Here is a 111,398-nt window from a genome sequence, read left to right as displayed (position 1 = left end):
AACAATAGATTTGAATTGTGGAGAATCATTTTTCATGTCTGCAACATCATCCACTACACCGAGAGCTTGAACAACGGGACCGTCTTCTTCTTCTGTTGGCTCCGGGGTACGAGGACGTTTGCGGCGTCGATAGGGTTTCGCGGATTCCTGTACAGCAATTTCTTCTGTGTGGTCAGGCATAAGCGAAATTATTTCTTCATTTTGATCAAGTTGCTCTGGAACAATCGGACAAATTGTTGACACTGCACTGCCCGATTCTGTTGTATTAGTAGGTATTTCCGTTTTCTGAGATTCGTCAGTGAGTGGTTCCAATTCATCTTCAGTATGCATGAAATCAAGATTTGGGGCGCCTTGATCGCTATCAACGTCGTCATCGTTGTCATCGTCTGTCCCTTCATCATCAGTAGGAATATTATCTAGCAATTGCCAGATCTCCTCTTCACCCATTTCAGATAATTTTATGAAATCTTTACGCATTTGGTTTGCCATATCTGAAAATATATACTTTATCTACCGCATACCAACACAAGTCAAAAATATTGTAGCTCGTCGAAAGAAATTTTTATTTTGAGTCACATGCATAAGTCCGCCTAAAGACGGGGTCCTCAAATGGGCCCAAAGAAGGACACCAAATTTGATTCGACTCCACTCAAATGAAGAAATGTATAATAAAGGTATCTAGTCACTCACCAATAATTTTTTCTGCTTCAACCGAAGTTCCACAAACGTATAATTATTACACAAAGATTGGACATTCACGCAGAACAATTTATGCATGTAACCTCACCACTTGTCCGCAAACATGTGACTGAATCCGCTCGACCACGTTTCATGGCATGATCCCCTCCATACCAACAAAATTCACGTATACCTATTAGTAACCTCTAGGCGGTGTTATGCAGATTGGCAAGTAAATTTACATACAGAGCAAGTTACAAGAGTGTGGTTTTATGTCCGCCTCAAGGCGGTTGAATGCATTAGAGGGTTAAATTATATCACTAAAGACACGGATTAAATACGCAATTTTTTTTATTTATTTTACGTTTTACTTAGCTTTTGAAATTTTTATTCAGGTTTTATATTATTAATACGGAATATTAACCGTGCGCCGTTACTAATAGTACAGTACCGTAGAACAATTAAATATTTTCTATGTTTAAATTAGCTTTTCGCATATATATTAAGTAAATAAAGAGATATAAGTCGTATAATAATCTCTGTAAAGGCAAATGAAGGGCACTTTACACTTTTGTTCTCGATTCCTAAGTCCTGTACGCCGCACGGGATGCATCACATTTTCACAAAATTGAGTTTAAACTGTGTCACAGCGTTACAAACTTACAGAACTTACAAACACAATTTGTTTATCCAATAGAGATTATACATGAACAACTATTTTTCCTAATGTCTAAAATAAAGTTCACGTAATTTTAAATATAGTACCAAATTCATATATTGTTTTTTAAATGTATGTAAAAGATTAATTTAAGTTTAAAAGTGGTATTTCAACTCTGTATTTTCGTAGCTCTGTAACATATTTCCTACGTCATTGGCGACACGCACGCGCGCAGTAGTCGATTCAGCTACAGGTGCTATCCCGGCAGTAGACCCGCGGCCTCCGACGACGAAGGACCGCTCACTACAAACATACGATAGAATGGACACCACTTATTATGACAGACTGACAAACTGAATTCTTCTCGTAAACTCTCAAATCTTAATGCCAATAACGCCTGTGATCTTTTGTGACAAATTCGTTCCAGGAAATTTGCGTCTCAGAAATCAACAGGCGCTCTCATCTCGTATTATCTTTGTATGTTATATTTTAAAGTTGTCCTTTTCTATACTGTTGTTAATGTTTCTGATGTTGTATCTTTATTAATATAAGATTATAAGTACAATAAGTCTATGTTTATTCAAGTGTTTCAATCGATTATCAAATTATAAACGGTTATGTGAAAAGTAACGTGATGCGTAAAAACTCGGATCTGAAGTATTTTCTCGTGGAAACGCAATAAATATATGTAAGTCATAGTATAATATAAACAATAATAATAAAACGTTTCTTTAATAATAGCAGATTTTTATAAATTCGTTTAGTTTTTAATAGCTTATTGAATATGACGGTCACGCATATAAATTAACCAGAATATTAACTGAAATCTGTTTGTACAAAGTTAGTGACAATGTAAGAATTGTATTTTTTATAAAGTTAATGGAAAATATTTATTTAATTTGTGTTTCTTCTCAAGGTAAGTGGTAATAAAAGGTAATATTTAAAAAATGTTTTGGTTTATTTAATAGGAAAAACATAAGTAATGATTAAATATTTATAGATACTGAATAGGAAGAATAAATTCAACTACCACTTTGCATTGCTTATGTCCTTAGCAATTAGAAATTACGATTTAAGTTCCAACATCTTCATTGATAATCCAGAAACACTTCTTCTTCATCAGAATAGTTTCTTAAGAACGCAGTGGAGGCTTATGGTTCAAGGGTGAAGATGATGGACACTTATTATCATCAAAATCAGTAGGAGCGATCGCTTGTAGGTCATTATTCATTATTCTATATAAATAAGTATAACACGACTATTATTCTAGACTGTAGACCATGTTGAGTCCGAAGATCCAACGCTCAATCCGCGTCAACGACGGCCAGCTGATAGCGTTGTCAGAGAGAGCCCAGTACGACCACTCACAGGTAAACATTGTCAGTTCTGTGTTCATAGCATATACTTTAATAAACCATACGTAATAACTGTCAGGGTTTTTAATTGCTTCATCTTCAGCGATTAAATGAGCGTAATATGTCACTAACGTCACTTGAAGACTGTTTCCTATAAGGCGCTATATATACGTACGTGTCCATACTTAATAACTTATTTATAAATAAATCAATTTATAAATAAATTTTATATTAAAAAGGAAACACTAATAAAAATAGTAAAACAAGCAATATAATGTATGATTGTTTTAGTCAAATATTTTGTGATAACACGCTACTATTAAATTTTAATTTATTAAAAATTCATGTATTGTAGGCCGGGTACCTTCACAAACGAAGCTCCGACAATACAAAATGGCAGCTACGGTGGTTCATACTGTATCAGGTGAGAGATAGTGGGCTAAATTCCCGACATTACTCCCTTATAATATTATAAAAAAGGGTTGAGAGAAATAAGTACGATCGTTTTTTGAGCTTTCTTTAATTTCTTTTTTTTCTGTTATTCGTACCTTTCTCATAGCTTAATTTTTTTTTTGTAAAACTTTTATTATATCGCCCAAAATATCTTCGGCCACCTCTCACATGTCACATTACAGTCGGCAGTCGAGAAGGGGTGAAGCGAAATGAGCTCTGCGGAGCAACCGAAGATAATCTAACCATTTATTTAGATAAATATTGTAATTAGTTTTTAAAAGGTAGTTTGAGTCTGACATAAAATATTTACCAACATTTTCAGTTACATCCCTAGTATTAAAAAAAAAAACTCAGTCGTTGCTCATAAAAAGGCAAGACAATATTTTTCAAATAATTCCTTTTATATATTATATAATTAGAAAGAAAAAAAAATTAATTAGATTCTCAAAGAGACGAAGAAATGTAAACAAGCATTACTTTGGAATGTCTTCACGGAATCCTTAAAACGGCTTGCAAAAGAATTTATTTCATGCTCTTTAGATCGGAGTCCTTTGAATAATTGAGGTCAAATCAACGAGCCAGCTCTTAAACATTCAGTTTGTATAACAACCAACAAGTTTCTGATACGAAACTAGACCAACTTTGTGCGATGTTTATATAAAGGGATCACTTTACAAAGAGGACGAATCATTAAAAATTAATGATCTGTGAAACATTTTAGAGTACTTAAAAGTTGGTTAATATTTAGATCATTAAAATGTCGTGCCTATTATGTAATAGGTACATGGATTTTCACCTCGCATTTTGTTCACAACACTTACTTTTTCTAATTATTGAAGCTTCACTAACCGACGACTTGCTCTATTCAGCCGAACAATTTCAAATCCACTTCAAAGAATATATTAGTTATGATGTAATTGAAGTTCACTGGTAAATAAAATGTGAGGTATAGGAATGTTTCAAAATATATAAAGTTTTTTTTTTACTCTTTTTTGTGTTCCTATCAGTTAAATTAATGTATTTACTCTGTGGAGAGAGGTCTCGGTTATTAGTCATGATCAATGGCTATCGGTAATGAAGTAAAACATTTTTTCTGACACTTTTTCTGTTATTACAATAATTTTTTTTAGCTGTTTTAAATATGGCCTTCATCCGCGCAAAGACGTGCATAGTATATTCAGCCAGTGTTGTGAAGTATTTGTGTATACGTCCAAGTAAGAGTTTTCTTACAAAACGGTTTAAGACATTTTTGACGTATCGTTAAATGACAGTATCGTGTCATCGTTAAATAACAGTTAACACGAACAGGATTTTATTATGTAATCTATGCCTGTGTGTGGAGGCGTTAAAAAAATATTAATAAGAACTGATTTACTAAGAAGTTCTTTCTTTTGTATTTTCTATACTTATACCATCGTATTATATTATCCTAAGAAATCGTTTTATAAAAATATCATTTGTTATTATCAGAACCTGTTGTTTTATTACGAATCGGAGAACAACACTCGTCCCACTGGTATTCTGTTGCTAGAGGGCTCCTACTGCGAGAGACTTAGCAAAGCGCCGCTTGAGAGGAACGCTTCGGTGAGATTATATTACATAAGGCGTTTACAAACTATTTGTTACAGTACAGTCTTAGTTTCTGAGCCCCTTGATTTGATGATAGTTGATACTATATCTCTATAAGTGTTAAGACTTATTGTGACTTATTTGTAAACAATTTGTTGATATTTAGAACGTAGATATGTTTTATAATGTTATGTTCAAATACCTCTGTGCAGTTCTGCTTTACAATATCGTATCGTCGTGAGAGCCAGCGTCAGTACGAGCTGAGAGCCGCGTCTGAGGTAGACTGCTCCCACTGGGTCGACGCTATCCGGGAGGCGAGGTTAGTTATTTTGCATCCATTTTAAGAATTATTGAAATAGTCCACGATTTCATCGTTATGAATGTCGTCAAGAAGCAATCATAACGTGTAAAACAGTGGCTTAACTTAGTCTTCTACAATATGAAAGATGATTTGTTGAAACTAAGGAATAGAATGATTTTGTCATAAACACTGAGTTAGGTTAGGTTTATTTGGCCTTCATCCATGCAAAGACGTGCACAGTATATTCTGCCAGTGTCGTGTAGAACGGAGGAGACACGATCCGGGATTGACTTTTGAATGAAATAAAATTTTACAGCCTCGACTGAAGTCACAATTAGGATTTTTGTTAGTAAATCTAAAACAAAAATTCATCCAAAAAAAGTACGCAATTATTATGAAAAAAGGTTAGTGTTTCAAATGTCAGATCCCACATATGCTTGCAAGCAAACTGTGCGTAACATTCCTATCACACCTAACAAATGACCTGATGACCTTGAAGACCTGAACCGATTTCCACCAAACATAGGTAAGAATACTCTCGACGGATATACCTTTCAAACAAAAAAAACGCATTAAAATCGGATCATCCGTTTGGGAGCTACGTTGCCTCAGACAGACACATACACACACACACACATCAAACTTAAAGCACCCCGTCGTTTTTGCGTCGGAGGTTAAAAAACACTGAGTTACAAACAAAGATAGCACAATGTTAAGTGTCATACGTCATTTGTCAATCTGACATATGAGGTATGACTTATGACTTTTATTTTTTATTTAAAAACAACCTCTTTATCTTACTTCAAATTTTAATACGTTATCAATTCTTATGAAATTCTCAGATATGACAGCTCTGAAATTAATAATATGTTTTTAATCTTTGAAGTCAGCAATTTATCCGTTTTTTGTAATGTAGACTACGCTTTAATATTGACGACTTACAAATAAACTTTTATATAGATATAAAAGTATGTAATTTAAAATTATTATATATTAATTAAACAAAATGTGTTTTATGATAAAAACAACGTCATTAAAGAGTCGTTACGGCTTCCTGTCAAGTGAGTTGTTCCTGATTCAATATCAATAATGGAGCTTTGAAATGTACAGACGACGGTGTGTCTGTGGTCGTATAGGACTTTATAGTGACGTACATATGTCTAATTTGTTACCCGCTAATGCTTTTTTCGTGTTTCGATATTGATTTATTTAGATATATATAAAATTAGGTCTCATTTTTTTTAATACTATTCTCGTTCTCCGTCTCGAGTTCGTTCTTATTCGTGAGCTTTAAGTTAAAAGAATCAAAAATGCAAATCGAGCACGTGTGATAGTTAGTAATTTTACATCTGTGAGAGTCTTGAGGTAATCTACATATCATTATGCTTACTCCCAGTTTCTATCGTAACTACATACGAAGCGTCTCCCGTTTCTCACACAATAATCTACGTTAATACCACATATAATGTGTGGATATTTATAAATTAGAAACTATTAAGGCTCCGTATATAGTAACGATGCTAACTCAGACTGAGCACCTAGCAATGAAGTACACAATGTCATTTATATATAAAATTAATCTCAATATATACAAACGTTAGACAGTGCCTACTTTATATAAAACCTATCATAACGAGTGTTTCTAAAACGTAAATAGCTATATTTTCTTATTATAAACAATATTTCCTTTTACGTAAACCGTACAAAGAGGAAGACGAGATCCGTCCCCATCCTGGGACGGTATTGGGGTCACGGCCCTGACCCCTGTAACATATTGAGCTATGATACCTTCTAAAACAGATTTCTAATTTATTTTTGACACATTATAAACTGTATAAATTAAATCAAATTATTTATCGTATTTGTTATAATGTTTATTGCACAAAGGAGTGTAATTATATACATACATACGTATGCATTTATCTAAATATAACTTAATCTCTTTCGATTTTAAAAACATATGATACAAAATGCGAATTACGAAGTAAAAGTTAACTATGGCATTGTTAAAGATTAACCATGTATATAAGTTCTAATTTAAGCAATGTTTTAATTAAAATTAATAACATTTTAGGTTCTATTGTATATAATATTAATATTGAAATATTATTAGGCTAATATTAATGTATATATATCAATATTAATAATGTAATATAGATGCTACGTTGGTAATCAGGTCGCATCCTTGGCATGACGGGTAGCCTCGTAGCACGTAGCAGTCCGTAGCATCTCGTAGCATATCGTAGCATCTCGTAATGTGATTTTGATGTAATTAAATTATTCTTATATATTGGAGTGATTATTTTTAAGGTCAAAATATTGTATTTTTTTCCACTTTTATTTACAACTATATGATACCGGCGACTTCGTCAGCTTTCTTTTAAACCATAGCAATAAGAAAAGTTATATATTTCGTTTCATATCTGTCAGGAGGTTTACCGTAATGCGCTCACCTCAGACATACATATATAATTTTATTTATATAGATGAAAACTTATAGTGAATATAGAATAGTTACAAAAGTTATTAAAGAAATTATTTTTTAAGGAGATTTTTGCCGTGTCTTTGGATCTCACCAGCTCTACACCCCATCATTTCTTCTTCATCATAAGTTCAGTATCAGATAATATCTGTATTCAGAATCCCAATGGATTCCTTCGCCGACTTGAGTGTTCCCATCCATCATAATTCCGATACTTTCACGTTATTTAACAAAATTCTATACTGTTACATTTAGGAATATTTTATGTTGTATAAAACACTCTTTCATGTTGTTATATTTTTTTCCAAGGTATCTGTATGTGATGTTGCCATAATTCTAAACCAATTCAACCTGTAGGACGAGAGAGGATGTTGCCAGTTTCAAATTCCTCTGTTAAAGAAAACAAAAATGTGTTAACATTATTGTTGTACTGTCAAATTTTCCAAGACAGTTCAAGATGATTCTATGTCGTCACAGTACTTACACAATACCGTCTTTTCGAGTTATTCGCTGGAATATCTCAGAGTAAAACATATGTAAGTATTATTATTATACTTAAATAAACCTAATATATTCGGATTACGACGCATGTTTTATTGGTAAAGCTACACACTCCTGACGTTTCGGTTACTTTGCAGCGACCGTGATCACGGGCAGACGAGTTAAAAGTGTCCTCTTCAGATAGTACATACGACAATATTTTGATTTAAACGAATGCTCGCCAAAGTCGTTAATATCATTATTATTTTACTCTTATATAGAATAGTGTAACCAGCATGCTGCAGGCTTAAAACGTAATTTACCCGCAAACGCTATTTACCTATTAAGGTAACAAGGAGATAACTAATTTATAGACTAGCTCAGAAGCTAATTGATTTGACCTTCAACGCTCCATACATAAAGAATAAGTTACTGACGATAGTTGAAATTTAAAATATATATATATATATATTACATTAGATACATTAAATGCTAATGTGTATTAAAAAGATCTACCTTGTTTATATAATAAAAATTTCTCCTTTATTACGTATAAAAAATCAATTTAAGTGTGTACATAAATGTTTCAGAGGCAGAATTTTTTACGTACAATTTCGCAGGGAAGTTGGTTCATTCAATTTTAATGTAACAATTCTTTTGTTCTCGCTTCAGTTTTGCGATTTTTATGAATTATACATCTGAGAGACTTCTTATATCCAAGATATAAAAAATAAAAATGTCGAGACAAAACCTTTGTGTAAACATACAATGAGATTATTGTTTATTATTCTTTAATTATTAGTTACAACCAGTTCAAACAACGCCTGTCGTCTAGCACATTATCTTTCATACCAGGATTTTATTTTTATCAAAGGCACATGTGAAAATTAATATCCTTAAAACGAGATCTTTTAACTATTTTATATGATATGTAATGAATTTGAAAAATGAATTCTATAAATATTTTTTCTCATTTGTTATTCATAATAACGAGTTAAGTTATTTAAGAATTTACAGTGACGAGTTAGTGATGTAATAAGAATTTCGATTTATCGATTATCAAAACATTTTAACGACAAAGTCTCTGTTGTACAATCAAGTTGTACATCATTTGTACAAGCAGACGGATATCAAGTGTAGCTGTATACAATATATTAAACACTTAAGTAAAAGGTATCCTAAATGTTGCATCACGTTATTAGCAACCCCTATATAGAATTTTATTGAAATCCGTACAGCAGTTTTTAAGTTATAAGTGTACAACAGACAGACAGACAGACAAAAAATATAAAAATCATATTTTTTTCATCTGTTTCTTGTAGAAATACCCCTATAGGGATTTATTCTCGTTTCTTATTAATGTACAGAATTGACCCCGTGAACGATTTTATTATATGCATGTAATAGATAACATATTGGAATGCATTTTACCTGCAAATACGGGTAGGCTGGGATGAGATCGTTGCCATGGCAACCGGCTCAAGGACGCCCTGACATTTCCAGCGGCCACCCCGCAGCCTGTAGCATTCAACAAGCCACCGGCTAATGGATTCGCAAGTTGAATTAACCACGGTCATAAAGTTAACTTACGCCACAAATTAGCTTCATATTTTAACAATTTTATCGTGATGATATTAAATTTTATATATATTAACAATATAATCTTCGTTGATATTTATTTTATTTTGATAATATTACACTAGAAACGTATCTAATATATATAGTTTATTACGTAAAATTCCAATGATCACAACTCTTATATATATATATGTTTATATTAACTGTTTTGGTATGTAAGTCACCGTTCGGGTTCAGGACGCGGAACTAAAATACGGATAATACAAAAAAGATTAACACAAAGTAAGAATATCAATTAAATAAAAAATGTCTTCAAACATAAAGGAAGTTGAAAATATGAGTTTTATATTGTAACTGAAACAAGTTATTTGTGTCTCATAAAGAAATTGAGAGATTTTTAGTATCTTTACGTGCCAATATAATACTTAATGTGTCCCGTTATCTCATCACTCGCCAGTAAAATACTTAGAGATGGCGATGTAAGGGTTTTTTATAAGGTCCTAATAGAAACATTAAATTATACGCAGAGTTATTGCCTCTAAAAAATATTATGAGACATTTGGGAGTTACGATCAATATTATAATTTTAAGATATCTTAATTTATTTATATTAACACAGTACTTTTGGTTTGCCATAAATGTGCATACGTCGAGCTGTAGTTACTGAAATAGACATGCTTAAAGCAAGAAACGTACTGCGTAGGTTGTTATACGAACGTGAGAAATAAACGTACACTCATACAACGTATATGAAGATGTGCTCACTCTATAATTAGACTATTGATTCTCCTCCTGTACAAAAGTAATAAAAAGTTTGACCTACAAGAAATATATGAAATTATTGTCTTTGGCAGGCCATAAATAGATTCGGGTACTCCTCATTTTTAGATTCTGGAAACTTATTCTGTAGTCGGATGTCAATTATAGCTGGAATTAAAAAAAAGTGCATATTCAGTTATTCTACATAAATATCCTATACAGTTTCAACAAGCTGTTGCAGCAGAAAGAGGAGCTGGAACAGAAGCAGCTGCATCTTCTGCAGGTGGTGGAGAGCGAGCGAACCTCTCGCTGGCAGTACGCCCAACAGTGTGACGAACTATCCAATGAGGTCAAGAAACTGAGGACAGAGGTAGGATTTATTAGCAGTAGGGTGAAGCTGTCTAGCAAGCACAGGTTTATTTGGGTTGTATCAATGGTTTATAATATATTCCTGGATCTTGAAAACACGATGACTAAAAGTAGGCTTAGTCCTCGTTAGTACCGTCAATAAAAGTGACCGTCGACGACGAAAGCAGTTAGTTCTACTTTAATATAAATACGTGCAAAAACAAAAATTATGAAGGTTAAATATTTCATAGCTTTATGTACGTTTTGATAAGCGGTGGATAGTAACTGCATTGATACGCTAGATGAAGGGTGTATACTGTTATTAGGGAGGGACTCGAGGAGATTTAAGGCGGCAATAAATTAATAGATGTATATATTTTAATTGTTTTAGTTATGTGCTTACAAGAAGGAACACGAGCCAGCAACACGAGCGGAATCAACTACTAGCCTTTCACCCACTGACTCCGAGGAGATCGATCCCAACGAGTTGAGAAAGATTAAAAAAGTTCAGGTTACTTCCACTTGTGATTTATAATAAAACTATTTGTAATATCAAATGTCGTTAGTACCAGCAAGTTAAGATAGATTTAATTGCAATTTAAGTTAAAATTATAATATTTTAAGGAAATTCCGTTAAACAAATTTCACGATGACATTATCTTCTTGCAGTCTCTGCTTCAGATCTTCTTTAAAGCAGAAGAAATATTAATTCTACGTTTTGTTATAGTTTGTTACTCGAAACTTCTCTGTTTTAAGAGTTTTGTTTGAAAAAAGAAAATAGCTGTTTATCCTTGTAATAGTGAACCTTATATACAAAAAGGACTAGTATTTGATCGTATCTTATCAAAAAAACCTTTTTTTAGAGCTTCTTCCGCGGTTGGCTATGCAGGCGGCGTTGGAAGCAGATTGTCGAACAGTATATCAAAAGTCCTCACGCTGAGAGTATGAGGAAAAGAAATAGGTGAGAACAGTTACGAAACAATACGTTTATATGAATATTATACAAATTCATAAAACGCTCACTTATACTTGCAGTCTGGTCTTCAAGATGGTGGAAGCTGAAGAGGAATATTTGGAACAGATGGAGTGCTTGGTCACCTGCTTTTTAAGGCCTTTCAAAATGGCAGCAAGCTCGAAAAAACCGCCCTGCACTCACGAGGATGTCAACTCCATCTTCCTCAACAGCGAAACTGTGTTGTTTTTACATCAAATATTTTTCAAGGGATTGACTTCCAGGATGGAGTCATGGCCGACACTCGTTTTAGGTGAGACACCAAGTTTTTTCGGTACTAACGATTAGTCCTGATGATTTAGACGATTAGAATTTCAAACTTATTCAAAAACTTGTCTGCTCATCTCACCCCATTAATCATGTCAACATTTAAATTTAACATGGATGGTAACTTGATTATCTCAGTAAAAGGCATCTAAATTCCTTGAAGACTTTTAAATTGTAAGTCAGAGGAAACACAGACGCAGAAAAACCGTAACAATCCTCTGTCAATGAAAAAGTAGATATATGAAGAAGATCTAGAACGAAAGGATAGAGTCCCAGTGGTTGTCGTAGTTGGTCGATCCTTTATCCTGTAAAATACTGTCATTCCGGCTATTTCACGCGCGTGTTCAAGGCTAATTAAAGTAATTTTAATAAAATTAAAGAGGTCACCAATACTTTTGCAAATCTCTTCACAGAGTCACAATTTGTGAGTTGATAATTTTCAGCATCTGTCATTGTTAAGGTTATTGAAATCGGATGATAATTAGGAATGTTCAGCTTCCTTTCTCCAGCACAGGTACCACGTAGGCAAATTTCCAGGATTTAGACACCAGGCAATAAAGAGAGGCGGTACGGTCAGGTCAAGACAAGAGTCAAATTGGGTGCACGTGTGTTTAGTGCTATGACCGGAATGCTAAATGGGTAACTAATCGTCTTGCAGCCAAGAATAACGGACGCCGTAGTACCTGTTTATTTATAATACGAATCTCATTTCTAGAGATATTGCAGTCAGATAAAATAGGTGGCATGCCACTGTTTTGGTCAAGACGTAAATTGTGAGAGAAAAGAGCAACGGTAGGTGATTTTCTTCTTTCCCGTTTTGGTTAATATTCCATCAGGTTTCTTTTTTGGAGATAGTGAAGACAGAAGTTTGCTTCGATCACTACGGCTAGGGACCTGAAAGCTCTACTTCTGGAAAGTTAGAGCATATACTGGCTAATAGGATCCAAGTAAGACTTCATTGATGACCTTTTATTGCAACTTGCCGCCTCGGTTAGTAGCTCGCTTTTTAGAACTAACATCCGGACCATTGCTGTTTCGAGGATCTACCCCGCAAATACGGCCGTGAACCATGAGCGAGCTTTAACCTCATCGGGTACGTCTGTGAAGAGTGTAAAGTATTCCATTACATGACGTATCAAATAAGTCATAGCAAACACGGTTCTCGCCGGGTTTCAAGTGTAGAAGAAAATCTATCGCCAAAGAAAGATACTGAGGAATTATTTATCTCATTCCGATGTGCTCTTTTACCGACACAATTACCTTTCATTGCGGAGTTCGTAATTAGGCGGTGCATATATCAATACAGACCTGACCATTAAGTCGTCACAGGTCACCAACCGGCATAAGACTTGACTGGTGTATCTGTCTGGATCTGTTGTTAGTATAATATACAGGCAATCGGCGGTATGATAGTGCACATCCGGTACTCTGAAAACTTTCTTTACCAGTGACTTAGTCTGATGGGTGGTGATGCTGGCGGTCGAAGGTTACCCCTCCAGAGGCTACGATATCACAAAATAACGAAATATTAAAGTAACATGTTAATAATCTTGTATTTTAGAATTAATTTTAACAAGATTAATATTTTATGGCAAATTTCAATAACGCTTGTACAGTAATTTGAATAATTTGAGTTAATATAACAACTTTTTTTCAAAACAAATGTTTAAATTGAATAACACTTTTGATTTTAAAGAAATAAATAATAATTCAGTGACGATTTATAACAGGAATTAGTCATACTTCTTAAAACAATTTCGTTCACTGTGAATCGCGGGTAGTTTATTGTAAATAGTTATCGTTGGGACATATACCTGTAATATATCGCATCGATTTGTAGCAAATGCGATGAATAATATTGGACGAGCTTCGAATGTATTCTTAGTATAAAATGTATGCAGGAGACCTTTTCGACATGCTGTTGCCGATGTTGACGATCTACCAAGAATACGTGCGGAACCACCACTACTCGCTACAGGTGCTCACGGAATGCAAACAGAACCAGCCCTTCACGCAGCTTCTAGCACGTCTCGAGAGCAAACCGGCCTGCCAGTCGAGACTGCTGGAGACATTCCTGACGTATCCTATGCATCAGGTTAGAGTTTAATAGTAAAGTCAAAATTGATTGACCTTGAAAGATATACGAGCATGCAAAGTGTTTGTTTTGCAAGACAAATAGATAACGATATAATTAGCACCTTTGGATGTTATTGATAATAATATATTTGATTTAAGATTCCTAGATACATCATCACTCTGCACGAGTTATTGGCACACACGCCACACGACCACGTGGAGCGGCGCAGCCTACAGCACGCCCGCGCTCAGCTCGAGGAACTGTCCAGACAAATGCATGATGAGGTTTGATCCTGCTACCATAAGCATAACTTCCAAATCCTATAGAGCACAGTGTAATATTGAGGTCTTCTTTGAGTATCTAATATACGGATCATATTTCATTAATGTTATTTTAGGTCAGCGAAACTGAAAATTTGAGGAAGAATCTAGCGGTGGAACGAATGATAATTGAAGGATGTGACATACTGCTGGATGTTAACCAAGTTTTCATTCGACAAGGTAAAGATCAAGGATTTAGCTTTACATTTAACTTTTAATATAGTTAATATTACATAAAAATAAGTCGATTAGTTTGGATCGAAATCTCTACTTTCACAAAATACCAGATACTTAAGTAAGAAAGAAAAATGACTGACTTAAAATTTTTCCAGGAACTCTCTCCCAAGTGGTAGGTAAAGGACGGCGAGCAAATTTACAGGCTCGTCAGGCATTTCTGTTCAGTAACCACTTGCTGTTGACGACACGAGCTGCTGGAGGACGTCTTCACCTGCCGCCATCAGGACGTCTCCCGCTACATGACGCACTGCTTATTGAGGACCCCTCAAACCACGAAGATGATGGTAAAACAAATATATTAGTCAAGTTACCTTATTTAAAATAGTGTGAATATATATTTTTATATTTCTACACTAGATTCCACATCAGTTTGCTCATCGCCTGGAGGAGATCTCTATCACGGCAAGGACTTTAAAATACTCGTTGAAGTCAAGGGTGAACAAATTTGTGCACATTTAGGTATGTACTGCTAACGAAGGTCTAATGAAAAATAAACATTTTAATAATTTGTCTGGTACAGTTGCAGCGACTTTGGAAGATAAAGCGGCGTGGACAAGCGAGTTGGCCCAGTGTATGGAGAGCGCTGCATTAACTGAACTGTTACGAGCTTGCGGCTCATGCGGTGCAGCATCGGCAAGTCTCCCCGCTTGCAGGTCTGACAGAGCCCTGTTCACTGACGATGTGGATATCAGGTTCAGCAGGACACTGAACTCCTGCAAGGTGCCGCAAATTAGATCGGCAACTCCGGAACGATTGCTGCAAAGATTGACGGGTGGGTTTCTGATCTATTTCAAGCGTTTCAAGTAATAATGATACTCACTATTTTGAATGTAAAAAGCTAATAAGTAATTACATATCTCACATAATTATTTCAATACTTAGGCAATTATTTGCTTTTTACTGTCTATAATGATTTTGAGACCGTTTAATGTCACCATATGTATGTTTCCTGCTATTTATATTTATGGCAGATCTGCGTTTCTTATCTGTGGACTTCCTGAACACCTTCTTGTTGACGTACCGCGTCTTCACGGATGGGGTCAAAGTACTAGAGGCTCTGAAGGCGGTGTTTTACGAGCAGTCACAGCAGGAGCTGGAGCTGGCGCCTCCTGATACCACCAGGAAGGCTAGCGGGGCCAGCTCCGTCTCTGGTAATAACCTCAGACATCTTGGATGACACGCACTTTGAGTAAAAAATATATTCAATGTGCAATTCGTGGTACACGACATTGTTTCTTTGAGCTTTTCATTGTTCCTTTAGTGTTAGTTTTATACTTAACCTAAGCTGTTGTCTTCGAGTTTGGTTATTCATTAGAGCTCTCATTGCCGCCCTTAAACCTTGGCTTCTATGGTTTTTATTTACTAGTATTTGATCATGTTCGTATTGAGGAAAAAAACTTTGAAGGTATTGGTATTCATGTTGAAAAAAATGTGGACTAAGGATTTATTTGGTAATATCTTAAATATTTTCTTCATATGGTTAATATAAAACTGACACTAAAGGCGGTAAGGTAAGGAATGTTAGAACAAAAGTAAACGAGTTTAAATAAAGAATCTTTTAATATTTTCCTAAACGTTGATTGGTTTGGAAGTGTTTGTGTTTTAATAAATATGTATGGCTTCAGTCTCACTTCATTTATAATCTTATGTATTCTTTTCAAATATTGTATTCAGTGCACGAGATACGAATAATTCACTATTTCTAGGTTATGGATCTGAATATAGCGACCGTGATTGGCAGTCAAGATTTTGGAGAACGTCTAGAAAAAGTAATATTTCATTATATTTTATATCTCAATGTCTTTGCACGTTTCGGAAACTTTGAAATGAACACATACATATTGATATTATTAATTTAGTTTTGAAACAAATGATTATCAAACGTATTCTTTTAATTAGGTGAAGAAGATGATAAATTATCACCGTATCTAATGGCGCCATCGCGACGCACATCCGCTGTTAAGGTGGGTTCAGTGAAAGATATTGCAGCAGATTACATGGATAGATTTTTTATATTAATGAAAACTATATTTTCAATTAGGCTGAAGAAGATAACAGCCATCTTCAAATACCAAAAATAATGGCCACCTCGTCCAGTAACGAAACACTGAAAGGTAATGATTAGGATATACAAAATTCCCAGAGTTTGAAAGGATTTGCAAAACTATTTACATCTATTGTTTGCATTATAGGCACGTCACCATCTTCGCCTGGCGCTTTGAGTTCAGTGACTCTTGTGGGTAGTCCTAACAAAACCAGTCCAGTGGAACCAGCTAAAACTGAGAAAAAGTCACCGACTAAAGACAATGATACAGCAGCTGCTATCATGAAAGTAGAGAGCATTGAGCTCGTCGATCAAAGCGACGAAGACATCAAGTATAAAGAAGAAGAACCTGAGAAGAACAAGCATAAGATTGATGATAAATTTAAAATATCCCAAAGATTTTCAGAAGTTTGCAATGTAAATAACATATCTTTTATTTTAAAACATAAAGTAATTAACTTTACAAGTATGTCTCCTATATTTTTTATTCTGATGTGACATTAAAAGGTAGTCCTTCAAAAGGATTACTATTTCAAAACAAAACATATACAACACTATTTTCAATATTCATCAACATTCATCTTGCTAATAGTTTAGTGGAAATGCATTCTTAATTTGAAATCCTGTCACTAAAGCAGCGTGTACGTACCATGTCTGAGAGCCCGCGGCGCCTGCAGCCGGGGGCGGGCGGGGCTGCGTTGGCGGACGCGCGGCGCCGCTCCGAGGGGGCGCGGGAGGTTACTGAGACCGAGCCGAGGAGAGCCTCGGATATCGCCGCTCGAGCACTACCCAGACGGTCTGTCAGGTATCCAACCGTCAGGAAATACATGACCAATTGTAGTTTTAAACACAATGAGGTTTTAAGGTGGCCCATTCGTCTCTAGTAGTTTCCAGCGAGTTTGATCTAGGACCACAGGTATAATTGAAGTAGTTTCATGGAATAAATTATAATAACTTAATAGATTTCTAATTTTTGTTTACTAAAAATGCTATTATAAATGCGAAAGTTTGTGAGGGTGTACGGATTTATGGATGTATGTCAGGATGTTTGTAGCTCTTTCATTTAAAAACAACGGATTTTTGGATATCAGAATAATGGGCTATAGTTCCTACGGGATCACGGAATAACTGTTCTATTTTCTCCGAAAATACTTGACACAGACTGTAGATGTTGCTGACGGTTGGTTGTCACATCCATTGTATTTGAGACATCTCTCTGGAGTCGATTACGAAGTTCAGGAGGACGAAGTTGCGGGCCAAAATTGATATTTAATAAATTCAGTGAATAAAACAATTCTATACGGATGTTAAAACAAATTTGTTTCTTCCTGACGACTTACATAAAACGATGACTTACGGTGCAAATTAAATTTATCAGCTATTTGTAACATTACAATTTCACATGGTTTTGTTCAGTGAGAGACGCTGTACAAACTCATCCATGAACAGCGAGCGTCGTCGGTACTGGGGCGGCTCAGAGCCGAGGACATCTGTCACATCTCAAGTGTCACAGATGCAGGTGAGTTTGACATTTTATATTTAACTTGCATTCAGAGATGAAAAACCTGTTTTAAATTAGTGTCCTGACATCGGTGTCACGTTAGCTTGATGATGTTTTATTAGTAGAAGTTTATATATCTGTAAGTCGAATGTATACTAAACACAGCCTATTTTTAGAACTACCGCCGTGAAACCAGTCAACCGAAAGCCGGCGTTGTCATAACCTCGTTCAGACAGTCGCACAGAAGGTATGTCACATAGTCTCTAGCGTAATTTTATTTTAATTCAATAAAATTTTAAGAAATTAATTTATCATTAATCGATTTTGGAGCACAGAACGGAATTTTGTTTGTTGGTGTTGTTGCATGAAACAACTTTTCTACGATCTGACGTTTCTATTCTTATTCAACTTTTAAAGCTATCTGTTGCCCGCGACTTCGCCCGCGTCGAGTTAGGGTTTTGCACTGGTTAATATTACGTTCATTTAACTGTCCAATTATAGTCCGGATATTTTTATCAAATAAGCAAGATAGACAGGCTAGTTTTTTTTTTATTTGTGAAATAGTGTTCGTCGTTTGTGACCTACAACGTAGAAAAAGCTTCGAAACATCAACGCTTTATTGCGTGATCGATTGAAATAACTCTTTTTTTATTTAATATCGGATGAAGAAACAAAATAATAAATGCTAGTTCTTTCACAGATCTTTCAAGATGGCTACGATTATTTTATTTAAGATATATTCCAGATAACACAAGGTTTTTCATGAGTTTAATTTAAAAAAATATTCGATTTCAAAATAGCTACAGTTCTGTTTCTATAATTTATTTAATCTTCCAATAAATAGATTTCAACTGTTATGATAATTTCATCGCAAAATCATTTTCACTATTGGCATTAGTTGAATGTTATTGATGACTCTTAATTTAACAGCTTTGGAAATGACCTGTTATGGTGAGTAGGCGGCGGAGGTAAATTTAGAGCAGCCTTAGTAGAGGTGCATAGAGAATCCTTAACAATATACGCTTAAAATAGAAAAGTTTTCCCTTATTCTACGATATTGTAATCCCTGTTAGAATTCACAAACCCTGTACTTTAAATATAAATGCAGACCACACGTTATAAAGTGAACAAAGTGTTGCCAATAAAAAAATATTTACAAAATGGGTGTCAAAAAAATAAATAATTTCAGCCAAGCTCGTCGCTGAATGGTTTCGTAAGATAATTGTAAAGTAGTTTAATATTAATATTTATAAATAACTGCACAATAATTTTTTCTTCCTCACTGTTAAACGTCGGAGTTATTAATATAGATATTCCTTGAAATTTAGCTAATGGAGTGTGAATTGTAATTTAAATGCTAAATTTGTATTAAAAACATACGAACCATCAGGCTTACGTCTCCGCATGGTACATCTTTGTTTTTTTTTTCTGTATCAAACTTTCCTCTGAATCACCAATTTTATTATTAGTGCAGTCATTTGATTCCAAATACGAAGTTACCAGAAAAATTTCCGGGAGTTTTGAAAATTTATATTGTTTTATCAGTTCGGTATGTCATCTTAGCCACCGCGTACTATTCTCCTTCGTATCCTATGTAAAAAACAAGAATTATAAAACTTGTTATAAAATTGAAGAAAAAAAATCCTCATTAAATGACTAGGCCCAGCCCAGACATGAGCTCAAATGAAGGACATCACACCATTTACTGGCTAAAACTCGAGACAGCAAATTCGGAATTTCATTAAGATACAAATTTCCGAAACTCTCCAAACTTCTCTGGTAGAACCATCAAGTGATGCACTATTATTGTCTATTTCTTAATTTTTATCTTATCTGCATGATCTTTCACCTTTTCTACTTTATCTTTTTACTGTTCACATAACACTTTCTTCTCGCACATATGTACATATCACATTCACTCCCTACATCACTCGTATGGCGAAAACCACATGTCCATACAAGAATACAACACTGACAATACATATATGTATATATAGTTGGTTGCATCCAGTTGTCGTATATCCAGGAGCAGCACATCAACTGCGGCAGCAGCATTTGCTGTGGCTACGTCAGCCTCTTCTAACCCGAGATCACCACCGCCTACATCACCGCCACAAAACAGACGCGATTCTGTCATCTCAACTGCGGCTACCATGAGAGTGCTTAATGTATTAAGGTCAGAAAAAGTCCAGGTAACTTTTAAATGAGAGGATCCTCCTTTTAGATCATTTATATTTTGCAGGCACTGGGTTTCAAAGCATTCTTCGGACTTCTGGTCGGATGAACGTCTCCGAGGTATGACGATGGATTTCCTTAAAGAGATCGAAGGCAGCCCTGGGCTACTGCCGGCTGAGCACAAAGCTGCTGCTCAATTGCTTCGTCTTTTAGAACGCGCCCCGGACAGGGCAGTCGACTTGAAAGCTCTGTTCACCCCATCAAAGGTATAAAATATCCTAATTACTAAAAACTCTTGTTAAATGAGAAAACATAATTTGATTATGTTATTTATTTTTTTAATATTTCGTAGATACCGACCAAAGAGAGCATAGAAACATTATCTGCTCTCGAGATCGCCGAGCAGATGACGTACTTGGATTATCAAATATTCAGCGCCATCCACAGCGAGTATGCATCATATAAACAATTACCTTATTTAAAAATATATACTATGAACGCATCTTTTTAACAATTGCCTCAATGTACAGGGAGTTCCTGAGCCAAGCCTGGACAAAAGCAGATAAAGCTGAACGAGCTCCCCATATTGTAATGATGACTGGTCATTTCAACCATATCTCTAACCTGGTGATCTCCGAAATCCTGAAGAAATACACTCTTACAGGTAATTTCAAAAACAATATTTTCATTTCAAAATTATAAAACATATTTCATTAACCAAAAATCACTAGGTCGTGTATCGGCTATCGAAAAATGGGCAGCGGTTGCTGACATTATGCGATGTTTGCACAACTTTAACGGAGTACTCCAAGTGTGTGCGGCTCTCTCTAACACGGCGGTGTACCGTCTCAAGAAGACTTGGGACAAAGTCTCTAAAACTGTAAGCCATAGAGAAAGCTTTACTACAGACAAGCTATTTGAGCTTTGCCAAGACTTATCGTCTTTATTTAAATCTATACTGAGTTTTATTGTTAAGTCAGAAAGGTTATGGTATATAATACATAAGCACATTATTTTTTTTGTATAAATATTACAGACGAAACAGACTATCGAGAAAATGCAGAATATAATATCATCGGAATGCAGATTTAGAATTCTAAGAGAATCTCTGCACAGGTAAACTCCGGACAGCTGAGTTTGATTTTAAAATTAATAATGTTCTGTGTACATATAATACGATTGTTTTTTGTTTAAGATGCGACCCGCCCTGCATTCCGTACTTGGGTATGTATTTATCGGATTTGTCATTCATCGAAGAGGGCACGTCCAATTACACTCCCGATGGACTTCTGAACTTTTCAAAGATGAGAATGGTGAGGACGATTACGATTGTTATGGAACTAAAAAAGTACTAAGAACAAACTACACTGAATACTATACTATAATATATTTTGTTTATAGATAGCACACGTGATCCGAGAGATCAGAAACTTTCAACAAACGCCGTACAAGATCGACCACATTCCCAAGGTAAGTTAAATATCTGTTTAAGGCAGGCTGGCTAATGTCACTAGTATTAGAAGCGAATTATTTTAAGAACACACATCTTTTTATAATATCAAATACGAACGACACTGCATAAATTAGAAAAAATCGTACTATAAAACAAATTTTGCCGTTTGCTTCAATTACATTGTGGTTTAATTAAACATTTTGTTTTTATAACCCAAAATTTAATGTACCTATTTAAAATATAACTTTATCATAGTCTAGATTAAAATATATAAATAAAAATAGACAATAAAGCAACACTAAGAAGTTAAAGTTCTCTTGAAGATGGGTTAAAGATCTCTGTTGGGTGAATGTTTCATGAGTTCTGATAAGTCATTGTAGAGTTGGATTAAACAAACTATGAAAGAATTTGAGAAGTTACCAGGAACTAGGATGATGCGCAGGAGGGATTTAAGGCACCGATTTAAGCCGAGTACGACATAGGGATGTATGCTCGTATTTCCGAAAGCAGAAAATTAAGTTAATGCAAGGGTTAAGAAGGCGATGCCACTTATTTACTTTATTTTCGGAAATGTGTTTTTTATTTTTCATCTCGTCTGCCCGTGACCACGGTTGCTGCAAAGTAACCGAAACGTCGGTAACATGTAGTTTCTAAAAATTAATAGAATAACGCGTAGTAAATTCAAAAATATTAGTTTAATTTAAATGAATTCTCCGCGAAAGTCTTAGATCTCTTTAATATGTGTTACAGCAACCGGCAGAGGCTTTTAGTTTAAAAAAGGAATCATAAAATCCACTTTCGCTTCAGGCGTTCTCTTTTGATTTATTGATTCATATTTGTTAATAGTGTTTGATCTTCTTAAGGTATGCGACTACCTCCTCGAGGAATCCTTCATTATTCCCGAGGAGCGTCAGTTCACCCTCTCCTTGGAGCTGGAGCCGCGAGCCCCCCGTGGTTCCGCCGGTGGGCTGGTGGTGACCCCCACCACGCCCGCCTCTCCCGCCGCTCAACGCCGCCGGCGAGCATCTTTGGCAGCGCTAGCACCTCTTGCGCAACTCCGCAACGATCGCTAGACAACTTACGAAATTATTCCCATATCATTATTTTCCTTTGTTTCGATGTCAGTGTTGTGTGCGTCATTTCTATTTTCGTTTAATTAGATCTTGCGTTTTATATTTCTTTCAAGTATTCGTTCAGATTTAATGTTTTAATACCTTTATGGTAATTATTTTATTGAGGAGGTGGTGAAATGCTGCGGTAATACAGAGGCAGTGCTATAATAAAGGAAAGACGTCTACCGAATCTGCCAAAAAAAGCGAAAAGCAAAAATATAGTATTCATAAATTCGATAAATTCTCAAGAGAAAAAAAAGAACTTCAGAAAATATGAAAATATCCTTAAGTCACGATAGTATCACCTATCAAAGTATTGAAGTCTAGAGGACAATCTCAATAAAATATTTGAGATAAATTATCATTGTGTTAATTTCCGGATGAAGACTTGTGAACTATTCTCTTGAACAGAAAAAAATATACCAAGTATCGTCAATGCAAAAGTAGGTGCGATGAGACTAAGCTGTACAAAGAGGTACCACCTGGTGGTAGACGCGATCTAACGGTTTCCATCCCGCAATTTCTTTGCGATCAATAAATATAATAAATACGAAATAAAGTAAAGGCTTCACAACGATGGTGGACCTGCTGAAACCTTCTCAAGAACGGTATTCAAGAAAAGTAAAAACAAGTCAAGTCAAGGAGAACATATACTCGTAATTGTATTACGAAATGTATACGCATTTTACAACTAGTTACAAACCCTGTCTCCTGATGGTTTAACAAACAGTCAACAGATATAACGACCCCAAATATTTTACTACCACATTCAACACCTCAGGAAGACCAGGAACGTTCTCGGTAACCTCAGCCATCCCATCCCAGGTAAGTTGTAAAAAAATTAAATTAGACCATCTAATTAAATTCTTAATCACTGAATCTCAAGATACTTAGGTTTGGAAGATATAAAAAAATTGTGAGACATCTTTAAAAGACACATCAGAACTACTTCAGATGCACTTTATATAAGTGAAGAGAAATTCTTGAAGTAAGAGAGGCACAACATATAGTGCTAGTGACTAGTGAGGAGTAGTTAAGACGTCTGTATATCAAATGCTCAAAACAAGTCAATTTCTTCGATAAAATACACGTTCATTAACTTGTTACTTTATGATAATATTTGCTGTTATAAAATTACTGGAACTCGCGTATTTGAAGAGAGTCAATTAGTCTTAAATGATCTGATGATTTCAATGTTCTTTGCTTTTATTTTTATACATTTTATTCAACTTATTTTTTATTTGTATGAACATATACTTAACAAACGTTCACAATACAAATAATATCAAAAAAAAATTACTATTAAATTTTCAGGTAAACCCTGGATATTGACATAGTCTCTTACTATTGTTACGATAACGTTATGCCACTAAACATATATTATCTTCTTTCAACCGTCCTTTCCAAGATTACAGCTCGTCTCGCATGACGTTTTCTGAATTTGGGAGTTGTAATTTTCATTAAAATTATCCACTCATCTTATGGAGTATACGTAAAACAATTGTAAAGGCTGAATGTGACAGTCTAGACTAGCGCGGTCCACGTTGCAGCCGCGTTTTACACCAGCTATCCCGGACGACGACGTTTTCACTTATACAACTGTTGTCAAACGAAACAGTTTGATATTTAAATGATGTTGATCGATATATTATTTGTCTCAAGCGATGCTCGTAGTAGTCGTAAGTATTAAATGTTGCATTGAAATACAACTATTCAATTATTATCGTGTTTGCGTGAATTGTAATAGTTCTATTTCAGTTTGTTCTCCCATTTTAAATGTCTAATGAAACCTATGGTGATTTCAAGTGAGAATTCGTCTTAAGTCTTTTCTACACCCTTTTCTATGTCATTTAATGTTAGTGTTATTACTAGTCATATATTAATGTATAGATCTTTATTATTCTGTTGGATGTTTGGCGATTTTATGATGTGGACATGTCTTACAATCAAACGCCGACGATAATGGTCTTGTATCACTGAACCGTGGCCGAATGTAGCCGTGACAGTCACCGTAGTTGAATTTGCCGCGTAATAAAAAGTCTTCAGTCCGCCTTGATGTTAGTTTAGCTAATGAATATAGATAATATTGAACATACGTATTTGAATTCTCTTTACAAAACGATCTTATGATAATGTATTTAATATTTTCCAATATTGATCTTATCAAACTTATTAGTCGTAGTTTCTATTGTTAGTGCGCATTTTGCATACAACCTAATCGTACGTTGAAGCTTCTATTTTACTACTCTCGACACTAGCATTCTGATTGGCTGTGACACATTCGTAACTATTTGAGCAAAAGTATTTCTTAGTATCGAACAAATTTAACTTATAAAGAAAATATTTAACTTAAAAACTTTATTGAAAATTATTCAAATCAGTCGGCATCAGTAGGAAACTGTTGGCTTGCCACAATTTTGCATCGTGACACTACATACGAAAGGTCTCAGCCGTTCGTTCAATAGCTAACGTTAATACTATGATGTGAGAATATTCAGACATTAAAAACTATTAACGTTCCGAGTGTAGTAACGATTCAAACTTGGAGTAAGCAGACAACGCACGTATCTTATAAACTGTTATTATCCATGAGTGAAAGTTAATAATTTCACAAATGTTATCTCTAAGCTTTGAACACTTAACTCGAAAAAAGAAATTTCATTCACGTACTTGTTGAAATATTAGTAAGTAAGCTGAATGGTTGGTTCAAAATTAATAAAATACAAATATATATATAATATATGCACATTTTGAAAATTGTGCACAAGGCGCTAGCCGAGATGCGTAGCTCAAAACATTATTTGTAAATACAAATACTTGTTGCATCCTGTCTGTCTTGTAATGTGAACTTTACCGTCTCCTGAACACGCGAATATCTGATTTTTATTCTTATGAAATGTTCTATGTCTACAGATATCTACCTCTACGCTTTATTCTAAAATAAATATATGACAAATATTATATAAAATTAATCTTATTACATACCGGTCGGACAATATCGGGTTCTATATATAAGATAATGTTTACTTAAAATCTATCTGTTATAATTCAAATATTTATTTCCAAATAATATAAAATTATGAAGAAAATTATATCAGATAATATATTAAGTTATCTAATTATAATAAATTATGAAACAGTGTGATTGTATTTGAAATCAATTCTTACGTATCTTACTATAACTGAACGTCTATTAATATAAAATAAAGGCATATTATTCCATAAATATAATATTCTGTGAGATACTTATATACATATATTAAATCTACGTCATATATTTTTGTTATAAAACATTTGAGTTATAAGTGTTACATATAGCTACACGTACTTGTCTCATATCTCATCAACGGCCTTGATGTTACCATATCATGATATTGATTCTCCCTAAGCCTTTGTAAAATAATTGTAAGTTTCCTAATCGTGTCTCAGTATTATAGAATTATTATGTATTTGTAACCCCGACACGGTCATGTCACACCCGGAAAGCATCTTACAGCCTACGAAAGGAAATAGTTTTGTTACAGCATTCGTTTTTTTTTTTTTTTATAAGTTTAAAACCTAAGATTGTTCATTGAAACCAGCCAGTAAGTGTTATACTGAAGAGAATATTATTAAATCAAACAGAACACGTCTCACAAATGTTTAAAATAAATCGAATTATCTAAAATATACATATTATAACAATTTAAATCTTCTCACAATTAGATTTGCAGTATAGTTGTATTGTTTATAGAAAAATTGTTGAAGTAGAACCGTTTGGCCGTAACAAAATCTTGTCGTGACGTCTTCATATCATTCTACTTATGGTAAATTAGGTTTTATTTTATTGTAAACCTAATACAGAATGACAAGAGTATAAAACACAGCTGGTGGGTGCGATATGGCAATGAATGTATTAGGTTCCGTCAGCGGACACTAATTGTATGTGAATATATTTAGTGAGATATAATTCATATATGCTTTCTATTTTTGATCGTTATATGTCCCCTCGTCACGCTCGTCTTCGAAACCCGATCCCTATACTGTATTGTTGGTTCTTCTTAATAAAGTTGTCATTGTATCAAGTTATAAAAGTGTTTTATTTCTCCGTATTCCGACACCAAAACATTGATTACATCGTTTTATACAGAGACCACTGGTTCCCGTGACGTCAAAAGTTTTATTCTTCAGAAAAACATTGAAGTTAACACTGTTTAGTGATGCTTGTTTTCATCAAAAAAGGCGAACGGTATCGGAGAATCAGCTAGTCTTATATAAGATTTGACTAAAACAGAAAACGGATTTCAGAGACGTCTGATGAATACTAGAGAGTCATTTTTTAAACACCAATTGGATATTTAATAACTGAAGCCAAGTAAATTTGACATTCGATAAAAGATAATTATATATATATATATGCTAGATTTTTTCCGAGCCACCGTCCGCGTCAACATCTGAGTTGCACTAAGAGAGAAAATTATGTATAAAATGTGTGTAAAGCAATACATAGAGTAACCTCCGTTGCGGGCTCTTCAATTTAAATAATCTAGATGCCGACTGCAGCGCCATCTGCCGGGATGACTTTGTGAGTCAAAACTATCTGGGACGACACACAAATGCCAACAAAATTAGAACGCTAAACGGCTGGACAAAATTGAATGAATTGAAATTTGAATGAATGGAAAGATCACTGACGTTGAATGAATGAATGAAAATTTGAATGAGTGAAAGATCGCGACGTACACACGTAAAGCAGAATGATTTATATAAACATATATATCGGCGGAAATGAACACTATTTCAATAATTAATAATTACGGATGGTTAAAATTATCAGGTGTCACCTGGATAACGGGCTGCATAGACAGCTGCATGCACGTGCAATCACAACGAGTGCTGATTGGTATAAATATTGGCGAGGGTACAGGTTGAACACATCTCACCCTAGCCGTTTCAGCGATCAGACCTCTCTTAAATAATGGATTCGTCAGAACGTCTACGAGGTTTCCTTCCAAAGCCTCGAGGCTGGCGATGAGCGATAAGCATTTGTGACGTCACTGATGATGACGTCATGCTTCATAAAAACCGTAGCGGGCACACTGCTCCGTCATATATTTTGAATGCTATTTGATGAAGTCTAAATCTCTATAAACAATGTTTAATCGTTACGAGTAAATAAATTCCAACCGATGTGTGACTGACGTAATACATTATTTGTATGACTATATAATGTTGTCTCTCAGATTGCTTCATATATTTTTCCTTTTAAAACAAATGTTGAAAATTTAAATGTAGCAACACTATTTTATTGTAAGTTTCATGAAAATGATAGTTCGTTTTCTATAAGATTCCGTCTAACTTGTTAGTTATGATTAAATAACGCGAAATTAAATACACGACTAAATGTTTTAATAATTTATTTTTTTATTCTTAGACTTTAATTGGGTTTGTTTGTGCGTCTTCTTCCTTTAAGAGCGGCGAGGTTCCAAACAGTCGCCTGTTCCTGGTGTACGGTATGGTGATCACACAGCCACCGGCCAGCATCACCCACAACCCGCCCATGTAAAACGTGAGCTCCCACGATCCAGTCAAATCATACAGCATTCCTAGAGACATACTTCATATTAAATGACAGTTTTTCGCTATATGTTTCTTAATTTAAACTTTATTTGGTACCTTCAAAGTCATTTTCCAAGAACTTCCAGCAGTTTTTGCAAAGACGATGGGACTTTATTGATAATGTATATAAACATGATAAATACTATGAGTGTGAATAATACGATTTAGTAGTGTACAAATACACTTTACCTCCAAGAGGCGGTCCCAAGAGATGTCCAACGCCTTGACTGAGGAGAATCAGTCCGTAGCCGAGAGTGAAGTAATCTATAGGCACCAGCTCTATGAGAATAGCGGGCGTGTACGAGTACGTGCTGGCGTACGACAACCCAAACACAGTAGAGAGGACGGCCGACACCCAGTAGTTTGTGATGAATATGGGATACGCGGCGATAGTCGCTCCGCACACGAACAGACACACGGCGAACGTCTTCGTCACGTTCAGCCACGGCTGGTCGCCAGCCCAGCCCAGGATCACCTCGGAATAAAAATAACCCGCTTTACTTATATTACATTTGTAAAAACTTAAATAAAGAACAAAAGCCTTATATAATTTAGATATACATATGTCGAACGTTTTAACTATTGACAATTCTTAATTCTATTTTATTTACATTTGGTGAGCATAAACATTATATTGTCTTTTAATCCCGGTGATTGCTTTATAAGTCCATTTAATATTATTGAACAGATATATGTGTATATATATATATACATATATATAAGGTATAAACTGAGAACTGAAATGACAAACAAGAGGAAACTGAAATCTAGTGAATCCAAACAGTCAAAACACTATCACGTAATTTAAAAATGGAATCGTAAACGTACTGTTGTTTACTTCGACTTGGTTTTTTATTTGCGTTTTACGTATTATAATGAGGGATCTCAGCGACTACAGCAAGCGTCGCAAGAAAACAAAATAGAAGTAGTGTCTTTAAATTAAACTACGATTTAAGGATTTTACTTCGTGATTCATTACATTTTACTTAACGTTACGGTTGCAATACAATAACCGCGATCACGGACAAGTGAGCTAAAAGTGTCAGTCAGTGAGTCCTGTTATTTGTCATCTACCGCCAACGATTTCTAATATCCCCATTTACTGCTCCAAATACACAAAAATTTGTTCCTCAAGGTCTTTCATTTACCTTTGCGATTTAAAAAAAGCTTGGTTTCATGCCAATATTTATAATTCAACCAATGTTTACTACAAATCAAACAGATTTACATATATTCGTCACATTTCTATATTTCTATCTACGTCTATATGTCTAGCGTTAACTGCTCGTTGGCGGGAAAACTTCACTAAATATACTCCATTGGTATTTTGACCGAACCAATCAAAGTAAAGAAAAGATGAAAAAAACCTTATCAGTAATCTATAGGAAAATTGAAAGGCTCCGAAAATTAATTTCGAACAATTAAAATCTACAGACTCCAGAGACTTGCAAAATAGTAACATCGTTTTGTTGAAAGCAAACCAATCAAGCTACAGATGATAAAGTTGTTCTGTTATTTAATATTACTAATGTATTTGTCGTATTCATGAAGGCTTAAGATTTATGAACATGAGATAAGAAAGAATCCGTCACACGAATACGAAATGTATATTATATATGGCAGGCGGCGCTAGTAGGTTCGTTTAAAATTTGGTTAGGTAGAGAGGGTGGATGGTGGAGGTGAGCCTTAACGCGCGTTAGATAGGGCCCCCTTAAACCTACGCTTGGGTCGCAAGTCCCAGGCGCTGTTGAAGCTCCTCTCCCTGCAACGATGGACCCAGCATCCGCACCGTGAATCCATGGAATGCTGAGAGGTTTGGTCTCGTCTCTATCAATGATGACATAAAACGATTCTACTCACTACCCAATACGGGCCTATAGTTTGTTAATGATGTTAGTTTTAAATATACTCACGATTCCAATAGCACTGGAGATGCCTATGATACTGATCATAGTGGCCCCGCCGTCCACGTTCACGGCTGTCATGTAAGACTTGAGGAAGAAGTAGGGGATGATGGAGAATACGAACAGAACCAGCGTCGCCACGTTAAACATGAAGAAGTGGAACTCCGAGAACATCTTGAAGTTGAAAGTCGACTTGAAGCCGCTCAGCACGCGGTCGTACCAGCGCTGTCATAAATATACTGTTGTTAGTTTCTTTCCTGGGAGGATAAGAGATCCGCAAGAGGCAGCGCCGGGGGGGGAGTACATATGTTTTGAATTCTCTATTGACAGCGACGTCAAACGTAGGTATAGATTTATAATGGAATCAACAGAACATTGACCTGGAGCAAAATTGAAGTTTGCGAAAGTGAAAGATCTTCTTATTAGAGACTTAAAACTTAATGTTTGTTTGTTAAAAATAAAACGTTCGTTTGTCTTTGTTGTCAACAGAGAATTCAAAACATATGTACCCCCACCGGTGCCGCCTCTAGCGGATCTTTGTTTAAACTTCTCAGGAGAAAAGCTAAGTGAAACTTCTTACGTGCCTTTCAACAAGGTTGCGTTAAAGGTTTACGCTAAGGGAAAGAGAAAGATACACAAATGTAGAAAGTAAGAGAGAGAGAGTGTGAGTCGGTAGATTCCGAGCACATGAACATGGTATTCTTGCTATGCAGAGAAGTAGCAGTATGAGCGTCGTGAAATACGTAGGTACTTGTTGTTCTATATTATAAACTTATTTATTATATACATTATTTTTTAGTTTGATTTGTTACACATGTAATTTAGTAGGACAATATCTTATTATCAAATTTGGTGAATGAGAATTGTTTACAATTACGAAATTCACTTTTTCCGCGCGGAAAGACTCCAGGCATTATTCTTTTTGTTAGAGACTATTCGTGTATCAAATTTTCCTAGAAGCGATAACTCAAAAAAGTATGGCCGTTGACCAACCTCAGTGATAAAAAATTACTGAGAAATGATTATTACTTCATGACAAATTATGAAGCGTTAAATAAAATACGATTCCAATACTGTTGGAAATTTTTAGACTCAGTCCAAGTTTGAATCTTAGTACATACGAAACCCTTCCCGTTTCTCATTATTGTGGGAGCATTTATGAATGAAAGGCGGCCTTGCTAAATGGACCAAGAATACAGAATATGGAATAGAAATAGTAAACATTATTAGGGGATTATTAAAATGAGTTCACGATGTCATACCCTTTCGTCTTCCGACTCTGACCAGATCGACCAGGTGGAGTTCCTGTATATATCTGGTAAGGAGGAAGCTCGGAGCTTGTATCGCGGAATATTCATCATCGCGCCTCGATGCATGATTGTGTTCTTGTAGAGCGGTACGTCTCTGAGGTAGTGGTGGTCTGTGTTGATGTGCCTCGACAGCCAACCAATCTCTGGCATGATAGGCTTTGACGCATCCTTCCGTATGGGTTTGTCTATGGTGTGATCTTTGGTAGCTGGTTTCCCGTCCTTCGGGTCTTTGCGACCTGTCTTTGCGAGCTGGTGAACCGTTTCACTTTTCGGGATCGTTTTCTTTGTCTGTTCTTGACTAGGATCTGCTGGTTTTTTTGCCATCACAGCGACCTTCATGGTTGCGGGTTCGGTTAATTTTTGCGCCGTGTGAGGTTCTACGTGTATATTTTCTTCAGATCGTCTCCGCGTCAATAAATCGGGATAGTTTTGAAGGATCATGTTATAGAGGCGTTTGTTACTCATAAATTTTTCTAAAACCTCGGCTGGAACCTAGAAAAGCAATAATTTTTTTAATAAATATAACGTTAAACTAAAGCATATTTGCCTCAATATATGAATAGAGAGCTTTATGTCGTCTGCGACGTACCTTCTCCCGTTTTTGGATAAATGTCGGTAGCTGAATATCCGAATGTACTTTTTTATACGACTGCTCGGCGTTCATTTGAGTGGTGGCCTCCAGCTGCTCCGCTTCCGCCAAGGATGTTGTGAGAAGTGCTAAGATATATTCCGGATTTTTCCCACATTTTAATAACTCATTAAGTTCATCAGCACTCAAGTACGCGGACTCCCCGCCGAGTGATTTCGATGAAATCGAACCCGCGCTCGACGATCTTCTTGATCTTGCTTTCGCCTCCTTTGCCTCCCTGTATTCCTTTATAATCAACCATTCAGGATCTCTCATCAAGGCACCACATACGCACATATTTAACACCGTGCCAGCTAGTAACACTAGAGTGTTCCGCCAATCGAACATCTGTATCAATAAATCCGTCAGCGGAGAATATATCAAAGTTCCGAATCCGATGCCACAAGAAGCTATCGAAACCGCCAGGGTTCTCCTTTTATCAAACCAAAATGCAACGGCCACGACTGACGTAACATAAAAGATTCCCATCGCCAAACCGCTCACAACACCCAGAGTGAGACAGAGCATCTCCACTGAATTACAAAACGCAGCTAAAAGAAATCCAAGTGTGGCTATGACGCCAGCAGCCATGGTCATTATTCGGCATCCATACCTGTCAACTAAAGCACTCATGACGGGTCCAGATATCAAGGGTATCGATATGAACAAGCTGCCGATCAGAGACGTCTTCGACTGGGATTCATTGAAGGTAGCTATGAATTCTTCATGTAATATGCCAAAGGAGTACGCTAGACCGTCAGCGCAGGCCGAGGTCAGGAAAGCTGCGAAGACCACCACCCAGCCCCACCCCCCGTCCGGTATCGGCGGCAGGCCTTCACTCCTCGCGTCCACCGACAGTATACTGTCTCCATCCAAACCCTCGAACTTCACTCTCTCACCTTGAACCGAATCATCCTTAGCGTAATGCACGACCTCCTTGCTCTTAACCTCCTCTAACTTCAAGGAGTTTATTTTGTTAATGTCCTTTAGACTCTGTCCATTCATTTCGTTACCCACCATTTTGTTACAACAGTCTCACAATAAATATCTGTAACAAAGAAAACGTTATTATATTTTTTGTAAACATAACACGAGACCAAAATAATTAATATAAATATATACTTATTATTTAGTTTAAAAAAATATGGAAGTCAATACGAGACTGAAACGGTGAGTGGCTGTGAAGTATTTATTATAGTCTAGATATTTGTTTTAACTATGGAAGACAATGCTATCTTCAATCGAAGTCAAGGATACGCAACGTGTTTATAATTTATACATAAAATATAAATTATATGTGCAGAAACCTAAGACCTAAAATAACATTAAAAATAAATATTTATGTCAAAAAATAATTTATATACAGTATGTATTTGGATTAACTTCACATTTTTAGGAATATTCCACTCAAAAAACTATTTTACGCTTTTTGGGCAAGGCCGAGACGAAAACATTAATTAACATTTCTATACAATTCGAAATAACTTCCTATAGAATTGTAAGACAAAGATTTTTTATACTAGGCTTCATTCGCACTGGAATCGTGCTATATTTTTCCAATATCAACGTTTTTATTTGTGACGAATTATAATCTTGAGTACCTACTGTGTGGAGGAATACGAAGGAGTTTGTATACAAAGAAAATTCTAACAATCTGTACTTCTGACGTGAGTTCTTGGCATTTTCAAATAGTCATTATTAAAAAAAAAGAAGCAAAATATAGTAGATTTCATAAATGAAACAAAAAACATGAAATTTTCAAATATTTTTCTCTGAATATATTTACGCGTAACTCTAAAGTAATTTCACGAGTATAAATAAATGAATAATATTCTTAGCAAAAAATAAACTGCTTATTTTTTTTATTTTATCGTTTTTTTAAATAATGATTAATAAATGATTGTTTATACTCGTAGTCAGGTGAAGAGATGTTTTTCTTTTTTTGTTTTGACTAGCCAACAGGCAACACCGACCTTAGTGACTTTTATAACATTTGTAACGATAAGGCTCAAAAGGACTCGTATCCAGAGCAGTGCAAACATTTACAAAAAAAAAATGATTTTTATAACATAATTTTCAACATCAACTCAATCAATTTGAAACTATTATTATTAAAGTATTAATAAAAACTCTCTTTATTGTTTTATCTTATATAAGTATATTATGAAATTCAGGATATTCCGACCAAATCTCTCTATTTTAATCAGAGAGGATTCGTTATAACTATAAAAAGTGAGTAAATTAAAATTCTCTTTTATTTTCCTTATAGTTGTATTGTAAAATAGTAAGTAAATACATATCTTGACAAGCATTATTTAATAATAAAAAGTATGTGTAAGTAATATTTAATACTGTAAGTACATGTTTTTAATGTTGGCAGCCATAATTGCTGTACCGCATACCTAAATTAAAGCTCGTCTCACAAATTACTTATTGGTATTATTAAAAGCAGACGCGATCCGTGGGATGAAAAAGTAGGCCAGATGTAAACATTAAACGCAGACATCTTCACTAAACACGCTCCTGAACTTACTGATTACCATCAAAACAACGTCCATTGATGCTAAAATAAAGAATAAAATATCGAAGTAATATTAAATCGACAAAAATTTTGATAAATTATCTTATTTGTTGATTAATTTGATTGAAAATGCATATATAAAAAAAAAGTATTCGTACAAAGAACATGACAGCGGAAACATATAAATAGTTTATCAAGAACATTACTTATATGGAAGATATGTGAACAAAGAGGAAAAGTTTGAAATTCTGTTAATATTACTCACAATTTATTAATATATAAAATTAAATTATTAAAGTAAATATTTATAAACAAGTAAAAAAAGTTTTTCATTAATTTAAATAGGTCAATGACCGCTAATGTCACTTCAATTATGATATTATTAGAACAATAAATAAAGCTATTCTCGAAAAATGTTACGTAAATACACACATTATAAGTAAAACATAAATATAATAATTATATTTGATAAAATATATTTTTTAAATCAACCGAAAAGGATTCTCATTTAGCACTTCACTCCAGGGGTTAAGTTTGTATTAAAATAGACAATCAGAAGTCATTTATAAATCATCTTCGTAATATTAGGTGTACATTACAACAAGAATACAATAGGTTATGTTACAAAATAACTCACATATTAACAAATTACATAACAGTATGTTTATTTTTGCGTGTTGATTACTGTTTTCGTTGTTCGGCCTTCTCATAACGCGTGCTAACACTTCAACGACTGTATCTGTACTGACCAGTGACTACTGAAGAATGAAGATATTTGTACGGTGTCGGAGAATGCCTCTAACTGATAAATTGATGACGCTCGTGACGTCTCCCATCCCTATTATATATAAGCTTTATTTATTATAACTTATAAAATATATACGGGATAAAAATATACAACCTTCATACAGTTGTCTGCGTCGTTATATAATGACAGATTAGATTCATTATTATAATTCTCTTTTTTTTAAAGTCGATAAACTAGACAATATGATTACAAATAAAATTGAACAGTAAACAAAATATGCTCTATGACACTCATTCAGAAATTATAGTTATTAAAAATTGATGTTACAGAATAATTATAATTAGACGAACAAACTGTTTATGATAAAAAGTTAACGAAACTGTATTAAATCCAAATGGTTATATATGTAAAATTCTTTGTATTTGGATAAAAATCCTAACTTGTCTGAGATTAAATAAATCTTTCTGTTTTTTTAAACGCGTGCTAAATCCAATGGCTTCCGTCAAATTTATATTAGATATATATTTTTATGATTCACTTTATTCACTTGCAGATTTTTTTGTTTCTGGTAAGTACTAATTATCAGCATTTCGTTAATATGGACATAAAAAAAATCAATTATAATACTTCTATACAGTCTATTATTATATATTTCATAGTTGAAGACTTTTTTATAGACTCCACGATCAGATTCGATAGGAAAAAAGTATGACATTCTGTTTTATATACAGTAAGTTCAATTTTCTTTTAAATGAAACTAATAATTTTCGGATATACTACGAGCGATTAATTTTTTGTTAAAACTACATACTCCCGACGTTTCGGTTACTTTTCAGCAACCGTGATCACGGGCAGACGAGATGTGAGTGTCTAAGTGAGACACAGTTTTAACAAAAGATAAATCACGCGTAGTATATCCGAAAAATATTAGTTTCATTTAAATGAATAAAACTTGCGAAAGTCTCAGACCTCATTTAGTTAAATTTTCGATATTATGAAATTTTAAAGTGGAAAATTTTTCATTAATGTTTACACTTCAGCGGTTAAATGTGTTTTGTGTGAATCATCAGGTCCATATACGTAAGTCAAGTTGAACAGCTAATGTTAGTAGCCTAATTATAGCATTACATTTATGTGACGAATTACGCATTGATAATATTTAACGAGTTACATTTGAAGGACAAACATTCAAACTCATTGGCAGATTCCAAACAAAATGACGGGAATTGAAGTCCTTTGTGTTGTATTGGGATAGGAGGAAAAATATCTCTCGTTTATATATATGGAGCTCTCATTGTTTCTCTTCATTATCATTTTTATGACTCATCGAAATTTGATACATATCGGCGCAAGCAGCTTTAATGACGGATGCAACATGAAAATAACTCAAGGCTGTCATCAATTACTATAACAACTTATTGGTCGTCGTTACTATTGTTAAAAGTAAAACGAAATCAAAGAGAATAGAACTATGTTTGAATTCTGGTATAAATATGACGTCTGGACGCACGACAGCGGACTGCAGAGTTCAGCTAGTGCGGATCTTAAGAATGTGATTATGAAGAACCTTCGAGAAATACAAGAACATTTAGAAGAATTGAAGTTTCATTTTAAAATATCTGGAACGTACTGAAACAAGTGACATTAGTGACGTCAGCGAGGCTGGCGTCCTGTCTTTAAAATAATGAATTTGTAATAAATCCGATATACAAGTTTATTTTTTAAACGTATGTGAAATTTTGCTTAAATACTCTTTGGAAATGCTAACTCTTCTGTCAAATTCCTTAATTTTTATAACTATGGCTGCATTCGCGCTGGAATTTACTTTTATTTGAATACAAACCTATATTTTATTGTTAAATTGTCAAAAAACAATTTTTATTTTTCATCTTAAATTCTATTAATTAAAAAAAATTGATTTTTTTTTAATATTTGAAAAAATCATATTAAACTCAGGCATATATATTTTTTTGTTATAATTTATTAAAAAAAGACAACTTTAACGGGTAAGCTCGGATATATATTGTTTTTCTGTTTTTTTTCTCGGAAATCGTTAAGCATTTTTATCTGATGCTAGGTATATACCACAGAAACTGTGATTTTTCTCGAATAAAAGAGTGACATTTCGTACTTTTTAATAATTCTTACAGGAGTGTGAGGGGCGTTGGGTGACCGACGATGCTCTTCCGAAGAGAATCACGAAGGAACAGAGTGACTTTCTAAATTCCAAAGTTCGACCTAAATCAAAAACCTTTCCTCCTAGAATATTTGATGCATTTATATTTACTGGCCATTTAACATAAAAGAAATACCTTCGTCACAAGTATACTTGAGGCCCTACTATGTTATTTTTTGGATATTTAATTTTTATGAAACATAGTAGAATATTATAAAGACAACAGACTACAAGTAGGTTAGTTACAGATTTGGCTAGGCAGTGAGAGGAGCTTAGACAGTGGAGGAGAGCGTTTAACGCGCATTAGATAGTTATTGTTAGTTTTTTAAAGCGTTAGCTGTTAAGAACTGAACTTTTTATGATACTAAAACATTGGCACAAGTTTATCAAGATACTATTTTTGAGAAGTTAATTAAGTCACTTAACAACTCCTTGTTTAATAATTAAGAAACGCCCTTTCGGGACAAGGTGCTGCGTTATGATGTGTGGTCAGTTTTAAAGGGAAAGACTTGTTCTAAACGTCATGATTACTTGGAGTCCTGAAAATAATTCAAAGCACTAAAATATATATATATATATGCACTTGAAAATCCACACTTAAGCACATATATATGACAGAAATTCATATGTTAACATAATGCATCCACAATGAAACCAATCCACAATTAGAAATGTATGTAATTGCAACTTAGAATATATAGGAAATATCCATATTTTTTTATTATTTCATACCATAATTTGCAAATAGATGTCGAATATATCACTATATTAATTATATTATTTAAAAAAAATGTTGAATAAGTCATAGTCATAATATAAAGAAAAATAAGGAGTTGACTTTGTATTCAAAGTTAACATGAGTAGTTATTGGCTGGCCCATACCTAAATTTAAATATTTCTATATCTCTTTTGTGTGTATGAAAGTTTATTTTATAATTACTGCCATCCAAATTAAAATAGAACCGATTTAACGTCTTAGAAAATCAAGATAAAAGTAATAGTGGTTAGCAGTGCTTTCCGTTTTTGTTGCTGGCAATCAAACTCTACATGTCATGTGTCAAAACAGGAAAGCCAAGTCCTTAGCTGCGTTTGTTACAGTTACAAATTATTTTGTATTTCACTTTAAATTACTTAAAAACTATATTATTATGGCTGATAAGCCGCCAGAAGACAGCTACATATCTGTTGTTGACGAAGAACCTGTGTTTTTTGAGTTACTCAAATGGGATTCGTCACAATCGCAAAAGCAACAAGAGCCGAGGAGTTTAGAAAAAGCAAAAAGTCCGGAGAAAATGGTGACAAAATCTAAAGAAGAGTCAGATCCGTTTGATTTGAGTGATGCCGCCTTTTTAGATATGTATCGACTTTCAAAAGATCTGGCGCGAAATCTTTGTGAGGAATTGAAACCTGTTATGCCCGATTCTATTAAATCGATTGAGTTTTCAGTCGAAAGTAAAGTAAGTTATAAAAGTTGTTTATATCTTCAAATGTAAAATAAAAAATACTTTAATATGTTTAGTTAATTTAATGTACGCATAATATTTTTTTATGATGAAATGACTCAATTTATATTCTTTGTTGTTGTTATAAAGGTTTTAGCAGCTTTATCATTCTATGCTACTGGCAAGTATCAGAAATCAATAGGGGGTAGATCGGACCCCAGTATAACTCAGTATTTTGTGGCAACAGCGGTGATGCAGGTCACTGAAGCTATGAATGACCCCAGTATTATTAAGAAATATATACACTTCCCACATTTGAGAAATGAGAGGGAAGTCATCAAAAATGGGTATTTTTTATTGTTTTTGATTATACAATTTTTATTATATGTATCTATTGTTAAATTTTCAATTTTTGAATTTGTTTGTGCTCAAAATTAATTAACCAAAGAAGTATGTAGTCCTAGGAATATAGTCATTATTTTTTTTAGAGATTTGTATACTACCACTTCCATAATTTCAAAGTTATTAATGATATATATTCCCTACGTTCTTAATATATATTTTATAAATTTTAGTTTTTACATGAAGTATGGCATCCCTAATGTTGTTGGCTGTGTGGACTGTGTGCATGTGCCCATCGCCCGGCCCGATGAAGATCAGAAGAAGCACTTCAACAAATCATACCACTCTAAGAAAGTACAAATAGTGAGTCGTTTTAACAATTAATATACACTTGATAGAATTATCAGCTAATTATGATTTCGACGGTCAGTGGATGCAATGAAACCAAAATTTAAATGATTTAATTTAATTTTAAATCTAAATTACAATTAATTGGTTCAACTATATTGTACGAAAGGTGAACAAATAGTGACACAATATTCTAAAATATTCTAAAAAAGAAATATAAAACTAATAAGTCTGTTCACACGGAACTGCTGAGTCAGACCCGTGTAGAATGAACAAGTTTACTTAGAAGCTTAGCGCGACCTGCGATTACACCGTAACTCTTTTAATATCTAATTTAACTATCACTTATGACACCGTCACGTTTCAAGCTTCAAAACAGTTTGTCTACAGACAAATAACAGCTGCCATTGTATTTAGTTACTAGTGAATTAAATAGAAGAGCTTTTTTCATCAGATGTTTAATGCGTCTCTATGGCCAGTATTAAAGCTGAGATTCTAGGTGTGTTTTAAACCATACAGCAAATTAATCAATAGATTTAATTGATACCTATCACAGGATCGTACAAAGTTTGTCTCATGAATTTGTAAAGTATATATATATATTTAGTCACTAAGTATCTGTGTGGTTTTGATATTTTGAATCAAATTGAAAGCAAGCCATTCATACAATAAGATTATGTTCCATATTTTGTATCCTCGAAACAATTTATTCCACGACTATGTTTGTTTGAAGTTATGCCAATGTCTAGAATAAAAATATCAAAGTCTGGATAGATATAGTTTAGAAAAAATGTGTAACATGGTGAGAAATATAGCATTTTTCAATGAAACTTGGTCTTTCGGCTGCTAACCGTTCTTTTATTATTTTATTTCTACATCATCCCGACGGTTTGGTTCTGTACAGCAGCCGTGATCGCGGCCAGACGACACGAGAGACGAGAGGACATGTATATAAAATATTTGAAACCGCTTAGTAGCCAAATTACTTAGCTTTATTTAAATGCGCACGCGCGGAAATCTTAGCTATCGATATTGTTTTTTTATGTTTTTCAAGTGTTTAGTTCATACACTAAGGCCGACATCATCACGGTGATGCCGGTGCGAAGTAATTTAGGGAAAATAATGGATATTCATGTAAGGCTATATCGTGTAATGTTTTGTCCGTATATTAATAGTTCACGTGTTCCAGATAAGCGATAGTCGCCAGCGCATCATGAGCGTGTGTTCTGAGGGTGGAGGCTCATACTCCCACGACGCTCTGCTGGCCAGACACGCCGTCACCGTGGACCTGGTCAGCCTGAACAACTCACGGGATCTCTGCTGGCTGCTAGGTATTATCTTTAACATTTATCGTATAATACAAAAATACTAGGGGTCACTAACCGCGCTCGATGCCTGTAGTACATTTATATGCATGGCTAGTAGAAACTGTTATATGCTTATAATGTCACGTCATTGAGGCGAATTAATGAAATAAAGCTGAGCGTAGACAAGCGGGTCTCAATATGTGGGGTCCATGTTGTGTGGAGACTTTGGCAGATTTTTTTTTCGCTGTAAAGTTACTCCGTCTCTTCAAGAATACTTGGCATACTGTATACAGATTCTCAGTAGTGATTTGCTTAAATACCTTTAAATAATAACGTAACTATATATTTTGTTATACGGCAGGCGGGCCGCATTACTCACAGAAACCGTACCTGATGGCCCCAGTGCCGAAGATGACGAAGAAGTCTTCCATGTCACCGGAGAAGTATTACACGAACCTGCACGCGCAGGCGCACTCGGCCGTCACGGAGACTATCAAACAGTTGAAGGCGCGCTGGAAGTGTCTGCAGGCCACCAGCAACAAGCAGTTCGACCCGCCCACCGTCGCCAAGATGGTCCTCGCCTGCTGCGTGCTACACAACATATGCACGGAGCACGGCATTCCGCCCGTGGACATGACGCAGGCCGAGGAGCGTCTGGAGGCCATGAAGCAGAGGGTGGCCAACGCCCCGGCCTCCAGGAGACAGGAACACGACCAGCTCGGCCTGCAAGCGCGGGCGGCGCTCATACAGAGACTGTGGGCCGAGAGGAGCATCACGACCGACACCTGCCCCGCCACCAAAAGGAGGCTGGCGAAGAAGGACCGGCCGCCGGAGACCCACCCTGTACATCACCCCGAGGTGCATCCGCATCAGATGCACGACGACCCCAAGAGACCCAGGATACTCATGAACAACCCCTACAGCATCGGAGTGGGCATGCCGCCGGCCTGGGGTCACTACCCGCAACACTGAAGGCATTACGTGTATATACATAGATCTGTACGTGTAACATTATATAAAGGGTGTTCAGCTCGCATGTTGGGATGCGTGGATTATGTTTGCGAGTTATTAATTCTCTCAATGTAAGTAAGCTTCTCATTTTGATATGATTTTTGTCATACAACAAAAAATATTTTAATGTTTTCAATGAAACGAACGCTATCATTTTGTAAATCGTATATTGATACATGCTGTATAACGTTAGGTGCTTGTCAGTTTATGTGATAATATATTTTATTTTATATGAATCTTAACCTAGGACATCCGTGACGATAGTTTTAATAAAAATTTCGAGATTATTCGTTTGTTTTCTGACTAGAAGAAAAAGAAAAAGGTTAAAACGATTTGCTTATGATATAAAGCGAGTTGCACACTGCAGACATGAACTGACTGCATTCCAAATGATATCTGTGAGCTGAAATACGCTGAGAAAAAGTTAACTATTGTGACCCGAGGGTTTAAATGCGGAGTATTGCGATAACTTTAACATCATTACATTTTAATTCACCGACTTATAAGTAATTTGTGAAGATGTTGCGATTGTTTCACTCTGGACGCATACAATACAGATACGGTTCACTGTGTAATAAAAATATTGTCAGAGAATTTGACTATAAATCCTTGCAAGAATCTTATACGCTGGAATATATCGAGCGAGGCAGCCGTGCGACGGTGCGAGTGTTCTAGCCGTCGAGGGCGGTCGCTATGTGGCCGGCCATGAGGTTGGCGAGTGCTATGTTCTCGCAGCGGACCACGACCGCCAACCGGTCGGCCTCGACCCTCGTCACCGATACCAGCACCAGGGCCCGGGAGCTCATGCTCCGTCCGCTGAACCGCATCTCCTCCGAGCCTTCCGCACGGCACAGGTTGGCCGCCTCCAGAACACGACGACAGATGTTCTCGTCCCCGGGGTTGGAGGTTTCTTTGCTGCACTGTGAACCAGGGATTCATTTATTCATAAACTACATCTACCCTCGACTCCTGTAAGGAACGCTTTTTTTCCAACATTTCAAACAAAAGAAGAGCGAGTTATTTATGACATCAGTTATCTGGCAGAGACGTTACAAACGAACACAGACAAAAAATGTTATATGTATGAAATATATTGAAAACTAAAGAAGTTATTGTAATGTAACTAGCGGACAGTGTAATTTCTTGTATAGAAAAATATGTGTAAAAATTCTACCTCAAAATTTAAAACTCAAATCTGCCTCACCTTTATTTTTTGACACAGTTTAATACCTTTAACACTTAGCATTATAAAAGTGACATCCGTACGTTTATCATACTAAGGTCTCTAGAAGGTTTTTATTATTATTTTACGATATCGATGTCGCAACACTCCCCACTGGTCCCTACTGACAGCCCTGCTCGCGTGAGCTCACCTCGTTCATTCCTCGCAGAGCGTTGCAGGTCTTGGTCCACACGGCCGACGACACGCGCACGGCACGCACCAGCTCGCCCACCGGCGGGCTCACGGACACGCTCACGGAGCCTGCAGCGGGTACACACACATTAACGGGAAAGAGACATCGATTCAATGCTCACAGCATCAACTCAACCATCAAGGAGAGAGTTTACAATGAAAAGTCACCAACGTCAAGAAAAAACGCTACTGGTGGGACATTCTGGAGGTGCGAGCTCGAGCCCCGCTCTGAGGGACGTTTGCGTTCCATATATTCTTGGCTGTTGGTCCGTACTATGTACGGGGGCCTAACTCACCGTTGGAACTGGCGAGTGTGAAGTCCATGGGGTGGATGGTGTCGGCGAAGTCGATGCCCAGCAGGACGGTGGTGGAGCAGCCCGGAGCGAGGCGGGGAATCACCGGGAACTCCTGGATGGAGCGGGAGGGGGGAACCTCCTGGAAAATAACATGTCCACGTTTTTATTTGTCGGACGAATTCTAACCTTGAGTACTGTGTGGAAAATATCTGTTTAGGGAATACATTTAATTCTAACCGAAGTTTTAAATTCCCGAACGTGTCCGGAGCCACGTTAAAGCTATGACATTTGTTTTGTACACTTTTTTTAAGCGGGAAAGGATTTTGCTGACACGATTTGTGTTTTTGTAAATTGAATTTAACTTATTTATCTCTTTGAGGTTGTGTTTGTTATTTAAACCTACTGGCTTTGTGAGCCCACTGTATCTTTTTATGATTTTGTTAGGATCCTGAATATACATATATGACGGAACAATAAACTGAGTAAGGTCCGATAAAATGACATATGCTTTATTTTTAATGAGCTGGATGGTGCTGACAGTGACTGTGGCTCCAACTGGTGCTAGGAACTGAAATGCTTTCACGGTTACTTTACCCGCGGGTTGACCTCTGCCTTTGATTTAACTATCTTAAAGGATCGCAGGAAAACTTTGATATCTATCGAGAACCTCGAACGAAGTCTCATACATATTGTGATGTGCTCGGGATCATAAATGTACAATAAATAGTCGCTTGTATACTACTACACTACACAGTAGTAGTGTGGCATGTGTGGCATGCTTCGCCATCAAACTGGCAGGTACCTGGGAGCCGTCCGCGGAGACCACGCTGCTTAGGGGCGGGAAGTTTCAATAGCTTTACTAAATCACACGACTTTGGTGAATTATTTTACATATTTCAATAACCTTAACGTGTCAATGGTGTGTGTGTGTGTGTGTGTGTGTGTGTGTGTGCGTGTGCGTGTGCGTGTGCGTGTGTGTGTGTGCGTGCGCGTGCGTGGGCGTGTGCGTGTGCGTGTGTGTGTGTGTGTGTCTGTGTGTGTATGTGTATGTTCTCTGGAACCTTTTTCTCGAGTCGTATATTCTCTACGTCTTCGTGCCCGTGGTTTGTGAATTTCAGCTGCACGGCGACCATCTTGTCCGAGTACAGGTGGGGCGCTCGTAACCAGCGACGGCTGACCCCCAGCCCGGACCATCGCACGCGGGACACCAGCTCGACCTCGCCGGGCACGTGGGTCGGACCCACGGGGACTATGGAGTCGTCTGTAACAAATAGTCCAGAATTATATTACTATAATGGAGATGACAACTTGCAGTCTGGTAGATACAAGTGAGGCTCGGGAGCGCCTCTACGTGTTGGTCATTTATAGGAAGAGGCCGTTGATGCTAAAGACCGTGCAAAGTGGAGGAGTTTGAGCAGGAAGGCAGACCCTGGCTAATGCTGGGATAAATTTCCAGGAAGGAGAAGAGGAAGAGGGCGTGGCTCGGGGTGAGATAGACGCGCATGTCGCTCCCTGCGTCGGTTGTGTTAGTTTATAAATTGATGGTATACAATAGAAGAACAGAGCGCCGAGAACAACCACGAACCATATGACAATATAGTATAAAAATATGAATAAAATTAACATCGCTCAAACCTAGCATTTGTAACGTAATATGTTGTCAGTCGTTTATGTCACAATAAAACGTACCCTCATTCTCCGTTTGTGGCGTGGTGGGTGACAGGAAGCCCCCGCACGTGGGCGTCATGGTGGGCAACGAACTCGCCACTTCGTCCAGTTCAAGGAGCAGCTCCAGATTGGATTTGTCGTTCTTTTCTTTGACTTCCGGTTCCCGTTTGTTCGGTGGCTGGAACAAATGCAGGTACTGTGTATTATACGGCGGTCAATTATCGATATTATCATAATAATCAAGGAGCCGTGCGGCGATCACGTGGAAGTTACAATTACCAAAGCTTATGAGCGGCATATCTTTTCTCAGCATATTTTTATTTTAGATACATTTTATACACAGAAAAATTTTCTTCCAAAAAAAAATAATCCTATCAGTAGAATAATTTACAACGACATTTTTCATTAAATTATCGTATTATTTAAATTTTGCATCACGTCAGATATATGGGGTTTTCCAATAGGGACGCTTGAACTTTGACAGCTGATTGCGGCCATGTTGTTTGAGTGACAGCTGTCAAATGCAGTGTGTTATATTCATTCCGTCCTCCCAAACCACCATGGCAGGTTACAGTGTCGAGCAGCACGTGCAAATCATAAAATTGTTTTATGAAAATGGGTCTTCAGTTCGAGCAACGTTCCGCGCACTTCGCCCGTTTTACGGTCGCGATGATCGTCCTGCCGAGTCGACTATCCGTCGATTGGTGGACAAATTCGAGTCAACCGGGTCAGTTAACAATCAGCCGGTTCCCGTGCGTCAACGTAACGCGAGATCTGCCGAGAATATCGCCGCTGTGCGCGACAGTGTCCTCGAAAACCCGCGGCAGTCAATTCCGCGTCGCGCACAGGAACTCGGCCTTTCGCAGACGACAACTTGGCGAATTTTGCGTTATGACTTGAGCCTGCACCCGTACAAGATCCAGCTGACCCAAGAGCTCAAGGTTAATGACCATAGACAGCGCCGTGTGTTCGCTGACTGGGCATTAGAGCAGTTGGAAGTTGACGCCGATTTTGGCAAAAAAATCATCTTCAGCGACGAGGCGCATTTTTGGATGAATGGCTATGTCAACAAGCAAAATTGCCGTATTTGGGACGAGACCAATCCACACGAGGTTCACCAAGTGGCAATGCACCCGCAGAAAGTGACTGTTTGGTGCGGATTTTGGGCCGGAGGCGTGATTGGTCCGTATTTTTTCGAAAACGATAATGGTGTGGCCGTCACCGTCAATGGTGAGCGATACCGGTCGATGATAACCAACTTCTTTTGGCCTGAAATCGAGAATATGGATCTGGACAACATGTGGTTTCAACAGGACGGCGCTACGTGCCACACAGCACACGCTACGATGGAAGTTCTGCACGAGCAATTTCTGGACATGGTCATCTCGCGCGGAGGCGACGTGAACTGGCCACCGAGATCGTGCGATTTGACCCCGCTGGACTTTTTCTTGTGGGGTTTTCTTAAGTCGCAGGTCTATGCCAACAAGCCGCAAACCACCGATGCCCTCAAAGTCAACATACGCCACGCCATCGATCAAATACAGCCCGATTTGTGCGCCAGAGTCATCGAAAATTGGACCTTTCGTGTGCGCGCCACCAACCGAAGCCGTGGCGGTCATTTGAATGATGTCATATTCCATACATAATGGGGTCGATAGACCTTCCAAATAAAAAAAAAATTTCGCAAATATCTTTCCTACATGTATTTTTTTTTTGCATTTCAAAGATCAAGCGCCCTTAATGGAAAACCCTATAAAATTCAAGAGCGGTGATGATTTGAAGGTCATCTTTTTTTATGCTAAAGAGGGCAACCGAGCAGACGGCCTACCTGACGGAGGTAGTACCGTCACCCATGGACTTCCGCAGCATGAATTTGCGGATGTGTTGCCACCCTTGATTAAAAAAAAATGGGAAAGAGAGGGAAAAGGGAAGGGGCAACCGGCTCTCTCACTCGTCGGACGAAGCGCAGCCATTTAAGACTACTTCAAATCGATTTTCTGTGAGAGGGTGGTTCCTCCCCGGCCGAGCCAGCCCGTGTCCGAGCTGTACTTACTAGACAGCGAGGCTCTCCCGCCTATAAAGCTCTAACAATTTTCTTCGATACAGAGTTTCTGTAGACGCTAATATTTGAACACAACTACATAATGTTTGTGATAATCCCCCTCCCCCCCTGCCCTGCTACTCCCTCCCTCCCCTACTACCTTATCATCTCCGTCCGCCCCGTCTCCTTCTTCTCCGTCCTGTTGGTGATCAGTCTCCGAGTCGATGTCGCTCTGTGAGGACGAGCTGTCCGACTCCGAGTCACTGGTGCCGGATGAGGAGGATCTGAAACACGGAGATATGATAGCAGAACTAATTACATACAAAAGAAACTTTAGTATACAAAAAAAATATAGTAAATTAGTAATATATATATATATTGTGCTGAGCGGCTGACTGAATGACAGAGCCTTTTATATTCTACCTACAATACACTGATAGCATGTGACTCAACAACACCGACCGAGCGTGCCTGGTACATAACATGCGGGGTCAGAAACCGGCATCTGAATATAAGGTAGCAATGACAGTGACGTGCTAAGAGAATATCAATGCTTGTTAAGATCAACTGAGAGTTTAAAGGTAATTTGATGGCCAAAAATGTTACATTTGAAAATGTAACTCGGTTCAAGGAATTTAAATGTAACATTATATGTATAGACATAATTTATATATATATACTGGACATGAACGGACAAACTCACTTGTAATTATTGATTTGTTTAGCTTTTTCTTGTTTGTCGTCCGCCTCATTGGAATCCTCTCTGTAACGAACAGGAACAACAGAATAATACAGAGACAGAGCGATTGTGAGGATGAGTTATAACGAGCTGTTTATTGAAGGACGTTTTAAATGCTGATGTTGGCGAGTGAATTTAGATCGAGTGTAGGATTCGTGTATTATATGGCGGTTCGCTCACTCGTCTGTGGACTCCTCGCTGCTGGAGCTGGACGAGGAGGACGTGGATCCGGGCTCGGAGTAGAAGCTCTTGTTCTTCTGGAGAGAGTTACAGATGCTGTTACTAAATATTATTCATGGTTCATATATATAATGTGTTACAGACTTCGGTGAGGAGATGGTTGAAACGACAAGACAGATAAAAAAAAGGAACACAGACAGAAATACTGTGACTTTAAAGTGTAAGCTGTTCTCTCTTTCTCTACCTGCTGGTCCATGTCTCGCTCGGGCTCCGTCTCGGCGGGGGCGGAGTCCCGGAGCGCGGCGCACGTGTCCGCAGAGGGCGCTGTCGGCAACGGACGGTAGCCGCACGCACACGACCCGATGTACTGAGACAGAGACCCCACCGTGTAATGAGTACGCTCTGAAATTACACACATGACTTCGATGTGGCATTCACTCACAATTAAAATGACATCCGTCATCTGAAAGACAACACAAGTAATATATTTGTAGCGCTCATTTTTAGCTTATAAATTAAACAGGATAGATGTCGTCTTGACGGGAGGGGAGAGTCGCAGAAGGCAAGTACATTGAGAGAGTACCGGTCAGGTTTGTGTTGAACACAATAGTTATAGTTGAACCTTTGTTGTTCGCCTGCACGCTGGGCTTGGGCGTGTCCGGGCAGATCTCTCTGGCGAACTCGGCCAGGCGTCCCTCGAGGCAGCTGCGGAGGAAGCGGGCGCGGTCTCTCACGTCGTAGCTGGAGTCGTAGCGCGCCAGAGACAGCACGTACTGGCACACGGGCCGCGTGGCCGGCTGCGTCACGGACAGCTTCACCGACAGGGACAGCAGCTGCAGCTTCACCAGCTCCTCCTGGAGACACATACGGTTGTTAATACGATAGAAATCCTTATATATTCAAAGTTCATCAACCTATAGAACAGTCTTTTGACACCTGCTCAGCGAAGCTCTCCGCCATGTGAGCGAGGACGGCCGCGGCCCTCGCGTGTTGGGACCCGTGCTCACACACCAGCCACACCGCGGCCGCACGAGCGCCGCCCGCCAGGCTGGAGAGAGAGAGAGTTAAAGATAGACAGGAAGATACACGTGGCCTCAAGTCAGACTACAACCATACATTAGTATTCTGAGTCAGACCGAGAGGAAGTCTGCATATGTTTGTTGTACTCTGATAACATTCATACCATCAGCCAATTTGACGTCAGCATATCCAGCCAGTGTGACCCTAATAGTCACTATTACATTGTATCTATATTATCTCCATGTTTGTATATCTCACCGGTCTGATCGGAGTAGTTTGGCAGCTCTGCTGACGGCGGCCCGCGCCGAGCTCGCTCCTCCGCAAACCACGCGCTTCACCACCACCACCGCCTCGCACACCACCCACTCTGACGAACGTACACACGTCACAGAGACACGTTACAACACAAAACTACAGCAAGTGTGTCGCTAAGCAAGGAACACATCGCGATGAAAAGTCACGCGAGGATCGGATCTGTATTCTGCTTCTGCTGGCATAACACGGCTGAACGGTACGCCTACAGACTATTAATATGTGACAAAATACATTACAATATCACTAGTACTAGTTTAATGTGACATAACTATATAATGAATAAAAACAAATAAAATTATTGATTGTCCGCCGCCGCGTTGATATATGGCTGTTGTCACACCGACAACTAAAACCTACTGAACCGATTTCATCGAAACTTTCCCGTTACGTAGGTTGGATGTTAGAACGAGGCATCGGCTGTACCTCTCCCCTACCTTACATCCCTATCTTCATCAAGCCATAACAGCTGTGTTTTAGAGGTTACTGGACACAGACTGCAGATGTCGCGGGTGGTCGGTTTACCTTATATATTTGTTCATTTTAATTAAAATCTCTTTGATTTTCAAATATTAAATGAACGCACATTCAATTCGAACCGAAGCTTTAAATTCCCGAATGCGTCCGAAGCGACGTCAAAGCGATGACAGTTCGTTCACTTTTGGCGGGAAAGTGTTTGTCGCCGCGATCCGGGAGCTTTTTTGTAAATGCAATATAAATCGTGTAAGGTGTTTCGGTTTGAGATAATACTTAGTTTGTTCTCGTTGAGGTTGTGTTTGTTATTTAAACCTACTGGCTTTGTGAGCCGACTGCATCTTTTTATGATTTTGTTAGGATCCCAAATATATATATAGTCACCATCCTTGCTGGACAGCAGGTGCAGCAGGCCGTTGAGGCAGGTCTCCGTCTCGGAGTGTATGCGGACGGCCAGGCGTCCTATGGCCTGTATGGTGGCGGCCACGAAGGTCTTGTCGCTGGTGGTGACGTACGTCTGGTACTCCCTCAGCACCACGGGCGAGCTGGTCTCCGTGGCCAGGTTGGTGAGGATCTCCAGCTTCAGAAGCTTGATGTGCGTGGGGTCCGACGTACGCACGAAGAACGACTTCAGGAACGGCTCGAACAGGCTCTGAGAGCGACACTCGTATCAAACATAATATAAGCGAGTTTACTTTTTGTATTTTATTGATCCGAAAATATTAGTTTCAGTTAAATGTATACTAGCGGCAGTCGGAGACCTCGTTACACGTCCACATACACCGCGCTCTGTCTAATGAGATCTAACATTGATTATCGCGTATTGATTTAAATAAAACTAATACATTCGGCTTACTACGCGTTATTTACTTCAGCTGTACACTCACGACCTTTATTCTGTTCGTTTGACACAAAGCCCGAATATGACACATGTCTGAATGTGTTAGCGGCGGTCGTTTGAACGGCTCCGAGAATGACGTGACTCACTCCGTTTGTTACTATTATTCGTGAGAAATAACTTAGACTTATACATGGGACATCTGCTACTGAGTCAAAAATATTTTCTAACTTGTATATACTAAAATACGTATGAAATTTTAATTGAAGGAACAGTGTTGATGGGAAAATATCTGTTTGGAAACACGCTTCGATGAGCGATGTAATATCTGACCGGCCTGGAGACGGTGAGAGACGCGATGGTGTTCAGCACCACGCTCTGGATCTCGGACGGCGCTCGCAGGAGGCGAACCATGGCCTTGGCCACGGGCGGCATCTCCTGGACTGGAAACAGTGAGGTTATTGCCATTCAAACATTTGCGGGAATGAAAAGATACACGAGAAAGTTATAATATACAGTTAATATATATATATATATATATATATATATATATATATATATATATTGTAAATTAGGATTCTCAATTCCATTCAAAGTTATTGAGCGAGCGAAGGCTGTACTGGCAACCCAGGTCATTCATCCGCGGATGATCTCGGCGACCAAATGTACTATCGGGACGAGGTTTTTGATAGCCCAGTTGTCTTGGGTAGTTCTTGTCAAAAAAAATTACATCGGACTACAATTTCAATTCTGGAACCGGAGAATGGAACTCGTGTCCAAAAACACGATTTGATACCGAAACGCTGGGGTCACTTCAATGAATTAGCACTAAGATGTTTTTCGGGTAAGCCAGGAACAATGTGATGATGGATCTCCTAGTATTTTTCCCATATCTTGGGATCCTAACTCCTTACTCCTTTTCAGCTGGTCATAAACAACAATCTCTTATGCCATAATCAATTTCCAAAGCTATCTCTATAAGAACTATGTTCAGTGCTAATAATTTAGGGTCAAAGTGCTCATGAGTCATCAAAACATATGAACCAGCTAACCTGGTCCGCAGTGATAGAACAATTGCGCGACCGCCAGTACCACGGCGGAGTTCCTGCTCTGTAGCAGTGGTTTGGCCGCTCGCAGCACCAGACGCAGGTCGGCCTCCACGCGAGGGGAGTGACGGCCCGAGGAGTTGTCGCTGTCACTGGAACAGCTCTGGAAGTACAGTTACAAATATACTCTAGTACTATAACGATAACAGCGCTTTTGTATGAACTCGGTAGAATAGTGTGGAAATACAAATAAAAATATACTTTGTATTAATAACAATAAGAGCGCTCTTGTCAACTATCAGGTTCGATGGGTAGTGCCTTGGTTATTAGAGCTGCCAAAAAAATATTTGTACGTTTCTTAATGATACAGCGCCATCTACCGGATCGCGGGGATTGATGGCAGGAGGCTTTAGATGCTGTGAGGGGCTATAACATGTGTGCTTACAATTAACTATACATTATTTAAAGCTCTTAGTATTAAAACAGGAGTTCTGTCTTGTATGTTAATGTTAACATCTTGGTCTTGCTTACTAAATCTATTTATATAATTAACTATACTAATTTGACATAATTTGACCAAAGAGTTCACCACAATAATTTATTTATTTTATGTGTGTGTGTGTGTGTGTGTTAAATGTACTTTTTTAATAAAGACTATAAAATAAAAAAAGACAGCAACTAAATTTAGTAAAGACATAGTTCAGAGCAACGTTCAAAGTATACCTCATTGTTGGGATCAGGAAAGCAGGTCTTGGCGTAGTACGTTAGCACATTCAGGAGTGCTAACTGACCCCATTCATCCACATCAGCTAGCAGCAGACATAGCTTCCTAGAAGAATTTAAGACTAATTAAATTACTGTATCCTTAATAGAATATATAATAATAACTTTCAATAATACATATTCTAGACACAACAACTTAAATTTCAAAATCATTCAGTGAGGAATCTATATATATATATGAATATATACCTGTAACTCTTATGTATCAAGTTCATACGGTCCCCACAGACTTCGTTAAAAGCCATAGCAGCCGATCCGACCACTAGCGGGGCCTTGTCCGATAGAAGCTTGTCGATGATGGCCACCAGTTCTTCCTTTTGATCTGGATCCAGGCTGAAATATCAGATAAATCAAGTGTATAATAGTATACAGGATGTATTATTTATGACTGGTAAAATACAATCTAATTATTTTTAATGAGCAATTTCAGTAAAAGAAATAACTTTTAGAGCACCAAAAGAGTTGATAACAAAAAAATATTAGAAGTCTGTAGAGATTTGGAAAAAAAAATAGGTATGTTCTGTTTGATGTTTGAGAAGGTGTACTTCTGAGAGTTGTCTCAGTACAATTAAATCCGTCATCTAAAGTAGATAAAATTAGGCGGCATTTTGTCAATCCTGTGCAATAAAAAAATAATAATTGAAATAAATTGTCAGACACAAAAGTTACGGAGTTACGGGCAGAGAGACTAACCCAAAAATTCTTTGATATTGTTCATGATCAAATTTATGATAAAAGGGAAATATTAAAAACACACAAAAATTATACCTATATAGTTTAGGTATAGCGTGGGCTGCCGTCTTCCTAACGTAAGGGCTCATGTCGCTGGCGGAGTCCCGTATAGCAAGCATTACGATAGGAACTATCATTGGCACTCTGATCGATGATAACACTCGGAGAGCACTGGCTCGGATTAACTGGTTGGGATCCTGGAACACAGTTGTAACTCTTTATTAGACACTTTATTAGACACATACACAAAAGTCATAAAACACATTAAATTTGTGCTTTTTGTTTTTGGAACTAATGAATGAAAAGGTTGAAGAAAAAAGTTGCAATATGTATATAATTTTGGGCTGAATATCTTATTTTTTAAATCACTAACAGCCAGTTACTTAACCACTACCATATAAAAGTATACAAAAATATATATTCTTATCATTTATTTAGGTAGTAATTATTATATTTTTTTAGTGCTCATAAATTATTCTGCTTGCTTAAAGTTGGCTGTTGAATTTTCATAGTAAAAATATTTACGTTCACTCTATACATAATTGATAATCCTGGTTTTTTAACCAACTTCAAAAAAATGAGGAGATTTTTATTTTATATCAACATTAATTAAGCCTTACCGACCTTTAAAGCTCGTTGAAACGTACTGATTGATAGCAGCGCCAAGTCCTGTTGCTCCTCTGCATACCTGACCAGGTACACATACACCAACTTCTTCACTTCAAGATTCTTTGATACAACATTCTTCACTACTGCTGGAAATCTTTTATAAAAAGTTTACATTAAGTATAACTAATATGATTGACAAATAAGTTTTTTTTTTAATTGTGTAAACAGGACTAAGACACATTCATTCAGCCAAATAATACCAACTGAAGTGTACATTAGGAAAAAAAAAAATTAATGTCATGTTATTGCTTGTAAAAATATTAACATAAAAAATATCTAATTATGTAGATTATTTGGATTGCCATTAATCTTAACATAATAGAAAATGATTTTTAAGTACAATAAGAATAAGGAAGATTAACACTCCTTGAAAGTTCTACACAAGTAAGTGGAACAGTTATAAATATTTAACATTATTATGCAGCAGGATATATTTAGAAGCAATATTAAAAGATATCTCACAAGTCGGATGCATCTCTTCCTTTTGCAATCAAGCCAATAATTCTTTTCATGGCCTCTAACTTGAGAGAGTCTTTTGATCCGTCCAACATCAGCTTCAGGTCTTCATTTCTATAAAAACATGTTTTTATCTTGAGTACTTTTAAATTGGAGTAACAACAGAATAGTCACTTTAATCTATATATGTATACGGTTTTTGATAAATTTTCATTAATTTTTCATATATTTTACAATACTCTTTTACACATAAGTTTTATAAATTGAATTGTATTTTCAAGTTAACAAATTAAAACGGGTGAAATTTTAAGTGCAACTTTCTATTGAATTTTGATTGAATATGTTCAATTTACTTCTTATAATCTGGCTGAAAGAAAGCCCCGGAGGCCGGATCGCTAGCAGGATATTCAACTTCTCCTTGCACCACTTTCTCATTATTGTATGATGTTGTACCGGACATTTTTATAATAACAGTGCGAAGACAATATTTTTATTTTCTTATACTATGTGCATCGACAGCATTTCCAAAAAATTTCAAACTGAAAGTGACAGTTGACATTTGGGTGTCGACGACAAAACTTTTGACGTCTCGTGCCAAATTGAATGAACAGCATTTAGATCATACTGCTATAGTTTTAGTTGATTTTTATTGTTTCATTAATTTTTTTGTTTCAATGTTTCACAACTTGTCTACGAAACTGATTTTATGACTTTTATTTATCTAATTTAATGTATCATAAAACTATTGATATTTTTAATCTGCCGCGAACTTTGTTAATAACTAATTATCTGTGAAATTATAATTTCGTCTGTCAAAAAGCCGTTTGCCTTATTGATGGGTGTTGAGTTTCTGCTATAAATTCTTATTTATTAACTCTTTGGCAGTCTAATTGGTTTTGTGTTCCCAAAAATGGTTTAATTAGTTCAATTTATTTTAAATATTAATAAGTGGCTGTGCACCGACTCTTGTAAACAAATCCAAAATGTCCGTACCTAGCACTGGTCTGAGCAAATTGAAAAAGAAACATATTCGCGTGAAACATCAAAAAGTGAAATTGTTTCGTGCTAATGAACCGTTATTGTCTGTTTTTATGTGGGGAGTAAATCATACGGTAATTAAAGTTTTCTTACATACAGACATGATTTTTTTAAACCAATAGGAATTAATCACTTTGATTTATTTGTTTTCAATTATCACACGAATGAACTTATTCAATATGTGTTATGATACAAAAACTTCAATAAGAAATCTTGCATTTAATTCTGGCACATGATCAATATGAAATTCTTTTTTCTAAATATAGTTTGATATCAATGTGAAGGATCTATTATTGAAATAACTGCCAAAAATATAGTAATAAATATAATGGTATTTATAATGGCTCTGACAGTTAAATTCATATTAGAGAAGTTTGTTTTAAATTATTGTTATGAACACAAAGTGCATAATATAACATTGAAACTATATAAAAATACTCCTCACACATTCCAAACAAAATAATGATATTGAAAAAAATATTAAAGTAAACAATTCTAGATTTATGTTCTGTAAAAGTTAATGTCCCGTAATTTATGATTTGAATTTGGATATCGAATCTCAATTCCAGATTAATGAACTGAGTCATGTCTCTATACCCGTCATGTTGTTGCCCGATGACTTCAGAGCGTACTCCAAGCTGAAGGTGGACAACCACCTATTCAACAAGTAAGACATTATATGAAATAAAACTGATATAGTTTGTATTTACTATGCATATATAATTATTTTATCTTGTTATAACAAGACCAACTGACAGGCATTCTATTTAGTACTAAATAGCCCCAATTTTGAGGCATTTCTGTTAATTTTTTAAGTATCACAGTATATATATATATATATATATATATGTCACAATTTTATTTTTTTATACATCCCATAACTAATTAATCATAACATTAAAATGTTAATGATCTCGGATATAAAGCTGTGTACACATAGTGCATTTGAAAGACAAATAGCCATGAGAAAATCTATTTCCTTATTAATCTTAGCATATTAAACAATTTCATAATATAAATATAACAATATATGTGACCTCTGTTTTGTTAATTATACACAATTAAATTAATGTCTGAAACCATTAAAATTTAATTTTAGAATGTCATTTGATAACTAATGAGACATAGATTTTTATAACTGACAATGATAAAAAAAAAAATATAAATTCATAGTTGTAGGAATAGTGTCAAATAATTTATTATTTTTTAATTTAAAATAAAAACTTTTTATGTATATCTATTGACTTATTATTGCCAGTATGTTTTAAAGTAATGGCAACCAATTTTTTACGAACAATACTAATAAAATCAAACAATGTATATTTTTTCAGACATCATTCAATGTGTGTGTGTTTTTAAAAGTACAATATTCAATTCACATCCAAAGATATACATCTTTATTTATGTACTCGTGAAAATCTATCGAATTGTAAATGTAAATAATTTTTTTATTAAAATATGTTATTTTTTTAATTTCTATGTCTTAATAAAATAAAGACAAATGTCTTGTGGCCTTTGTATTATAATGAATTAGCTCCCTACATTTTCAGAGAGAACATGCCATCCCATTTCAAAGTTAAGGAATACTGCCCGCTGGTGTTCAGGAACCTCCGTGAGAGGTTCGGGATAGATGATCTGGATTACAAGGAATCCTTAACCAGGTGGGGTCCCACTTTCACAATAAATGTTCCGGCACATGAACCCTGATGATATATTTATATATTTATTTGTATCCCCATCGGCCTCCCGTTCCCATGGCGTCATGTCTATAGGTTTAGAAAGCCAGATAACTACCTCCGCTCCAAGGCGAAGAGGTTGAGCGGTTTAAGGCGCTCGGCCACCGTCCCTAGTGATGTAGGTGGCCAATATGAATCTTTGTTCCACTCCAGCTTCACCAGGGGCTTGACCATTAAACGTCTGAGGTCAGCTTTATGTTATATCTAGCTCATGGTATCACCAATGTCAACGCCTGACTCGTGCCTATGCACTCATTGAGTGTCCCATTTTTAATAATTGCGATTGGTTTTTTGTTTTTTTTTTTTGGTCCCCATCCCGAACCCCGGTTCCTATCCGTGTATGACTTTAATGCATTAATACATAAAGCCGAGTCACAGCGTATGCAAGTCTAGGAGCGGTAAGTCGGCACTGACCACGTCCACAGCTGATACGTTAGGACACTAACTAACAGACACTTAACGTAATGGCCGCACCAGAACACCTATAGATTTTTTACGAGATAATTTACTGTATATAGAACATGTGTAGTGGAAACTTCGAGAACATCTTCGGACGTTTTAAGAGTTCTGACCGTCTTTACCGCATTTTATTACTAACGTGAAAATCTAAGGATTTCCCTGTACGTGAATAATTGGAGTGTTGGTTTGTGTGGAATTTATTAATATGTGAATAAAAACGTGTTTTGGAGAATTCCTACGGAAGGTCTGTTCGTAGTTTGAGTATCACTAATAATGCAAGCTGAATATACAAACAAACGTATCATCGGGCACTATTAACAGTATGCACGACCGGCTCGCAGTGACCCACAGGTTTGACTAATTCTGTTGTCGCCAGGTCCCAGCCTATACCGGACGATTCGTCGGGCAAGTCCGGTGCTAAGTTCTACCAGAGCTACGACAGGCTCTTCATCCTCAAGACCCTCACGTCCGAGGAAGTCGAGAGGATGCACTCCTTCCTCAAGCATTACCATCCGGTGAGCTCATGATTATATTTTATTATTGAAATGTATTGAAAATCCTCAACAGACACGAGATCCGTATTCAGGTGATGCTCAACTGATAAGATCTGTGATCCTTAATACTGGAACGACGCTGTCTGTCAGGCTGTTAAAAAAATAACCTTGATGACAGCTCCTCTCTTCTATTGTCGTAATAAGACACTGGTTAACTATCAACTACAAAGTTGAAAGTATAATGACATTGGTAAAAATATACTTATGTGTGACGTATAGTGTGGCTAAGACATTAATTTCGATGGTAATGTCTTATGATCGAGACGTGTTCCCGCCGTGACGTCACCTCGATAAGATTAAATAATCAGTAATATTCGGAAAAAACTTCACCCAAGTGGTTTTATTTCTTGGTAAATAGATTTTTTTTATCTCCACATCTCGTATCATCATGTGTCATGTCACAAATCTCTAAAATAATACAAATATTATATACACATAGTGTGTGCGTAATCTGTGTTTGTTGTGTTGAATGTTTACGAATCGTATCGCAGTCATTAACGAGAATATAAAACCTATTTCAACTACAATTATGAGATTTTAAATAATCAAAATTTTTTAATCTGTCATGCTGATTATCTATAGTTTGTTATATACCTAGTGTCTATGCGTAATTTTTTTGGTAAATATTTATTTTTATTAAGCTGCCACAATGAGGTTTGATTTCACGGAGCTATTAATTCCAGTACATAGTGGAGCGTCACGGTAAGACCTTGCTGCCTCAGTACCTGGGGATGTACCGACTGACCGTTGATGGTATAGAGCACTACCTGGTCGCTACGAGGAACGTCTTCTCCAACCACCTCAATATACATAAGTAAGTTGGCACTTGCGTAATTATAAAGCAGGGGCGTGCACAGAGGTTTGGAACTGACTGACTGACTGATAGGGTAAGCAGAAGATGTTTGAAAAATTTACCAATTTTCATCACAATTTCCTCCTCTGAACCATTGATAAAGTGACAGCAGTCCGATCAGAACTAACATCTGTATACTTTATAAGTCTATCAGCTACCTCTGAGCCGCGGAGGTGACAGAACACGCCATACATTTTTATGTCCACGGTTTATCTCTAAAGCTCATTCCAAACTCCACTCAGACGAAGTAGCGGACAATAGCTTGTCGCTAATAAATGTGAAAATATATTACAGGAAATACGACTTAAAAGGCTCAACAGTAGACAGAGAGGCGTCGGAGAAGGAGTTAGAGAAGGAGCTGCCCACGCTGAAAGACAACGACTTCATCAAACAAGGAGTTCGCATTGACATCGGAGACGCTGCCAAGGACAAACTGCTGGAGACGCTGACCGCTGACGTGGAGGTGAAGACGGCGGAGCTGATACACACACATGTTGACAATTACAAATACCAATATAACATGCAAAGCTCAGTCTGTTCTAAGCTTTATCTCAACAATATAATCAAATAAAATAACATACCTCGCCGGACAGCAGTTGTTTGATACACAAAGTATGTAATTTCCAGTTCCTCACCAAGTTGCACCTGATGGACTACTCCCTCCTGCTGGGGGTCCACGAGTGCGGGCGGGGCGAGGCGGAGGCGGAGGCGGCGCGCCAGCTGGCGGACCAGGCCTCCGACGACACGGACACCGACTCCGACACAGAACCCAGGCACGACAAGTATGACGAACACGGAACACACCAGCTGACCTGCCTTAACACCAGCGAGATAACTCTTCCAGCACATTAACATAGCTATCTCGGAGAGCTTTTCTCTCTATGTCCAGATCCCTAGACTCCCAGGTGATGAGGCCTTTTAGCGACTAAGAAAACTAGCGTTATTAGCGAAGCAGTACTTCACGCTAAAGCAAATATTGCTTCTGGATAAAGCCCAACTGCTTTACATGAAGTGTCTCTGCTATCCAAGATCTGGTGCAATCAGATACCAGCTTTGACTATTTGAATCCGTTCAAAAACGACCAGTTAAATTTCGTGGACGGTTATATGCACACAGGCTGTATTTAACCATTAAGATTGAGGAGAGATCTTGTCTCCGGGTGTTTGATATGTCCAAGTCACTGTTTGTCATAATGTCAGAAGCCCCACTTTAACCGAAAGATCGGAGACACGTCCACACATATAGACAATGGACAAATTAAATTTTTTTTTTGTCTTCCATAGTAAACAGGTTTATAAGATTTATTTATAACAATGAAAGTTTCTCACGTGGTTGTGTTTTGTGTTCAGTAGATGGGGATACAGCACGCCGCCCGACAGCCCCCGCGGCGCCGCCCGCCCCCCGCGCTACGAGGGGATCGTGCCCGAGATAGATATATACGCCATACCCAGCCACGACGGTAACACACACACACGCACACATACACACACACACGATACGCTATATACTAACAAATCATTAGCCTCACCCACTGAGCTCATGCACCTCTTATATACAAAGTATATCTTTCCAGGTGCTCCGAGAAAGGAGATATACTTCGTCGCGTTGATCGACGTGCTGACGCATTACGGGGTTAAGAAACAGGTGCATAACTCGCTTGATAAGTTACCGTATACTGTACGGAGATGAGATATAATTTTGTTTGCAGGCGGCCAAAGCGGCCAAGACTGTGAAGTACGGCAGCAATGTGGACGGCATCTCCACCTGCGATCCGGAACAGTACGGGAAACGGTTCATAGACTTCGTGGCTAAGGCCATAGACAATTAGACGAGTCTGTGCCTCCTCTAGTGCTGGACACGTAGACTGCCAACTCTTCAGCCTTAGTAGTTAAACGCTAGGTAGACGGTGTGCGCCCTGCCCTGCTCACGGATTGGATATCTTTTTATATATATTAAATTAGTTTCCTATTAAAGTGCCAATGTAATTTCATTAGTATGAAGATCATTCCAATTTTTTTTTATCAAAACGACAGTCGGAAATCTATTAATGAGTTCATATATCTGTGTCAGGAGTTTGTTGTACTATTATAAATACTCTATGGTCAGTAGAAACATGATCCTTAAATGTTATATTTTATTTTATAATCTTTATTTTATAATATTTAGTTGGATTGGAAAGGAACACACAGGGTTGTAGGATTTATTCAATATCCGCACTAAGGGAGGCAGAGGCGTGACGTTACAAAGATTCAATGATTATTGAGAAATTGATAAGAATTAATTATGTTATATATTTAAAAATATTATGAAATGCGTTTGTGAAGAGAAAACCGTTTATATTAACGTGGGCGTTCTGTTGTGATTCAATAATCCCTAACTTATCGTGATGTACTTGTGGTCCGTCGGTTTGATCTTATACTGGAAATCTCCTTTAAGTGTGCTGTGGACATGAAAAATGGCGAGTATAGTTGACAGTGACAGGTGGGTCGATTAACAAATGGCGGGTATAGATGACATTGACAGGTGGGTCGATTTGTGGCGGTAAGCGTTTGTCGTCTGATTGATTTAAAATGTTAAAATAAATGAAAGGCACCAATACAGATTTAATAATGACAAAAAAAAACTTTTCATTAAGAGTTAAAAAGAATTTGATCGACTATTTTTGTACGGATAAGGCCACCCATTCACTTGCGTCATTCTAATCTTACAAAGGGTTTTGCAACGACTTGAATACCAACAGTTTCGAAGTTTGTCATTTTATAAACGCTCTTATATTCATTATCACCTGGATATGAGAAGCTTGGGTACGTCCGTGGACCGAACACCTCGCGCTGATCACTCCGCGTGTTACTTTGTAAGCACAGACTTTGTAATAATCTTTAAAGAATCGTTACTAGCTTTTATAACGTTCCGCTATCGTAGAATAGTAATTAATATTATTGTTAAATATCGTTGGTATAATGTTGTAAAGTTACGTGGAAGTTTGGAACGAGTCGCACCGCCAATGCGATGAGGGCGTATCGTATGTTAAAATGGTAAGTGAAACGATATCAAAGGATAGATGTCTATCTGAATATTTTAATGGTGTTATTTGTCATCCTTAACGTGAGATACGCCTTTCTCTAAGTAGCCGGTTGGTTGATCCGAGCGTCCGCTATGCAATCTTTGCCAATACTTACATGAATTCGCTTAGTCTTGTCTAGTGTAGTGTTGATATGATCTAAGATTTTGTTATTTATTATTCTATAACGGATTAAGACTTGGATTGTTGTGTCGTATCTCGTATACGCTGTTTGTCGGAATTGTATTGAATTATATATATATATATATAAATATACATGTATGTATCTGGTGATATCGTCGGCTTCGAGACGCGGTCACGGCGAGGTATGTCGACACTGGCAGTATTCAGACTGTATTCTCCAGCCCCCGTTATATTTCATTCTCGATGATAGCTCTTGTGATATGTTTTATTAGTTATAATTACTTTATGCGACGCTCCGTCGCTTGTATATGCTTCGATAGCACATTATATACACACAAAATTTAATTAAGTTACTCTTTGATACGATTCAAATGTCAGCTGTCATGGAATGATTAATGTCACGTGTGTTGCCATTGTTTAGGCGATAGTTGATGTTACGATTGTTTAGTTTTAATAATTTTGTTGATGGGAGCGCGTTAGGCTTCGCTATGTATCGGCATTCAACACAAATTTGATATGTTAATTCTCTAGTCTCCTCTTGTAAAGACATGTACTAAAAATATATAAAAACATTAATTTTTGAAATTGGGTTTATAAAGTTTCAGGAATGTTTGTTTTATTTATATCCTTACCCGTTATCACTCGCCGTATAGAGGTAGGACATTAACTTGGTTTTATACATAAAAGGTGGAAAAGACCCATTATATTGTATCTGATATTTTCTAATTAAACATGAAAGTCTTCTAAAGATATGAGAATAAATATATAATTATTAAAAAATTTAGCAACTTTGAAATAAAAAAGTAATAGCTTTATGAAGAACCGAACATTTTCAAATAAATATTGATAATATTTTCTATATTGTACAAAAAATAACTCAATTTTAATTTTTTCCCTTAACAGCACTCACTATATTTTGTCCACCTAAAACTTGTTTTTAAATATAACTCGACTATCCTACTGCTTAATTGAATACGCATCAAGTACTTTCCTTTATTCAATTATTTAATATGTATCCTTTCATACATTTCTGTATCTTTTACTCTAAACTTCAAAAGATATTAATTAATAGCATTAATTACTAATTTTAAAACGTGGCATTTATCAGAAGTTCTCAATAAATGATACTGTTTCCTGTCAAATCTAAACTTTCGCACACACCAAGCAGACTGCTTTACGTCACGTTTAACTGAAAACCGCTCAACCCGCGTAAAATTTTTGTAGCGTTCATATGGTGCGAGCTTATATTTAGTTAGAGCTCTACATTTGTCGAAGATGAACGTAGAAGCAGTTTTAACGGTGACTTTATACGACGGCAGAAACGACGCGACAATACGGAGATATTGTGTCCATCCAATTTTGTCACACAGCCTGACTGAAAGCCAGTATATTTTGTATCCTAAGTTAAGGGAATTTGAGCCCAAAATTCTTTAACTTACTGACTCATAAACGATGATCTCGGAACAGATCTTCAGCTCTTAAAACGCGCGTTAGCGTGTACGACCCCAATAAAATGTATTATATGCGCGTTGAGCGCTTTTCATCTGAACGTGGCGTTAGCAAAGATAAAAAGTAAGAGAAATTAAGGCTTGTAGAGGCTTTACTGTCTTTTAATGTTACTGTAAGACGCAATAAAAAACATCTTTCCACAAATCATTATCCTCATATGTTAATTCTCTTAACACGTGTAGTGGAGAAAATAAAAGTATAAAAAATGTATAATAAATTGTTTAATAATAATAACTAATCCATTCTGGTCTTGACATGCTTCTCTGTGATCTTGTCCTTCTCTATGATGTAGACGACCGCTCCCCAGCCGGAGATGGCATCGCGGTCAGCCGCATTCACCAGGGCCTGGAACGTACGGCCTTATCAAGCATGCTAGTAATAATATATATATATATATATATATATATATATATATATATATACGCCGCCACTGATATATATATATACAGTGAAACTTGGTTAAGTGGGACCTGGATAAGTGAGAAGCCTCCATAACTGGAACTCGTGCTGAGTTCCCAACACTTTGGCACTGAATTACCTCTGTTAGTGGGACGAGGTAAACCTCTATATCTGGGATTTGTTCTTTCGATTTATCATCATAGTTACCTCTATAACTGAGACAGCGAGTAAATTTTATATGCATAAACCTCTGTAACTGAGATAACATTGTTTGTTTACTCATTCTTATTCTACCCACAAATTCCACACGTAATTCCAAGTACGTTAGTACAAATTTTGAGCTTCAATTACCTTCAGTTTTAGTTTCGCTTTACTATCATACAGATGTTTATTTGAAAAATGTCAAAACGAAAGCAACAATCGTTATCATTACGTGAAAAACTGAAGTTAATATCCGTTTATGAAAGTGTGAAGACGCGAAGAAGTTTGTGCCGAATTTAATGTGACCAAAACTACTATAGCAAACTGCTTTAAAAAATCTGGATTTAAATCTGAAGTAACTGTAGCTGAAAGCTCACAAGAGGAGGACGAAAATTTAGAAACTGATCCTGAAGATTGGAAAATAGCCATCAGCAACAACCAACAACAGCAACAACCAACATTCGACGATTTTATAAACGTCGATGACGGTTTAATAGTTTCAGGAGAACTTAATGAAAGCGACATTGTTCATGCCTTTTCGTCTTCTTCATTGGAAAATGAAGAAGAAGACGATGAACTGAGCGCGGAAGTATAACTGAAATAACCTGTATTCTCACCTCTATTAATGTAACCCTCTGTAAATGAGACAGATATTTATTTATACCTGTATATCTGAGACACTGGGTAAGTGGAATACCTCTATAAGTGAAACGACATTGCAGGTCCCTTGATGTCTCACTTAACCAGGTTTCACTGTATATATATGATATGTATATATATATATGATGATATGATATATATATATATATATATAGATATATATATATATATAGATATATATATATATATATATATAGATATATATATATATATATAGATATATATATATCAGTGGCGGCGTGCAACAGAGATTTGGGATAGGGTTAGTGGAATATGTTTGAAAAAAAAAACCTGTTTTCACATTAATTTCCTCCTCTAAACCATTGATAATAATGAACTCTTTCGCAAGTATTCATTTAAATGAAACTAATATTTTCGGATCACTACGCCTCATTTATTATTTTAACGGACAGACGAGATGTCTGCCGTGATCACGGTTGCTGCAAAGTAACGAAACGTCGGGAGTATGTAGTTTTTAAACATAATAAAATACGCGAAGTAATCCGAAAATATTTCATTTAAACATTGATAATACTCGCGCCTAAAGTTACAGCAGTCCGCTCAGAACGAACATCTATATATTTTAGGAATCTCTCGACTACCTCTGAGCCACGAAAGTACCTTAAAACGATTACGATTTGTTCATCACCGCTTTATAAGTTATTTAAATCGCAAAATCCAGTGAAGATCCAAACATTCTTCTTATTATTATTATTTAAAAACAACAGACACATAACTTATTCGTGTGTACACAATCTGCTAGCTTATTAAAACTATCATAATATTTTTTATTAAAAAGATAACATTACCTTTCTTTTAGTTCAGTCTCAACTGGTCACACATTCGTTTTGTAATTATTTCAATTTTATTATCAAACGAAAATCTACTCGTCATTAATTTCGATAAACCCACATCACCAGCACAGAGCTCACAGCTATAATTTTCCATAATTCACTAATAAATTAATTCACTATTTAGTAATTAAGACTTATTCACTTGCGCTTAGAAAGACAAATGACAATATTTAATAATAACAAAATGGCGAAAAAAATATATGAACCGTTTACCGACCAATCAGAGAGCCCCGTTTCATTTGACAATTAACGGAATTTCTACGAAATTTTAAACCAAAAAAAATATGCAGTGCTTCTCGAATACAACCCACACATAGATTTTCGCATACACACATGCAAACATTTCTGCATACAACACGAGATTTGTAGATCGTCCTTGAGAATTTTTTTGTGGAAAATTTGCACCGAGTAGTTGTGCCTACCGCAGCCCTGGCTGCATAGCGGCGCTAGCAGTTAGCAGCGGCCGATCGACAATGTTAGTTTTTATGTTGATAGATGACACTTTTAACAATTTTACTATATCGTGACTCAAAACATATTTTAGGTCTGTAAAACATATGTATTTCGTTATGTATGATTAAAAGTATGCAAGTAAGAATTAAACAATATAGGTTTAGTTGTTATATGGGCAGGGTATGCAGTGCTTATTTGCATCTATGGTGTGCACGCCACTGAATAAACTATACATATATATATATATATATATATATATATATATATATATATATGTCAGTAGTTGGAACGCTACTTTGTTTTCCAATTTATTTTCTTCTAATTCACGTAAAATACTTGCCGTACAACACATATAAAGTTATTCTACAACATAAACATAGTTTTGTAAGCTATTATGTGCCACATTACATAACTCCGCCTATCCTCATATAACTCGATAACTGGCAGGCGAATTGAACCAAAAAGTATGTATATTCACTCACTTGAGATATCGTTTCAAACAGTTCATCTGGCTGGAGGTTTGGCTCCCACAGAGCTTCACACATACCATACAACTGTTCCGAGCAGGTTCCGGACACTACAAAGTCCTCTGGTTCATTGGGACATCCAATCTATAAATAAAAAGTATATCAACAAATGAGATATATACAGGCATTGCTTTAGAACTCGCTAAGGCTTGAGAAAATGATTCAAATTACTATTCAATTCTTTTTTGAGATAAAGGTTTTAATATTCTAGTAATATATTACCAAATCCATATTGCAGACGTATGGTGAGTTGTCGATGGGGTCGAGGCCGGCAATGACGGGTTCAATGAAGTAGGGACCAAACCTCCTCTCATACAACAGGTTAGACAGCATCGCTGAGAAGGTCTTAGGCCGCATTACTCTGTTCTCTTTCAATTCATACAAGTTCATTCTGGAAATTTTGTATTACATTAGGGCAATATAATTAGTACTTACAAGATACTTTGATAAAATAGTGTACTTGTTTTATATATGTGGCATGTCTTAATTATGCTTAGTATAATTTTTATAACAAACAAATAAAATTTGCTAAAATAAATTATAATGTTTGAAATATTCTTTGAAGTACCTGAATTTAAGTCTCTGAAAAACAGTTTGGGTGTCAGTAGCAAGACCTGGAAGGCCTACGAACAGGGTGGGTCCCATCTGGTATACTTTTGGAAAGTTGGTGGAGACAGTTTGAGCCTGGATACCATAGCGCTTGTCCGTGGCTATAGCAACACAATCTTGCCCCTTCATGGCGACCACGGCACCTCCATTATAAGCTAAAATGGACTAAAAGAAATCTTTCATAATAAATTTGAACATTTTAAATTGATAATGGACTATGCCTAACTCATTTCCAACCACATACATGTTTACTTTTTGTAAAGTCATTGCTGTTATAACCAAAACTGTTGTAAGTAATAGACAGAATATGACAAATTATTTATAAATTCTATTAACGATATGAGACTTACCATTCTTAATTTTTATAAAGATTTAGTATATTATTACAACGAATCTATCTTCCGGCGACTAATTTACAGCTTTTCGAAAACGAAAAATGACATATCATTGGATGCTATACAGATAAATAAAACAACGAGTCAAGAATCGTTCGGAAATTAACAACACATTTTATATATTTAACTTTTTATTAGTATAACAAAGAAATTTATTATAAGACACAGTATTTATTCAATTATAAAAAAGTCTTATTTTATAAATTTATTTATGTATTATTAGCAAAATGCAATTTTACTTTCAACTGATTCATTGATTTCTTTTGCATACATATCTAATCGGGCTGTCATTCGGAAACCCCATTTATCTTTAACTTGCCGGCATAAATTCAAATCTATTTCAGTGATGAGAAGGCCATCCTTTTCATTCGGTAAACATGGTGTTCTACAACCGTCAGGTGCAGTAACATAAGAAGATCCGTAGTATGTTCTTGTTTTGGTTTCATTTTTCACCGTAAATTCTTCCGTCCCAACCCTATTAATACTACAAGTGAAAAAACTATTTGCTATTGCAGCATTACGAGCTTCTATATCCCAAAACGATTGTCCAAAATCAGTTACAGTCGCTGAAGGATTAAATACTATCTGTGCACCGTTTTCAGCAAACATTAACCAATTTAATGCGTGATGGCGACCATAACATATGTTTACGGCGATATTCGCGTATTTAGTTTTGAAAACAGGATGACCGGTGTTGCCAGGTGCATAATAAGCAGTCTCACTGAAACTCCCAACACTGGGCAAGTGGTTTTTTCGATGTTTTCCCAAATAATTTCCTTCTTCATCTATCACAACGGCTGTATTCCACCACTCGGCAGAATCACTCTCTAATATAGGAGACACTATGACCATTTCATACTTTTTCGCTAATTTACTAAGAAAAAGCGTGCTTGGTCCATCGACGGCTGATTCAGCGAAATCCGCCCACTTGTTTTTCTCTTTCGTGCAAAGGAAGAATGGCATGGGCCACGTCTCTTGTAAGCAAAGTATACGGACGCCCTCTGAAGCTGCGACTTCGATTATAGGTCGTATTTTATCAAATATTGCCTGCCTTTGATCATGTACTGTGTTATCGGTGCTATAAACAATGGAGTGCTGTATCAATCCTAACCTCACTTTGTTCGGTTTTCTGATCTCCTCTTTGATAGCATCAAATGAATACGCTGCTAGACTAAAATTATTTTCTTTACTTCTAACTCTCGACGATACATTCACTTCCAACTCTTCGATAACTTCTGTTCCATAATATATTCTATTGAATTCTTTTAATTCTCTGCCGCTTAAGCGTTGTTTTAGAGTATTTTCAATATTCTCCATAATTATTTCGTATTATTAAGCCAATTATATAGCACCGACTAGTAAACAAACTGTCGTTTTGCAATCTCGTTCTATTTATAACTAAAACCGGTTAAAGACTTGATGTAATGACTTAAAAGTATTTACTAGTGTAGATAAGTTTGCTCTCTGAGTACGATAAGGACTCGTTCTAACGATTTGTTTTTGTAACTAAATAACTGTCAATAAAGGTTCTATTAACCAATAAAATAATCGAAATAATGGATCGTGTTTGTTTTCCGAAAAGTAAAAATAAGATAACTAATAATTTTGTACTTTCCATAAATCTGATAACTTTCCGTTTAGAAATTTACAAAAAATTTAATAAATTAACAAATAGGCTTTAATAATAAATATTTTATATATTCCTACCATTACAAGTCCTGTAATTGGAAATCTCTTAGCTTAATTACTATTTCTTCATAAAAAAATATTAAATTTCGTTACAAATTTTATATACATCTGACATTTAGCAATTAGCATTCATGTCAATTTGACAGACGATACGTGTATACATTGTTGATGTGAGTGTAATCCTATATGGCTGATACAATAATAAAATTTTTCTTTGTTAACGATAAGGGTATTCAATAAAAGAGAATTGCAATAATTAATTAGGTAATTTTATTTACCCTTCAGCTATTCTTGAATAAGTTGCAATCGTTAAAACACTAAAATAGATACATATAATATTTGAAATACCTACTTGTGACTTAAAAGTAGGAACAGATAAAATTAACTTTTTAATTTCTTAGGAATTTTGGCTTTGCGAGTAAGATTTATATTTGTCGGGTTTTGTTTTACCGTTAATATGATCAGTGCCTTATATTTGTAATCTTTAATGATGATATAAATTATTATACATTATAAAGTTAAGGCAAAAAATAAAGTAAAAAGTAAAACACTTTCAGCTCGTCTTCCCGTGAATAGTTATTCCATATAAATAAAAATGTACAACGTACATACATATGCGTTTTATTTTTAATTTTACACCACGTGGCGTAATCTGAGAAGAACGTAAATTAATTTTTCAATCATTTTTCATAGATTCTTGTGCACAGAACTTAATAAAACTTTTATCGTTTAATGCTTATTAATTCTTAAGTGTGTGTTTACAAACAAAAACCGAATAGTTCTCTCTGTATTGTTTTATAGTTATCTTTGAGGGGCTAAGGTCGTCTTTGGGATATAGATAAACATAGATACAAGCGCATCTAGTGCGAGTGCATCTAGTGAAGTCGCTTGGGTATTTAAAGGCACGTTCTGTGTAGGGAGCTTAGTCGTTAACGCCTGCTCTATAGCGGATAACTCAAGATGGACGGTGAAACACAGAGCCTCGAATCCATCATCAACACGAACCTCGGGGGAAAAGACCTTGAGGAGTTCAACAGAATCTATTACGGAAGAAAAAATCATCATGAGGTAGACCTAAAGGAGTCCTCGATCGCCGCCGCCAAGGACAACGATTTCGAAATCGCTGCTTACGCCTTCCCCGCGAAAAAGGAATCCACACGACCACCGAGGATCGTGAAGGTGGCCGTCATTCAGCACTCCATCGCCGTGCCGACCGACCGGCCCGTCAACGAACAGAAAAATGCCATACTCGCCAAGGTGAAGAAGATCATAGACGTGGCCGGTCAGGAGGGTGTCAACATCTTGTGCTTTCAAGAACTATGGAACATGCCCTTCGCTTTCTGCACCAGGGAGAAGCAGCCGTGGTGCGAGTTCGCGGAGTCCGCGGAGGACGGGCCCACCACACGCTTCCTGCGCGAGCTCTGCATCAAGTACGCGATGGTCATCGTATCATCCATACTGGAACGTGATGAGAAGCACGCCGACATCATATGGAACACGGCGGTCGTGATCAGCGACACCGGCAGTGTGATCGGAAAACACAGGAAGAATCACATCCCCAGGGTAGGCGACTTCAACGAGTCCAACTATTACATGGAGGGTAACACCGGCCACCCGGTGTTTGCGACGCGGTACGGTAAAATAGGCATCAACATCTGCTTTGGACGTCACCACGTCCTGAACTGGATGATGTTCGGGCAGAACGGAGCGGAAATAGTGTTCAACCCATCAGCCACGATCGCCGCTGAGGCCGGCAGCGAGTACATGTGGAACATCGAGGCGAGGAACGCCGCTATAACCAACTGCTACTTCACGGCTGCGATTAACAGGGTCGGATACGAGGAGTTCCCGAATGAGTTCACCTCCGCTGATGGTAAACCGGCCCACAAGGATTTGGGTTTGTTCTACGGGTCCAGCTACTTCTGTGGTCCGGACGGCGTCAGGTGCCCTGGACTGTCGCGTAATAGAGACGGGCTCCTGATAGCGGTCGTGGACCTCAATATGAACAGGCAGATCCGAGATCGGCGCTGTTACTACATGACACAACGCCTGGACATGTACGTGGAGAGCCTCAAGAGAGTGCTGGACCTGGACTTCAAGCCACAGGTCGTCAATGAAACAGAAAAATGAAAAATATATTCAATAAAATAACATACAAACTTTGTATTCTTGTTAGATGTGTATGTTTCCTTCGAATGAAATAAAATTTATGAAAAATAACAAATATCATTGTTTTTATTTACACAAATAAATGAGATAAGTCTGGGTATTTGTTTACTAAATGAAACTTGATTATTTAAAGAAATTTAATTTCAAGCTGTTTATTAAAGATTACATTTATTGTTTAATTATTTTTCATAATATTGTTTAAAATTTAATTTAATTTAATTCAATAGCGTGTTTTGTATATATCGTTTATTGTTTTGTTAGTTTTGTTAGTTTTGTTTTGTTAGTTTCGTATAAACATTTACGTTGACTTTGTGAGCTTGTTTTTTTTTAATTATAATACGCCATGATACAAAAAAAATAAATTGTGTCGTTACGAGTCCACTGATATATACGTTGAGTCTATATTCTCTGTATTAATATTCTCATATGTGAACAATTTTGAATTAAAACCTGGTTACTTTCTGTTTTTAGTCTTCCGATGCAAGCTCGTGTTAAGAGAGCTAGTTAACGAATGCTGAGTGCAGAGGGTTGCAGTATCACGTGGAGTTGTTTTAACTAAGTATTCAATAAATTTTGTCTTTAGTACAATAAAGAATTCTAACAATGAATAATTGTTATAATGACCTTTTTATATATATATATATATATATATATATCTTCTATTCTACACTGTGTTCATATGAGATACCTATATCAAGCAGCAGTTTCGAAAACTGACAACTATCAATGTGATGTTTTCCGAGTCCTGTGTACTTTCTTACAGTATTTACATGCTTTCATTAGACACCGCTGTCAGGCGGCGAAGGAAAACATCCTGAGGAGAGCGTCACCTATAATTTCAAATTATAGGTTTGTTATCGCGAATCCGCCTTGAGCTGGCGTGGTGATTAATGCTCTAACCTTCTCCCTGTGAGAAGAGGCTTTTGCTCAGCAGTGTGCTCCTATAGGCTGATGATGATGATGATGAGTTATATATGTATATAATGTGTACATAAAAATCATTTCTGTATATAATTCAATTCGTTTAAACGATGCATTTAAAAGCTAAAAGAGTAAATGTCGGACATTAATTACAAATAAATTTATTTATAATAATCATATACTTGTAATTGTAAACGACGAAAAGATAATAAACAGTATGTGGAATTAAAAAGCTTGGTTTCATTATTAAGAATATATTAATGAGGAATATTAAAAATATTTAACCATTGTCCATGGTTTTTGTATACTACATATATAAAAACTTAGTGTTCAGAAACAGACACAAAATATTATTCATTAATTTTCTACAGTATTACTAATACTAATTAAAAAGTTAATATTACGTCTATCTGTATAGTAATAACTTATATATTGTATTTAATATTGAAAAGTATCCAAACGATTAAGTATAATATATTATGACATGTTAGCTTAAAATGTACGTAACCAAAATGCTCTGAGTTTAAAGACACTTAAATTCACTGTGCTTCAATATTTACGGTGAAAAATTTGTTTAATATACATAGAATGAACATTTATCACACGTACTATGAGCACCGTGTACGGACAGACGAATGATTATATAAAAAATATAAGTAGTCGTGGGTGGTATACGACGACTGGATGTGATAAGTGACTCAAATGGAAATTAAACGCGCTAACATTAACATAAATGAGATCTTGCGTGAATATAAATAACTTAAGATCTAGAACAGTCGTAATATCTCAAACCGTTTCTTTAAATCGAAAGAAATTTTTAGCCGACTTGACTAATAACAACATGACATGTGTTTAAAAACAAAGCACAAAGTCATACAGCCGACAACAACTTAATATTCCTTTTACTAAGACTTAAACATAACCTTTTAGTAAGTGCTCCAGCGAATTTCACCACCACATCGGCGTGTATCCTTCATAAATCGAGGCTTGTATGATATTTTACAACATTGAATTTGGTTCTCCGTAAAAATGCTTTGATGTTTAATACAGAGTAAATATTCAATCGTATGAATAACAAATTCAAATACGTTGTTAATTCCGTACAAATATTCATTTGCGCAGTTCAAAATGGATGATTGGACTTATAGAATATCAATTATTTATATTTAAATATAACATTTGTGATTGTTGTTACGTCTGACATAGAGTTGGTAATATCCATTATAGTTCTCATATCAAGTAAATGAAAGAATTTATGAAGGCGTATAAGGTGATAGTATGAAAGGACTGTCATATTATTCTTGGTATCATTTTAAAGTATCTTTTAAGGTAAATAAGCAACAAAAAACTTCGTTGCATTTTTTTAAAATAAAATCTAAATTAAGGAATTAATGTTCTGTATATTTTTTTTATTTTTATATAAAGTTTAAATAACTAACGTTTCAAAATTATGCAATACCATCACTATTAATATACCAACATCATATTGAAATGTCAGAAATCTCCAAATTTGTCTTGTAATAAAAACTAATTTAGACAGGATAACTTTCAAGCTGAGTTCATTCAATTTTGGTGTTAACTTATTTGCCAAATAAAAAAAAGTGAGTAAAATATATTACATAGAACAAATATAATTAAACATTTAATGAAAATCCAGCTGCGAGATAAAAGTTTTTTAAATATTTTTCCGCTGTCAAACAAAGACATCATAATTGCACGGAATGGTTCATCTAAAAAGGTGTCACTAAAAGCGCGGGAACAGTAATTCTCACTCACCGATAGATGTCGCTAATGTCTCGCGAACGTTACTCCATCTAGTCCTCGGGGAAGCAAACTTAAATCTACAGTCTCCCAAACCTTATGTACCAACTATAAGGGCGTTTTTGTATAGGATTTTTATTGTTACGTGGTTTTATCTAGGGCTCTTGCCGCTCGTGACTTCCATTACGACAATGATGTTTTTCACAGGGCTGTAGAATCTATTAAATAAATCTATAATATATATATGGAAATCAATAAAAGCAGTAGAAAGATCTCGTTATGTTAGCCATTTCAAGTTTCGGAAACCTGGAATGATTAAAATTGGCTAGGAAAATTAAAAAAATTTTTAATTGTGTGGTAGTCGATAAAATCTGCAAATATCAATGAGTAATATATAAAAACTCCTTAGTCGTCTGTTGAATTAAATCTCTTTTCGCTGTAATTTTGTCTTCAACCCTATCCTCATGTAGGTCGCGTCGGATCGCGGACGTCTGTAAATGGTGTAGCACTTTGCTCGCTCGTGGACCTTCAACTGATGTACTTGTAACACTCTTTTATTAAATAACGCCTGGGTTTTTAGTTTTGAACAGTACATTGTTGAATCTGTACATAATCTCTTTTAGTTTCTTTCTCTTTACAAGGAGTTTTTGTTATATGCGAGGAGTAAGTATTTAATAGTATCTACGGATGATAAATAACAATAATATCTATTCATTACTTTTAATGAATATAAAATATTAAACACATAAAACCAGTTTTATCAGACCTCTTTGCTATGCCAAAATTTATTGTGTATGTTGTGTCACTACCAAATTCTAACGATAAGAATTCTTCCTTATCGTTTTCGTTACTTATGGTGTAACCAGGATACGTGTATATTTGCCTTTCGGGTGGTAATTCAGCAGTCAGTTAGGCTTCCGAACTAAGATCGTGTTACAACTAGCAAGTTTGTGAACGTTCAATGTTAATATATATTAAGTAAACAAATAATTGAGATATTGGTTTCATAACTTGGAATTATTTACTGTATTAGCTTGAGATAATTATTTAAGATATTATTATATAATAAGTAAGATCTTTGCCAGTACATGAGCTTTCTGGTGTGTTATTTTTGCTACCAATTAGCCCTCAATTCACCAAAACTATATATCGATATATTTTTCTATGTTTATATTCTATTTTGGTCCCATGATCATTGTTATAATGTAACTGATGTTTGTTTCAGCAATAAGTAATTAAGGCCATTTCATTTAAGAAGAAAGATGGCCGCACTACCGTTTCCGGAGGGACTTTTTTAATTTTTCATTTACGGTCGACGGTTTCAATTTTTCTGCTAATTTCTCATTTAACTTGGCCGCACGTCTGCCCCGGGAGTTACTTTCTTTTTAGATGAATTAGCCATAGATAATTATAAGGCCCATTAATTTTTTGAGCCTCGCGAATAATTGAAAAACGAATTGATATAACTTTATGAAAGCAATTACATTATTATTTGTATACAACACAAACAATTTTACAAAAAATAACTTGAAATATTTTTATTTAGGACCGTTCAATAATGATAAATAATTAAAGAAATAAAATTTAGCGCTTTCAATAAATAAGTACACCTATATTCATACATTGAGATAATAATATAAAAAGCGTATCTCAGTGTTGCCAACATTGAATTCTAAATTAAATGGCGCCTGTCATAATAAACTCTCTAAATTCCGTCCACGTGTGACAAGTTTCCAACAATTCGGTAGATTCGATCGACACATGCTCGTTTCATTTCCGTTGCACTCCAGCTTTCGAATAAACCATTGGAAAAAAAAATGTCTCACTATTACAAACTTAATTCGGCTAGAACAGAGATAGGGTTACGTAGTTTTAAATTATTAAAAAAAACATATATTCGATTAAAACTGTGTAAAAAAAAACATTATTCAATAATTAATAATTTTTCATTTCTTTGTTTTTTATCTAAATAAAAAATAAAACATGTCAATAGATTTAAAATATCTGTCATTAAGCTGTACTCGATTATATTTTCAGACAGATAATAAATAAAAAATCATTTATCAGAAACATTTTTTGATAATAAAGAATGTATACAATCCGATCAATGTCACCCGTGTCCATAAAAACGCGGCAAATTGAAAAGCACACTCCAAAACCCCTTCAGTGTGACATGACGCTACAATACGTGTACAGCGTGCGCCCCGCGGCTTGGTTTTATCGTTTTAAAAAATTGACACTCAACCGGAACATGTATTGTGTATGGAATTTAATAAAAAACTCCTTGTTCACTGCAATCTAAGAATATATGCTATTTGTACCTCCTACGATACTCGACACATTCATGAGATATGAGCTTTGGGGATTTTTAACTTATAAAATACATATTATATAATTCAAATAGTAAGCAAAAAAGTCATAATACTTTTGACTACATAGGAAGATTTTTATAACTGAGTACATATCGTCAATTTTCGTAATGTTCATAGAGCCATATTATATTTAGATAATAAAATATTTGTCATATCTTTATGATACAATAAAACGTTGTGTTTGCCAGATCATGTGGTAAATGTGAAGAAAAACATAGTAATTGTAATTAGAACACCATAATTGGATGGGTCGCAGGGATGAGGGCCATAATTTAATAAGCTTATGATGGATCACAACATAAAACTTGCCTCATGCAATGTTTGTTTTAACCCTCGGTATACATTGCGTGTCTTTATAAAATTTTATAAACAAAACAAGTCGATACTCAATAGTGATGCACTAAAAAAGCGCCTGCAAAAAAAGAGTTGCGATTGCTATGTGCATCTTTGCATTTTAAAAATTTAAGGCGTTTATATGAAACAAAAATTTGTCACTCGCTTTAGTTTTTATTTATTTTTTTACTTTTATAACAATAGTAGCTTTTGTTCTAAGCTTTTAGTTGTTTTTTAATTAAGATTTTCGTAAAAGACGATATTCCTTGATCTGTAGATTACTCCCGGGGGTCCCATGCATCATCTACGGGGGGACTGGCATGGACAGTTTAAATTTACAACAACGCAATCCATTTTGACGATGTCAGAGGACCTGATTAACGTTGGCAAGAAAAATGACCTCTGCTTAATTACATTATTAACTATGACTAATATAAAATAAAACTCACATACCTTAGAAAATTCCTTTTATTATAAAGAATGTTGCAAGTTAAGTGGATGTAATGATTCTTGTTTATCGCTGTAATTATAAACTATTAAGACACGAGCTGAATACGTTGAACATGAACGTTTTAATAAATGAACATTTATAATTTCAATATGATTCAACACATTTGGTCCAGTGGGTCCCGCGGGGATGCAAAGGGCGCGACATTTGGTAACCAGTGCACGACCTTTATAAACGACGCGCACTAAAGGCCGCGAACTTATAAAAAATATGTATTTACACTGACATTTCTATAAATAAAAATACAATTGATTCAATCATAAATAGTCACTACATTAAATTTACATTTCATGACCTTTTAATCGTATATATACATACATTTCCTTCACCCGGTAGCTTCATTCAACTTTCTGAGTTCATTCGTTAAAATTAAAGTTAATAGCATTCGTTGCAATAAAACGCCTACCCTTCAGAGTTTTACAAAACATTCGCTAATAAACCAGGATTATCATAATAAATCGCGAATCCCCAGCAGAAGTCATAATTTTAAATCATTAACTGATTTCCTTGATGTTGTAAAACACAACCAATCATAGATGACCTTTCGCGCGGAATGCGCCGTGTAATTTTGTTGTTATGCAATCCGATCGCGGGTTCATTTTGTGGTGGTGTACGTCTCTGTTTTATTTCAGGGTCTTATCTACGAGAATTGAAATAAGAGTTAATGTTGTGGGGTATAAAGAACCCCTCAAAGGGTTCTATCGTTAACGGCACCTGTCGTTCAAGACATTACTTTCGCACTGATTTAACTTGGAGTCTTGGAATGTCTTTATTTTGAAGTAACTGTCAGTTGTGACATTTAAGGCGGCCATTTTTGATATCTTACAATTTATATTAAACAGACTTAAATGAAACACGTTCAGAAAAAAAACTGTACATGTTCAGTAGAATTATGTTTAGAAAAATAATTGTCGAATAGGATTTAATTTAATTTTTGTTGTTTGACGTCTCAAAATTTTAATTGAGATAATTATATCAACATCTTCAAAACTTTAAATGTTTGAATCGCATAAAAATAAATAATAATAATATTAAAATATGAAAAATTATTAAATCATACCGAGGAAATGGGTGGCATTATCCAACATCACACAAAGGGGTCAGGGGCGCGAAGAAATCGCCAACTCAACTGTGAATATCTGAATTATAAAAAAACATCAGAAGTCACTTTATTTGTGTGGAGGGGGTTGCCATTTCAATTTACTTATTATGATAGCATTGTTGTATTTGTGATTTAAACGACTTCCATATTTATTCAATTTTATCACCAAGAAAGTGTTTTTTTAAATAAACAATTTAACAAAATATATACAGTTATATTTTTTGCCCTTTTATTTGTAGCTAATTACTTATATTTTTATGAAAGTACAATTCAGTCTCACTCTCCGACCGTAGTTTTCATATGAAATTAGAGTCAGTCACAGTTTAATTTACATTTTATTATGTATAAGACTTTATATATATATATATATATTGTATGAAATAAGTGTAATTTATTTGGACAGATGTAGAACAATCTTTATTTTTAAAACGTTAGAACGACAGACGAGTATTTCACAAATTGAAGAAGAGTCTGACATCTGTTACGATTCCTTTAGATTTTTCCGACAACTTAAGATAAATACGTGATAAATAAATCTTGATACTTGTTACATTTTTCTAAATTCAAATAATAAATCTACATAACGGATATTTACATATAATTTCACATTAAAATGTGTTTGTTTAGTGACATAAAATATGTGATTTAATTAAAAAGACAATAGGCTCAAAACAGGCGGGCGCGCTACATCCAAATGTAATGCAAATGTTGCCAGCACAAGAATCACAAAAGTTAGCGATACGAATGAAAGTATTCGCGAAAAAAACCATTCCATCCCCTCGAGAGCTCAGATTTAACATACCTAATGCGATTTGCGTGTTCCCTCACACCTCCAAGACAGCCTGTAATCGTTTTAAGACGTCGTTGACTTTAACCGCGGGCTTTTTTAAAATGCTAAGGGAGTTTTATTACGTGGCAACACTTTATTTGCTGTGTTTATAATCTGTGTTACATCCTCGTCATCTGTCAAAATGTATACCGTTCAAATTACGTTTGCTGTAACAGATCTATGATCGTTTTGATACGTGTCGTAATTTCAAACTCTAATTACTGTGCGAGCGGTTGGAGCGTTATGAATACTAACCGCGTATCTTACAATCTTAACTGTTAGTTGTATCTCTGTCGCACTCTAGTGTGTTGTATGCGTGGGAGTGAGACATGCGTCTTCAATTAGTACGGCTCTTGTATCGTTCGCGGATTCATACGCTCATTTGTAAATAATGAAGGCGCCACTCATTGTGATGGAAGTCCCATTGTGGTCGACCTAACACTCCTTGGATAGGGCTGGCACGGGACACGAGATGTTGCTTCATCATCAAACAAATAATCATATCGATTAGAGTTATTACAAACACTACCGATATAATTTAATAATAACTTAAACTACTTAACATTAGGTTGAATGTTGCCATGTGGAATAATTGTTTTTACTAATGAACTTCAGTCGAACATAAATAAAGTAAAAGTATTTTTTTTAGGAAAATTTTATTTAAAACTGAAAATTTAATCTTAAATTACAAATAAATGGATACTTATTTGTCAAAAATAAACATAATAATGTCTCACATAACATAGACTTTCAAACGTACACAAGCGCCAGCCCTATAAGAAGGCCAATTACTTAAAGTCAGTATGCAGATAGAAGTACACCTGCTATTGTGTCGTATGAATGTATCACTTAATTCCTGGCGCCCTCTGAACATTACCAGCTCTGTGAATAACTCACTATGTACAGAATTCAATTTTATTACTCTCAAAGGACTTAATGGAACAAGATTTCGAGTTTAAACCCATACTATTGTGTGATTTGATTACTTTATATGTCAGCTTTTAACATATGAATGCGTTTAGTTAGAAAGATACTTCCAAGTTTTATTAGTAGAGTATAAAATATGTCGATATGTGATTGTGTTATGTGTATGTTTATTCAAAAGGCGTATAAAGCGTACTACTAAATTCATTTCCTTTGATATGCAGAAAAAAGAAGAATGTTTATATATATGTATGTCTGAGAAACACTGGAAAAACTTAGACGATATATATATTGTAAGAAGGATCGATGTTAATGTTTTAGGAATAATAAGACATATATTTCGTAAGTATCCTTATGACATGTCTACCTCGTCACACTACATACGAACTGTTCTGAGTTTATCCATAGCATCGATCTAGGTTTAGTAATGAACGTTGAAACTGACCGTGTGTAGTACATACACTGTAGAGTAAAACTCTTACTTAGGATACGATTTAGGCTCCAAAACTGGTTGTCTAATTTATAGTTAGCCTATGGACCTCATCTGGATCACTGCCAGTGACAAATGGGGTCCGAGGATTGTGACGGTGAGAATTTCATTAAGCCATTGTCCATTGAGTTATGGTGGCGTGGTGTTGGCTGGTTCCAGCATCGAGATACGTGTTCTAAAGGTTCAAAGTTCAATATCAGAACAGAAACGTGACGGTCAACCATTAACCGAGTTTAAATTGGATACGAGATGTCATCTTCGATTTCATTCTCAACTATTGATTTGAGACTTTTCAAAGATATTTATGTCTTGAAAGAATCATTTTGTTAATGATTATTTTACGTATGTTTGTGTTATATGTTTATTTTTATACAATAATTATTATACCACTCTCATCTCAAATGGAAGTGTTCGGTTTTAACATTCCTAAAGTTATAATAAATATAACGAGTACCTACTTACTTGAAAAAATCACTTATGCTATACAAATACTTAACAAATTAATGTGTTTTTTTTTTTAACCGACCCCAGACTACGGTCTAAATATAGTTCAAAGAACAGTAATGAACGTAATTAATTTCGTTATCGCACTTAGAAGTTCGTGGAAATTTATGAGAAATGATAAGAGTTTTGTATCTGCGTCTGGAGATAATGGACGGACATACAACTAATGTAAATGATTATATATCAAATGTTGCGTTATATATAACTATAGTGTCTATATAAGTATTATATATAAAATTAGTACTTTTCATGTAGAGAATATTTATTTCAAATGTACGTAATTCAAACTTTATGTAGGTGAAATTTTTTCTGTTCATTGTACTCGCAAAGTTGGTATTTATCAGACGTACACTATAATTATTATTTTTTAAATATTTCTGTAGGAAAGGAGGTTTAATATTAATTATTATATGACGTAAGTGGTAGATCTTTAAGGATCTTGGATCGGATTTCATCAGTATACTTAACCCAAGTTGGCATCGTCACTACATACGAGGCGTTAATAGTGTTGATGAAGGTTATTGAATGGGAAACGGGAAACGCTTCGTACGTAGTGTGACGACAGAAACTTAGACTAAGCACATAGTACGCTAAGCTTTTACCGTTAAAAATAATTTTGTTTCGGTTTTTCTAATCGAAGGGTCTATGGAGGTTCGGTTTTTGCCCGCCTCCAACACTAGTCAACTGTCACTTTGTATATTTTCAGCTGCTTTGGTAGGCGCTTCAAATAATTTAACATTAATGAGATCTAAGATTTTCGCGAGTTTTATTCATTTAAATGAAACTAATATTTTTCGGATAAACTACGCGCGCTTTATTTTTGGTTAAAACTGAATACTCCCGACGTTTCGGTTACTTTTCAGCAACCGTGATCACGGGCAGACGAGAATTTAAGATTACCCTGTACGTGCATAGGATAGAGAAAATTATTTTTAATTTCCAAACAGTGCAAATGTATTATTCATAATGAAGGATACGTGATAGTGCAAAGGTTGACATGCGCGAGGAACTAACATATCATTAGCGTGTAGACCAATCAATGTCACAATAAAATCTCCTTGCAGATTATATATCCGCTAAAGATTGTGAAAAAAAAACCTTTTATTTCATATACAACATAATATTCGGTACAAAAGTGTGCCTTTGTTTATTTCGATAAAGAGTTGATTATAATCTTATTGATAGATAGTATTATTTTTATATAAAAAAAGCTAAGATAGATTAGGACACGAGGAAAAGTTCTTTGGGAAATGTTTGGTAAAGAAACTTTCGCTGACTAGATTAAAGGTAATCCTAATACTAGGGCTCAGTCTCATGGTCACCACAATTACACGGCTCACGATGGGCAGATGAAGTTGTTTTATTGGCGTATGGCATTCGATGGTGACGAGAATCGTGTATTTTGGGAATTCATGTGACATCTGATCGATAAATGTCACTCGCCAAAAGGGGAAGGTATATAGACAACCCTTGTGCGCTCTATATACAGGTGGGGTGGGGTCAAAAGATCAGCCAATGACCGGACGTGGGGGATCTACTTCCTGCGATATTGTTTTTATAATTATTGCACTAGAACGGTTTCCGCCAGGTGAGGCCTCATTCGTCCAATGTATTTATTTTCCATCACGTTTGTTTATATACGCCACCGAAAACTTTTTCCCTCGTCACTGACTCCACTATATATCATCGCAACAAAAAATTTTGTATGTACTAATGGCATATGTGAGTATCTAATCAGTTTTATAAAAACCAATACATACCACGAATGCAACAAACTATCAGACGGTCTAATTTTATCTCGTACTTACGATTCGCCATTAGTACGCTACATCTATTAAGTGAAAGCTAAAGGATCACAAACAGACGGACCAGCAAATTGACTCTGATATTAATAACAGGGACTGTAAACGGTTGTAATGCGACCATAAACAATTGTCCCATGAACACGTCTATTGTTACATACAAATTAGTTGCTGTAACGGAGCTGTTGTTGAGAGGAAGTTGGAATTAAGGCATTAAGAACATCTCGCCGGATGCTGCTTGTTTAAGATCAAGTAAATCTTTGTGGGCACGCGAATTCGGACATTAACTGTCTGGGTAGTAGATTACATGATGATAGCGGTTACAAAATAATGTAGTTGTAATTATAAGACATAATAGATAAAATTTCGTGACCTTTGTAGCTTTGCTATATTTTTATCTAAATTTAGTTAAAGCGTCTGATCATGGAAAATGATTGAGTAATAATATTTATTTGCGTCAAAGAAAACCGAGTTATTTTTATTCTCAGTGCAAAATACACTGAGATTATTTACATAATTATTTTGTTGTGTTAATTATACAGGTCATCTGTGCCATGAGCTATTCGAAAAACTGTATTGCAGGAAATACTAAGACGGTTTTATATGGAATCTAGATATATATTATTATCTTCTTGATTAATTACCAAAGAGAAAATTCCGCTTTCATTTGTAAGCATTCTTGATGTCATTGTATTTACATGTAATGTGTTTTATAGAAAAACAAGTTTATCTATTACCTTACCATCCAAAGACCTAACGCTTTATCCATTAACATGATATTACGTACGCAACTTTTTCCTCAAATTGTCAATTCGATTCGTGTTTATCAAGTTGTTAGGCGCCCTACATCCTCATTGTATATGTTTGTAACAATAACTGTCCGTATAAGTTAATATTTCGCACGTGTGTTATTTCAATGTTCCTGCCACCGAACTGACTAGTGAATCCGTAGCTACAAATCGTTGCCTATTTGTCAATGTTAGCGGAGTGCAATAACGCGGTCTTGTAATTCCTGGATTGCCCCCTTCATTGTTCCACGAAATTGGAGACGTGATTAATTTGTTTTAACTCCCTCTCTGTTTGTTACCAAATAACTAAAAACCCCCGCTGTTTGACTAGCTCCAGCCAGATTTGTCTATTTGATGGATCTATTAATGATGGTTATGGAGTTGTGATTGTTTGGTGACTCTGCAAATAGTCTAAGATGTTTGTGATGTTGGTATCTTTAACTAATTTGTATAATTGTTGCGTGTGAAGGAATTTGAACTCTACGTTCTAAATGTTAAGTTCCATAACCAAACGACTGCGTGAATTTAAATTTTTATAATTAGTTATTTTTCAGCGGTTGCTTGAATAATATTTTTAAGACTTGATAATGAAGTCCGTGTCAACTTCTTATCTAGGGACTTTAAAAGAACAAGATATTTTTTGGGGATTTCAGGGTTGACACTTTTTTATAAAATATAATATTGCTTTTAGTAATTAAATTCTGTTTTATATAATACACTTAATATATGCGAGTTTGGTTGTGTTTGTCATTCTTTGAGGGCTTCATCTGATTATATAAATACTCAGGATAACTTTTTTAAGGGTTGAGTAAGGAAGGTAGGATAGCTTACATCCATTAAAAAAGAAATTTCTTGGCAAAACTACGATTTAGTAAAGAATACGTTAGTGACTTCTTGAATGAACTGTTCTAAATCGAGATTTATTTTTACTTTTGTGTAAGTATGTATATCTACAGCCTTCCCACCCGGGCTGCGTCGAAGAAGTCGTCCCGGGAGAGCTCGTTATATCATTTAATTACTTATACACCTCCTCGCCGCAATTAGACATTATTTACTCACAAACATACAACCTTGTCGCTTTATCTTTTATCATCAACACTTCCGCGTCTACTTCAGGGAGGGCGGAAAATTACTCGGATAAGGTTACCAAAACTCTGGTTACAAAACAAGAGTTTAAATTAAACCGCTACGTCTGGGGGCGATTGTCAACGGGTTAATTTAAGGAGTTCTTTCGCCGTTGATAGCGGGAATGTGCTCCGATTTATCGTTCAGGGTCTGATGGGATTTATGACCTTAGAAATATAGAGGAGGAGATAGCGGCCGGGGTTATTTTGTAAGATTTTATTGCTTGGATAACCTTAAATAGGAACAGATCACCTTTATTGTCTTGGAACTGAAATCTGTTTTCAAATTTAATGACAAACTTGATCGAGACTGAAGCTGAGCTCAAGAGAGTTATTAGTATACCGTATTTATACAAGAAAGACGGTTCTATTATTAACATCGATTAATATACTTTGAGGTCAGTCAAGATAGTATTAAATTGAATCTAATTAATCCAGCCCACCTCTGGTCAGACTCATAGCCCGGTAGCGGGTCCGATAAATCACGTAAACAGCGATGTGATTTAGAATGAACTAATGATAATACAAAAACATATTAGAATTTTTGAATATTAAATCGTTGATAGAAAAATCATTAGTATGAGAAAATATATTAAAATATTCATAACAATGTCACGATGTTTTCTAATTTTGGAAATTTCTTTTACGAACTGTTTCATTTATTTTGTTCTTTACGGTATTTGAACAGCATTTTTTTACACTTCTCTTAGTTATAACTTAAGTTACAATATACATATATTAAAGATATTTTGTCTTGGAAGTTCTGTTTAATGTAATTAAAAGGCAGATTCATCCATCCCCATATATCTTTCCAGATGTCCCCAATTACTTCAACAGGCCGGTGACTATAAATTATCAAACGTTAAGGACAAATTGTCCTAAATCCCATGTCAATCGGGGATTATCCCGCACAATTGCTGGTAAGCCCACAATATTATTCGGACACTATTTATATCTACTGGCTACCCTTGACGACCTGCACACCCTTCAGACCGAGCAGCCAGTAATAAAGGTGCATTAAGTCAATTGTTTTGTTCATTTAAATCTTCTAGTATTTAGTACGGAAATGTGAAATCAACTTAAGATTTATAAACAAATATTATCGGGAAATATGTATGCTATACTAGTATATACATTCGATTAGATTTTAATAAGTTATTGCTTATATTAGATTATTTCACATTTAAACTAAACTTATAAAGATATCCTTAAACCGTACACAAGTCATCAGGTTCATAACATAAATTACTTATACTTAAAACGAGGCTCTAAACGAGAGATAAAAAAGCAGTTTAGCAATCACAAAGTCGTTCCCAATTAGCTAAGTGGACCTGTAACGAGAGATTAGCACGCACCTGAGGCGGCCGGGCAAAATATGCCATAACTCAAGCGGGCAACCGGGTATAATTCACCCGGATCGCGGCAAATAAATTCGTCAGCGTTAGGCGCTACTGCTCGGACTAGAGAGGAATTTACCTTCATAATCCTCTTCAGAGCTTTACAGTCGTTTGGCTCAATAAATATTTTGGGGCGTCGGTCAGACAAACAATTGTTTTACTTAAAATTACGATTTAATATAACGGCCTAATAACCTTATGCGTATGAATCTAAGTCTGTTCCAACTGACCGGTTACAGTGTGCTATTTAATTTACTAGACGCACTGGGACGGTTTAGTGCGCTATCGTCTACAGTCCTCTTTTCCAAGTTTTTCATTGGTCCTGCTGTGTCATTTTTATTCGAAGTATTCTTCAACGAATGTGAAGAATCCGCGTTGTTGTCTCCGTTATTATTCTCCGTTTTTGCGTCCTTAACAGCAAGCCTCGGGATCCTGCTTGGTTTCTTTATGTCCTCATTAGATTTTCTAAAGCTAGTGATGCCTACTTTAATTTCTGTTTCTGGTCTATCTATTTTAATTCGTAGTAGGGGATGATCGGGTTGACCCTGAGGCATCTTACTACTCTCTATTCTACTGTCATTATACTCGTGCCGAGCCTGCTCATGTATTTCAGTTTGATTCTCAACATCTGGATTATTTTCAGTCTGTCGTGGTGTCTTTTCCCTTCTTCTAGATCTTCCACTCCTCGTTGGAGGCTCATTATATGTCACTTTCTTTGGCTCGTGTTTACGTTCGTTATAGTTGGCGTTTGTATTTGCAGGACTGGTGCTGTCTTCACAGCCTGAGTATTTCTTTTTATTTCCAGATGCTAGACAACTTTTGCAGTCTGATGTCGTTCTCGTGGTGGTAGGTTTTGATGTAACAGCCTCCTGGGAGTATAGCATTTGTTTTATAGATTTTCGGTTTTGTTTCATAAGAGTCATATTTTTATTTGTTCCCCTGATTTCTCTCGAAGTAACGGATTTTTCTCTCATCTCATTCATATTTGTCGCCTGGTATATATTATTTATTTGTGAATTTGAAAATTCTTCATCTTGTAGGTCCATAAAATTTGATCCAAACTCTGGCATAATTTTCTTCAACGATGATTTTCTCGGGATCTCATTAACGAGAGTCATCTGCTCACTGGCGGTCTTGTTTTGGGACTGGCTGCTACAACTCCTTCTCATCTTGCAGTCGTAAGGCGGGAAATGGACATCTACCTCCAAATTCCTCGGTCTCGGCTTCAGGAGCAATTTAACACCTCCTGCACCATTTTTATCTCTGGTGGAAACATCACTCATATAACGATTTTTGAATGAATCTGTAGAAAAGCGGTGGATGTTAAACTTCGGCTTCCTCTTGAATATATTTTTAAAGCATTTTTTGAAGAACGCACGTTTGCTCTTTCGTCTGGAACGTATCGCACAGACCACGGCTATTATAAAGCATATGATTTCTATGAGTAGTATCGTATACACGATCATATGTTTCATAGAGATACAGTTTATTGGCAGTCTCAGTGAGACGATTTTGTTTCTAATTTTTGATAAATTGTCATCCAAGGCGTCGGTTACTTTACCATAGAAACTTTTAGTTCTGTTCATCAATATGAGGATGCCTCCAAATGCTATGTACAAGTTGTCGTCATCTAAATGCGGCGCTACGTCGTTTACGAGCCAGGTCTGAAATCTAGCATTGAAGTCATCTAATTTTTGTGGGCTTTGAGTTTTAATACATTTGTTAGCGATATCGTAATACTTGAGTAACGTTTTTGATGAGTTGGGAGACGTTACTGAGACCAGTGACTGGTTTTTTAAAGGCACGAATAACGTTACTGGTAGCATGTTCCAATTTATTACTGGCAGTGGAATAGTTAGGCCGGTGTCGGTTTTTTCCAGATATGTTAACTCCTTGCAAGGTTCTTTCATGCTTCTGGTGAAGAAAAAACGCATCGGAGACGCTATATTTATGGCCACAGAGTTGAGCAAGTTCTCGTTGGGACTGCGCCAGCCTCGACCGTCTGTTTTCAATTTTGCTTTTATATCATCATAAACTTGGAAGATACTAGCAGCTCTTTCTAAGGAGACTGTCCCGCCGTAGTACGCGTACTTAGTTATCGGCAAAACCCACAGTTTGAGATATCCTCCTAGAGCATCGGACAGAGCAATGTTCATAATATTGTACATTGCGGGATTCTTTACTTCCCTCTTGACCGTTGTGTAAGACGTTTGGAAATATTGAAATAAATTAGCAACATATTTTTCATTTATCGTTCCCGTGAGGTACACCGATGGTATCAGCTTCTGAAAATGTTTCCTGGCTTGCAGCAAACTTATCCTGGACCGCGTCCATCTTTTGGAATTGCTATCTGAATGTTTGAACAGAACTGTCCCAACATTCGGCGACTCACTCTCCGGTGCGTAGTGGGCGAGCACCTCGCCTGATAAGAATAATATTATATAAACATACATTATATTGTGTATATCGATAAACAAAATAAACTATTAAAAACTCCGTTACATATGCTATTTAAAATCATCTTTATCATTAATTGACAATCAATTGCCAGTTCGAATAGTTTTTATCTGTGACTAAGTAACACAGATAATACACTGGCGTATGAATAATTAATGCTCAAGACGCATAAGTGAGTTCATCGGTTTTATGGTTTTAAAAGTGAGATATATATTTAGAGATTATTTTTTTTTTGTTTGTTATGTAGCTAGTGTTTTTTTTTGTTAATTTTTATTTCCGTATCCATGTACGTACAACGTGGAATCATCTCAGTTATAAGCGCGGGAAATGCGAGGCATTTGTCGGTGTTTCAGGTGGGAGAAAGTGAATCAGGGCGAATTGTTTAATTAAACATGGATTACTACATGCGGGTGTTTTAGTTTGGACGCGTGATATGTGTTTGATTTATTTGTACATTTTAATTAATGGACGGGTTTAATGCGATTTATCAGTTGTTTCAATCACAACCCGTTACTTCGTTATTTTATACATGTGGTGATTTTTTTTATTATATTTGTCTATTTTCTTCATAAATTTATACAAAAATAATTGTCGTTAGTATTGAACACACTCGTATCGTCAAAAGTGGGTAATAATGTCGGATATTTAGAAAGTTTATCTATGCGGTAAGGCATTGAATCTGGTATTGACCGCCGCGCCGTGACAATTATCTAGTTCTGACACGGTGATAATCTGTGGCGAGAGGACAGATGATCTCCGCTAGTCACTGGCCTGGCCACAGATTAAATATTATTATGAATAAAATATATATAGTTAAATACATTTCATTTGGCATAGACAAGGAGATCCTTGTTAATATTTTTTGTCAGTCAAACAAATGTTTTTATGGTTCGTATAATATAAATCCGTTGATATGTATGTATGTATGTATGTATGTATGTATGTATGTATGTATGTATTAATTGATAATAATGAAGTAATATCGAGTAGCAGACGCGCGTGTAACTAAACAAATCGCTATCAAAATTCAATTTCAATGCAAACATAATTTTCCTATACGAATCTATTCTGACATGTTATTACACGGCCATTAATGGCACAACAGTATTATATTACGTCATTAGGGTTGTATTAATAGTACGGAAGGGTTATCCAGATATCCCATAAATGGCCTTGAAAATCAAAACACTGATAACACAATTACTTATAATTGATTCGTCTCAAATCAACATCGAACCGAGATTTACTTAAGGACCTATTAATATCGTATTAATTTATATCTTATACAGTAAAATGTTGCAAGAATCGGACAAGTATAAAACCGATCACACAATAATAAAGTGGATATAACGATTTCATGTCCATAAATATTTAAAAAAATAGGTGAACTCAAAAAAAATTAGGTCTCAATTCGACTTTATTAATTTAAAAAGAAAATTATTACTTTTAACTTGTTAAGTCAAACTTAAAATCATCCAGATGGAGACTTGACGCTTTCTTGAGACTTAGTTCTAAGTTGACCATCACTTAAACAACTTAGGTATTAATGTTAGAAAAATGACGGAAAACGCTCACTTGAGGCGAGTGCTATGGGGTCCTGTAATTAGCGGTGTTGTGATTTATGGCCGGCTAGATTTATTGCCTTTTAGCCACTCGCCCTTATGATTAGTACAGACTGACGCGGATGTACGGCACGAAACCAGTGCTGGATACGACCGTTGCCTTTACTTTTTTTTTGTTTTGTTGCCGTCTCATATTCCGTCTCATGTTCAAAATTAAAAAATATATACACAAACATCTCAGCACTGTTTTTCTCATTTCGTGTTCAGGAAATTATAGATGTAATATTGTTATTTTTGTGTTTCAAGTGAAAGTTACAACGTTTATTTATAACGTTTAGTTATAACGTCTATTGAACAACCTGTTGTTTCCTGTTTATATATACATATATCACTTCCAGCCCTGCTCGTATCGTGCGTAAGAAGCTCTCAAAGCGTGAGGGATGATTATAAATTCTTAATGCGATAAGGAATAAATGTTAAACATGGCGGCTGCTTCACCGTACACACTAAGATCGTTTCATGGAAACTGTGCTACATGTACCGTGTGTGTGTTACGTAAAAAACTCCAGAGTTCCACAATCATTGTCGCGTTTCGATCTGTGATGATTGACAGCTAATAACCGTAGATTTCCCATGGGCTCGTTCCCCTCGCCGGCCTCATGGAGTCGTCTTAGTGCTATGGTGACAAATCATAGCTTACAATGTGTTGTTTTTATTCCTCTATACGTATACACCAAGACCTTATATTATTAAGCCAACATAATTCATCTAATGAAATACCTAGAGAGGATTTAATTCAATAAGTATATCGGTTCAAAAGGAAATTGCGCACGAAACCTGGTATTGAAAATACAGATTTTTAAGAATTTGAATGTAAAAGTGTGGCTTGCGTCGGAAATTGACTCACACTCGATTTCCAGCTGTAATCCGTCCGGAAATCTGCAGACAGACATCTCGCTTGCGTGTGGTGTATATTTTTTATATAACAAATAATCATATAGAAGAAGACGGTTAAGATTATTTACTAAGAATTTATTTTATTTATTTATGCTATAGCTTCATTTAATAAGACTACGCTGTTAAAGTTGTACCGTTATTTGAAAGATAATGATAGACAAAAAAAAATTTAACTGTCAATGTCAATGTCAAATACAAATGATTACATTTTACAACTTATTATTTATTAATTTTTAAACATAAAACTTGTAGAAGATTAGTATTATTTTTTGAACTTATTACTTTATTTCCCGTGACCTTTACAGCCCTTAAAGCCGCTTCATTAGCTCGGCCGAACAAAATGAATTGTTCAGTGGTTTCCAAATGTCAATACAAATGGAATAATAAACGAGAAGTGGATCAGGGCGTAATGCTCCTTCAATATTTCAAATAGTAATTCCATTTCGTTAAAACTTTGATATTATTTACTATGTCACAACTCACACATGTACTGCATCTTGATTTTTGAAGTATTTCCGTGTGTATTTCACTGTACTTCAGAATAAACAGTTCGTGTTTGTAACGACAGTTTACGTAATAACCAAGAACCCAGGTGTATGTCAATCACATGTAACAATATAAAAGATTCATAAAACGTCATTTATTTAACGAGTAACGCCACGTGCGGCGGCTATGCGCTCTGTTGATTCGAAAAATCATTGCGATTTCTTAGCAACGGAATATGAATATTTTTTAATAAATTAGTTTGTCATTATAATTACAATAATATATGTAAAAATCGAAAACAAATCAAAAAAATGTTTTGTATGATTTAAAAGTAAAATATATTAAAGGAAAAAGTTTTAAAAACAAAAAAAAAACACTTTGGAGGTGCTGGGATTTGAACCCAGGACTTTCAGCATGCGAAGCAGACACTCTACCACTGAGTTACACCCCCAGATATTGGTTACGCTGAAATTACCATTCCATTACTTCAAATTGAAATTTTAAGCAAGATGACTAATATATATGAACTTAAAATACCTATTACGCTTACTATGCAGGCGTTTTTTATTGTGCGTATTGCACTAGTGAACACACTACTTATAGAAACAATAAAATATATATTAATTGACTGTATATAAATAATTGAATATGATAAGATAAACAAAAAAAAAATTTTTTTTTTAACATAGTAAATTTAGTTGAAAGACATAATTAAAAAACTCACGCTAGATGGCGTTAAAACCAAACAAATGCAAATCATTGAAATAGTTTACGGAGTTGGTTATCGGGTGTTATGACAGCACAGCTTACACAAAACAAAACACACAATGATGGCGTTTTAAATTTAAAATAAGCGGAGTCACTAAAACATATGTGACGGCAGATAACGATATTATCTAAATAAAATAAAGATAAGCAATGATCTAAATTACTTTTATTTATAGACAAAAAAAAAATAAAGTTTTTGTCGTAACGCGTAATAAAACGATTTAATTCAAAACACCGAATCACAACCGCATCGTCGGTGCGTGAAAATCGTATCAAAATGATCACAGCTTTGTAACACCCTGACACAAGTAACAACCCCTTGTCGTTTGTGTATTGACTTTTGATTAAGGGGCCCTCGGATATGTGGGTCACTTATAAAAAAATAGTTTTTATTAATGTTTTATAAGAGTGATATTAAAGATTAATTGTGAGGATTTTGAAGACATCAAGCTTTAGTTAGATAGAGTTTATACGACGCTCGGTAATACGGTTTTTGGTATTCTTTTGTGGGACTTAAAGATATATTTAGTCAGAATCGAAGATATTCAATATAGGTGAAGCTTATAACACCAGTATTATAATCTCACACAGGAATATAAGCAGAGATAGTATGCTATAGAAATTTAAAGGATCAGTGCAATTCTTAAAAGGTAGGATCGCAATGTAGAGAGGGATGGCCGGATGTGGTGGTGGCGTGTGTGAACGAGACAGGGCCATCGGGATGACCAAGGGGTCAAGGGTGAACGCTCTGAGATTCTGGTTCCCAATAAAACAGCTAGAGGCAAGGTTTAGTAACTGTACACTGTATGGAGCACTACGTATAAGGGCACTGAGTTTTATCATTACTCTATTATATTTTAATCTCAAAGCATTCCATATATCACGCGGACAAATTGGCGGAATATCACCGGCGGGTTTGACTGCTGAATGCTTTCGATTCATTCGATTTGATCCGTCTCACTCATCTCATATGTGATAGTAAAATTATAACTATAACCTATGTTTTATTTAAAAGACGTAATTTACTTTGATTTTTTCATCACAATTGCGTAAAATATCCCTCTCGAATGACGTCGCTGAATGTGAGTGTAGGCTCGTTTCTGAGAAGACGGATATTGAAATTCTAATAAATAATATTAATGCCCAAAACAACGCATAATGTAATATAATTCGGTGAAAATTAACCGAGTCAATGATGCGTGAAATATGCTGTGAGAGTGTTGGAGCTCTGCGTATTGATTTATGACTATCGGGTTTCAGGTTCGATTACCGATTCTGATTATTTGCTTCTGCTTGTAAAATTACGGATTAATGTCCGTCGTCGTAAATGTTGGGACGACTTCGAACAACCATTACGTTTTGATGCGCTTCTTAAAGGATTTCCAAAAATGTGGCTTAATAAGTTATGCTCGGTTTTTTGTTTTTTTTGATAGATCTGATTAAGAGATTTGAAGTAATGTGATAGAATAGTCTTGTAGTGGAATTGAAAAGTTGTTGAAGTCTAATAGATCAATGAGAATTTTGAGAACTAAATAAGTTAGGTTTCGAGTAAGATTGTGAATCTCGTCAAGGTTTCCAATAAGATTAGATTCAACGAGAAGATGAAACTTAGCTTTCTGTTACGGATTATAATTCTGACTACGTTGACGATCTTTCACCAAGACCGTTTTAATTTCTTGCATGTTTTAATAATCCTATGTGTCTTTGCTTTTGCTTTGTGTGCGACCTCAAAGATAGGTTACTAACAAAATATATATATTATATTATTTATAAAATATATTATTGTTCAGTATCCATTTGTGCGAATCCCTACAGTATATTCTTACAAGATTACATCACAAAGACAGCCATTTGTTCAGAATATGATATACTGTGTAGTCGTGCGTGTGACGACATGCACTCGATTTGCAAGTTTTTTACAAGAAATTTGAATGAAATGTTGATAATACGTCTTTTATGATTGTGATAGAAGCTATTTTTATTTGGCAGATGCCACAGAGTGGAGTGAATTTGTTACAAGCAAAGGAAAACTACGAGACGGGAATAAAATATGACAAAAAAAGTGGACCCGGACGTAATAGAATATCATTTTTTTGTGCATTGCACTATAACAGAGGAATACTTCTGGATGTTTCTATAGTTTTGAATCCATTGCGTTGTTTCTGTAAGAGGATTCCGAGGCAGACGTTTTGGATAAGCAATTTATGTTAAAATATATTTTTTGGTAACAAAACTTGAAGGGTGTATAGTCCATTGAGAGTCCCCTTCCGCATAGTTTTAGTTTTAGCGTAGTTGAATTTGATTGCGGTTAAGGGGAAACAACGATTGCTTTTTAAACATTCCGGGACTTATTTCGGGCAAAATATTATTATTTGTCCGGGGATACGTCACGAAACTTGAAAAATACATCCGCTGAGAATAATTTACTATAAGCGACAAGACGAATGTTAATAAATTAACAGACTTTACCAAATATTAAATTAAACGAGAGTGTAACAGTGTACAGCTGCAATTACAAGCAATCAGGAATCAATTAACTTCGTTCGGCCCCTCGCAGTTCGCGCTGAGTACGGACGGACAAATAATACAGTCCGTAATCATATATAATGAATTGATTTGACAACAAAAATAATGTCTTGTAGTAAGTTTGATAGAAACCTACGTTTCATAGTATTCATGTTAATGAAACTAATATTTTCGGATTTACCACGCGTATTTTACTATTTGTCATGTCACGTGACATTCTCATCTCGTCTGGCCGTGATCACGGTTGCTGCAAATTGACCGAAACGTCCAGAGTATGTGGTTAATAAAAATAATAAAATACGCTTGGTAATCCGTTACTATTAGTTTCATTTAAATCAAATTATAAGAAGTTAAGGTCAAAGATCAGCGATTTATAGTATCAGATGTCGGAGTATTTTTGAGAATCAAAAATTTTTGTGAATAACAGTCACCTGTGAAAGTACTTTTATCACCGTCTTTGCATGTCATAGCCAGATCTTACTCCTCATCACACAAAGACATTAGGACAGCTGTGACTTCGGGTACAATGGAGGTTTATTATTTATTAACTTTGTTGAAGAGTTGATTTTTATCTTTTAATTTTTATTTTAACATACGTGTAAATATACATATATGTAAATTGTTTTATATTATTTAAATGAAATAATATTTTTCGGATAAACTACGAAGATTTTTATTATTTTAAAAAACTACACAATCCCGTGATCACGATTGCTGAAAAGTAACCGAAACGTAGGGATTATGTTGTTTCTTAAAATAATAAAAATCCGCGTAGTATATCCGAAAAATATTAGTTTCATTTAAATGAATAAAACTAGCGAAAGTCTTAGATGTCATTATGTTTTATATTAGTCTAATGTGCCGTATAAGATCGATTGTGCTTTAAATTATAAACAAAACTTACATTATTAATATCAAAACTCACGTTTTATTTCTTTATACACTAATGAAAAACGAAAGCGTGTACCGCAAAAAATACGATGGAAGGTATCAATATATTTTTTGTCACTAGTGTTTATTTTTTATATAAATTCCGTTTTAAATGCCATTAGCCTTAATATATAGTGTTATATATAGAAATGGCGAAGTATATTAATTTATTTATTATAATATAATATAATATAACTTATTTGTATAGTATTTTAACTTCATGAATTCAAATTTGCTTTCAAAGATATCACTTATATGACCCGGTTTTGTTTGGATTCAATATTTGAGACTCTTCGCTGGGATTAAAGAAGCGTATTTTGGTTTGTCTAGTTACACAAACAGACTGACAGATAATTTCACTTATAACTATTATAATAAGAATATTATCTCATGTTTTATGATTTTCATTTGATGTATAGAGGTTACTTTATATTATATTGTTTTAATATATATATTCAGGAACACAGCTGCTGGTCGTATTTAAGATGTATTTATCTCGTTCCCACACAGAATCAGTCTCGAGATGACAGGGTGTCGCTAATAAATCTCTACGATAATAGTTGACCCCATACTCCAAGTGGCACAGGAATACGTGTTTGGACTCGAGAGACAATCGTCACAAAAGGACATCACATCCGACAAACATAATAACGTAACTAATAAAACGTCCGCCTTAGAATTATCAGCTTTACATCGACGTAATAAGATACTTGATTCATTCGTTTCGTGTGTATTAAAGTTTTGTATTCATCAATGTTTTTGGTACATTTGCGATTGTTTCGTTACAATGTCGTGGGAACAGCGGTGCGGTTGGCGTTTAAAGACGCTTTGACCGCTGGCACCAGACGATACCATCAATAGTATGGTATTTAAGAGAATATTAATAATGGGGGAATAGCCATATTTGATATTTGACAAATATGTACATACACACACATGTATATATAGATATGTGTGTGTATATGTAAGGTCATTAATCATTTAATGGTCAATTAATGTTATTAATATAGCAAATTGATTATATATATATATATATTATTTCAGTATATTTTCAATTTAATCAAATTATAATTATTATAATTCATATATAGATTATTATTTTAAAAAAATTCTTTAAATATCTGATATATTATCCTTGTATTACAAATATCAAGATCATTCAAGAGCGGTAGTCACATTGCGCGGGCGCCGCTCGTTGTGTGCACTGTATTGTTGAACTCCTGTATTCTCTTGTATAGAAGTCGGTGTCAATACAGTCTGTCTTTAATGTATTGTAGTATAACTTACTGCGTATAAATGACGGGGTACATGTTTGTATGTTTATTCAAATTTCCTAGACGATGATGTTAAACTTCCCAAACGTAACTATCACTGTACTTTGAACGCGTTAATTTTAATTTTCATTCACAATATAAACAACGACTGAAAGCTGAACACAATTAGTTTAATTTTTGTCTTTGGTTAATCAATCAAAGGACTTAGAAAAACAAACAGAAAGACAACATCTGGGACTCAATATATATATATTTGTTTCACGATAAACAGCGCTTAGTATATGTTTGTTAAATATAAGTCAGACAAACACACAACAGCCGTATCTTTAATTAAGCGCACTCAAAGAAACTCATTTCCAACAATTGAACACCGACAAAGTCAAGCGCGAGCGGTGACGTCATGTTTTTCATTACCTTTCTACCCTCGCATAACCAGAGGCTTTTGTCTTTTTACCGAGATTCAAGTATTACCGTTAACGCGAAAGCTTTGAAACTTAAATTTCTATATTAATGTTACTTATTTTTGATCGGAATTATTAATGCGGTGTCCACAACTATTTTCATGTACTAAAATAATAGAGGTATGTTGTTCTCTGTCCATCACAGTGAGATACGTAATGAATACTGAAATATTAAAAGTTTTATTTCTTAAACACTCGATCCGATTATAAAAAAAACTTTATTTATTGTATATTTTCTTATACATATGCAAAGTAAATATCAAAGAACGCGGACGGAGTCAGGTGTAAGCTACTAAATTAATATTGTACTAGTCATAAAAGTCAATAGATCTTGTAAGCGATATAACTGAGAGTATCCAATGACCGAACAGCAATGGGAGGGTGACACAGAAATATGAAGTTTTCCCCGCGATTAGTAAGGAGTTGAAAATAAGAGTTTGTCATCGAGACATTGTCACTTGATGGGTTCCGTAATGATTCCGCCGCGGACGGGACGGGGACGGAGCCGGGGCCTTTTGTATGTATTAGCTTTTTTGTTTTGTTTACACTCTACTGATGTAAAGTGAATGGTTTGATTGGGGGATAGGTTATTTGATATTACTTGCAGGCATTAGTATGTGGTTAGTAATAAAGGTAAATACATTAATATAGGTCAATAATATACTAATGTGAAGGATTGAGGTTTATTTTAAAGATTTTTGTGGACATTCGTGTATACATTCACACGTAGCCGACTTTTTTTAATTGAAAGTCGATAAAGGACAGGGTCCGAGGGTTGAGAGCAAACAGTGACCATTCATTAAGGTTCCGGAGTCGATCTATCACAGCTTTTTACGTTTTAATTAAACACAACATTGATATTTTGGATGTGTGTGTGTGTGTGTGTGTGTGTGTGTGTATAACAGGTGATATGTGTGCACAGTCAGAAATTGTCAAAAATATATCTCATACTTTGATTATTTTTTTCTTGACAACGTTGTAAATATTTTGTGTATTTTGAATCTGAATAAACAATCTGTGTGTCTCTTCCGTCCGCCATGACACCCGCTCGTAATTCTTAAAAGGGAACGCTAATAATGTAACTTCTATACCTCTCCGAAAACCTCAATTCGACCTAATTAATTCGTATTCTAAAGCAGACGTTATCTTTGAACTTACCTGCTTTCAACGGATTTTCTGCCTTCAATATTTTTATAGCGCCTCAAAGAAACTTCGACTTTGATGTCGTTGGTGTAGAGTATATTTTGGATGTAGATATCTTCCGGAGGTGCAGAATTTCAAGTCGGAGAACCCTCCTTGGAAACATTAATAAGGAGAATTAAGATTAAAATGATATTAAATTTTGATATTGTGTTGTGTCCGGATTATTCTCAAGGAAATTTTAATATTGGCTTCTTTCGTCGCTTTGTCGGCTATTGTTTACGTTGGCTTTACGTTTACCGTAAAATAAAATACAACGTACTGGGTGGTTGTGGTTTGTTACACTCACATTTCAATATATTAATTTTGCTTCTAATTATTATTTGACATCGCTGGATATCGGCTATCCGAAGTTGCGGAACATTCCAGTCACGCTTCATCAGAGTTTTGTCCAAACTGATTTACAATAATAGGTAATAAGATGGTTGACAAAACTCCGTTTTTCTTGGCGACATACTTTGAATAATTAATGTGTAGAGGGTCACTCCCTGGCATCTCATCAGGCGCTATTGAATGGTCTACGTTGTCTCTACAGGGCATCGATTCGGTTTAGCGTACCCGAGACTTGGACGTCGAAGAACAATCCAGCAGATGAATACGCTAAGTGCAATATTGGAATGATTGAAAGGAACCTCCGAATGCAAACCTCACACGCCATATGGCGGCGGATCAAATTAATTTAACATTTCAATTTACATTTTTTGCGGTCGATGTGAGCCCGGGGTAATACTACCCTCACATTAATTGGGTTACGGCCGAGAGGGTTAGGCCTCTGGGGAGGGAAGGGTTACTCCTCAGAGACACCGAATTGATTGAGACGAATGTTGTCAGCGGACAAATTTGGTGTCGATCTCTGGTTTTCAGCCCGCCGCTATTGTTCGCAATCAGAGTCCTTTAATGAGCGCAACAACTTTTTTCCTAATTTCTTGAGTGCTCCCATTTTTGTTTGCGCTTCCTTTTATTGTTTTTTAATTGTTTTAATAGCCATTGTTCTTTAAAAGGGTGGCCGATGTTTACCTCGGTGTTATTAGCAAATATTTAGAGGCTGAACTTTTTGTGGGGATGTACGTTTATTTGATATATAATTTTATCGTGAATGCAAGTTGAATGTTGGCGAAATAGTTGATGTGTCTCGAGATGCTGACTTCCTCGTAGAGATCTGATTGAACGGCTGATAAAGTGACATGATAAGAGAACATTTAACTTTGCATAAATACCTTCATACTGCGATCACGTTCTTGGGCCGCCCTTCTTTCTAAGCCGAGTTAAATCAAAACCTTATCAGCACTTAAACATTTCGACGCGACCACAACCATTGCGTTTCGATTCTCTCATTGAGACGCGTCTGTCGCTATCGAGCCGGTAATGTATGTTACACGAGAGATAGGCTCTTTTATGTTTTACTTTAGTTTAACGTTGGTATGGAAGCAGATGTCCGATAACCTGAGATAATCCCGATAAATGCGATTTGCTCGGTAGCGGCTGCATATAAAGCTCGCGTTGAATCAATATTGTTCAGGTCGATATACAGACCTATAGAAATGCAAGATTCCCAACATATCTTATAAAGCGTGTTTGCTGTTCGGATCAACTATTAAATTATACACCAAGATAAGACTCTGAGACAGACTATGTTGTAGGAGTCTGTGTAAATTTTTTTTTAGGTTCAAAAACTGATCCCAAGCTCGTTATGAAGAATGGTTTGATGTTGAACATTGATAACATAACACCGAATTCAATATCGTATAATATTTTCATTAGTAACATGTCGCGGAGGGTGGTGCGCGTCGTTTGTCACAGCGGAGTGTCATTGGGTCACTTATCTGATTAGATGCCTACCTTCGTTATCACCACCATCGTGTATGTAATTGATACAACACGAGCCCCAACCTCCAGTTGTCACGGTTGTATTACATTTGTCAGCCATTATCGTCATTTTATTTGTCTTTAAAATAATCAAAATATAGTCACTTTAAGACTTTATAATATAGAAACGACGTAATGATTTATTTTCAAAGCCGATCTATTGTCGATATCTCTTAATATATCCTGAGTGTTTTTATGACAAGTAATTTTATTGTTGTAAGTCTCAGCAAGTCCGCTCCTAGATCTCACACACTAGTCCATCGTTCAAGGGACAGAGCTTTTCAATCAAAGTTGATATGAAACAGCATATTTGTTTATAGTTTATATCTTTGAAGTCACACGCGAGCCAGCCATTGAATCCATTATAAGCGATTAGCTGCAAAGCTGGCAACATCAAAGTATAAAAACGGCAGAACTTTTCCAATTTCCCCTAAATACCCTCAAAAGGATTTGCATGCTATTGGAACAATGCGTCTTGTGTTTTGCAATATCTTCAATGCCGCTGCGTGAGTCCGACGAGCGGGGTCGATGCTTTGTCCTCGTTTTAATATCTGTGGGAATTGACATACCGACTCGCATTACGTAATTTATCATTCTTAAACGAGTGTAGACTATCCGCTATTATTGTAGAGTGGTCTAAGGGCGAGCTGCCCCCTTTGTCCGGCCGCGGCCGGTTGCTCGGGTGGAGCTATTGATCTCGAGTGCCTACGACCTACGTCGTCCAATGTTTATGAATTATTAGCTATTTTGGGTTCCCATAAAATATATCAACAAAACTGCGCCGTGAATTTAGTTTGGGGTCCACGGATCCGCGGACGTTCGTCCAAAGTTTAAACCGGCCGATATGACCAATAACGAATGTACGCCAGACATCAATATATATTTTATTCAAAGTATATAGATTATACGATGTCATTAAATATTGGATTTGGACCCGTGAGAAGGCTGTGTGACATTCAATTAAATATTCTTATAGGACTCGAGGCACACTCACGGAGATAATTTTTACGTGGCTTTAATATTAAAATATTTAAAGTAGATATCTGTTAGCGGTGACATAGCTTTCGTTATATTTATCGAGTTTTTTATTTAAATCCGGGGGTTCCGTACATCGTTAGCCACTATAAACGTCAGTGTTATTCATCTCATCGCGTGGCCGCAGCTTCCCTTGAGGTCACTGTGAGGTCAGAATTACAAATTCATCCGACACGAGCCTTACACGCGTTTATTAAAAAATAGGGAGATATTAATAGAGATTTGAAGACGTCCAGGAGATTAATACTGTCACGTTTTTTATATATTTTTATAAGGAACTGGTTTTTTTTATCGCGCCATGCACATCGTATCGTTGATCGATAATATATATCGATTATACAAAAACGTTTCCGCTTTTGCGATACAGACTTTATTTTATTATTGGATGTTCGTAATAAATTTAAAACGTTAATTTAAAGTCACATGAAACCAGCATGATCGTAATACAGCCGAACCGTCCCAGTAGGAGCGCCTCGTGTGCATTACTTAATACAAACGCTGGACTACCGAAGTCAGGTTCGGCGTCGGACGGTAGTATGGGAGTGATTTATTCCCCATCATCGAACTAAACGTGACATTTATGGACGATTTTAATAAAACACGCGAGAACACCAGCATGAGGTCTCCGTATTGAGGGTTATTTGAAACAAACGGACTATCATCTCAATGGAATAAATATTCTAAAGTTCTCAAACGTTTCACGAGCTGGCTTGGAATATAAAATACGTTACTTCTAATAATTTCCCGCTCAATCTACGTAGATACGAGTTCTTGTAAAATACCATCAAGTCAAAAGTTAAGTAAAATGTTAATATAGTATTAAATTATTTGACATCTAAGACTTTCGTGAGTTTTATTCATTTAAATGAAACTAATATATAACTGCATAATCCCGATTTTTCGGTTACTTTTCAGCAACCAGTTTAAAATAATAAAATCCGCGTAGTACATCCGAAATATATTAGTTTCATTTAAATTATTTGAATTAAGTAACCTATATTATACGTGATATTTAATTCACTACTTCTTGCTAAATCATATGAATATAAAATACTTTTAATACGAGTATCTGAGTAATTAAATGTAGCATGATGAAATGGCATCCCCTCACGAGGGGTGGTAAGCTCATTATTACCACAATCTATAATACAACACCTGAACGACGATTATGTTCGAACAAAACCCTTTGTTGCCACTGATATTAATAAAAAAGGGATGGTGACTTCTTCCTTTGTCTGTTTGTTTATCCGATGGATTGACGTGAATGTTCCGAAGCAAAAAAAAAACCTACACTCCGTTGTAACGCAACGCTAATGGTTTAAAATCCGATGCTAAATTACGACGTATTATTATTAGAGAATACGGAGTGAATTCCTGTGTCTTAATTGTTGCGTGTGAGTGAAACCTCCCGGTGTGGCTGTTGGAGACGTTCCTGACCTTTGCCATCTCGCTGTGAGGTTCGGTTTGATTGACGTTTGTTTGTCACAGTCAGAGAATTTTTCTGAATTATGGAAATCGAAATATCGTAATCGTCTCTAAAAATATATATTTACAAACTGTTAGTTAGTAAATACGTGTTAGTTTATTACGTAATGTACCTAACCTTAGCAATAGTTGGAGATAAAGACTGCATTAAGAAAAGACCGGTTAGATCATTAATAGACGAATGCAGAAGCAGCTTGAAGAAAAAATGCCGGACGATGGGTACGCACAAAAGATGTTCATAAAAAGACAATACCTTTGTAAGGGCACAGGGCTGACAATAGCGACAATAGGAACTATGGGAACCAGACAAAAGTCGACTGTATTTATGCATTGTTTGTTTAGCTTCTTAGAGGTGACGGCAGAAACAAATACCGTTCCATTATACTAGTTACAACCCTATCTCAAAACGGACCAGCATCCAGAGATACCTGCCGCGACTCGCCATGTTCAAGGTGCACCAACGGTGAGGAGCTCTACCAAAACTGGTTCTCGATCTTGTTTTTCACAGTTCTAATTGCCCATTATAATGTAACTTGATACGTTTAACTAGTTTAGAATTACGTAGACTTTTGAAAATAAATTTCTAGACTGATTATTATCTGAAAGCCAGCGGGACTAATTGGCATTCAAATTCAAGCAACACTTCGGATACGATAACTTGCACGGCGTTTATTCACTGTCGTTCTGAACTGTTTACTTACAAAACTTAAATGAATCATATTCAACAAAATAAACATTATACATTCCTTTATCTTTTGGAGAACCTGGAACCGATCAAGCAACGAAAAAAATATTAAAAGATGTCATCCAGAAATAATTACTTGTGCTGTTTATAATGTTCGTGACGGAGTAAATCTTCGCGTCCATAGAGGTTTTATTGAAACCCACAGTTTAATAAACTCGTCCCTCCACCGGTCTAACGGACCGCTAGATTCATTTATCACATCAATATTATATATATTTTTTTAACGAAACACCATTGTTTAACCCTTTTGTGTCCGCGACTAAATTATGCATGAGCGTCCATTAAGTTCTTGAGTTTGCCATTGTAACTTTGGCTATGCTAATCTTGTGAGACCCGTCCTGTGACTGATTGGTTTAAAAACTTTCTCATAACCCAGCCACGGTCATCTCCTACCTGAATTAACATATCGTTACGTTGGCAATTTTTCGTTTCATTGTTTGTTGCTAACTTTTTACTTGATTAATTATAATTTACAAAAAAATTACCTTCGTTCATTGTATTCGTGATATTTTAAAGTTTTTTTTAATACGCCATATTATGCCATTAATTAAACTCCCTATGATAATAATATGCACGCAGGCATGAAGTTTGTATTTTGCGCATTTTGTTTTTGTTAAACGCAATATGAGTTCACCGCTATAGTCAATTAAACAATTACAAGAACAATATTTGCATTGTTCTTCACTGCGAAAAGGATTCCTTGTAACATTTGACTAACATATTTTTATTTATTCAAGATAATCTTTTACAAGTCGCGGTAAGAGCTCGTTTATATGATGCACTCTGCTTGTGCGAGTTGTGTATCGGTGTTGATGGCTTGTTATAAATTTTCCATCTCATGCATTCATCAACATCGCCAACAAATGACGTAATAACATAATCAGTCCCAAGTCCCAACCCTTCACATCCCGACCGCTGGCTTTAATAATGCATCCTCCATTACTTAACCCACAGATGCCGACCATCTTCTAGTAATTCTAATTGCCAGAGAGGGTTGAAAGGATTACTGACGAGTTTTCACTTTGTTTTTCGTAGCGTCCTTCAGCTGAAAAATATTTTGCTTGTGTCTAGTGATCTAAAGTGTAACGTGTGATGGAATGAAAACAAAGAGAGCGTATCATTCGGAGCTTCTAGTTATTACAAAGCCATTATCTCGGCGTGTCCTTTTTAACGCTGGAATATAATTAATATTTGATGATGTCTGACTGAGTGGTTTTTTAAGTCCCAGAAGGTGTTCGGTCGCAGCTGGGCAAGTAGCTCGCTAATCTGCGCCGCGTCACACTTGTTAAATATTAACGCAGTCTAATTACAACCTCCTGCCACCCCGCCCTAATGGCTTTTAAAACTGATTCCCGCCCTGCACGATGCGTATTTGATGACAACTTTCATCGTTTTGCGGGCTGTACGAGGGCGGCAGGAGAACCCGGAACGCCGTCCTTTGCACTTTAATCTCTTGCGGTTTTCGCATACACTCCCCTGTATCTCAGAGCATTTTCCGTTTCAAAGTCACGAGCCGGTAATGGAAAGTGCGCCGACTTGAACATTCCTGGCATATTGTAATGTGGCTGGTCCTTATTGCATTAAACATGTGTTACGCTTTTAAGGCTGAGAGTTTGACACTTAGTTTGAAATGCGCTGTTGAAAACTTAATTGGCGCTGCGTAAGATAATGTCTGACGCGGAGAGAGGAGAGGAGAGGATCTTCAATCTGAAAGTGTTTTATAAAAGGACGCTCTGGTTGCTGTCGCTGGCGGCTGGAGAACATAAATTCTCTCGAGTCCTTAAAATATACACTTAATATCAAGTTTTAAGTTAAAAGTACGTAATATTATTGAAAATTTCATACCATCATTATTATATTCCCACGCAGTTAAATTGTTTGAATTTATGGCATCGTTTAGGTAAAATGACAACGGAGGCGCGTTATTAATGATGTCTTGACAGTTGGTCTGTTTGTTCAACTGGGATGTGCAAACAGGTCGCTTTGTAAAGGTAACGGTGGCTTATACTCGTAACTATTTACTGTGCTCTAACGCTATGGTGACGATTCTGCGCCATTAGACGCTATCATTAGCAGCGTTTTATTTGTTATTTGTTTTCTGAAATCTCGCATCTCTCGGACGTAGACGGACATGTCGAGCTGAAGTCATTAATCAGCTGAGACGCGGCGCACAAAAGTTTTTTGATTAACAGTGAGCCTTCGGGAAGCGAGCGACCACTGCCTGAATACTCACGTCTGGGCACACGGATCCGTTATAAATGATATATTGTTGTTGAAACGCGTCTTTTCTTGTATTATTTACATATTTAACAGAATTTCACCGATGGCTCTACAATACTGTGACCGGGACTGTATATTGTAATGGTTGTTATTCGGTAGTCCTATTTTAATAGGTTAGGTTTTAAAGCGCTTACTTATATATAAATAAAACATTGAATCAACACACTATTATACTATATATTTTAATTTAAGGTTATTGCAAAAAATTAGGCATTTGTTAATTATAAAAAGCATTCAGGACATCAAACCCAGAATTCGTGCATTTGCTTTTGTACAAAAAGATAGCTATTAAAAGGAGAAAAAATAAGACACTGGCAAATTAAAAAATGCAAGGGACCCAACAAATCGGAGTGATATTCAACTTGTTTTACTATACTTGTGAATGTAGCGACATCTGTCACTCGGTGACATCTCTTATCTTTTGGGGTAAAAAAGGCCCGTGGGGTGATTCTAGCCTGACGCGGGGGCGAACGTAAGTATTTATGACTATGTAAATTGGCCAATTTTATGCCGTCTTGTAAAAACGTGTTGGTCTCTAAATTTATTTTTGTCGTCTTCATTCTCGGCCCAGAATATTTCCCTCTTTGAAGACAGACATCGGATATTATGTCAAAAAAATAATTATAATCTATAACCATTAAATTTAAACGTTTTTATTGGTTTTTACTCAAAAAGTAAGCGATGTACAAATGTTATAAATTTATTGAGGAAGAGAAAAGACGCAATTCTGCGTCAAATACTTTTAAGTGATCCAATCAATAGAAATAAATTGTCTTGAATGACATCAACACGTCCGCGTCAGTGGTGTTTCCTATCACTTAGTTGATAGTAAACTCTGTGCTTGGGATCAGGGACGTGACGGGCGAGGGAGGCTTACGTTTTTTCCTCCTCTCATCTCATTTATTGACACATACGAGGTCACTATACAAGAGTTGTTTATTTGAATCATATTTAAAAACAACATCTCACTTTATATAAGTTGTTATAATTATTACCCATATATGTATACATATGTACGATACATTTATTTTCTGATAACTCACCACTATTCTAAATTCTGTCCCCATTATACCACATCTGATCTGCACCATCCATTTTAATGGCGTCTTCGGGAAGCAGTGATTTCCTATATAATCTTTATCGATGTATATAAATCAAATCTCGAGATCTATCCGCGGCAGTATCTCGTGTGAGCTCGTAAATTTCATTAGGGTCGCCATCCCGCTAAAACAATGTGGGGAAGAGAGATATATGGAGAGACAGATAGTGAGGATAAAGTGTAGTTTTTTTATTAATAACGCTATATATTTTGTTTACACTTCAACAACACAGAGTGCCACTGATAATATTGTTACGAAAAGCCCTGAGGATGTGTCTCTTGGACTTTCGTGCAAAAAACTACTATAGGTGATATCTTTTATGAAACTATACAATAATATATCTCAGACATCAGAATAGAAAAGGACTTTGGCTATAATTTGTCGTAGATATCTGTGTAGTTTACGCAGAATGACGTCATAACTATAGATGTCGCTACTGTTTGGTAACCATGCCTTTACTTTCAATAAACTTTACGCATCCTTTGCGACCTATGCAGAAGATCTCCCGTAGGAAGTCCGACATTCATAGACATAGATAAACATATATTTGCATAAAAATATGACAAACGTTTCGATTATTTTGCTGATTATTTGATAATAAACTTATATAAGTTCCTCACATTGAGAATTACATCTCTGAAGCTATGAAAATGTTAGGTTTTACTATACAAAGAAGTTTAATGAAATCAAAACTAAGACTATTCCTATAAAACGGTGGTAACACAGTAGAATAATTATCGCAGTACAGTTCGGAAACCACACTATGTCACGCATACTCTATTTTTTTTTGACCAAAAATATGTCTACCCAAAAGTGCCTTACGAAACCTCCATAGTAAATTTAATTTTTTATTTTGAGTGAAGATAAAAATTACATAAAATTTCTATAAAAATACTTGCTAGGATCGACTCCCCCGACATTACAAGAACTGCTTGTGGCTCGTTCTCTTATTTAATGTAGAGACGTTTTTACGAACTCTAGCAACTGGTTTTGATATTCAGAACAATAATGTTAATAATGCTGTATGTATGTTATATGCTCTGGTTCTGAGGTTACTGTCATTCCATCCATGACTATATATATATAATATATTTTCCTCTCGATCCTGAAATGAAACGAAAATATGTAGTAAAAATTTTTTTACAATTTTTCTTATAAGTATTGAATATGTTTTTCATTGTTATCTTCGTTATTATTTATAGTTATTTGCTTTTTTTTGATATTTTTATATTTATGCATGTATAATATGACCATTGTTGGAAATCTCAAAAAATAAAAAAAATTACATAAAATTTTAAAATAATAATGTCCTGAAGCGAATGACGAAATATAGTTTTTTTTATAAAGTAAAAAACAAAAAGTATGACACAAATAATACGATGAAAATTTTCATTTTACATAAGTACCTACTTATGTTATTTAAATTAATTTCTTTCTTAATCTTGTGTCTAATTTTCTAAACTTTTGTATAAATTTCGCATACAGTCTGTAACAGTTTAATGATATAAAAATTATATGTTAATGTAAAGTAACTCCTCACAGAAGCAACACACAGGCAGAGCACATTTCTCACGATATTTGACTTTAATTAAACTTTGCGAAGTGCTGCTTCGGTTAGAAAATTATTGTTTAAGTCTATTAATATTTAGAAACATTTTTATTAGGGGTAGAACCGTCCTAATTAGAGGTCGGTGTCACTGGCGGTCATTTGAATGAAAGGGACTGACCACGGTACAGTATCAGCTGTACTGGATTGATTATACAACGTACACTATACTATACAATGCGTGTTATATAACCGTAAGATAATTCATCACACAACAACAGCATATAATTCAACAGTTTGAATATTAAATAATATTTAATCAAAACCGATCGAACATCAACTGGGGCTGTCCTTCATAAGCTTTTGATACAGCACGTCCTTTCTCGCGATGTCAGTCCATACATCGCGTATTCAAAAGGAATAAATACCTCACACCAAACACTAGTTAACTATGAACCTGTACCACTCGGTAAATCTAGGAAGTGTCTCGGTTTTAACGATGTACATTACTGCTTTTATGTAAGGCACTTTATTATAAAGAATAGCGGAGCGAGCGATGTATGGTTGGTGACTGTGAATGATGGTTTATATGGTGGTGGCAGGTAGCGGTGGTAGGTGATGGATGCGTCTCTGTGATGGTGGACTGTCAATCACAATCAGAGTCGACCACCCGCGAGATCGGACGCCGTAGAGTTGACGGTCATCATTGTGAGTTAAAAGTTTATATTTCACGGACTCATATAATAGACACGGAGCACCGTCAATGTATATAATAAATAATATATATTAATATATATATTTTTTATATTATTTTAATAATAAATGTATGCTGTTAATGTGAAAATCTTCTTAGAAAATTATCACGAAATCGTCTTTGAGGCAATCTGTAATAAAATATAAAAATAATATGATAGTGAACGTATACCATCCCTGACTTTGTTCAATAGGTGTAGCGACGTTTACGATGCCGGCTGTCTATCCGTCTGTGTTATCGCTACAATCTCCAAACATACATCACAATGACCACAAAAAGATATCCTTAAATTGTGCCTATTAGTATAAGATTTGTTTTACAATGTACACAAATTGAACTTCCCCGATCTGATACGGGCTGACAAGATTAACACCATCTGATACATACAAAACAATTAAAATAGATATTCACGGTTATATAAAGATATATATGTAATACTTCTCAAAGCTCGTTAGCCGTAAAAAGTTTAATTTAAGCTCCATGTAATCAACCTATCCGTAGTTAATTGTTCTGATTTGTTTTAGTTAAATTATGCTTAATATAAGTTCGCATTGTCACACTACATACCGAGCTTTCACGTGTCTAATTCAGTAACCTACGTTTATACTATAATGTTTGTTTATGCGAAACTGTTGAAGCTCCGTATGCAGTGACGATCCTAACTTGGACTAAGCCTGCAGATGTCCCTGATGATATCTGGTCTCATAGTTTATATATAATGAAAAGTTACTCATCGTAATACTACTCAAGCGGTTGACTAAGTTTATATAGATTTTTAAATACGAATACCTTCGAAGTCTCTCAATTTTTTTATTTAAAGTTTTACATATTTAGAGGACTGACAGTCTCGTACATAACAGAACAGGTGTTTCGGCCGTCATACGTACAAGGATGGAGGAAGACGAGGCCGCGGAGACTAAAATACCTATCCGTCAGGTC

At 35.8% G+C, this 111,398-nt stretch overlaps 9 protein-coding genes, 1 long non-coding RNA gene and 1 other non-coding gene across 19 annotated transcripts; 4 read left to right on the top strand and 7 right to left on the bottom strand.

Moving 5' to 3' along the window:
- The first annotated feature begins 1,579 nt into the window (after positions 1–1,579).
- On the top strand, positions 1,580–26,932 carry LOC116767925 (ras-specific guanine nucleotide-releasing factor 1-like). Its single transcript, XM_061523598.1, has 32 exons — positions 1,580–2,024; positions 2,607–2,706; positions 3,047–3,115; positions 4,615–4,728; positions 4,926–5,032; positions 10,536–10,683; positions 11,053–11,172; positions 11,525–11,622; positions 11,697–11,926; positions 13,842–14,035; positions 14,176–14,301; positions 14,415–14,517; positions 14,670–14,858; positions 14,932–15,033; positions 15,095–15,346; positions 15,546–15,725; positions 16,281–16,343; positions 16,474–16,538; positions 16,616–16,688; positions 16,767–17,035; positions 17,254–17,423; positions 18,035–18,137; positions 18,296–18,366; positions 20,146–20,295; positions 20,362–20,560; positions 20,647–20,744; positions 20,825–20,958; positions 21,026–21,174; positions 21,331–21,410; positions 21,490–21,607; positions 21,696–21,764; positions 22,611–26,932. The coding sequence occupies exons 2-32, from the start codon at positions 2,617–2,619 to the stop codon at positions 22,818–22,820; spliced, it is 4,143 nt and encodes a 1,380-aa protein (XP_061379582.1). The 5' UTR covers positions 1,580–2,024; positions 2,607–2,616; the 3' UTR covers positions 22,821–26,932.
- A 1,306-nt stretch (positions 26,933–28,238) lies between these two features.
- Positions 28,239–35,633, bottom strand: LOC116768050 (uncharacterized). 2 transcript variants are annotated; one of them, XM_061523430.1, is made up of 6 exons: positions 35,570–35,633; positions 32,261–33,347; positions 31,624–32,163; positions 30,371–30,586; positions 28,647–28,932; positions 28,239–28,444 (listed from the first exon to the last, which is right to left on the bottom strand). In XM_061523430.1, the coding sequence occupies exons 2-6, from the start codon at positions 33,317–33,319 to the stop codon at positions 28,269–28,271; spliced, it is 2,277 nt and encodes a 758-aa protein (XP_061379414.1). In that variant the 5' UTR covers positions 33,320–33,347; positions 35,570–35,633; the 3' UTR covers positions 28,239–28,268. The 2 variants fall into 2 exon arrangements, with proteins under 2 accessions (XP_061379414.1, XP_032514558.2); XM_032658667.2 differs by having other exon boundaries at positions 35,458–35,615.
- A 2,923-nt stretch (positions 35,634–38,556) lies between these two features.
- Positions 38,557–42,481, top strand: LOC116767850 (putative nuclease HARBI1). The gene is made up of 5 exons (XM_032658348.2): positions 38,557–39,201; positions 39,337–39,533; positions 39,762–39,891; positions 41,066–41,207; positions 41,545–42,481. Exons 1-5 carry the CDS (start codon positions 38,797–38,799, stop codon positions 42,153–42,155), a joined length of 1,485 nt encoding a protein of 494 aa, XP_032514239.2. The 5' UTR covers positions 38,557–38,796; the 3' UTR covers positions 42,156–42,481.
- LOC116767851 (AP-3 complex subunit beta-2) lies at positions 42,343–55,413 on the bottom strand. Of its 2 annotated transcripts, none has more exons than XM_061523428.1 (21): positions 55,216–55,413; positions 54,869–54,976; positions 54,362–54,500; positions 53,774–53,934; positions 53,195–53,338; positions 52,946–53,051; positions 52,229–52,385; positions 51,510–51,619; positions 50,723–50,990; positions 49,811–49,919; positions 49,469–49,580; positions 49,155–49,386; positions 48,777–48,934; positions 48,533–48,609; positions 48,317–48,376; positions 47,774–47,897; positions 45,594–45,750; positions 44,966–45,165; positions 43,905–44,043; positions 43,568–43,677; positions 42,343–43,114 (listed from the first exon to the last, which is right to left on the bottom strand). In XM_061523428.1, exons 1-21 carry the CDS (start codon positions 55,320–55,322, stop codon positions 42,866–42,868), a joined length of 3,027 nt encoding a protein of 1,008 aa, XP_061379412.1. In that variant the 5' UTR covers positions 55,323–55,413; the 3' UTR covers positions 42,343–42,865. The 2 variants fall into 2 exon arrangements, with proteins under 2 accessions (XP_061379412.1, XP_061379413.1); XM_061523429.1 differs by having other exon boundaries at positions 48,533–48,606.
- Positions 55,414–55,663: 250 nt separating this feature from the next.
- LOC116767911 (phosphatidylinositol 5-phosphate 4-kinase type-2 alpha) lies at positions 55,664–63,315 on the top strand. 7 transcript variants are annotated; one of them, XM_032658448.2, is made up of 11 exons: positions 55,664–55,974; positions 56,470–56,567; positions 57,451–57,561; positions 57,673–57,822; positions 58,472–58,610; positions 59,333–59,463; positions 59,797–59,965; positions 60,130–60,275; positions 60,855–60,961; positions 61,076–61,146; positions 61,211–63,315. In XM_032658448.2, the coding sequence occupies exons 1-11, from the start codon at positions 55,846–55,848 to the stop codon at positions 61,328–61,330; spliced, it is 1,371 nt and encodes a 456-aa protein (XP_032514339.1). In that variant the 5' UTR covers positions 55,664–55,845; the 3' UTR covers positions 61,331–63,315. The 7 variants fall into 7 exon arrangements, with proteins under 7 accessions (XP_032514339.1, XP_032514338.1, XP_032514337.1 ...); XM_032658447.2 differs by having other exon boundaries at positions 60,852–60,961; XM_032658446.2 differs by having other exon boundaries at positions 60,130–60,284.
- Positions 63,316–64,422: 1,107 nt separating this feature from the next.
- Positions 64,423–68,391, bottom strand: LOC116768235 (proteasome subunit beta type-3). Its single transcript, XM_061523450.1, has 5 exons — positions 68,270–68,391; positions 67,879–68,084; positions 67,533–67,701; positions 67,266–67,394; positions 64,423–64,561 (listed from the first exon to the last, which is right to left on the bottom strand). Exons 1-5 carry the CDS (start codon positions 68,270–68,272, stop codon positions 64,451–64,453), a joined length of 618 nt encoding a protein of 205 aa, XP_061379434.1. The 5' UTR covers positions 68,273–68,391; the 3' UTR covers positions 64,423–64,450.
- A 115-nt stretch (positions 68,392–68,506) lies between these two features.
- On the bottom strand, positions 68,507–69,745 carry LOC116768166 (beta-ureidopropionase-like). The gene has a single exon (XM_032658828.2). It carries the CDS (start codon positions 69,629–69,631, stop codon positions 68,534–68,536), a length of 1,098 nt encoding a protein of 365 aa, XP_032514719.1. The 5' UTR covers positions 69,632–69,745; the 3' UTR covers positions 68,507–68,533.
- Positions 69,746–70,869: 1,124 nt separating this feature from the next.
- Positions 70,870–72,227, top strand: LOC116768071 (beta-ureidopropionase-like). The gene has a single exon (XM_032658695.2). The coding sequence runs from the start codon at positions 70,964–70,966 to the stop codon at positions 72,131–72,133; it is 1,170 nt and encodes a 389-aa protein (XP_032514586.1). The 5' UTR covers positions 70,870–70,963; the 3' UTR covers positions 72,134–72,227.
- Positions 72,228–78,011: 5,784 nt separating this feature from the next.
- On the bottom strand, positions 78,012–78,922 carry LOC133319377 (uncharacterized). The gene is made up of 2 exons (XR_009753010.1): positions 78,386–78,922; positions 78,012–78,297 (listed from the first exon to the last, which is right to left on the bottom strand). It is a non-coding gene; the product is annotated as an uncharacterized LOC133319377 (long non-coding RNA).
- Positions 78,923–87,162: 8,240 nt separating this feature from the next.
- Positions 87,163–89,537, bottom strand: LOC116768270 (uncharacterized). The gene has a single exon (XM_032658958.2). It carries the CDS (start codon positions 89,478–89,480, stop codon positions 87,261–87,263), a length of 2,220 nt encoding a protein of 739 aa, XP_032514849.2. The 5' UTR covers positions 89,481–89,537; the 3' UTR covers positions 87,163–87,260.
- Positions 89,538–92,868: 3,331 nt separating this feature from the next.
- Positions 92,869–92,940, bottom strand: Trnaa-cgc (transfer RNA alanine (anticodon CGC)). The gene has a single exon. It is a non-coding gene; the product is annotated as a tRNA-Ala (tRNA).
- Positions 92,941–111,398: the final 18,458 nt, after the last annotated feature.

Source organism: Danaus plexippus, chromosome 19 (assembly GCF_018135715.1).
Source record: "Danaus plexippus chromosome 19, MEX_DaPlex, whole genome shotgun sequence".
NCBI lineage: Eukaryota > Metazoa > Arthropoda > Insecta > Lepidoptera > Nymphalidae > Danaus > Danaus plexippus.
This window is presented reverse-complemented; position numbering and strand designations above follow the sequence as displayed.

What these genes read in the sequence shown, in the direction of transcription:
- LOC116767850 (XM_032658348.2), top strand. Translation starts at nt 38,797, where the DNA reads ATGTGTCAAAACAGGAAAGCCAAGTCCTTAGCTGCGTTTGTTACAGTT. An exon ending in AGGGAAGTCATCAAAAATGG is followed by an intron (nt 39,534 to 39,761) that starts GTATTTTTTATT and finishes TATAAATTTTAG; the next exon opens with TTTTTACATGAAGTATGGCA. An exon ending in GGATCTCTGCTGGCTGCTAG is followed by an intron (nt 41,208 to 41,544) that starts GTATTATCTTTA and finishes GTTATACGGCAG; the next exon opens with GCGGGCCGCATTACTCACAG.
- LOC116767925 (XM_061523598.1), top strand. Translation starts at nt 2,617, where the DNA reads ATGTTGAGTCCGAAGATCCAACGCTCAATCCGCGTCAACGACGGCCAG. An exon ending in CCCAGTACGACCACTCACAG is followed by an intron (nt 2,707 to 3,046) that starts GTAAACATTGTC and finishes CATGTATTGTAG; the next exon opens with GCCGGGTACCTTCACAAACG. An exon ending in AGAGTGCTTAATGTATTAAG is followed by an intron (nt 20,296 to 20,361) that starts GTCAGAAAAAGT and finishes TATATTTTGCAG; the next exon opens with GCACTGGGTTTCAAAGCATT.
- LOC116767851 (XM_061523428.1), bottom strand. Translation starts at nt 55,322, where the DNA reads ATGTCCGGTACAACATCATACAATAATGAGAAAGTGGTGCAAGGAGAA. An exon ending in AGCGAGGAGTCCACAGACGA is followed by an intron (nt 48,377 to 48,532) that starts GTGAGCGAACCG and finishes TGTTCGTTACAG; the next exon opens with AGAGGATTCCAATGAGGCGG. An exon ending in CTCTGCGAGGAATGAACGAG is followed by an intron (nt 43,115 to 43,567) that starts GTGAGCTCACGC and finishes CCTGGTTCACAG; the next exon opens with TGCAGCAAAGAAACCTCCAA.
- LOC116768166 (XM_032658828.2), bottom strand. Translation starts at nt 69,631, where the DNA reads ATGGAGAATATTGAAAATACTCTAAAACAACGCTTAAGCGGCAGAGAA.
- LOC116768270 (XM_032658958.2), bottom strand. Translation starts at nt 89,480, where the DNA reads ATGTATGTTTATATAATATTATTCTTATCAGGCGAGGTGCTCGCCCAC.
- LOC116768235 (XM_061523450.1), bottom strand. An exon ending in TTTCAGAGACTTAAATTCAG is followed by an intron (nt 67,702 to 67,878) that starts GTACTTCAAAGA and finishes CAAAATTTCCAG; the next exon opens with AATGAACTTGTATGAATTGA. An exon ending in TGTTTGAAACGATATCTCAA is followed by an intron (nt 64,562 to 67,265) that starts GTGAGTGAATAT and finishes CGTACGTTCCAG; the next exon opens with GCCCTGGTGAATGCGGCTGA.
- LOC116768071 (XM_032658695.2), top strand. Translation starts at nt 70,964, where the DNA reads ATGGACGGTGAAACACAGAGCCTCGAATCCATCATCAACACGAACCTC.
- LOC116768050 (XM_061523430.1), bottom strand. Translation starts at nt 33,319, where the DNA reads ATGGTGGGTAACGAAATGAATGGACAGAGTCTAAAGGACATTAACAAA. An exon ending in TTATCCAAAAACGGGAGAAG is followed by an intron (nt 32,164 to 32,260) that starts GTACGTCGCAGA and finishes TTGCTTTTCTAG; the next exon opens with GTTCCAGCCGAGGTTTTAGA. An exon ending in CTTGGGACCGCCTCTTGGAG is followed by an intron (nt 28,445 to 28,646) that starts GTAAAGTGTATT and finishes GTATGTCTCTAG; the next exon opens with GAATGCTGTATGATTTGACT.
- LOC116767911 (XM_032658444.2), top strand. Translation starts at nt 55,846, where the DNA reads ATGTCCGTACCTAGCACTGGTCTGAGCAAATTGAAAAAGAAACATATT. An exon ending in AACCACCTCAATATACATAA is followed by an intron (nt 59,464 to 59,796) that starts GTAAGTTGGCAC and finishes AATATATTACAG; the next exon opens with GAAATACGACTTAAAAGGCT. An exon ending in CGCTGACCGCTGACGTGGAG is followed by an intron (nt 59,966 to 60,129) that starts GTGAAGACGGCG and finishes TGTAATTTCCAG; the next exon opens with TTCCTCACCAAGTTGCACCT.